Below are 104643 nucleotides of genomic sequence, written 5' to 3' on the forward strand. Positions count from 1 at the left end.
ATTAATTTGTTTTCTAGTTATCATGAATCATTTTTTTTTCTAGAATATTTACAAATAAGTTGTGTGTGGATGTGTTTCCATTTGCCTTAAATGGATACCTGAGAGAAATTGCTGGATCATGTGGTAACTCTATAGTTAACCTTTTGAAGAACTGCCAAACTGTTTTCCAAAGCAATTATACCCTTTTAAAATCCCATCAGCAAGACACGAAGGCTCCAATTTCTCCACTCCTTTGTTAATATTATTATCTATTTTTTATTATACCCATGTTAATGGGTACAAAGTGATATGTCATTGTGATTTTTGATTTGCATTTCCCTAATAACCAAGATGTCAAGCATTTTTCCAACCCCTAACCCCAGTGTTAACTAAGGTATAATTGACAAAAGTATAAATTCACAATGTACTATGGAATCCTTGTTATATGTATACATTATGAATGATTATTACAATAAAGCTAATTAACCTGTCACTTCCTAGTTGTGTGTGTATGTGTGTGTGTGATGACAACATGTAAGATCTCTTGTAGCAGATTCCAAGTATACAATGCAGTATCATTAACTGTAGACCAGAATGGTCATCAGATCTCCAGAATTTATTCATCCTGCATAACCAAAACCTTGTATCCTTTGAAAAATATATCCTCCATATTTCATTCACCAACTCCTTAGGTATCTTTTCATATAGTTCTCCTTTGTAAACTTTCTTAGGAGAAATGTCTGTTCACTTTACCACTGAACTACATTCCCAGCATTTTTTATTTTTATTTTTTTATTTTGAGACAGAATCTCACTAAGTTGCCAAGATTGGCCTCAAATTTTCAATTCTCCTTTGTCAGTCTCCAGAGTAGCTGGAGTTACAGGCATGTGCCACGTGGCCCTTTGCCCATTTTAAAATCATATTTGTCTTTTTATTATTGAGTTGTTTGTAGATTCTAGATACAGACCAAACACATGATATGCAAATATTTTCTCCCCTTCTGAAGTTAGTCTTTTCATTTTCTCGATGGTTTGCTTAGAAGAAGGAGGGATTTTGCGGGGCGGGTCCTGGGGATTAAACTCAGGGGCACTCAACCACTGAGCCACATCCCCAGCCCTATTTTGTATTTTATTTGGAGACAGAGTCTCACTGAGTTACTTAGTTTCTTACTGTTGCTGAGGTTAGTTTTGAACTCACAATCTTTCTGTCTCAGCCTCCCAAGCTGCTGGGATTATAGGTGTAGAAGCATGAGTTTTTAATTTTGATGAAGCCCATTTGATCTTTTCCTTCATTTGTCATTTTTATTCTTGGTGTCACAACTAAGAAGACTGCCTGCACCCTAGTCATGAAGATTTACCTGTCTTTTTCTAATAGTTTTACAGTTTTTATTCTTACACTTATATCTGATACATGTTTAACATTTGCGTAAGGTGTAAGCAAGGAGTCCAACTTCATTCTTTTTCAGTTGTGCCAACCTCATTTGTTCCCCAAACTGTGTTCTCTCTATCAAACTATCTTGGTTGGCTTGTGGGAAAAATCAATTGCTGTAAGAGTAAACATTTATTTTAGGGCTCTTGATTCTATTCCATTGGACTTCATGTGTCTATCCTTGTCAGCGTTCCACTGTCTTGATGAGTGTAGCTTTGTAATATATTTTTAAATCAGGAAGGATGTATGAGTCCTCCAACTTTGTACTTTTTCAAGAGTGTTTTTTTGTTTTGTTATTCTGGTCTCTTGAGTTTCTATAAGAATCCTCTTCTCAATTTCTGTAATAAAAATAACAACAAAAAAGCATCTGGAATTTTGATGAGACTTGCAATGAATCCGTAGATCATTTGGGAGAAGTACTGCTATTTTTATATACTATTAAGTCTTTTGATCTCTGATCATGGGTTATCTTTCCATTTATTTAAGTCTTCTTGAATTTCTTTGAACAATCATGCTTTGTAGTTTTTAAGAATATAACTTTGACCAGATGTAGTTGGTGCACTCCTGTAATCCCAATGACTGGGGAGACTGAGGCAGGAGGATCTCAAGTTTGAGACCAACCTCAGCAACTTGGTGAGATCCTGTCTCAAAAAATAAAAAGGGCTGGGGATGTAGTTTAGTGGTAAAGTACAACTTCTGGGTTCAATCTTCAGTACAAATAAATAAATAAATAAAAGAATATAAGTTTGCATTTCTTTAATTCCTAAGTATTTTATTCTTTTTGTTGCTATTATAAATGCAATTGGTTTTATAATTTTTTTCAAATAGTTTATATTTGCTAGTTTATAGAAATACAGTTTATTCTTGTAAACTGCAACTTTGTTTTTTAAAATTCTAGTCATTTTTTTTTCTTTTTTAGTGGACTCCCTAGAATTTTCTATATGCAAGATCATGCCCTTTGAAAAGAGAATAGCCTTACTTCCTTTTCAATCTGGGTGAATTTATTTCATTTTCTTGCCTAATATTACAGCTAGAACCTCTGGCATAATACTGACTAGAGGGACAAGAATGGATATGTTTGTCCTAGTCCTGATCTTTGCAGGAGAGCATTCAGTCTTTCATCATGGAAGAAGATGTGAGTTTTTTTCATACATGCCTTTTATCAGGTGGAGATGTTTCCTTCTATTCTCAGTTTGATGAGTGTGGTTGTTTCTTTAAATCATGAAAATTTGGTGAATCTTTACAAATGCCTTTTCTGCATCTTTTGATAGGGTCATGTGGCTTTTGTCTTTATTGATGTGATACTAAACTGGTTGAATGAAGCAAAAAAGATTGAGGATGCAAAAAGAGAAGAAAAAGGATACAAAAACCAGAGGAGCAATATAGGAAATCCAACATCCACAAACCAGTGGGCCCATCAAAATCACTCTTCATTTTGTTGCAGTGGTTTTATATTTAACATTTCCCTTTGATTCCTTATTAGAGTTTCCATCTCTCTACTTATTTTATCCAGCTGTTTCTACATGTTGTCTACTTTTTCCATCAGCACTCTTAATATGTAAATCATAATCACTTTATTTTCTTTCTTTCTTATTTATTTTATGGTGCTGGGGATTGAACCCAGGGTCACTCTACCACTGAATTATATCCTCAACCCTATTTATTTTTATTTGAAGCAGGGTCTCACTAAGCTGACCAAGCTGAACTCAAACTTGTGATCCTCCTGCCTCAGGCTTCTAAGTAATTGAGATTACAGATGTGTGCCACTGCACCCAGGTGATCATACTTATTTTAAATTCAGCAGTTGGTAATTTTAAAATCTGTGTTATTCAATCTGGTTCTGGTGATTACATTATCTCTTCAAGCTATTTTTTTTCTTGTCTTTTAGCAAGTCTTGTAATCTTTATTAAAAACTAGACCTGCCAGGCACTATGGTGCATACCTGTAATCCCAGTGGCTCAGGAGGCTGAGGCAGGAGGCCCTGAGTTCAAAGCTAGTTTCAGCAATTTAGTGAGGCCCTAAGCAATTTAGCAAGACCCTGTCTCAAAATAAAACATAAAAAGAGCTGGGGATGTGGCTCAGTAGTTAAGTGTTCCTAGATTCAATCCCCATATAAAGAAAAAGAAAAAGAAAAAACTTAGATGTGATGTACTCATAAGAACAGAAGTAAAAAGACTTCAGTGTGAGTTAAGGTAACCTGGCGGCTAGGAGTTGGGCTGTGTTTAATGTTGCTATAGCTGTAAATGCCAGAGGTGACAAATTCTTCAAGTGTTTTTGACTCTATTCCCTTGGGGAACCCAAATAACTTCTTTTAAATAGTCTTCACCTTTCAGTTCCTTCAGTTGCATTCCACTTTTATTTTACTGTAGCCCTGTTGATACGGTGGTAATATGCAGAGAGGGGAAAAAGTCAATACTGTTATGATTAAATCTCAGTCTTATAGTGGGCCTGTGTCCCCGGGTTGCAATCTTTTTTTTTAAAATTAGTTCATTATATATAATATTGGGGTTCATTTTGACATAATTATACAAGAATGGAATATAATTTACTCCGACTCAGTCCACAGTATTGGCTCTTTCCCTTTCTCTCTCCCTCCCTCTGTTCCCTTTTCTCTACAGATCTTTCTTCTATTTACTTATAGTTTTTTTTTTCTTCTTAACTAGTACATTCTGGATATACATAAAAGTGAAATTCGATGTGGTGAATTTCGTATATGTATATAGGAAAGTTTGGTTAGATTCATTCCACTTTTCCCATTCCTTTTCCTTCCCCCTCAATCCCCTTCCTCTACTCTACTGATTTCTATTTTCATGAGATTCCCTCCTTTTCTTTTCCCACACATGAGAGATTACATTTGACCTTTGACTTTCTGAACTTGGCTTGTTTTACTTAGCAAGAGTACTCCAGTTCTGTGCATTTACCAGCAAATGCCTGGGAGGCAATCTTCACAATGATTCTTAGCATTTCTTCTACCCCCTTAGATGAGTCAGAGAGGATAAAGAGCACTCAAGTTGGGTAATTGCCCCTCCCACAAGGGGAGATGTTTCTGATAAGTCCCTCCCCACCCCAGAAGAAACCTTTTTCTAGGACAACACTCAGACACATTTCAAAAGGAAACATTTTTTTTTCCTTCCTTCTAGAGACTTGAAGGACTTTTTCTTGACTCTTCACCATAAGAACCTGATGGGGTTCCTGGAAGCATATCCCACGAAAGTTTGGGAGACCCTCTCCTAAGACAACAGCCTTCATGAGTTTCTCACTCAGTCTCCATCAATTCATCACAATTAGGGTGTAAATGCTCTACCCAAGATGTTTATATTTACCAAATATTTTAATGAATTTCCTTAAATTAGAATATTGAGTTACATAATTTGTAGTTTGAAGTCCTTAAGTATTAGCCATCATATAGCTTAAAAAACCTGCCTTTGGGTTAGAGATGTGGCTCAGAGGTGGAGCACTCACCTAGCATGCGTGAGGCACTGGGTTCGATCCTCAGCAGCATGTAAAATAAAGATATTGTGTCTACCTATAGCTAAAAAATAATAATTAAAAAAATCTGCCTTTAAAACTATACTTATGGGCTGGGGTTGTGGCTCAGTGGTAGAGCACTTGCCTCACATGTGTGAGGCACTGGGTTGGATTCTCAGCATCACATATAAATAAATGAATAAAATAAAGGTCCATCAACAACTAAAAAAAAAATTCAAAACTGTACTTGTATGTCTAATAATGCATATATTTATTCTAACTAGAGACTTTTTTAGAGCTTAAAAATTGTATTTCAAACTTTTTAACCAAATATTTTGTGATCATATATTATGCTTTAAAAAATAAATCAGTATGGGGGCTGGGGTTGTGGCTCAGCGGTAGAGCACTTTCCTAGTACATGCAAGAGCCTGGGTTCCATCCTCAGCACCACATATAAATAAACAAGTAGAATAAAGATACTGTGTTCAACTACAACTAAAAAATAAATATTAAAAAAATCAGTATGTAAAACACCAAAAAAATAAAACAAATGTCCTATCAGTTTTGGTAGGTAAACTGGTCTCAGCTGTGATTTTTTTTTTTCTTTTTTTTGATATTGCTTTATCTCTTCAAATTTCTGGGTGGTAGATTTCCATGCCACCTCAGTTCTCTGAAGAGTTCAAGAAAAGTCATTGATTTTCAGTTTGGCCAGCTTCTTTCTTATTGTAAAAATGGGAGTGATGAATTGATGAATTTCGACATTTTTACCTGCTGAAACCGAAATGGGAAATTGAAAAGTTTCTAAAAACTTCCAAAGGAAAGAAGAAAAATAGTTACATAAAAAGATTAGGAACCAGAATGACATTGGACTTTCTTATAACAATACTGGAAGCTTGGTAATAATAAGTTCATGTTTTCAGAATCACAAGGCAAAATAAATATTGTAAATTCTATACCTGCCAAACTGTCCATTGGGTATGAAGGTATAACAAAAATGTTTTTAGACATTTTTGGCATGCAGGTCTTCAACACATTTTTCCTCCATCATTTTACCCTTTCTGAGAAGACATTATGCTCAAAATGAAATGGAACAAGAAAAAAGAAAACTTGGCTACTCCTATTGTTCATAGTCTTATGCTATGATAATGAAAATTTGGGGGTGGGGATATAGCTTAGTGGTAGAGTGCTTGCCTAGTATGTAGGAGGCCCTGGATTGAATCTGATCACAATATAAACAAATTTTTTTTTAAAAAAAAAGCTTAAAAAATTTAAATCTAAAAAGAAAATGACCTTTCTTTGTGGACTGGTTGAGAGCTACTTGTTTAAAAGATTAACTAAGTCTTCTTAATTGATTCTAGTTTAGAATATGTGGGTACCTGTTAAGAGTGAATAAAAAAGAAACAAATATTTAATGCAAATTATTTTTATTTTTGTATTGCAAGTGATGAATGCTTGTAAACTAGCATTTTAAAGTTGATTTTAAAGAGCCCTACATAAATGTTATACTGTATCGCCAGTAGACACCTTTTTGAAAATGGAATAAGTGAGCTCATTATGAGAAGAAATGCTGTGGCTTTGCTGGGGGGAAAAAAAGACTGACATGCATAGATTCAAAAAGTGCTTAAATTGTGCTCTTGAGTGAATCTGGCATCCAACAATGAAGATTCAAGTGAACAATTAAAATAATTATTTCATGAAATGAGTACCAAAAATAGATGTATTATGAAATTTATATCCTACTCAATTATAAATGTGTATGTGAACAAATGTTCTAACTAAAATAAAAAGAAAATGAATTATCTATCAAACTGTTTCCTAAAAACACCTTTCCTTTTCACTGGGGAGGTGGCAAGAATGAAAGCAAGGTGAACCTGTCATTCCTCAAAAACTGAGACCATGACTTAATCATATCTGCATCCAGCAACTGTCTGCCCAGGGAAGTCCCTCCTCTTCTATCATTTCACCTGTGTTATGATTTTGATATGAGGTGTTCTCCAAGAGCTCCTGTGTTAATGCAGGAATATCCTGAGGTGAGCTGATTAGGTTACACCTAACCAGTCCATCCTACTTTGAATGGACTAATCAAGTGGTTACTATAGGTAAGTGGGCATGACTGGAGGAAGTGGATCACTGGGAACATGCCATGGAAGGGTTCATCTTTCCTATGGACCTTCCCTCTCTCTCATTTTCTCTCTTTCTGTATCCTGCTGTCATGAACTAAGCAAATTTTCTCCACCAGGTCTTTCCCCGAGGGTGTTCTGCCTCCCCTTGGGCCCAGAGCAATAGAGTCAGCTAGCTAACCACAAACTGAACCTCTGAAACTGTGAGCCAAAATAAACTTTTCTTCCTCTAAATTGTTTTTATCAAGCATTTTGGTCACAGTGATGGAAAACCTGACTAATACAACTGTTTCTTTTCTTTGTAGCACTAATGGCTTCCTGGTGTATTCGTGTTTTTTTTTTGTTGTTGTTGTTGTTTATATGTTTAAAGTCTCTCTCTGTCACCAGAACATAAGCCCAATGAAAATAGGAACCTAGTAAGTTGTCTTCTTTACAACCAAATGCTGCCTGAATGCTACTCAATGCTTCCATGTCATAGACATTCAGTAAATATCGAAAAAAAAGAAAATGAATGAGCACTTAATAGAACCATTAAACAATGTGCCATAATTAAATATTCTTCACAAATTTGGAGTTATCTTCTGATCACTGAGAGGATAATTATCTTCATTTTAACAATTCTTGCAAATGATAAGAATTTATGGTTGTCCCTGGTGTTGAAACTTTTCTGTTCACTGACTATGCTCATGGTAATTTTGTAGCTATGAGCAGTCTTCATCCTCTAGGAAATTCTCACATAACCTCAGTTACAAAGAAAACATGGTCCAGTGCAGCTACTGCATGAGGTATAGCTCAATAGGGGAAATAAACCTGATAACTAAATAGCGTTGTGTTCAAAATCACAATGCTTAGTTTACTCAGTTGCCTCAAGAGGATAATTTGTTCTATCATTTTGAAGTCAGAGTATTTCCATTTTCACTTTACTTGAAACCCTTTGATGGTTCCAAACTGACCACAGAAAAGTTTAATATCTTTAGCATGGAATACGAGTCCTTCAGCAGTTGGTCTGGTTTCCTCTCTCCCATAATCTGCTTTCTCCCTCATGAACAAGGTTCCAGCCAAAGCGTACCAGTCCCAGTTTCTTGAAGAAGCCAGGCTGTTTCTTCCTTCGGAGCTTTGCTTACCCGGCATCCTCTGCTTGGGAAGCCCTTCCCTCCTGTCCCACCTGATAGCCCCTATTCATTGGATAAGACTATGAAGTCTTTTCTAGCACCCTTCACAAGGAGAAGTCCTTGGACCATGCCCTCCTTCCAGTGCCACTCTCTACCTCACAGACTTCCTATAGGACTTGGCCCATGGCTACTCCTAAAACTCCATTTCCTACCACTCCTCCCATTTTTTTACCCTACACACTTGGCCTCCTTGCAGATCCTCCAAACTCCCATTCTCATTTTCTGTGAGTGAAAAACAAAACAAAACAAAACATTTCCCTGGTATTTACAGTGTGTTCCCAACTTGATTCAACTCTGATCAAAGGTCACCTCCTCTGAGAGGTTATGTTTAACCACATGAACCAAAGGAATTTCTCCCTTTCTCATTTTTCTCAGTAGTTATCCCCTCCCTATCTCTGTATCCTAGTTTACCTCTTTTTTCATAGTACTGACCTAACATTATATTATATATTGAGTAATATAAGTTCTGTGATTGTGGGTCTTCATTTTGTTTACTGCCATAAATATTTGTGAATGAATGAATAAATGAATGCCACTTGTGGCTCATTATTATATGCTTTGGCTTAAGACTGCTGTCCTTCTCTCCTGGACAGCAGGTGTTATAATCTCTGTATGTAATCTCTTATGCTCTTGGTCTTCATCTTCTTCCTGGTACAGAGTAACTTCTATACTCCTTGTATATTAATAATAATAAAAGAATAATTCCCGACCAGGGAACTCTGAATCTATGTGTACTGCAGAAGCTACATCTCTTTATCTGAAATTCTTAGGTTTAGATACGTTTTCAAAAGTCAGAATCGGGGACTGGAGTTGTGGCTCAGTGGTAGAGTGCTTGCCTAGCATGCGTGAGGCACTGGGTTGGATCCCCAGCACCACATAAAAAAATTAAATAAAGGTATTATGTCCGTCTACAACTAAAAGAAATTTTTTAAAAAGTCAGAATAATTTATTACTTAATACCCCAAAAATGTAGGGTGAGTACCCTATAATCAAATACATTAATGCTCAGCAACAAAACGTGAAAAGTCCCATTACTTGGGATAAATAATGCTCAAATCAGTTTTTGCTACCAAGTTAGTTATCAAGGTAAATTTCTTTAAGTTTGGGATTTTGGAATTGTGAATGAGCATTGAGGATATGTACTGGTGTGTGGAAATCTGTAAAATAGCTCCACACTCAAATTAGCATCAACTTCCTCATCCCAGAAGGTGAGAAATCACTGATTTAATGCACTAGTGTAAAACATCTAAATATTTTTATTACTGCTAACATGAAAAAGCATTTATTGTGTGTTAACCCTTGTCCTCCTTCAATGTGGTTGTAAAACAATTACTTGTCCTATTTTTACAGGTGAGGAAACTAGGGCGGTTTAGCAACTTGCCTACACAGCTAGTAACTGGCCAAGCCGCATCCAAACCATATTATATGATAGCTGTCTCACAATAAAAAGTCACAGTCTGGGCCACCTGATCCACCTGATTTCACACAGCACAAGATGAAAATTCTTAGTTTTGCCAAATTTCTCTGTGGTGTTGACTCTAAGAAAATTTCTGTAATTCAAGTGAAATAGACTGGCTACATGTAGCCAACTGATATTTATATAATGAAATAATGTATTTCCTCAGATAAAACATGTTTTAAATGTTTGTAATGAGAGATCAAGTGATTTTAAATAATCAAAAGTACATATAGTCAGCTGGGCATGATGATCCACGCCTGTATTCCCCGCTAAGGCAGGGGGATTCTAAGTTGGACACCAGCCTCACATCTTAGCAAACTCCTCAACAACTTAGTGAGACCCTGCCTCAAAATAAAAAAATAAAAAGGACTAGAGACGTAGCTCAGTGGTAATGTGTTCCTCGGGTCAGCACCCAGTGCCCAAAACAAAACCAAAGTACATAGAGTCACACTAACTTGCCCTGATTTCCTTTGTAGAACCATGATCTGCAGATCCAAGTTCTGCTGTTTCCTGATAAGAGACCATGAAAGGCACTAATTTTAGATAATATCATTTTCAAGAATACCCACTCTTAGTTGTTTGAATTTTTGTAAGCCAGGTAAGAGCTGATAAAATGTATTTGTGATGAGCAAATTACAAACTCCTTTGGAATTACTGAATACAGCAGAAATAGTTTGGCATTAAGGAGTCAGTCAAGGAGTCAGTCGTATAAGGGGCTACAGCTTCAACTAAAGACACTTTTGGATCTTACCACACTCATTAAAGCCTCAAATTATGAAATGTAGAGCAAAAAAGTACAACACAGAGTCATTTTACAGTACAAAGCAGATAATATGAATATGAAGATTAAGAATTGAAAATGACATATACACTAAAAACATCACAACAGAAATGGGTTTTATTTTAACCAGACAAGTGAATTTTTCAATTAGCATCAACTTCCTCAAGATTTGAAGATATCAAAATTAAAGGTGGCGCTCAAAGGTAGAAAAGGGAACATTATCATGGAGCAACTGCACTGCTCTTCAAAAATCCCTTTCATCGACAGGCTCGACCCAAAAGATCATAAGATCTCATGTGTTCTATGTACAAGACCCTCACTTGAAAGTTACCCATCAGTCTTAAAGGAATCTCTCAAAAAAGAAAAAAAATATATAGAGAGATCAGTATTATAAATTATTTTTTAATTTTAGAAACTGGGGTGAAAGTACAGTTTTCAGTTTAAAATATTAAAAATGAAAAAAATTAACATTATTATTTAAGATGTCTTGTTACAAAGCATCTAGGTACATAAACATACAAAACAGTTATTACTACCTGACATTCAATGCATGACTTCCCCTTCATGTGACAGTTCATCTGCTGGGAAGCTTTTCCCAATAAGTTCCAAACTTCATGCACAAGAATTACATGGATGAAGGCATTTCATCATAGGATAATTCAATTTAATATAACACAGCATAAAATAAATCCAGCGAATCACTATATTTATAAGGGATAAGATAAAATTGCATATCATTTTCAACTTTTGCCAGACTCATTAAATTCATTAACACATTTAAAGTCTTCTCCTCATGGGCACTTTTGAGAGCTTTGGATTGTGTGTTTTAACTTTGTATTGAGTTGGTCAGCACCTTGATTGATATGAACAATTACATTAAAGATAGATTGTGGGTAGGAGAGAGGGAGATCAGAGGATAACAAAAACAGGGGGAGGGACTCATGTTTTTCATAAGACATTCAAACAGAAAGGACAAAAAAAAAAGCATACAAACAAAAAAAGTGTTCACAGTAAAACATGTCAGATTTGTAGTTTCATTTGAAACCAACAGCAAATCATGAAACGTCATGAAAAATATAAGTAAAGGTAAAATCTCCTAGAGTAATTACTAAATGAAGTTAAAATTACCACACCAATCAGTAAACCCCAGAAGAAAAATGAATAGCGCTTACATTTCAGGTCCTTCTAGACACCATACAATTTTTCAAAGTTAATGCATAAAATTGGTGGGTTTGGCCACACTGCACAAATTATTTTTTTTTAAAAAATACAGTATACAGAAAAAACTCTTATATTTCCCATTTTAAATCATAAGCTCAAAACCTAAGAGTCAAAGATCAGCTAGAAGAATTTTAGATTATTTACAAATCCAGCAGGTTCCTCTGCCATAATGGCTTGGCTTCCATCCACAGCGATTTTCTCCTTCTCCAGCAGTACCTTTCAGCTCTCTGTCCTCACAGGAGGCTGTTCCCTCTACTGCTCATTTCTACTGGTCATCGGTCATTTTGAACAGTTCCAACAATGCCCCAACAGCTCCAAAATAACCCTACAAAAATAAAGGAAAACTTCTGTAGGAATGTCTTGGAACCTTAGCCAAAGACCTCTTATTTTTCATAATTCTAGAAATGGTGCCCCTTATAGGAAAGAGAAAATTTTAAAACTGAATTCTTAAGCTGGGGATATAGCTCAGTGACAGATAGTGTGTCTAGCATGTGTAAGGCCATGGGTTCAATCCCCAGTACAGCAAAACGAACAAACATACATGGTGGAATAACAACAGCAACAACAATACATTTATTTGAATGACTACTTGCTTATATATATATATATGTACTATACAGGTTAAATATATAAAGTGTTTAGAAAGATATCTGGCACAAGTTATGTGCTAAGTGCTGGATACTTCTAGTATTATAGCTGTATTTCATTTTAACCTTTGCCATGGCAAAATCTACATTATTATTTCAGATGAGAAAAGAAAGGTAATAAATTACCCTGTCAGGGTTATGCGACTTGTGGAAGGGCTCAACACCCACGTTTATCTGACATCAAATCTGTATCTCATGGAAGAAAACCCTAAATTTCCCTCAGAAAATTTGAGGAAGGCCCTTAAGTCAGCTGCAGCCTCATTTTGCCCATCTGTAAAACGGAAGCCCAAGCTCTGTGAAGATGAAAAGAAACTAAAAACACATTTTAGCAACTTTCATTTTAGCCTATTGAGCTGCTATATATAAAAGTCCCAAAGACAGGGTAGTTCAGAAACAATTCCAATTTATTTCTTAAGACTTCTGGAAGCTGGGAAGTCCATGATCAAGATGTCTGCCGAAATCAAAATCCCAACGGCATTTCTTGTAGAAATAGAGAAAGCAATCATGAAATTCATATGGAAAAATAAAAGACCCAGAATAGCAAAAACAATGCTAAGCAGGAAGTGTGAATCAGGCGGTATAGCGATACCAGACTTCAAACTATACTACAGAGCAATAGTAACAAAAACAGCATGGTACTGGTACCAAAACAGGCGGGTGGACCAATGGTACAGAATAGAGGACCCAGAAACCAATCCACAAAACTACAACTATCTTATATTTGATAAAGGGGCTAAAAGCATGCAATGGCGGAAGGATAGCATCTTCAACAAATGGTGCTGGGAAAACTGGAAATCCATATGCAACAAAATGAAACTGAATCCCTTTCTCTCGCCATGCACAAAAGTGAATTCAAAATGGATCAAGGAGCTTGATATCAAATCAGAGACATGCCGTCTGATAGAAGAAAAAGTTGGCTACGATCTACATACTGTGGGGTCGGGCTCCAAATTCCTCAATAGGACACCCATAGCACAAAAGTTAATAACTAGAATCAACAAATGGGACTTACTCAAACTAAAAAGTTTTTTCTCAGCTAAAGAAACAATAAGAGAGGTAAATAGGGAGCCTACACCCTGGGAACAAATCTTTACTCCTCACACTTCAGATAGAGCCCTAATATCCAGAGTATACAAAGAACTCCAAAAATTAGACAATAAGAGAACAAACAACCCAATCAACAAATGGGCCAAGGACCTGAACAGACACTTCTCAGAGGAGGACATACAGTCAATCAACAAGTACATGAAAAAATGCTCACCATCTCTAGCAGTCAGAGAAATGCAAATCAAAACCACCCTAAGATACCATCTCACTCCAGTAAGATTGGCAGCCATTATGAAGTCAAACAACAACAAGTGCAGGAGAGGATGTGGGGAAAAGGGTACACTTGTACATTGCTGGTGGGACTGCAAATTGGTGCAGCCAATTTGGAAAGCAGTATGGAGATTTCTTGGAAAGCTGGGAATGGAGCCACCATTTGACCCAGCTATTCCCCTTCTCGGTCTATTCCCTAAAGACCTAAAAAGAGCATGCTACAGGGACACTGCTACATCGATGTTCATAGCAGCTCAATTCACAATAGCAAGACTGTGGAACCAACCCAGATGCCCTTCAATAGATGAATGGATTAAAAAAATGTGGCATTTATACACAATGGAGTATTACTCTGCATTAAAAAATGACAAAATCAAAGAATTTGCAGGGAAATGGATGGCATTAGAGCAGATTATGCTAAGTGAAGCTAGCCAATCCCTAAAAAACAAATGCCAAATGTCTTCTTTGATATAAGGAGAGTAACTAAGAACAGAGTAGGGACGAAGAGCATGAGAAGAAGATTAACATTAAACAGAGATGAGAGGTGGGAGGGAAAGGGAGAGAAAAGGGAAATTGCATGGAAATGGAAGGAGACCCTCAGGGTTATACAAAAGAACATACAAGAGGAAATGAGGGGAAAGGGAAAAATAATACAAGGGGGAGAAATGAAGGACAGTAGAGGGGGCAGAGAGAGAAGAGGGGAGGGGAGGGGAGGGGAGGGGAGGGGAGGGTGGATAGTAGAGGATAGGAAAGGCAGCAGAATACAACAGACACTAGTATGGCAATATGTAAATCAATGGATGTGTATTTGATGTGATTCTGCAATCTGTATATGGGCTAAAAATGGGAGTTCATAACCCTTGAAGCAAAGTGTGAAATATGATATATCAAGAACTATGTAATGTTTTGAACAACCAACAATAAAAAAATAAAAAAAATAAAAAAAATAAAAGATGTCTGGCGAGGGCCAGTTCTTCATAGACTGCTGTCTTTCTCATTGTAACCTCACATGGCCAAAGGTTGCAAGGCCTTTCTTATAAGGATGCTAATCCTATTCATGAGAGCTCAACCCTTATGATCTAACCATTCTCCAAGGCCTACCTCCTAATACCATCCTCTGGAAGATTAGTGTTTTAACAAGTGAATTCGGTTGGGAGGGACAACACACAAATATTCAGTTTGGGTTGTTTTACAAAAGTCTGGAGACTTCACCCTCTGGCATTTACCAGACTCTGCATTTACTGCTGAGATAGGTGCAAAGGTATCAGGACATGTCAGGGCCTTTGCTGCTGCTGCTTCCAGCTAAGTTTGATTGAGCCCTCACTAGGCACTAGAAATTATTCTAAGCATGTGAGGTGGATGTACTCATTCAGTCATCACAATAACTCTATGAGACAAATATTATTGTTTCATTTTGCAAATGTTAAAACAGAGGGAGAGATATCATAATCTAAGATCTCACAGTCAATAAAAGTTGTGCTCTGAACTGCTAGCTATACTACTTAAAGGATGTTCTACCATAACATTAGTTGAATGAAAGAGAAATTGAGTGAGTAAGGTCTCCTAACAGCAGGGCAAGTGACTAGAAAGCCACCAACTAAATCAGAGTCTCCCAAAAGTTGTCCCTCCATAATAGTTTCTGGTAAGGCTTGTCTAATCCAGAGTGAACTTAAGAATGTAGAAATTTTTCTAAGGAACACTTTTAAGCAGTTCACTAGCTGGAGAGTCTGAGTTATGATAAATGGTAATAAATCAAATCCACCATCCACAATGGTTTAGGATGGTTCAATGATACTGGTGACTGACTACATGAATTGAATGACTACTATAGAATTGAATTTTCCTAAAACGTTGGATCTGTTTTCTATCTTGCCACCAACTACCCGTTTGACCTTGGAGATGACTTCTTGTCCCTGCCAGCTTCTATGTCTTGTTCTCTACATTAAGGCAAGAAGATCTGGACATAAAGTTGCCAAATAAAGTACAGTTAAATGCCAGATAAAATAATCAAGCATCCTGCATTTTTTAGGGCTAAATACGGCAACTGTATTAGAGCAGAACAGTAGTTTTCTTTATTTTCCTTTAAATTATGTTTTTTAAAAGCTGTGATGCTTCTCTATTTTTCAAACAAAACCTTACATCATGAAAACTTCATAAATAAGCAGAATCATAGAGTTGTTCTCTTTGGGGGGATGAAGGAATGAAGGTTCTGGGATCTTATTCTCCTTCAACCAAAACAAGCTACATAACTGGGTTTTAATCCTGCTGGAAGAAAGAAAGAAGGAAGGAAGGAAAGGACTTTCAGTATTAATTTCTATCATGGGAACCTATTCATATTTAAGTTCTTACTGTTGTATATACATTAAGAAAACAAAATATGGATGTAAAGATCTCTAAATAACTTCTAAATTTACCAGTAGCTTCTCAAATAAATAATTCAGTTTGGAAGATAAGAAAATGCCATTCATTACAACTGAAATTTACAATACTAGTTCTCAATATTTTTCTGCAGCAATATGCACAAGAGATTAGGTACTGCTTGTGATGAATACTAGCTCTATACAGCACTGGTTTTTAAAGGGGGATAGAACCAATGGGGAAAAGAAAAGAGGGCCCCCCACTTGATCTATGTTATGTAGAAATGCCCTTATCAAAGATGCCTTGTATTAACTGGTGCTGTTTCTCATGTTAACAAGGTCACTATCAGCCAGATGCGCTCACCTCTCAAGGCTGGTAGGCTCCTCTTAGTAGCCCAAGAATATCTGTTCTCACCAGTGAAGCTGCTTACTTGCCAAGAATCAGCTGTGTTTATCTCACAGTTGTTTTTAAGAGTTTCATTGTTTAGGTAACAATCTAATTATGAACATATAAACCAATAAAGTGCAAAATGATGATCAGTTTTATGAAAATTCAGCAAAGCTGAAAAAGGTAGTCACAAGCCATTGCTCTTTACTTAGGCGGATGCCACAACATGAAAGAGGAAAAAAACTAGAAGGATTCTACAACTGAACTGCTCCATAAGTATCTTTCTCGATCCACTTAAAAGAAACAAACTGAAAATCCAAGAAGTTACATACTTACAGAAAACAGTAGTGCCCTAATCACATAAACCATTCTCAAAAATGGAATTTTGGTCCTACACTGAAAGACTGGTAAGTAGATACACATTTATGCATTTTAAAATTAAAATAAAATGATTAGAGTAGGGAGATGCTTTTTTAAATGATAACCTATTTTAACTGACTTTAAAGTTTTTTTAAAACTGGGCATGTTAGTGCACACCTGTAATCCCAGCAACTTTGGAGATCGAAGCAGGAGGATCACAAGTTCTAGGCCAGTCTTGGCAACTTATTAAGCTCCTGTCTCAAAAGTGAAAAGGGCTATAAATGGAGCTCAGTGGTAGAGTGCTCCTGGCCCCAATCCCCACAATAATATAAATAAATAAGTAAGTAAGTAAATAAATAAATAAATTTTATCAGTGATTGACAATTAGTAATTATATATATTTATGGGGTATAAAAGTGATATTATGACTTTTCAATTCAATGGGATGATTAAATCAAACTAACCAACATATCTGTTACCTCAAATACTTAGCCATTTTTTTTTGCAGTGAGAATATCTGAAATTTAGTCTCAAGACAATTTTGAAATACACAGTACATTGTTCACCACACTGTGCAGCAGATCTCAAAAAAGACTTACTTCTCCTATCTGATTTTGTACCCTATGACCATCATTTCCTCATTCTTGCCAACTCCCAGCCTCTGTAACCACCATTCTGCTTTCATGAGTTCAGTTCTTTAAGATTCTACCCATGCCAGGTGTGGTGGCACACGCCTATAATCCCAGCCACTCAGGAGGTTGAAGCAGGAGGATCTTAAGTTCGAGGCCTGCCTCAGCAACTTAGCAAGGGCTTTAGCAACTAAATGAGACACCTTCTATAAATAAAATATAAATCTGCAATCTGTGTATGGGGTGAAGGTGGGAGTTCATAACCCACTAGAATCAAAGTGTGGAATATGATATGTCAAGAAATTTGTAATGTTTTGAACAACCCACAATAAAAAATAAAAAAAAAAAAAAAAAAAAAAAAAAAATAAATAAATAAATAAAATATAAAAAGGGGCTGGGAATGTGGCTCAGTGGTTAAGCACCCCTGGGTTCAATCCTTGTACCAAAAAAAGAAAAAAAGAAGAAGAAAGAAAAAGATTCCACATGTAAGTGAGAACCTGTGACATTTATTTTTCTGAGTTTGACCTATTTCATTTAGCATCTTGTTCTCCAATTTTATTCATGTTGTCACAAATGACAGAATTTCTTTTGTTTTTAAGGCTGAATAGTATTCCATTAGATATCTTATTTTCTTTATCCATTCATGTGTTGCTGATGATGAACACTTAGATTGATTTCATTTCTTAGTTATTGTGAATAATCTGTAATAAACATTGGCAGGTAGACAACTTTTCAATATCCTGATTTCAAATCTCTTTGGGTAAATACCCAGAAGCGGGATTGCTAAGTCCTAGGGTAGTTTCTGAGAAACATCCACAGTTTTCCACAATGGTTATATTAATCTACTTTTCCAGTGGCTTTTTTTTTTTTTTTTTAATTAACCAACTACCAGTCCTAATTATTAGATAAAAAGCTTCCATTTTCTGGCAAGCCTGCATAGTGACACATGCCTGGAACCCCAGCAACTCGGGAGCCTGAGACAAAAGGACCACGAATTTGAGGCCAACTTCAGCAATTTAGCAAGACTCACAATTTACAGAGACCCTGTCTCAAAGTGAAAAATAAAAAAGACTCGGAATGCAGCTCAGTGGTGAAGAGCCTCTGAGTTCAATCCTCAGCATCCTATCCCCTGCCCCCAAACTTTCTGTAGCTCTTTGTTATCCTTTGCATAAATGCAAAGTTTAAATTGGCAACATTCCTACTTGACCAGTTATAAAATGAAGAGACCCACTCATATGTTAGTCAACCTACACTCCATGTAGAACAATTCAGTCTGTGGAAGCTCAACCCACCTCATGTTCCAAAAACAGAGCCTTCAGTTGTCCTTTGGACCAAAAATCCATGGCATATGCTAGCAGCTTCATGGAGACCATATTGATTCTGAGAAAATTCCCAACAAACACAACTCTGTCAATATTCTGGAAAAAAAAAAATTGAAGACAAACAATTGAACCATGGCAGAAAAATACCATCAGCAAAGATCCCAATGTTCTGTATGTCGTTGTACAGAAGCTTGCACAGTGAACCATTTTGGTATCTCTAAAATGAAGCTGAGCAAACCTCACAGTGCACTCCGGAAGGATAGGAGGGGGAGATTTTAGTTGGACAAAGCAGAAACTGACATCAGGGTTGTTTGCAAGTGTTGTTAGATTGTGTTGGGTCTAACATGTGGTTCAGCTCCATATAATTAATATATATCATCATAACTGAAGTTCAAGTTTAGCTAAATTTTCTTGTGCATTTCTTAATTTCCTAAACTTCCAAGTATAAAATATAATTACAACCAACTCACAGAAGAAACGGCTATGGCATGGTAGATTCATCAAATGACTTTTGCTGTTTACTCTAGGCTGAACACTGGGGATATAAGAAGGACACAACACTCCATCTCTGCCCTCAGGATGTGTGGTGGTGGAATATCCTGTTTGGTCCACGTATGGGTTAAAACATGGTAACAAAAACTCCATTTATGGGGCTGGGGTCATGGCTTAGTGGTAGAGTGCTCGTCTAGTGTGTGTGAGAAATTGGGTTCGACACTTAGCACCCCATATAAACAAATGAATTAAATAAAGGTCCATTGACAACCAAAAAATATTTTTAAAAACTCCATTTGTATTTTTTGTTATCATGGATATAGATTTGCATTCTAAACACACACTTAAGAATATTCCTTTCCTCTCCTGTCCATGCAGACATGCTTCAAATCCTGCAAGCTTCCCCTCCAGCTGTACTAGCAGCCCTTCCTACTTTCCCAGGTACTTCTTAAGCTTAAGACTGAGCCCAGCCTGTCTGAATGCAGAGGCTGCTCACCACTCACTCAGAAGAGTGCCAGTTGCTAGGACCACTTACATCAAAAGCAAGAGTCTTTGAAAGTGCCATTATTTTCTGCTCAGTCTATCAGGAGTAATCAAGGTCTGGGAGCATCGCCTTTTAACTGTCTTAAGTTTTAGCAATGCACATTTATGAAGCCATTAGCCACTGGAAATTTCTTATGGGTAGAGGGGTCAGGTAATTTTAATAAGTTTTTATTAAAAATAGAACTGTAGTCACAAACTATCCAGACTAAGAAGTGGAAAGGAAGACTCAAAGTAAGAAACTCAGTTTAAAAAAGAATTTGATTAAATTTAGAGCTCAAGGTAGGACTTGCTCAAAGTTGAGTACTGCATTACTCTGGGAGAAGCCAGAAGGAGTAGAAGTAGCATTAAAAGCTGATGAGAGGGCTGGGGTTGTGGCTCAGTGGCAGAGCTCTTGCCTAGTGTGCGTAAGGAACTGGGTTTGATTCTCAGCACCACGTAAGTAAGTAAATAAATAAAATAAAGGTCCATCAACAACTAAAAAAAAAAAAAAAAGCTGATGAGAGGGGCTGGGGTTGTGGCTCAGTGGCACAGCGCTTGCCTAGCACATATGAGGCACTGGGTTTGATCATCAGCACCTCATAAAAATAAATAAATAAAATAAAGGTACTGTGTTCATCTACAACAACAACAACAACAAAAACCTGATGAGCACCAGGTGTGGTGGTGTATACCGGTAAGTCCAGCTACTTTTGGGGGTAAGGCAGGAGGATCACATGCTCAAGGCCAGTCTAGGCAATTTAGCAATACTTTATCTTTAAAAATAAAAAGAGCTGGGGATATAGCTCGGTGGAGTGCCCTTGGGTTCAATCCCCAGTATTTACAAAAAACAAAAACAAAACAAAACTAAGAAGCATTCCATGTTTCAAATATATTTCAGGTGATTAAAAGTTGCAAATGTTTGGGCTGTGGTTGTGGCTCAGTGGTACAGTGTTTCCCTAGCATGTGTGAGGCATTGGGTTCGATTTTTAGCACTACCTAAAAATCAACAAGTAAAATAAAGTATTGTGCCCAACTACAACAACAACAGCAAAAATTTAAAAAGATTTTTTTTAAAAGGAAAAAAAAATAAAGACATTAGAAGAAAAAATAAATTCTTTCTAGAAATAATATCGAAGTATAAGGGGTATAATACTAAGAATTCATTGAAAATTGATATATTTACTTTAAAATTTTTAAACACTTAATTCAGAGGAAAAACATCATCTCAAGCAAATCCAAATGGAAAGCAATAAATAGCAAAAATTTTAAGTACATGTCAAATAAAATGTATTTTTATCAAATAAAGAGGTCCTATGAACGAATAAGAAAAAAACCAACAATGTAATATAGAAATGGGTAAAGAAGCTTATACTTTTATGCTCTGCTTGGTGGGAATATAAATTAAAATCACTTTTATTAAGGGCACTTTGTAATATCTGTCAAAATTATAGTGAACATATCCTTTGACTCAGCAATTTCCCTTCTGGAGTTTATCTGCCAGATATATTGACATATATGCAAAACGTGTGTGTATACAAATATGTGTGTATTCATAAATAAATACAGTGCAGGCTTTTCAGAGACTAGAAATAAAACAAATATCACTAGAAAAGTGACCAAATCAATAACTGCATATCAATATGTTAGGATGCTATATAGTCATTAAAAATGAAAGTTTAAAATATATTGATATGAACAATCTCAAGATAGGTTATGAAAAAAAGCAAGAGGCAATATTTTCAGAGATCCACACTGAAGTACAGATAGACTGATACAATGGTTAGAATTTGCTTTCTGATATTCTAGCAAAAAAAAAAAAAAAAAGAGAGAGAGAGAGAAGGAATTGAGAGGAGTAGAAGGAGAAAGAAAGAAAAATACATAAAGCATTGTGACAAAGTCCTGATAACTGCTGAGTCTGAGCTGTTGGACATGTGGAGGTTCTCTGAACTAGTCTCTTTATGCATGTTTACCAATTTTCATAATAAAAAGCTGAGAAATTAGGCAAGATGTAGAACAGTATGTATAAAGTGAATTAATTGTATGGAATGTGATTATATCTTAGCAAAGCTGTTATTTTAAAAAAGAAGGTTATGTAGAGTTTGCTACCTTTGGAAGTATATATTTATTCAAAAACAAACAAAAACTAAAACAAAGGGCTGCCTCTATCTAGTGAGGTTCCTTTTGAGTGATAGGGTAGAAATGGTAACTCACTTCCTTGTATGTTTATTCTGCTGTCTTATAAACACAAAATGCAGATGTTTATATTATCTACTCAAAAACAGAAATATGAAAGTTTAAAGTGGATGGAAAAGTATTTCACAGCATTCCAATCATCACAACAAAAACGTAAACATGGTGCCCCCATCCATGCAATGGCTGGAGTCAAGGATTCTCAAGTCAGTGAGAGAAAGACAAGGACAGAAGACTTAGTTACTGTGTTCACAGGGCAATGGAACAATGCCGGTCACTGGTGTGTCCCCTGGGAACCAGCACTGAATGAACACCCTCTAATGGAGCCTTGGCCCCTAGGTAATGGTCAAGTGCCTTCATTCATTAAACTCCAACAGAAACATCCAGTTACTCAAACCAGTATACAACATGACTACATTTTCATGTAGTGAAAAATAAAATCTGTTTTCCTCCCTAAAGGGATTATGATACCTGTGAAGAGACCTGCTGGCTCACTTCAGCCAGAAGTGCAAGGCAGAGGCTGCTCCATGGCAAGTAGGGGAAAGGGCAGCTATTGCTCTATGTGGCAAGGGACATAACTGTGTACCTGACCTTCCAGAGCCTGTGAGTACTGCGAGCTACACACATATTAGTCGTGGGGCTTGTTTGGCTACTTGGATAAACACCCTTTCTAGGTTAATGCCAAAAAAATAACCTCTCTGTTACAATGAATCTCATGACCAAAGTGGACTTCAAAAGGGCATATCTCTGGAATATACTTTTATCTAATTATCAGCCTCCCACTTAATCCCCAAACTGAGGACTTCCAAAAAGTTATGACCTTGACCCATAAGTCAGCAAAATATGCTAGGAATGTTGTAAAGAAGGTGTCTCTTTTGTAATCCCAAAACTCAAAGGCAAGGTTACCACCCACCCATAACAAAGAATGCCTCATATCCTGACGTTCCACTATTCAACAGGGAGGGGCCAGGAAGGGTTTCGAAGTATCTGTATTATTCTATTTCTTGATCTGGGTTGTGGCTATACAGGTTGTGTGTCTGTGAGAAAGTTCATCGAGCTGTACACTTAGAATTTGTGCCCTCTTCTGTGAGTATGTCATATAATTACATACAAACTCCGTTACTGATTTACTATTACTATTTCTCCTATTACCTGTTCCACACCCCAACTTCTTTTTCTTGTCTTCCTGACAGACCTCGGTGAAAGAGAGAGTTGTTCTACTTTACAAATCTTGTATTTCAGAAAAGGGTTCCATTTTGCAGTGTTTCAAGACAATGTTAGTAAAAGCTTTGTCTGTCACCAGCTCCACCCCTTCTTATGCCTGGGGCTCTGGCTAACCTCCGCTGTAGCAAGCTCTCTGTGCTTTGATAGCCCTGTACAATGCTGCTTGAACTCCATGCCACAAGGCAACACTGTAAAGAAGCTGAAAGCAAAGAGAATATCGGACATTGCAAGTGGAAGCATTTTATCTGCAATTATTTGCAAGGATGCCCAAAGCTTTCGCTCACATTTCAGTGAACACAGGGCCAAAATGATGGTTAGAGAGGCTGCGACATGGGTTGGAATTTTACCATGTTTCCACAGTTTGATGGTTTACCATTTGTCAGCTTGTGTCTGCTTAAAAATATAACACATACTCTTCCCCCTCCCCCAACACACACACCTCCTATTCTCTAAGGTGTAACTATATAATAAAAAGCAGATTTCCCAAGGATCTGCAGTTTCTTAAGAGTCAACAGTTATCACACTATGATAAGTAAAAACACATGGCTTTCCCCAGGTTAAGGCTTTACCTCATTCAGTGCACACATCCGAGCAATGGAGCCAATGTTGTTGGTGATGGTGACCAAGGTGGCCCGGGCGAGGTCTTCCTTGCTGATGGAATCTCGCTTTTCTTTACTCATCATGTTGCCAAAGCTATGTTGGAAATATTAGTGAGAGCGTTCAAAATCATCCTCAGGCAGGATCTGTGCTTCCACCAAGGCACTGTGGAAGGCTCTATGAATCTCTGTTCAAGCTCAATTTACCTGATTTTGCTATCATGGTTTACAAGCAGACAAGATTACAGTATGAATGGCTGGTTGCCCCTTTCTTAATAGGGACAAAGTTGAATGGCTATAATGTAGGGAAATTTTTTAATACCTCTAGATATCTGGACAAGAATGGAACAGAGATAACTGTTGCAGTTTTCCAGAACCTTCTTTCAAAGTTGCCTTATTTTAAGCACAAGCATCAAGGGCTAAACATCTCAGTGTTCATTAAGGACAGGAAATCAAGTGTGAGAACTGATATGATTGATATTTGCACCAGGCTGGTGGGCTGACATTTGAAAAAATAAATGAATGGCCAGGGTGGAGAGGCTGCCTCATGTATAGTCACTACTGCTCCTAGCTACTTAGTCTCTACCTTGATGCTACAGCAGATCCTTGAAGGCCAAATCGTTCATAGTCTCCTCCGTAAATGTCCTTCACCAGCTTATCAACATTGGTGCTGTCGCCTTTAGCTGCCATTTCCAGAGCTTCTTCAAAGGTCTCACAACCAGTCAGCAAGCAACATAGGCCTAGGAATGTTCCACCTCCAAGACTGAAGGAACAATAAGGTTTATTTTTAAATTTTACTTGAAGTTATGCCCATCCGAGTCCCCAACTACATCAAGACTATTAATATGGGTTAAGAAAAACAGAAGCAAAGGGGCACTTTATTTGAAAACAAAAGGGCATTTAAAGAACTAGAGTACAAAAGAACTCTTATAGATTGGGTCAGAAAAGACGGCAGAGGCTAACATTAAACATAAGGGAAAACTTGCCCCTAAATTTGCGAACAAAACTAGAGATAGACTCTCACTGATTTCTGTTGTGAGACCTTCAACCAGCCACTAACCTAAGCTCTTCATTCAGTCTTTCCACCTGTGAAATGGAACCTCTTCTAATTGGGTGGTCTGAAAGCAACAAATAACTGATATTTTAAAACCATATGCAGCTGAGTACAAACATTTTGAAAGAGAAATAGTGAATATATAATTCCCAACTAACTATGGAACTAAACTCTCGAATGACAAAACTGACCTAGGACTCAGCAGGAGCCATCAGCCTGAAGGCTCTCTTTCACCTGACATTGCTTCCCTAGCAAAGAAAATCTCATTCCACCTTCTTAGATCTATAGATCTATCTGATATTAAAGTTGTTTTCCCTGGTAGACTTTGGATATTTGGTTACTGATATTTTACTTATTACCCAAGGCTAAAAACCAGTCACAAAGGTCACAAAATCATTCCAATGCTTCAATTATGTTTTGAAAGCTTTCAATCATTTGGGGAAACACTCCTCTAAGATAGTCTTTTTAGACAAAATTAGACACTAATTATAGTAGGAGAGGACAAACTCAAATGTGCATTAATATCAAAGTTACCTCCTGGAAAGAAAAGCAGATTCTGGGTAAAGCTACCATCAGGGAACTCCTAGCAGGAAAAGGAGTTCGTTTCTAAATGGTTAAGTCTAAGTTTTACTCTTCATTTATTATGTGAAAAAATAAACATGAGAGAGCTGCTTATATCAATTGGTTCAGAAGCCCCCTCAAAGCCACTAGCTCTGGGAACCCAATTTATATTTTTGCACTAGCTTTTAATTCTAAGGAAAAAAATAAGTTAGCATTAAAGTTATTTATTTATTTATTTATTTTTGGTACTGGGGATCAAATCTAGAGATGTTCTATCTATAAGCTGTATCTCCAACCTTTTTATTTGATTTTTTGAGACAGAGTTTTATTAAGTTGCTGAGGCTGGCCTCAACTTGAGACCTTCCTTCTTCCCTCAGCCTCCTGAGTTGCTGGGATTACAGGTATGTGCCAAGAGGCCTGGTTGGAGTTAAGGTTATTTTTACCTTAAATTTTAAAGAAGAAAATTCAAGGTTAATGACATTCACTGTCAATAACTGCTAACAAGAAGGTACAAGATTGAAGAATAGGCACATAGTTCTTTAAACTGCATCTAAAGCAAAACTGTGTAATATTCTTAAATTGTGATTCTTAAAAAAAAAATGCAAGTTTGGAGAAATTATGGGTTCTTTTCCATGGAGAATGATGTAGCTAAGCACCACTAGTAGTAATAGAAATTTAGGACTTCCTCTAAGAGAGTGTGTCGTCATTTGCATATAATATGGTGTGTCATGTTATATTGTTGGTTTCAGCCTATCTTAGAAAGCTAGTGTGGGTATTTTGTCTTTGCTTTTTTTTTTTTTTTTTGTGATGCTGTGAAGTGAACCCAGGGCCTCAGGCATATCAGGCAAGTGATCTACCACTGAGCTACATCCCAGCCCTGCTACTGGTTAGGTTCTTGTTTGTTTCCGGTACCAGGGATTGAACCCAGGGATGCTTAACCACTGAGTCACATCCCAAGCCCTTTTTTGTTTTTCATTTTGATACAAGACCTCACTAAGTTGCCCAGGCTGGCTCTGAACTTGCAATTCTCCTGCCTCAGCCTCCCAAGCCACGGGGATTACAGGTGTGTGCTACCACGTCTGGCCACTGGTGTATTTTAATGAAATATTTTTTGGTTTGTGAGTCATCTGGACTTGTTTTGTTTTCTCCCTATATATTTTGAAAAAGAAGTTCTTTGCTCACATTTCTAGATTCTCACTACCTTTTGTCCTTAAGAATCTTTCTTCAAATATTAGGGATTCATTTTAATTAAGGCATTGAACAACCTCCTCCAAATGTAGGCAACTGAAGACATTGGCTGACTTAGAAAGAAGGTAACTCATCAACGGATGTGTTGGTAAAAGTGAAAAAGGGCAAATACGACTGGAAAATGGCAGGTGACTCCAGATAAAGAGCTTAATGGGGAAAGCATGCATGCATTGGTACAGCTGGTACACTGCAGATAGGAGAGAAGAATGCACAGTCACAGAAGAGCCAAGAGTCTCCTAGCACTTTATTAATATCCTCAACCTGCTAACCATTATTTAATCAAGTGATTTCCTCCCTGACAATCAGATATACCTGTTTGTTCCGGCAGACACACATTAAAATCATCAGTATATCAGAGACAAAAATATGTTGCTAGGAAAAGCCACCAAATACTATCATTATTCACAACAGTGCAAGATTTTTGGGAGAAGTAGAAGAAATCTTCAGTTACTCGTTTCAGTAACCAATTTGTTGATAATTTCAGAACACTGGTCATTAATGAGCATTAGTGTTCATTACCCTTAAAACAGATTCCCAAATGATTAGATAAGATGTACTGCTACTTTTGCCAGTTTTTTAACATTCCTCTTTTAACAGGCTACACATTCTACCAAAATCAACTGTAAAGTACTATTTTTTTCCATTGACTTTCACACTAAACTTGGAGTTGTGTCACTAGAAAAAAATTGCTACTCAGTCTGGGAAAATTACACATAACCAAATTAATCAAGTTTAAAAGAAAAGTGATATCCCGAAATAAATGGCATGGTCTCTGAGAAATGTTTAATGGGAAAACAGAGTATGATACAATAACAAAAACCTAAAGTTACAGCTTTCAGTTCATAAGAAGAGTATTAAAATTTAAAGCTCAAACCATTTGTTTAGATCAGTGATTCCCAAAAGTATGTTCTACATACTGATATTCACTGCTAACTCAAATAGTTTATGTCTGGGGGTTTTGTGACTTGGACCAAAAGAAACCCTTGGCAGAACAACTCTGATGGAACAAGGATCAGAGACCTCACAAACATAAGGTTCCATTCCCCTCTTCCACTACATGTGGCAGCCCCTAAAAGGGCTCCTGTCCCTGAGCAGGTTCCTGTAGCACACTTCCAAAAACACTGATTGAAGAGAGAGCTTACAGGGAAACTTGAACATCCAGACAGTGTATGTTGATATTTGCAGAACACTCATCTTTAATGGATATTTACCAATAACTAGAAGTTATAGGCACTGTTATATGTATAAGAGAAACCAACCATAATTAGCTCCTCAGCAGCTATTTGGGATGACTCAGAACCCTGGAGTCTGTAGACAATGTACCTGACATATAATTCATAAACTGTTAAGTGTTCATCAAGTAAATTGTAAGCATCTGTAATTGTGGAAAATATTTAGTTTGTTCCTTGGACTAGCTGTATGGATTCAATTACTCTTTATAGGAAGAAGACTATAGTCGCTTAAAAATTATAACTTTATCAGATTACTCTCTAAGGTAAAACCAACTCAGCTGAAATATCCATGTGTTTGATATTCCTGACAGTACTAATGAGGCCATGAGGTAAATTTTGATCTTGTGTGACAGAACAAGCTTCTGTATTCTCTCAATGAAAAAATGTATACCTTGTAGCAACTGAGTGACAGAGTCAAAACTATAGACCCAAGTAGGCTTCCGATGGGGGAAGGGGTTTGCAGGGTTCCTCAAAAGCAGCACTAATGACATTTGCGGCTTGATGATTTTTTGCTGTTGGGGGAGCTGCCCAATACAGTGTAGAATTTAGCATACCCCTGACCTCGATTCTACTAGATGTCAGTAGCATCCCACCTCCATTGATGACAACTAAAACATGCCTCCAGACATATCTAACACTGTCTGGAAGAAGCTAAAACTTCCGCTCTTCAGTGGGAAGCCATTGATTTATGCAGAGACATCATAACTCATGAAAGTACATTGGAAAAGCAGAGCCCCTCTCCTAATGGGTGAGTAGTACTGCTAAATTCCAGTGCTGGAAAAGTCTGTAAAAACAGTGTAAGCAGCAACAGCTTCCATGGCAGAAATGAAATGAGAATACTGAGACCCAGAGATTATACCTTCAATTATCAAAAACAAGGGTTTCAATACCATGCCCTGACACATGTTCTACAAGGCACTAGTTCTGTAAATTGTTCCTTAAAAATGAGTTCGGCTGTCCAATAAGTTGGAAGAATTCTTCTTACAAAATCAGTAAGGAAAACCTTTTTAACTTTGTTTATGTTGGGGTTTCTCAAAAATATTTGACAGGAGATCATTTCCCATGTTGAATCCTCATGAACATGAAGCTGAGCTCATCTGTCCTTCACAGGGCCTTGGGGTGGGGGTGTCCTAAAAAACAAGGCACCCTTACCATCTGTGGTTATAGGAGCTATTTTCCTGTCTACTACATTCCAAAATTCCCTGTGAGCTATACTGACTATTCTAGCTTTCAGCCAGAGTATATACCTGAAGTGGGGAGAAAAAATCTTTGTAAACATTGTTTTGTTTGCTGGTTAGAATGGCATATTATTTTAAGCAATTTGCACTGTGCTAGGCACCAATGAGTCCAACAGAAGGTTTCGCTGAAGTTTTCTCTGACCATAGCAAGTGCCCTTCTACCTGACTTCTATTGGGCTATTGTCCTTACCATTCCTTTAGCATTCAATACGTATCATCTTGTTGGCAATCTTCTGCTGGGCACAACCCTCTCCCCTCAATCTGACCACAATTTCCAGAAAGATAAAGAGTGGATTTTATTAACCTTTATAAAAATCACCCTTTCATTCCCTTAACATGTCACTCAATAAGTCCTTTTTGGTTGGCCAAGGAAGCCAAGACATTTCTTTTAAAAACAGATTCAATAAAAATAACCTTTTTATTACACAGTTCATTGAGGAAGAGACCTGGTGTTTAAGCACAGAGAGGTTCTCCTAATGGAAAACATGTTTACCTGGTCCCTGTAACTCTTTTATAGTTGTCCTTGGAGTACACTGCTAGAATGCTGACACCTGAGCCCATGTTAACCAGCAACATAGGGTATGGGTTATCAAGGCAGTATGGCTTTTTTTGACACAATTCAGGATTTGTGGGGTTTTCAAAATAGTAACATTCTGGCTTGCCGTTGAAGCCGACAGAGTCGACGTAAAGCAGACCCTGAATGAGACAGTCCAGTTCATCCAGTTTATGGAGCTGCAGGTCAGCAATCTGAAAGAGAACAAAACCTTGTAAGATACCATGGACCACCTTGGGAGAAGCCCCAAAAGCTTAGCTGGATTTAAGATTGGGTCATTCACTTTAAAAGCAGGGGAACATCCTTGAAACAAGTTGTGAAACTTTGTTGGTATTCAATCAGTCCCTTGGAAAAGCAGCTGTGCTAAAGGACAGGCACATGCCTGGAAAAGCATGTATAGTGGGGTGAATGGTGGTCCCTGTCCATGAACCTGTGAATGTGGTTTGGAAAAACACTCTTTGCAGATGTAATTAAAGAGCTTGAAGAAATCATCCTAAATCATCTGGGTGGGCCAGTGACAAGAGTCCTTGTAAGGGACACACAGGAAAGATGTGAAAGACACACAGGACGAGGTCACGAGAAGATGAAGACAGGATTTGAGAGCTGACACCAGACACTGGAAGAAGCAAGGCATGGAATCCCCCCAAGAGCCTCTGAAGGAGGTGCAGCCTCAAGAACTATGAGCAGGCTGTGATACAGTGGCACGCACCTGTAATCCCAGCAACTTAGGAGGCCAAGGCACAAGGATCACAAGTTCAAAGCCAGCCTTGGCAACTTAGCAAGACCCTGTCTCAAAATAAAATAAAAGAGGCAGGGTCCAGCTCAGTGGTAGAGGGTCTCTGGCTTCAATTCCTATTACCATCAAAACAAAACAAAAACAAAAAATCCTATGAGAAAAAAAAATCTAATATTTTAAATCACCAAGTTTGTGGTCATTTGTTAAGAAAGGCCATGGAAAATACATGCCATCAAGTGAGAACATTCAGAAAGTAATGAGAATCCTACACTTCCTTGCCTAAGAACTGGTGAAAATCTCCTGAGCTCACAAAGCAGAGCTACCCTTTTCCCAGACCTGGGCTCTGGAGTTAGAGAGATCTGACTTTGAATTCTTGCTCTAAAACTGACTTAGCTAAAGGATATAAGGTGAATTATTTGACTTCTCAGTCTCCTTACCTGTAAAATGGGAATAAAAATGTTGCTGTAAAGATTATATGATAATAATATATGTGATGTGTTTACCCAGGGGTTGGCACATACAAAGGGCTTATCAGCTGGAGTGGCCAGAGTGGCCTTTAATGTTCCTATAAGATAAAAACGCCTACTCTCTTAGGTATGGGGGGTGGGGTGGGGGATGGGAGGGGGTGTTAAGGACAACATGCTGACTGCGGACTAGCATTGGAAGCTAGTGGCCACTTTGCATCCTCAAAAGTTTAATTCATTATCCTTAAGAGTATACCACTGGCCCAGAGATTTGGGTTGATAATCATTTTCCATGGCCAGAAAAAAATCAAACAAAAATTAGTGATTAACAATTGCCAACATGAAACTCTACGAAATTCTCACAAAAAAAACCCCTGTAAGTAGGTATTTTTAACCTTATTACATAGTTAAGTTTCATGGTGCCTAAGTGACACAACTAGCAAATACCTACCGGTGACTCCCTGTTCTGTTGTCTTCATTGCCATAATGGATATTGTTTCTGGGGTCTGGAAACAACCTATACAAGAACTAGACTTAGATATTTTGCCAGAAAAGATATCATCTTCATTACAATAGTTAGCAAGAAGAAAACTTTTCACTTGGTGTTACTCATCTGAGGTTTCTATTTAACAAAAATTGGCTGAATCTATACCTGCAAAGAACTAGAATAGGTTACCAGCAAGGTGGTAGATTATTCTGTTTTTTTTTTTTTTTCTTTTTCCTGCAGTGCTAGAGATTAAACCCAGAACTTCGTGTATGCTAATCAAATACTCTATCACTGAGCTACACCCCCAGACCCTGAAAGTATCCTTGATACATGGAAATAAAGATTCTAAATGACCACTGGTGATAAAGTCAATATAGCTCATAAATGGTTCCAAACATTTCATTTTTTTATCAAGTCAAATATTCGAATGAGATGCATATAATTACAGATATATTAAGAGGGCATTTCTATTGGTATAGAATTATCTGGAGCCCTGAAAGAGTATAGTGGGACACAACAGGGTAAATAATATCTCCTCTATTTTCCTCAAGTCCGCAGCCTTCCATTGTATTTACAACATTGGTCATAATCTGGCTGTTTTTTTAGATTCCTCAGCACTTGGCTCAAAGGCCTGCCCCTAATCATTACTTAATAAGCATATATTAAATGGATCAGGGAAAGTTATCACCTCATGGATCACTCCAAGCTGGAAAGTAGCTATTTCATCAGTCAGTCTGGGGACCATAGGCTAACCTGCTTAAAAATTAATCAGAGGTTCATCAACAATATTGACAGCCAAGCCCAGAACCAACATCATGAACACAGACAGAGTCCATCCAGCTGGACAGTTTGAAACTACATCGGGCAGAAAAAGAAAAGCCTATCAAGGCAAATAATCTAAGCATATACAATGTCAATCTGAAAGGAAACTTTGTTATCTCACCTTTCCCCTCAAAATCATTTTCAAATAAAGTGCTAGTAGCAAACATCTCTTCTATACATTTTACTGAGGGATGGATATATTCTGGAGCCTGAGGTCACACAGCCCTGTTTGACTAATAGGAAACAGAGATATTAGTCACTTTCTTAGAGAACTATAGGAAAAAAGATGGGCTCCCAGCTTCAGGTAATGAGTCAAATTGCTACTTTACTTTTCAAATAGGCCATCTGAAATTCAAAACCAGGTGGGAATTAATCAGACTTTGCAGTTTGTTGGTAAACCTGAATTAATTTTGTGGAAGGCTTAAAACAGGCACTTAAGATTTCATCTAAGGAGAAACACTCTTTTTTTTAAAAAATATTTTTTTAGTTATACATGGGCACAATATCTTTATTTTGTTTTTTTCTGTGGTGCTGAGGATCAAACCCAGGGTCTCACATGTGAGAGGCGAGTGCTCTACCGCTGAGCCACAACCCCAGCCCCAAGAAACACTCTTTCTAGGCAGTTTTCTTTATATTAGGAATCACAAACTCAAATACCTAAAGGAGGAAGTAAGAAAATAGAAGCTGAGCATGGTGGCACACCTCTGTAATCCCAGTGACTCAGGAAGCTGAGACAGGAGGATCGAAAGTTCAAAGGCAGCCTCAGCAATTTAGCTAGGCCCTAGGAAACTTAGTGAGACCCTGTCTCAAAACATAAAAAGTGCTGGGGATGTGGTTAAGTGCCTCTGGGTTCAATCTCTAGTACAAAAAAAAAAAAAAAAAAGAATGAGCAAAGCCCTGGTCTACATGGAAGTAACTGAGTAATGGGAACTGTGTCACCAAAACGATCTGCATGTATTTACAAGTCACTTCCAGCTCATTGTTGCTATGTGGTAATGGGCCCCAGTGCTGCCAGATGACCCTATTTTGCAAGAACCAGAAATCCAGATTTTATGTGAAACCTTTTAATATTTAAATGTTGGTGGTAAATTTTATAGTTTTGTTTTCCTATTGCAGACCAACAAAACACACTGCTTTTAGTCCATATCACCAATTTTATATACAGTTGCTATGGCTTGGATGTTGTTTGTTCCCCAGGGATCTATGTGTTGGGAGCATGGTCTCCAGTGTGGTGATGTAGGAGTTGATGGACCCTTTAACAGGTGGGTGCTAAAAAAATAGAGGTGTGGCCTAGTGAGAGGTCTTAGGGTGCTATCCTAAGGAGGGGATACTTAGTCTCCTGGGGTGAGTTCTCATCAGAGCAAGTTGTTATAAAAGACTAAACCTGACCCTTGAGTTTCTCTCCTCTTTCGAAATATGACCCTCTCCATTCATCAGGTGGTGGTCTCCAGAACCTGTGTTTTGCTGTTTGACTTTCAGCCTCCAAAACTGCAGTCTACCTCTTTTCTTTATAAAGTTAGGCTGTCTTAGGTATTTTGTAATGGTAACAAAATACTTACTAATACAAGTGATGCATAGCTTAATGAGGAGTATGCATTCTAAGAAATACCTTGTTAGGTGATTTCATCATGAGCAAACATCATAAAATTATATAAACTAATATAGCTACAACATCCCTAAATGATAAAATCCATGGGACCACTTTCATATATGTGGTCTACTATTGAACAAAATGATCTTAAGAGGTCATAACTGTATATATTCCAATGTTTATCTTTATAATGGGACTTAACTGATGACAAATCTGAAATATCAGATCCAGTAAACATGTAGGTAAAGCTTCTACTAATTTGAACATAACCCTGTAACCAAGATTTGCTGATTTATGTTAACAACCAGCTTCCTGGGGAAAAAAGCCTTGGTTTGTAGCAATTACTAATTTCTGTGGTGTAATTACCCTCACCATGGCCAATTTCAAGCTTCTAACTTGCTGTCACAAACACAGAGTACAGAAGAGATGTCCACCAGTATATAAGTTTGAGAGGGGCTGGCAGGGGTTTTGTTTCTTTTAAGCCAGCAGGAGCAGGCTCCAGCTCCCCACTGCTTGTAACTCTTAGCTCTTTTAGAGAGTTCTGTGAATGCCCAAATTTGTAAGTTAAATTTAAATTACTATCCACAAACTTAAAAACAGCAAACCTGCCCTAAGACTCAAATTCTATGTAAGGAACAGAAGCTAATTGAGAAGTGTATAGATCCCATCTGGAGGACTTTATGAAGGAAGAGACTCTTATTACCTATTATTCAGACAAAATATGTCACTGGGGTCCAGCAGGTTAAGTGACCTACTTAGGATCCCAAAGCTAACAAGAGGAAGAGATAAGGTACAAAACACCTTCAAACTATGATTAGAAACTAACATTGTATAGTTAGTTACAGCAGGCTCTCAAACTTAACATGCAACAGAATCACTAGACGGTTTGTTAAAACACAGGTTGCTGGGCCACTCCCCTAGAATTTCTAATTGCATTTCTAGCCACATTCTAGGTGATACTGATGCTATTGGTGTTGGGACCACAATTTGAGAACGAGTGAGATAGGAGGAGGAGTACCATATTTGGCTGAAGAGCCGAGACTGAGTCCTTTACCAACCCAGGTACAGATATTTAACCAAATTACATACTCTTCCTGATAGCATCTGTCCTAGTTAATGCACAGGGCTGTTTTTAAGAATCAAATGAGATGGTTGTGTGAAGCTGCTTTGGAAAATGTAAAGTACTACATACATGAATTATAATTTCTATACATATGAGAAGTAAAATAACTCAGCTCTTCTAATCTCAAGTTGAAATGCTTTTGGAAGCACCATTTCCAACCTGAAGACAGCATTCAAGAATTTCCTATATGTTAATATTAGAAAAAAACACTGATGCTAACACAGGCTTGATGAGGATATATTTATAAGAGGAACTACTTAGTGCTTTAACTCCATATGTCAAAACTAACTAAATAGTTAAATACACAAATAAATAAATCTGATCAAAAGAGGTTTCATAACTACTTCCTGAGAAAAGTTTGGATGTATCCAAATCTGTTTTATCATTCACCTGTAGTAGAGAACTGAATGACCAAATTGTGCTTCAGAAATGAGTAAAAAACAAAGCTGGATGCTACATTACACTTCCCAAGGTGTTTTGGCTGACATTGGCTCCATAAATCACACTGGAAGTGGCAGAAAAGGTTATCTTACTAAACCAAGAACTATCTGTACATAAAGAAAATAGTTGATTCTGAATTAAAAAAAAAAACTTAGGTTTCCTTTTCACAAAGAAGACCCAACAGAGACCTGAGAGATAGAGATAGAGAGATGAATTTCAAACAGCAAGGGAGAAATATAACAAAACCTCAAGGTGACTTTTCTTCCCAATCTCAAGCATGAAAGGGGCATCTGTGGGTGGTCAAGCCAGGAGGCAATGGTGAACGTCTACCAAACCTTATGGTATAACCTCTTGCAATATCACAAATCAGTCCCTGGATTAGTAATGGGAACCAAGTATAAATGTGCTTGAATGGTCTATTTAAGATTCCACATATCCACAATTAGTCTACTTTCTCCTGATGATTTCTGCACCATTACCAACTTTTCCCTCATAGTTTCTGGCATAAGAACGTTTTTAAAATTGAAAAACATGTGCCAAGCGTTGTGACACTTGCCTATAATCCCAATGACTAGGGAAGCGGAGGCAGTAGGCAGGAGGTAGGAGACAGGAGGATCACGAGTTCAGGCCAGTCTCAGTAACTCAGTGAGACCCTGTCTCAAAATAAAAGATAAAAAGGGCTGGAGATGTAGATGGGTGGCAAAGTGCCCCTGTGTTCGATCCCCAGTCTGCCCCTCCAACAAAATTTAATGTTTTAAAAATTGAAAAACGTGATGAGAGCAATCGGAAAATCCTTTCCTCTATATTAAATTTACATCAACTAAATAAAATTGTTAATCTTATTTATTCAAAGGGTAGATCTTATTTTGCTTAAGTTTTTTCCAACTTCTCATTAATGTTAGCCATGGACTGAACAAAACTCACAATTATCTATTGTAATAAAGAGCTACGTGGGCAGAAGGGATGAATTTTTTCTACAAATACTTTGCTGGGTGTGTGTGTGTGTGTGTGTTACTGTGGATTGAATCCAGAGCCTCATAAATGCAAGATAATCACTATACCACTGACCACATCACAGCCCTTTTTACTTTGAGACAGGGTCTTGCTAAATTGCTGAGGCTGGCCAGGAACAGAATCCTCCTCCCTGGGCCTCCTGAGTAGCTAGGATTGCAGAGGTGCCCCACTGTATCCCTCACACTTTTTTTTCTTGAGAATAATCTTGTTGAGATTAGGAAGTATGATGGTAGATAAAAATGTTAGAATTGGTAAATAAAATAGTCTTCTAGGTTTTTTAAAAAACAAAACCTATAGAGACAGACAGTGGGAATAAACACAAAATTAACCGAAATATACAATGTTCGGTCCACAACCATGCAGAATTCCCTACCTGGAGGACCGTTTTTTAAAATAGTGGGATTCCTCATTGGATTATCAAATGTTTTAGACCATTTGAAGTTAGATTAAGTTTTTCTATTGTGTTCAATTTTGGTAAATCATTACTTTTGAAAACTAATTTTAGCCAGTTAGAAGTTTGCTTGTGACAGTGATTTTAAAATGTTAAAAAAAAGAAAGAAACTCTTTTTAAATGTTAAAAAAAAGGAAGCTAATAAAGGAAAGAAAAGGAAGAACCAAATGCAGCTTTGTCCAGTTTAAAATATCCAACACAGGACTCTTTTTTATACATTTAAATTATATGAAGAATAATTACATTACCTAAGGATTTAAATATACTTACTATCAACAACAAGGATATAGTAATCATACCTGACAATTGCTAAACCATTAGTCTGCTGAACTAGGATACTACGGATTGAACCCAGCCTCTGTGCATTGTAGATAAACATACTATATCCCCAGTCTTGCTAAACATCTTTTATTTAGCTCTAATTACTCAGATGAATTTTTAAAATTCCTATCTGCAAAATTTTATTATACACCAAACAATGATTTTGTACAACAGGACTTTACAGGTATGCGTATGCACTGCCTTATTATTTGTCAAATTGTTTAATATATACAGAAGTATATATTGATCCTGTCCAACTTAGCGAGTATGTTTATACTGGGGATGTGGCTCAGTAGTAGAGCACTTGCTTAGCATTCAAGAAGGCCTGGCTTCCATTGTTGACACTGCAAGAAAATAAAAAATTTAAAAATAAGCATCTTCGGTTTTCCATCCTGGAAAGAAGGTGAATATGACAACTAAGTACCTTAGCACTCATTTCTCTATCTGCTCAAAATGCTGTTCCCTAGATATCTGCCTGGCTTGCTCTATTACTTCTTCATATTTCTGTTATGTCTTCACAGGACTCCATATCCTTCTGCCTTATTTCTCCCTTCATAGTACTTACTACCATTTGATATATTCTATATTCGTCTGTTTAATTATTGACTCCTTACTCCACCAGAATATAAGTTTGAGAGGAGCTGGCAGGGGTTTTGTTTTTCTCAGAATAGTACTTGGCATGTAGAAGAAGCACGATAAGTTACTTGTTGAATGAGTGAATGCTTAGGAAAGAGGATGGTAAAATCTATTTGTCCTCATAAACTTTGGAAGAATCTGGGCACATCACTTAGTGCATTGTCAAACAGGCTACGGGAAGACATCTGTCTTTCAATTGTGTCTTCATTTAGCCAGGACTGACTGAGTGTGGAAACAGAAGGCAGCCCATGGAATTTTCTTTTAGGTGTATTCCCAGCCTGGCCATGCTATTTAGCAAATACTCCAGATTTGCTCCCTGCTCCAGACTATTCATTTGGCTCCAAAAGCTTCCCTGAAGGAGGATGTGACCTTTTTCAGCTAAGAACCTTGAGAAACACATCTGTTCACAGCCAATATGTATTGAGCAACTTTCTCCCAGGACATACATTACCCTCAAGGAGGGAGGGAGGCATTGATAGAGGTTGCATAAGTCTACCAGGTCACTTTGGTTCACTTGAGGCTTTCTTATGGAGAGGGAAGATGGCGTGCCCTTGAGCAACCTAGGAGCTCATAGCACTTCCACCCACTTCTGAATCAGAATGGAGCCAAAGCCCCAGATGTCACCTAGAAGGCACAACTCTACTAGAGCCCCTTAAATGCCCATTAAGCTTTAGTTTCCTCATCCACATAAGTCTCTCTCATCTCCAGGTCACTTAACAAGAATGCTATACTTCCTTCTCTCCAGAGGTCCCTTTTAATTCTGTCATTCTAGAAACCCTCCCTCCCCTCTTTACCTTACTGCCTTTTTACAGATGTTGAAACTGAGACCCACAGGTAGGACACATCTCACCCAAGTCACCCAGCTGATTAAATGCAGAAGCAGGACTTTTTCCATTATGGACTCAATGCTTTTTCCATTATGGACTCAAATTTAGTTCTCATGTCAATGGACCTTAACCTTTTAAGTTTTCAAACTGTTTAGTCGTTAAGCCCCTTAAGAGGGAAAGATTTCATAGGTCATTTAAGTAAGCAGTGGTATTGAACATTACTGCTGGATAAGAAGTAAAAGTGTTACTTTTGAAGATATAAATAAAATTTTCATTTTTAGCCTTATTAAATACTATGAATAATGTCTTCAGGATTCACTAATGACAGACTTTATAGCAAGACTAGATTATATTAGTTCCATGACAAAATATGGTGGTTTGCACTACAGGTTTTGAGAAAATGTATTCTACAACTTCCCTCACTGATTTTTCAATATGATAAGATTAACTAAGCCTTTCTTTTTGTTCAATCCATTTTGTTTATCTAGTTCCCTTTATTTTCCAATATATCTCCACATCTACTATTGAACTTTGTTCTCACTTTACTCTGTGAGATGAGGCTAAACAATACAGCGACCATTGACTTGACAAGAAGGGGAAATTGGAAATGTGGAGGTTAAGGAATTACTAAATAAATAAAAACTCTGGACTCCATGTTTCTTGTCTATAGCTTACTTTTAGCCACATCTGTCAAATTTAAATGACAGGTGCAGAGAAGGTACGTACTGCCTGTTGGGATACGACAGCATCATTCCTATGACGCAGAACTATAAGTCTTGAATAATATTCATTAATGAAGGAATTAACCTATAAACAATATTAATATAGCAACTTTTTTAAATAGCAACTTTATATATTATATAATGCTTATATAATATAAACAATAATATAATTCTCATAATTATAGAAAAATATAAAGATTTCACTTTTATTTGTGAGCAAAACTTCTGAATAACATTCATATAACAACAACAACAACAACAACAAAAGACACTTATATTGGGCTGGGGTTGTAGCTCAGTGGTAGAGTGCTTTCCTAGCACGCATGAGGCCTTGGGTTCGATCCTCAGTACCACATAAAGATAAATAAATAAAATAAAAGTATTGTGTCCATCTACAACTAAAAAAAAAAGACATTTATAAAACAAATAGGCAGAAAAAATAATAATTTTACTATGACTTATAGAAAGCCTTCCTGTGAGCTTCAGTTTATACATCTATAACACTGGTATTATGATTATGTAGTAAGAGTCTGTGGAAAATTCTGACATATGTATTTCAGAGGGGAATTTCTATCACCTTGTCTTTAGAATTCCCATACAACAGTAATAGTAACAGAAGAGATGATGACTAACATATATTAAGCATGTACTGTCAGGTACATATTATCTCATTTAATCCTTCTTGTAACAACTCTGTGAGGTGAAGGCACAGATTATGAAGTAAATTTGTCCGAGTTCCAAGGTTAGCAGTCTAGTTCTTAGGCACAAAATGTCACGACTGGACAAGCTTAGTTATTTTAACAAGGACAAGCACCACCTACCATTCTGAAGTCCTCTTCAAACTTGAAGGCCCCGCCTCCTGTGGCACAGAGAGTGGTGTGGAGGCTGGAGAAGTTCTTCTCGCTGCCCATCTGAATGAACCTGTGCATGGCACAGCTGGGGAAGCGGATGAAGTGCAGGTTCCCTTTGCGCCCACACATGGTCAGGTTTTTCAGCTCCAGGTGGACGTCTCGGATCCCAGTTTTCCCATAAGCAGTATTAGAAGTCAAATACTTCCGGATGCTCTTCAGGTTCTCCACTTCCTCTTGTTCCTCTTCGGCTGTAATATCCTTTGGTTCAAAGTAGACCAACTTAACCAGAGTTCCACCAATATCCATGCCGAACCATGGGAATGCTAGAAGACAAAGAGTCCTGCTGAATCCTATACATGAGAAAATTTTCAGTTTTTGAATATTTAATAAGAGAATGCATTTAACATTTGATTTTCTTGAATTTGACTATATGTGCCTAAAAAGGGGCATCAAGAGGAATTCACAATTGCAGAGGTATTCACGACTTCCCACACTCCACTAAGTGAGCAGGCTTTAGAATCAAGTGAGATGAGAAATAGGATTCTGGAGTTCCCTAAGACAATTTCAGTTGGGCTTCTTGGGGCTTGAGTATCTCGCCAAACTGAATGCTATTTCAATATTTAGTGATTTTTTTTTTTTTTTGCACAGGGCTCTCAAATGTTATTTTATTAGAATTTTAGCCGAAGAAATTGATGTATTCCAATCTCAGAAGAGGAACTGATTTTGCTGGGTGTATCAAGAGAGGGAACATTGGTTTTTAATCCACATGGTGCCTTCATAGAGCACTTTTTAATGATTCATGTTTTGCATCCTGTAAAGACGTAACTCCACAATATACAGGAAGAAGGGGGAGAGAAAGCACACTATGAGAGATGATGGGCAGAGATCATCTGTAGGGTGACAGAATTCTTTTTTTTTTTAATTTTTTTTTTAGTTGTAGATGGACACAATACCATTATTTTTATCTGGTGCTGAGGACTGAACCCAATGCCTTCCACATGCAAAGTGAGCACTCTACCACTGAGCTACAACCCTAGCTCCAGTGGCCGAATTCTAAGAACAGCTTATGTTACATTTGATTTCTTTCTGCATTAGGCAGGGATGCTTTCTTCATTCCAAATAGTCTGCCCAGAAATTCTTAAGCCAAATGTGTCCGAATCACCTGGGAAAGCTTATAATATTCCATATCTGGTCTCCTCTCCCACAGATGCTAATTTAATTCAGCCATTGGTCCCAGGCATAAGAATATTTTTAAAATTCCCCAGTCATTCCAGTTGCAGAGTGGGAACTACTAAACCAGAAAAACCTTGGCCACTGACGGCCAGGTTCACATATAACCACATTTCCTGCCCAGATTGAAACAGAAAGGCATGCCTCTAGATGTATGAAAACTTAACCTACTTGAGATGTTTATCTGAGAGTAAATGAATCTCCATCACAATTATGTTTACTGCTGTTAAGAGAAAGGGCTGAGCTGCCTGAATAGGCTGATTTTAGTTAGAGACATTCTGGAAAATTAGTGCTATGCTGTCCAATGCTCTGCAGTGAACACAGAGCAAACCCAAATGGGAATCCAAGTGTTGGAGTCTCCCTTTTCATGTCCCTCAACAGAATCCATTAGCTAAACCTGAACTGTGATACTGAACCTGAATTTAAAGACTCAGTGAGTCTCGGGCTTCTTTCAAAATTTCCTTCATTTCAACCTTAGGGAACATCTATCCATATGAGCCCTTGTCAAATTGTGCACATTACAACTGCCAAATTGTGCATAACACATGGTAAGAAATAGGGCCTATACAAGGTCTTTTTTTCTAGGCTTCCCTGTTTCCCAGCTCTCTATTCAAGCAGGTTCAGGAAGATTATGTAGGGGAAACCATCCCTGCAAATAAAATCTCCCCTGTGCCTCACTGTTGCTATTTTAGTTATGATCCAAGCCAGCTGCACCATCCTTGGTGAGCAGTAACTCTAATATTATGGAGAAACAAAATTCCAAGTCCCTAAAAAATTAGGAGCAACAAATTCCACTGACAGGACCAGGTTAACAAATGTCAGAAGTTTCTAAAGCAAATCCTGCATGGCTCACAGTAGGTCAAGAAACTTGCTTGTCCTAGTAGGAGATAATAGAAAACTGGAAATAGTACATTCCCATTAGTCATTTCAGCTCACAGATGAAGTTTGTTGCTCCATTCTCTAAAATTCATCATCAATGTGACTCAGAATAGGAGCAGCATCATGTTATAAGTCTTGAAATTCAGAACAACTGCATTTCAGGAGTAACAGCCAGAACCAGCTCACTGGAATGTCTTCCACCTCTTTGGATCTTAATTTCCTTATCTATGAAGGGAATGCATTGCATTAGAATGGCCTCCAGTTTCTTCCCTGCTACAAAATTTCTGTAAATTTTTTAAGAGATGCAAAAGAAAATCACAAGCACTCCCAATCATAAAGGCTACCCAGAGGCTGGACACAGTGGTATGTGCCTATGATCCCAGGAGCTTAGGGAGGCCCTAAGCAACTTGTTGAGATCCTGCCTCAAAAAAATTTTTAAAGGGCTGGGGATATGGTTCAGTGGTTAAACGCTCTTGGATTTAATCCCTGGTACTAAAAATTAATTAATTAATCAATCAATTAAAAGTTAACTAGAGTCTTTCTCAGCAGGGACAATGGAGACGTTCTATTGAATATTAACAGGTACCTAGGCTATGCACCCAGCACTGCAGCTGTAATCCATTCTTATCAGAGCAGGAAAGACACTTGCTACTTGGACAGAATGGGAGAAGGGTTTTCTCCAATATTTCTAAGATAACCATTTTGGAAAAATTCTGGCAATATTAACTAAAATTAAAAGTGCACATATTTTTGTAATCAAACTAACCCCCTTTCCTAGGCCATATTAAAACAACAACAACAACAACAACAACAAAACATTTCAGGAATTAAATGTAAGGATGTTCAAATATTAAGTATAAGAGCTGTCAAATTACCAAAGACAAAACAAACCCGAAACAAAAGGTATGGTCATTACCAATAAAATGTATGACTTCTAAACTGTGGGATATTAGGCAACTGTTAGAACAATGAGCAAAATCTGTTCCGCTACTGGAAAAGATTCCCCCAATTTTCCACTAATGAGAAATGCAAGAGATGCCTGGACGAGGTATATGTTTGTATATGTGCGTGTTTTTCATTTGGTTTGACAAAAAAAAAAAAAAAAGGAGGGGAGAGAGAGGAAGGAGGAGGAAAAGGAGGAAAGAAGGACGATTCTTGGATGTTGATTATATGAGTCTCCAGAAAGTCTCTAGAAGGTCCCCAAGTTAGTAATGTGGACAGAGAGTTCAAGTTGTTAATGTGGACAGGGAATAGCAGGCTGTGAGTGTGGAAGCTAGAGATCCCGGGGAGAGGAGGGGGAAATTCTATACTGTCATACAAGCAGAAATTTTAAAAAGAAAAAGAAAAAACCAGTAATAATGTAAAACAGAAGATATCTCAGCACTGTATAGACAAACCAAGCTATGTAAAACCTATATAAATCATCTAGTTCTACATCAGAAACCCAGTATTCCTCCAAGAGGAAGAGCCCTCACATACTCTTTTATTTGGTTGCCTCTTGCTAAGTACAGCAACTAAAAAGAGGACTCACTCTTAAAAATACTGCAGTGGAAATCTAAACATTTTATAACTTACTTAGAACCCGGTTTCTTCTTCCTGCTTCACCGCCTGATCATTTTTGAGCCATTTCAAAGCATCTACTGGCAATGTAGAGAGGGGTGTGGAATTTTAAAAATTCAATTCAATATACATCAGCAGTCTAAGTTAAGGTAAGAGGGAACAAGGATTGGAATTCTTGTGTTAGTTTAAGTGGCACCAGAAATCACAAATTTTAGGGGATGAGGGATGTAGCTTAGTGCTCAGTGATAGAGCACTTGCCTATCATGTGTGAGGCCCTAGATTCAATCTCCAGCACTGAAAATGAAGAAAAAAAGAAAGCAAGAAAGGAAGAAACTGCTTTTCTTAACTTATGTTCATTCATTCACCCCCAGTACTGGGGATTAAACCTAGAGCCTCCCACATGGCAAGCAAGTGCTCTACCACTTAGCTCCATCTCCAGTCGTTTTTCTTTTCTTTTTCTTTTGAGCCAGAGTCTTGTTAGGTTACAGAGGATGTCCTTGAACTTGTGACCCTCCTGCCTCAGCCTTCTGAGGGGCTTGCATCATCATGCCTGGTTACCTAAGTTCATTTCTTACTTTCATGAAAAATATAAATGCTCTTCTACTCACATCATAATGTTTTTTCAGGTCACTGTCATATTTACATGTATAGTTATATTATCTTCCTGATATCATGATCTGCCTAATTAGAAGAGAAAGGGGAGGAAGAACATCTGAGCTCTTCCATCCATGATTCATGCTTGTTACAAACCCCAGGATATCCAGAGGCTTTGATCAATTCAGCTGAGCTACAGATAAGAGGCGCCTGTTCTTTTTGCCAGAAGGGATGCTGTTTCTAGACACAGAATGCTGATAATCACCCCTTACTCTTCCTTCCTAAACCAGATGTCATTTCTTTGCTTAATTTCCTGAATATTCATCAACAATATTCAGCAGGAAACCAGATTGAAACTTCACAAGACTTCCAGAAACAAGAGTTGAACAAAAATTACGGGAGCTCATTGTTTTGTAGTAAGCTCCTGCACTAGGATCCAAGAGATCAGGTTAAAACAACATGGACAGATCCTGGGCTTAAACATGATCGTGTGCCTGAGGAACTTCCGCAAGCTATGGCCTAAACATGGAGGACTGAGGAACTTCCGGATCTTAGAGCCTAAACATGGATGCTTGAGGAACTTCCGGATCTGGGGGCCTAAAAATGGACGTGCACCTGAGGAACTTCCGGATCCAGGGGCTTAAACATGGACATGCGCCTGAGGAACTTCCGGATGCTACAGCCTAAACATGGAGGACTGAGGAACTTCTGGATCCTAGAGCCTAAATATGGACACGCACCTGAGGAACTTCTGACCCCGGGGGCCTAAACATGGATGCCTGAGGAACTTCCGGATCCAGGGGCCTAAACATGGATGTGCACCTGACAAACTTCCGGATCCTGGGGCTTAAACATGGACGTGTGCCTGAGGAACTTCTGGATACAGGGTCCTAAACATGGATGTGCACCTGAAGAACTTCTGGATCTGGGGGCCTAAACATGGACGCCTGAAGCACTTCTGGATCCAGGGTATTAAACATGGAAGTGCACCTGAGGAATTTCCAGATGCTACGGCCTAAACATGGACACCTGAGGCACTTCCGGATCTGAGGGCCCAAAGATGGATGTGTACCTGAGGAACTTCCGGATCCAGGGGCCTAAACATGGACGCCTGAGGAACTTCCGAATCCTAGAGTCTCAACATGGATGTGCACCAAAGGAACTTCCGGGATTCTAGAGCCTAAACATGGACCCTAAACATGGCCCCTGAGGAACTTCCGGATCTGGGGGCCTAAACATGGAGGACTGAGGAACTTCCGGATCTGAGAGCCCAAAGATGGACGTGCACCTGAGAAACTTCCGGATCTGGGGGCCTAAACATGGATGCCTGAGGCAGTTCTGGATCCCAGAGACTAAACATAGATGCCTGAGGAACTTCTGGACCCGGGGCTTAAACATGGACGTGCACCCGAGGAACTTCCGGATCCGGGGGCTTAAATAGGGACGTGCACCTGAGGAACCTCCAAATCCGTGGGCCTAAACATGGACACCTGAGGAACTTCTGGATCCTAGAGCCTAAACATGGACGTGCACCTGAGGCACTTCTGGATGCTAAGGCCTAAACATGGACATGTGCCCGAGGAACTTCCAGATGCTACAGCCTAAACATGGATGTGCACCCAAGGAACTTCCAGATCTGGGGGCCTAAACATGGACGTGTCCCTGGAACTTCTGGGTCCTTGTGCCTATAAAGGGCAGGGTGTGACTCTCAGAAGGGATGTGGCCGATGAAGGGGAGACGAGTATGGGGCCTGTTGGGAGGCAGACTGAGCTGCCGCACCCTGAACTTGAATGTGACGGTGGCCTCACTTCCTGGCCTTCCCCTGGGTGTCACTTCCTCCCCTTCCAGGTGGTGCCGGGGAGGAAGTGAGACCAGGCGCAGGGGCCAAACCCTGAGGAGGGACACCGTCTTTCTCCTCACTTAGCCAGGCGCCCTGTCTGGCTGGGAATGGAGACATCTTGAGACACTGGCTGCCTCCTGCATCCCTGCCCCAGGACCTCAGGGACCACAGGCGGGGACAGTCGTTGATTCTCCCCTGGCCTCTGACCTTCAGCTCCAGGGTCTGCCCAGGGAAAGCTCTGTCTCCCAGAGGGTCAGGGAGCCCCTGTGACTTGCTGCTCCTTACCCACCATCATCCTGAGCGAGAACAGGTCAGGACACCAGACGCTACTGAGAATGACATCTCCTAGATGGGCGGCTAGGGACTTTGCCTCTGTCCCCAGGCCTCAGACACCGGACGTCCCCCCACCCCAGAGACAGAAAATAACCCCACACTGCCCAAGACTTATTTTTAAGCTTTGGATTCTGAAATTTTCCTGCTGCCACCTTCTTTGTGAAGCCAGTTTTTCAACAGAGACAATATTCCAGGGGAAAAAAAAAACCAAGCATGGAGTCAATCAAACCAAGCTGACATATCTGGTCCTCCAAGAGAAATCTGGATTGGAAGGAGAATAGCCATTCTCAACTGGCGAAATAATGAAGTTCCCTTGTCCTTATTTTGTGTAAGCAAAATAAATAATCTGATGTTAATGATCAAATTATTTTTGATGAGTGCTTGGCTCATAGGAAAACTGATTCTGTTTTATGGAATGAAGTGTTACCTGATTTTAAAATTTAAAATAAAGCCAATTTGGATTGTTAAATTACACTGTCATAATACTGTTCTTTGATAGCAGAAATAAATAAACCTTTTAAAAAAAATACTGAGATTTGGGTGTCATCTGTCAGTGTAATAGAGGAACCTCTCTGTTCTCACACTTGAAGACTTGAAGTGGAGTGTGGCCACGGCTTAAGTCAGGCAGCAAGGAGTGTGTGGCGGGGTAGATTTTGGAGACTGCTGTAACATTTGGTAAAACAATTGTCTTTGATAACTTAGGTGGCAGGTAGTGTACCTAAAGAATTAGCATATTCAATGAAAGAATTTGAAAGTCAAATATTAGTGGCTATTATTGGCCACTATTGGCTGCATTTCAAAAGTTGAGAGAGAATTAGCTCAGAAATAACTGACTGGTTTACAAACAAAGAGCAAAAGGCCTAATATCCATCAAGTCAGACTTGCAGGGTCGGAAAAAGTGCTACTTGTCTTTCCCAACAGATAAAACAATAACAACAACAACAACAAAAAAAAAAAATGGAGAAAGCCTTTGAGTGAAAGTCAATTAGCATTTAACACAGCTTTTACACTTTCATTCTGAAGGGCCAGAATCGGCTCTCAAACCCACTGTAAACCCTCTGAAAGGGTTAAGGTGTCTCCAAGTAAAAAGGCAGTTAAGGTTGTGGCTTCTCAGTTCAGTCTGAGAAACTAAAGGTGTAGCTCACCCCACAAAGCCAAACTGGTTCAAAGTATCATCCATTAAGTCAACAAGGAAAGGCATGGAAGCAAAAACACAAAGGCATACCGCAAATACCAGGAGAATACCTAGAAAAGAATCCATGGCTTCGCTATAGGCATGTGGAAATAACGGGGAACCAAATAGACAAGATACCTACTTCCTTTGGAAAAGTCTGCCCTGCCAAGGAAACCTTGAGCCAGAGTCTAAAAATGCAGGGAGAACTGTTCAAGACCCAAAAGAACTCTAGAGCCCCGATACTCTAAATTAGGAAGCAGGAGAGAAAGCTGCTTAGCCTCTAAGAAGAGCATACCTTTGGGGTTCACTTGCCATCTAAAGACAAAATTACATACATTTGGTTTTATTTTCTATCTCCCCACCCCTTGGGAATCAAACCCAAGGGCCTCAGACATACTAAGCACACATTCTATCCCCAGCCTGATTTTATTTTCTATTCTAGAATTGAACAACACTGTTCACAAAATAGAATAAGTGTCCCTGCTGGGTGCAGTAGCCCATGACTATAATCCCAGAGACTCAAGAGGCTAAGGCAGGAGGATCACAAGTTTAAGGCCAGCCTCAGCAACTTAAGGAGACCCTGTCTCAAAAATAAACAAATAAATAAATAAAAACAACAACACAGAAAGTGGTGGGGATGCAGCTTGGTGGTAAAGTGTCCCTGAGTTCAATCCCTAATACCAAAACAAAATAATAAGTGTTTAAGTGGTCTGAGCAAATGAATTTGGATTTATAGACAGAGAAGCCAAAAAAAGCAAGAACAAAAAGTTGATTGTGCACTTCAAAGTTACTTTCCTTTTGCAAGGCAGGGACAGGGAGATAGAACAATAGAAAAATAACAGTTTAACATCAGGTTACTTCTGGTTATTTCTTTTGTGTAAGGACAAAGGCAGAGGAACTTCATTATTATGCCTATTAAAATTGGCCTATTTGAGAAATTGGGCTGTTTGTTATCTCTCTAATCTTGATATCTTACAAAGCAATATAAAATTGCTTAGTTTCAGCTTGGTGATATCAAAGTGTTGTGTAATTCCATTTTGATTGTTAGCTGGGTCTGTTAGGGCTCAGTGTAGAGCTGAGTCCAAAATAATGACCTTCCCTAATTTTTATTGAACAGATTTGATCAAGTAGGCTATTGGAAAAGGACAGACCTCCCAGAGTGGAGTTAAAGGCTGAAGAAAGAATGGACTGGGAGGCCCTCCCAGGGAGACTTGGGGTCCCAAAGCAACATTCTTTACCTACAAAAGAAAAAAAGGAACACAGAGGGATGGATTCCAGAACTGCTTTAGCATTTTAGAATGAGGACCAGTGACTGCTTGGTATCTCCCATTCACCACTTTCTGAATGGCAGTATATTATGGTTTGGATCTGGAATGTCCCTCAAAGACTCATATGTTGAAGGATTTGTCTTCAATGCAGCAATGCTCAGAGATAGGGCTTTGGGGAGATGATCAGATCATGAGGGTTCTGATTTCAACAATAATCCATTGATGCATTCATAATTAAATGGACTACTGAGAGGTGGTAGAAACTGTAAGAGGTGGGGCCTACTTGGAGTAAGTAGGTCACTGGGGGTATGTCCTAGAAGGGAATATCTTGTCCTAGACACCTAAGAGAGTCCTGGACTCTCCCTCTCCTTTGCTTTCTGGCCACCAGGAGGTGAGTAGCACTGCTAGACCACACCCTCTCCACCAAGGTGTTCTGCCTTATCACACAGGCCAATAGCAATGAAGCTAGCCGACCATGGACTAAAACCTTTGAAACTTTGAGCCCAAATAAATCTTTTTTACTTCTATGTTGCTTTTCTCAGGTAGTTTGTCATAATGACAAAAGCTGACTAATATACCTTGTATATCAAATTTTCCAATCTTTGTTTTGCTGTATTAGTATATAGCCTGCATTGGGGGTGAGGGATAAAAAGCAGATAACTCTTCTTTTTTGTTCTATAGTCTCTAAATAAAGAGGAATCATATCCAGAGTTGACACAGAAATTACTTTGTATTATCCCTTAATTTAAAGCCTAAAATCGGCATCATCCAGAATCTGTGACCAGGTGGGATCTTGGGGTAGTCTCCTTTGGAGAATGTATCTCACCTACAAGAGAAGAATGTGCCAAATATTTGATCATCAGAAGCGAAAATTGTGTTAATCACTAGTGCTGCTGGCCAATATTTCCGGTCTCTTCCTTCCAGGCCCATGGGGTCAGGCTGCAACTCCTGGATATTTAATAACTGAGCTGGGCAGCGTTCCTAATCTGGCTAGTGATATATGAATGGAAAGAATGTGTGTCATTTGTAGGCAAGAGCACTTCCAGCTGGATTCAGACCCATTAAGACTCTGTCTTTGTTACCATAACCAACAAAATTTAAGCTAATGATTGCTCCATTATCTGGGTCTCAGAGTAAAGAAGATAAGCCATAGTGAACCTCCCGGTTGCACCTCAATGGATTTGTGTTGATATAAACCTTTGTTGTTTTAAGACACTGAGATTTCAAGGTTATTTGTTACTGTCAGATAAATTTGCTATTCTATTGCTCTAATAAAATACCTGAAATAATTAACTTATATAAAGAAAAGGTTTGTTTTGGCTCATGATTCCAGATATTCTAATCTAAGGTGGCCTCATTGCTTTGAATCTGTGGCAAAGCAGCACATCATGGTAGGAGTATGAGGTGGAACAAATCCGCTCACCTCATCAGCCAGGAAACAAACAGGACAGATGGGGAAGATACTAGGGTCTTATAATCTCCTTTGAGGGTATACCCCCAATGATTTAAGGATCACCCACCCCAGGCTCCACTTCCTAACAGTTCTTACCTATTGGGCCACCCTCGGGATGAAAACTTTAACATGTGGACATGTTAAAAACTCTTATCCAAGTCATAGCACTTGGCTATCCTGAGTAATATATCTCGCATCAAAGTCTTTAGCTGTTTATTTCTCCAGAATCCTCTCTGTCCAACAGGAACAGATACAGGAGCTGTTACTACTACTGATAACACATGTGGTAGCTCAGTGTTAATAAAAAGGTATATAGGTCCTGTTATATTTATTTTTCTCTAAAACTTCCTCCAAAAGAAAACTGTCAATCTGGTAGTAGTTAAAACTGTAAAATTGAATCTGCATTTCAAAAATTGTGGCATCAATATTTGAATACTCTTTTGATTACATTGCTTTAAAACAAAGCCTGTTTCTTCAAGACTTTTTAGAATACTAGAATAGTTTCTGAGAGACATTTATGCTTCCTGCAGTAAATCTCAATAAAGAAATAAGCAAAGACACAGGGGTGGGGAGTGAGGGGATAACCAGAAAACTTTTCCTCCAGTCACAGGAAAATTTTTTTTGTTTGTTTGTTTGTTTGTGTGTGTGGTGGTGATTGAACTCAGGTTCTTGTGCATGTGAGGCAAGCACTCTACCAACTGAGTTATATCCCCAGCCCCAGAAACAATTTTTTTAATATTTCCCCTACTCCCAGGTTCTAGGGGTTGAACCCAGGGGTGCTTGACCTCTGAGCTACATTTCCAGATCTTTTTATTTCTATTTTGAGACAGGGTCTTGCTAAATTGCTAAGCCTGGCTTTGAATTTATGATCCTCCTGCCTCAGCCTCCCAAGTAGCTGGGATTACATATCGGTAGATGCCCCTGTACCTGGCCTCACAGAAACAATTGTAAAGAACTAAGAGAGTCTGCCATGAGAAAAATTGTTGTCCTCTTGATTTCACAGTGTAGAGGACTAAGTGTAAAATCTGAATTTCCTTATACCAGCCACAGAACATTAAGAAGTGTTCCTGGTGAGGAAAGATTTCCTAATGCCCACAGTGATGTGCAGCACAAGCACATTTCAGTCATCGAAGGACCACATGTATGACAGTGGTCCCATAAAATTACATGGCCATCTTAGTTTGTGAGTGCATTCTATGAGGTGCCCACAAGAACAAAATGGCTCAACACAGGCACAGAATGTATCCTGTCGTTAACCAAAGGGTGACTACATTTCTTCGTAAGTATAAACACTTGAGTGTTCAATTACTCCTTTGGGCACAGGTTTGACTCAACAACCTATTACTGCCATGGAGAGTAACAATTCTCTCAAGAATTAGCTAAGTTAGAATTAGCTATAATAATTGTGAATAGGAGCAACAGAATTGAAATTTCTTTCTCCACTGTTTATAAAGATTTGTTAAGCAAATTAGTATGAGGAAAATATATTTGAGTATTGTATAATCAACAGAAAAAAATATTTTAAAGTACTTTTGAAGATGTTCTTACACTGTTAATAGTAATTATGTTCAAATTGCCTAAGGACTTCTACAGGTTAGAAAGACCTTGTTTACTTACATCCAAGTGTGTCATAAAATTATATTTCTTCTAAAATTTCTTATCTTGAAAAAATAAAATAAAATTTCTTATCTTGAGCTGAGGATATAGGTCAATGATACAGCGGTTGCTAGCATGTGCGAGGCCCTGGGTTTGATTTCCAAACAGTAAAAAAGATTTTTTTCTTTTTCTTATCTTGGAAGGACAGTCTTCCTTTCACTATGTGTAAGTTTGGTTAACAGCATGATGTAATTATTTGTAGTATATACACAGAAATATTTAACTTTAGTAGGTAAAAGGAACCTTAGGTCAAGTTCAAACTCCTGTCTACAACTAAGAAAACTGAGACTTAGAAAGATCAAGGAATTGTCCAAGGTCAGTGACAGCAGATATCAGAATCAATTTACAGTTTCATGAACCAATGAGTTTCCCACTTTGCTCAGCCAATCTGAGCCAAATCATCTGTCACTTGCAACTGAGAGTATCCAACAGACAGAAATCTGTGGGAACTTTTCTTATTTATTTACCAATCTATAAATGGAGTTACAGTAACCTGTTATAAAGTTCTGTCCCAAATACACACAAGCTCTCAAAAAAACACACTTTTCACAGCAGAAAATGTAAGAGTTGAAAACCTGGGAACCATTTAAGGACTTTAAAGTGGTGAATGAAAAATTTAATGAAAGGGTTTCTGTTGCACTGTAAAGAAACCAGTAATTATTGCACATGGCGCAATCTGTTAAACATTAAATACTCCATGCAAAGAAATCAGCCATGGTTTCTTTCAAATTAATGCATACCAGATTTCCTTAGTTTGAATTTTAGTCATGTGGTAAAACCTAGAGCTGGCAGGAGTCCAAGCACTCACACACCTACCACTGTGAGTGAAACCTGGTGCTACCTTCCCCTGAGCTCTGTGAAAATACACACGAAAAAGCTCCAGATTCAGAGCCCCCTGGATATCTTGGTCCTTCTTTACCCTAAAGAAATAATTATGCATGTGTCCACATAATTTAGCTTAAAAATTGAAGTTTTACTTGTAATAATTATAAAACTAATATACAGTCCAACAATAAAAGGCTGAATAAACAAATGATTATTCACTAACATGAGACAACACATCACTATGAACATCTTTTTGTTGGACAGCTTTTCACAACATGAGAATGAATGTTCATGTGAAAAAGAACAGAGATTAAATGGTACATTTCACATGGAGACAGTTTTGTCTAAAAACCAAATTGCTATTTGGACAGAAAATATGACTGTAAACTTAAGGCCCAAATGTTTACAACTATTATCTCTGGATCATGGATTTGGAGTGGTTATTTTCTTCTTCTGGCTTTTTCTGATATTTTCATACAAGTTTTTGCAATCAACACATTGAAGCTTTATAATTTTAAGTGAGATTAAACTCTCATTTAAAAGTTTCTCTGTAATGATGCAAAGGAAAAAGAAACTGTTTTAACTTTGCTTCAATGAGCAGATAGCAGATCTGTGGTTTGCCCAGAAAAAACAACCCACCTGCCTCACCAGTTTCTTCTATTGCAACATCCTACCATATCTAACGTTGCCTATAATCTTAGCGACTCATGAGACTGAGGCAGGAGGATCGCAAGTTCAAGTCTAGCCTGAGCAACTAAGTAAGATCCTATCTCAAAATAAAAACTGGGTCTATAGTGGTAGAATGCTTGCCTAGCATGTGTGAAGCCCTGGATTTGATCCTCAGTGCTGCAAAAAAGTTAAAAATAAAAATTAATGAATAATATAAAGGGCTGACAAATGCAGCTTAGTGATACAACATCCCTGGGTTTACTCCCCAGTACCACCAAAAATTACATAATTAACTAATTAATTAATTAATCATAGGGAGTGGGGCCAGGGATAGAACTCAGTGGTTCAATACCCAGTAACCTCCCCAAAAAGAGGAAGAGTAGGGAAGCCTGCCCATCAAAAGCAAGTTGTTCAACAAGTTAGGCATTTGACAAAACAAAGATTCCTTCAGGTAGAAAAGGAATTCCTTCAGGTGGAAAAGGCTTGATTTGCCTTTGTTTTAGTCCTCTTTCAGTTGCTATAACAAAATACCAGAGGTTGGGTAATTTATAAAATAAAAAGGTTCATCTTAGCTCATGGTTCTAGAAGCAAGGAAGTCCAAGAGGAGGGTACCAGCATCTTCTCAGTGTCTAGTGAGGACCTCATGCTATATCACATCATGGCAGACTGTGCAAGGTGCCAAGTTAGCTCTGTAGTAACTGGTTCTTATAACAACCAATCCACTCTTAGAGAACTAACCCAGTCTCCGGAAAAAGACAATAATCTGTTCATGAGGACAATGCTCCCATGGGAGCATGACCTTATCATCTCCTATGGCCCCACTTTCCAGTACCATCACACTGACAATCAATTTCCAACATTGGTTTTAATGGGCAAGATCCATATGCAAACCATGGCACTTACCCGCATTACTATGAGGGGGGAAAAAAAGCATATGTTAAACTTGGCAATTCAAACCACACTTAAAGGGGCACAGGCATGTGTGTGGGAAAGGCTACACATCCTTGTATGATAATAACCCTTCTTTTGCTGTCACAGTCCCAGATCCCAGCTTCCTCCCTCTCCCCCAGAGATAAGAACACAAGAACACAAGAGCTGATCATCTTTTCATATGCTAGAGGGAAAAAAAGGACAGGAAGGATTTTTGTTTTAGAGCTTCTGATGCAAGTAGAAATATCATGTCAGCAAAGGAAAAAAAAAAAGTAGAGTCTGGGTTTCACCTCTGCCACTCAAGGCCAATTTATCTATCAGCCACCATAGGCACAGTGCATGAAAATATTTCTTTGAAAATCAGAAGAAAAAATATAAATTTTTAAGTTGAAGAAAATGTAGCAATATGGACCAGGTGCAGGGTTGCATATCTTTAATTCTAGTTACTGGGGAGGCTAAGGCAGGAAAATGGTAGGTTCAAGGCCAGCCTCAGCAAGGCACTAAGCAACTTAGTGAGGTTCTGTCTCAAAATAGAAAATAGAAAGGGCTGGAGATGCGGCTCAATGATAAAGCATACCTGGTTCAATCCCCAACACCAATTAGAATTTTAGGGGTAGGAGGAGTATAATCAGTGGTAGAGCATTTGCCTAGCATGTTCAAGTCCCAGGGTTCAAGCTCCAGCACTGGGGAAAACAAAAAATACAGATCACTAGTCTCCTAGAGATTCTGACTCCATGGGACTGGAATGGTGCCCAGAAAAAAAAATTGAGCAGGAGCCTAGGGGAGGGGGGTGGGGAGACGCACTATAATTCTCACTGATTGAGTTCAGAACTACTATTATAGTTGAATCCAAATGAATGCTATAAATAGCTGGACCATGTCTTAAAATCTAGAAAAAGAAGTTTGAGCTATCCTTGCTTGCAAATGGGAGGGCAGAACTCGGGCTGACAGCTGAGGGCAACGCAAGGTAATGACCCAGCAGATACTCCTGTTCCCAGAATATATCTAACTGCTTATTAATGAAATTATTTATGGACAAGTTACACCATAAGTGCCACAGGTGATTTTCAAATTTTAAATACAGCATTTGCAGTTCTAAGTATCATTCCATGCATGATTAAACCCCATCACTATGATTTAGAAGGTCCACTTATAATTAAATTCCATCAATAAGCTCTTCTCTCCCAGTGACTGTCATTTTAAAGGTAGCATGCATTCCATTTTAACTCTGGCAACAGTGTTCATGTATTTAGGTCATGCACCCAGACATTCTTTGCTTTGCAACCCATATGGCTGACCTTGACACAGATAACCACATAAATCAAAACAAGAAACAGAAATACCAATATAAAAGCTATGTTTTAAGGTTATGATTGGAGGAAGAAAAAAAAAGGAAGCAAAGGAAGCCATGTACTAAGGTGCCATTCTGGTAACACCAGTAAATGTATTCTTAGCATGGATCTGGGCCAGGAAGAAGCAGGGAAAAGATGGAGTCAGAGATGAAGGGGCCCAAAAATGTCAAACCCTAAAGATACCAAAAACATACAATGGAGGAAAGAAAGCCTTTTAACAAATAAAGCTGGGAAAACTGGTTATCCATACGTAGAAAATTAAGGTTAGATCCCTATCTCTCACCCTGCAGAGAAGTCAACTCAGAAAGGATCAAAAGACCTAGGAATTAGGCCAGAAACTTGTCAGCTCCTAGAACAAAATGTAGGGTTGACACTCCATATAAGCATAGGCAATGACTTTCTCAAAAGGATTCCTAAAGCTCAGGAAATAATACCAAGGATCAACAAGTGGATGACATCAAACTAAAAAGCTTCTATCCAGCAAAGGAAACAAGTATGAATGTGAAGAGATAATCTTCAGAATGGGAGAATCTTTGCTAGCTATTCTTCATTCAGAAGATTACTATCTGGAATATATTAAAAACTCAGAAACTTTTAACACTGAAAAAAAAAAAACACAATCAAAAAATGGGCAAATGAACAAAACAGACAATTCTCAAATTAAGAAATACAAATGGCCAACAAATATATGAAAAAATGTTCAACATAATTAAGCAATTAGGGAAATGCAAATAAAAAATACACTGAGATTTCATCTCACTACAGTCAGAATGGCAGTCTGCAAGAATACAAACAATAATGAGAAGAGAGAGGAAATATGGAATAATTTTTTTTAAATCATGCTATATGCATATATAAATATACCACAGGAAATTTCACCTTTATGTGTAAGTAGAAAGAACTAATAAAAATAAATAAAGAGGGCTGGTGTTGTAACTCTGTGGCAGAGCGCTTGCCTAGCACATGTGAAACACTGAGTTTGATCCTTAGCCCCACATAAAAATGGACAAATAAAATAAAGGCATGCTGTCCATCTATAGCTACAAAAAAATTAAAAATAAATAAATAGATGAGTGAAAGATCAGAGAGTAGAAGAAGGAGAATGGTTGGGGAAGGAGGAGAGAAAGGAAAAGTGGGGGAAAGTGAACTGAAATCAAATTCCAAATTCCAAGTGTGTATGAATGTGTCAAGATGAACCCAACTAGTATGTATAGCTATAATGTTCCAATTTAAAAGAAAAAAGTCCTAAGTAAGATTTTTAAAAAAGAATACAAACAATAATAAATGCTGGAGAGGATATGGAGAAAAGGAAACATTTTTATATTACTGATGGGATTATAAATTTGTACAACCACTGTGGATATATCAGTATGGAGGTTCCTCAAATCTAGAAATAGAAATACCACATAACCTAGATATACCACTCTTCGGTACTTCTCCTAAAGAATTAAAATCAGCATATTATATAATACATTCACACCTGTGTTTATAGCAGCACAATTCATAATAGCCAAATTACAGAACTAGACCAGGAAACGTCAATGTATGAACAGATAAAGAAATGTTGTGTATAGGCCCAGCATGGTGATGCATGCCTGTAATCCCAAAGACTTGGGAGGCTGAGGCAAGAGGACTGAAAATTCAAGACTAACCTCAGTACTTCAAGAGACCCTGTCTCAAAATAAAAAAACAAAAAGGGCTGGGATTGTAGTTCAATGGTAGAGCACCCCTGGGTTCAACCTTCAGTGTGGTGAAAAAATATATATGTGGTATATATGTTCAATAGAATTTTATTAAGCCATTAAAAAGAATCAAATTATGTTAATTGCAGGAAAATGGATGAAACTAGAGACCATTATGTTAAGCACAATAAGCCAAACCCAGGAAGTCAAGGGTCCTATGTTTTCTCTCATATGTGGAAGTTAGAGAGGAAAAAGGGAAAAAAGGAAAGTTAGGTCTCATGAAAATAAAAGGGAGATCAGTGGGCTAGAGGACAGAGACCAGGAGCAGGAAAGAGAGGTGGGAAAGGGTAAGTTCTGGGGAATTATATTGACCAAATTACATTATTATAAAGTGTGCATGTACGAATATATAACAAAAAATCCTACTATGATTTATAATCATAATGCATTGTTTTAGTCAGTTTTTTTTTTTTTTTTTTGCTGCTGTGACTAAAAGGACCCACCCAGAACAATTATAGAGGAGGAACAATTCAAGAGCTCATGGTTTCAGAGGACTTTGTCCCTAGAAGGCCAGCTCCATTCCTAGGAGCTTGAGGTAAGGCAGAACACCATGGTAGAAGAGTGTGGCAGAGAGAAGCAGCTTAGCTTACATGGTGATCAGGAGACAGACATACAGAGATTCTACTGCCAGATACAAAATATACCCCAAAGCTATGCCCCTAATTCCTACCTCCCCCAGGCACACTCTACCACCTCAGTTACCATTCAGTTAATCCTTATGGGGGCAGGAGGAGGTTAACTCACTGATTGGGTTAAGATTCTCACAACCCAATCATTTCTCCTTTGTGCATTGTCTCATGTGAGGTTTTGGAAGACAATTCACATCTAAACCATAATAAGCACCAATAAAAAATAGGGGGCGGAAAAAACTGAAGAAATGTCAAACTCATGAGATTATAAGAGCTTTTTCTCTTCAGTGTCTTCCTCATGTCCCTGAGCAGCTCAGAGAGTACGCTTCTTTCCCAAGGTCCTGAAGCCTTTCCATGTCACCTTACAAGATAAACTGGAACAGAAAGGGGAGTGTCACTCCAGTGATACTTCTCCCCAGCACCCCTGCAGTCAAGCCCTCTGTGTCTTCTGCTCCAGGTCTTTAGGAGGAGAAATGTCAGGCAGATGAAATTTGACTCCCATCCCACAGTAATTTCTCAGGCTGTCCAGAAGAGGCATAAGGAAAACACAATTACAAACAACCATAATCATCACCCCTATTTCTCACCAGGAAGCTAGGGGTTCTGCCCAATCTAGAGATAATAGAAGATGAACATCTACCTTCTACATGGTCGTCAGCTTATCACACCATCTTGTTTATCAGAAATACAGTCCCTGGATGAAAAAAGAAGATTCCACAATTCTTGACCAGGTGTACTAAGGGACCCAACAACTATGCACCTTTGTGATTATCTCCAATGTTACCATTTCTGCAGCCAAAGCTGATCACAGTGTCCACCCAGGTACAGCTCCTCCAGCCTCCTAATACCCTGCAGTGGGGCTCAAGATGGTAATCTCATTACCTGCTTAAGCAAATCTCAGTTTAAACCACCAAGAGGTTTAGTTTTCTGTCTTGACAAGCCACCAGAGCATGCTTGCCTTCTCTAGGGATGCTATTGGCAATTTAATGCCGGGGAATAGTTAATTAAAGAGACTTTGGAGAGAATAGCATTGCTAGGTGGCACTACTAGACAAAACAGCAGATCTACCAGAAATGGCTTTGTTCATTTATTTCAGCCTGGACTATGCAAGACTGGTAAACTTTGAAGTAGAGCTGCGATGGTGGAGGAACTAAAGAAAGATGTGCCAAACCGCTTTCTCTTGATCTCCTTCTACTCCACTGATCTTCCTTATGTCTAAAATCAGCATAGTATAGGAATATAACCACATCAATGTTTACAACAGCACAATTCACAATAGTCAGATTATGGAACCAGTTCAGATGCATATCAATAGATGAGTGGATTAAAAAATGTGGTATACATACACAGCAGAGTTTTAATTAGCTATAAAGAAGAATGAAATTATGGAGTTTACTAGAAAATGGATGGAAATGGAGAATATCACACTAAGTGAAATAAGCCAGACTCAGAAAAATCAAGAGTTGAATGTTTTCCCTCATATGCAGAAGCTAGAGCAAAAATAAGGGGGGAAAAAAGGAGGATCATATTTAAAGATATAAGGAATGCATAAAGACATGAGGAATTTCAGTAGAGTAGAAGGAGATCAAGAGAGAGGGAGGAAGGACAGGAAAGGGGAGAATATGCAGAATCTATATAACAAAATCATGCTATGTCATATATAAATATAGGGAAATCTACCTTTTTGTATATGTAGAAAGCATCAGTAAAAAACAAACAAATGGGGCTGAGGTTGTGGCTCAGTGGTAGAGCGCTCGCCTAGTATGTGTGAGGCACTGGGTTTGATCCTCAGCCCCACATAAAAATAAAAGGTATTGTGTCCAACTACAACTAAAAAAATATTTAAAAAACCAAACAAATAAATAAATGAATGAGAGAAAGGAAGATCAGTAAAGTAGAGGAAGGAGAATTGTGGAGGGAGGAAAAGAGGGAACGTGAAGGATAGGGTAATGGGACTGAAATGGAGGAAATCAAGTCAAATTGCATGTATGAGTTTGTCAAAATGAATCCAACTATTATGTTTAACTATAATACTTAAAAAAAAAGAATGGTTAAGAAAGGAGTGAAGTTCATATTGCCCCAGAACCAAACACTACTTTATCAAAACAACCCTTTGATATTTGCTAATGGCAGCTCTGTTTAGAACACCCTCTTAAGAACAGTAACCAACACAAGATCTGACGCTTTTTAGGCATTCAAGAAACTTAAAAGGTAGCTGCACATAAGAATCAAACTCACAAAAAGTTGAAAATTATAGGATGTTAGTGTTGGAGGGACACGGCCTACAATAAGCACCTAAGATGCTTAGTATCACTAGTCATTAAGGAAAAGTCAATAAAATCCCAATAAGATATCATTTCAAAATAATAGGATGGCTTTAATAAAAAGAAAAAGAAAACAACAAATTTTGTGAGGATGTAGAGAAACAGGAATTCTTATATACCACTGGTGGGTATGCTCAAGAGTGCAATCACTTTGGAAAACAGTTTGGCAGGTCTGCCAGAGAAACACAGAACTATGTGACCCAGCAATTCCTCTACCAGGCATATGAAAATATACATCTACATAAACACATGTACCTGCATGTTCACAGCAACATTAGTCATAATAGCTGAAGGAGAAACAACCCAAATTCCCATCAAGTGATGAATATGGATAAATAACATGTGATAGGTCCATATAATGAAATATTATTTGGCAACAAAAAGAGACAAATTTCTGATACGTGCTATCACACCTATGAATCCTGAAAACACTATGCTAAGTGAAAGCAGCCAATCACAAAATACCACATATAAAATGTCCAGAAGAGTCAAAGCTATATAGACTAACGTGGCTGCCTAGGGATTGACGTTGCAGGAAGATAAGGGAAGTAACTGCTAATATATTTTTGGAGAGACAATGGAATGTTCTAAAATTGATTGTGGTAATAGTTGCACAACATTAAATATACTCAAAACCATGGTTTGTATACTTTAAATGGATTAATTGCATAGTATACGAATTACATCTCAATCTCTTCATTGTACAGGTTAATAGATTTTAAAATAGAAATGCCAAATTATAATAGTTTCTGAAGAAAATCTTCTCAAAATGCATGACCCAATTTCCCATGTTCTTAAACAAAATAGGTTGAACAATATTTAGTTCTTTCTGATGAATCAGAGACATATGAAAATTAATTATTGTGCCCACCACACACTGATGCCCTCAGGAACCATGTAAACTTGGGCTTCCCGGTCTGCTGTCATTTGAGTATTCTTCTGTTTTTATTATAGCTTTCTCTGTCTTGTTTTTGGACTAAAGGTGTTAATTTCTTGCTATAGCATTACTGCAATGTGTCTCTCAAACAGTGTCCCATACTGTACGAATGCAGAGAAAGGAGAAAAGTAAGTCTCTTAAAAATGTGACTTTGGGAACTGGAGGTGTATGTAGCTCAGTGGTAGAGAGTTTGCTTAGCAGGCACTAGACTCTGGAATTGATTCTCAATACCATTAAAAAAAAAAAAAAGTTACTTTGGTGAAGAGTAAACAGACTCCCAGGGGGAGCATGGAAGCATTCCCAAATGTAAGAAGCCTGGGCATCTCTAGTTTCAATTACTTTCCAACACTGGTGTTGGAAGTATTGTTCAAGTGTTTGCTTCCTTCCTGCTCTCAGCTGCCTCTGGGTTATCACTGGTAAATTGCCAGATGTGATGGTCATTATGATTAGTAGTAAATGTTTTTCTACTAGAATAATTTATTGTTGTTGTTGTTCCAGGGATTAACCCAGAGGGAGTTAAACTGAGCCACATCCAGCCGTTTTTTAGAGACAAGGTCTCACTAAATTGCTTAGGGTCTCACTAAGTTGCTGAGGCTGGCTTTGAACTTACAATCCTCCTGCTTCATCCTCCCAAACCACTGGGGTTACAAGCATGCGCCACTGCTCCTGTCTTTTCAACTTTTAATAAAGGCACATCTAGTGGTAATATTTGATAGAGAAAAGATACTTTACTCATCTGGGACCCTTTAGTTTGAGGGCATAGTGTCCTCCCTTTTCTATCATTAAGAGAGATTTTTCAGACTCTGTAGCATTGGAATTTTTTTATTACTTTTTAATACTGAACCCCACATATGAAAGAGAGAGAAGTGACATCATTTTTGCACTTTTATTTTACAAATCATCATACATCCACGTAAAGTTAATTGTAAGAACAATAGTGGGGCTGGGGATGTGGCTCAAGCAGTAGCGCGCTTGCCTGGCATGCATGCGGCCTGGGTTCGATCCTCAGCACCACATACAAACAAAGATGTTGTGTCCGCCAATAACTAAAAATAAATAAATAAATAAATAAATATTTAAAAAGAAAGAACAATAGTGCTGTTTTGATCAACATAAAGGCTGGAAATCGTCATTTAGGGTTGAAAACAGCAGTTGCATGAACTTCAGCACCCATTTATTTTTGTGCTTTGTTGACTTTAATATCGAAAAAAGCCTGATTCAGCTAGGCAAAGTGGCACATGCCTGTAATCTCAGGAACCCAGGAAGCTGAGGCAGGAGAATTTTAAATTCAAAGCCAGCCTCGGCAATTTAGCGAGGTTTTTAGCAACTTATCGAGACTGTCTCAAAATAAAAAATAAAAAGGGCTGGGGAATATGTCTCAATGGTTAAGTGCCCCTGGGTTCAATCCTAGGTCAAAAAAAAAAAAAAAAAAAAAAACCTGATTCATAGAGCAAATGCAAATCATAGGCTGTATTTTGAATATCTTTTCTTGCCATCTCAGGAATAAAAATTGATTCAGTAGCTTGGATATATTTGCTGAAAATATTTCATGCAAGCTTAATATTACATATCTAATAACTCTTCACTTTGCTTGTGATAAATATAAAAACCAAACAAAAACCATTCAAATCTTTTAATAAGTACTAAAATGCTAAGAAAACATTAGTGAGGGCTTGACAGGTTACCCATTTATTTGTTATTACATAACTGACCTAAGCCTGAGTTAAACAAGTTGCCAAGCAAATATGCCTACAGCTTGACTAAAATTTAATTGAGTCTGGTACACGTGTGTTGAAGTGGTACACTGGAGCTTGTGCAATTTTTTTGTGTACGTGTACCTAGAGGCCAAACTTTTAAAGAGTTCAGAGGGCTGGGGGTGTAGTTCAGTGTTAAAGCACTTGCCCACTATTTCTAAGCCCCTAGGTTCAATCTCTAGCATGACAAAAAGAGACCTCAGAGCCACAAATTTGCTAAAGAATGGTCTATTCATAGCAATTCAGAAGAAGCTTCTTCCAAGGCATACTTAAAACTGAGACTCACAAAGGTTAAAGGACCAGAGCTGGGGATGGAACTCTGTGGTTAGAGTGCTTGCCTGGCATGCACAAAACCCTGGGTTCAATCCTCAGCACCACAATAGAACAAAACTGGGTATTAACAATGTCTCAAAATTATTGAAATATATTAAATAATATTCCTTCTGTCAAAAAAGGCAGGAATGTATAAAAATGGATTTGAAGTACATTTTCATACAACTGAAAAACCCAGTCTGGCATTTACACAGATAAGAATTCACTGATATTTAATTGGTTTGATCCCCAAGAATGTTTGATAAACAGACTGATCCTAAATAGACTCAAGATCTTTGTTCTTGTGCTTAACTTTGAAATAGGAGTTATCTTTCCAAAAATTGTCTGGTATTGTAAATTTCACAAATTTTACCACTACCCCTCCTATTACCCCCCAGTTTAGCTCTAAATCCAGAGACTCCAGATTCTGGGGCTTGAGCCTAGTCCTCAATCCTAACAGTATCTTGAAGAGACTAATAGTGTCTTTGCCTGCCCCACTGGCCCTACTGTAATGGCTTCAAAGGAAAGGAGGGGTGGAGCTCTTTTAAAATCTTCCTTCCTTCTATCCTTCCATTCTGTACTGGGGACTGAACACAGGGCCTCACACATGCTCCGCAAGCACTCTTACTACTGATCTAAAACCCCATGCCTTTTATTTTATTTTGAAATAAATTCTCACTAAACTACTCAGAATTGGCCTCTATCTTACCATTCTCCTGTTCCAGCCTCCAGAGAAGCTGGGATCAGAGGATGTATGTGCTACCACACCAGGCAATATTGTTCCTGATTTCTTAATGTCAGACAAAAACTACTTATTCCCTAACAATTAGAAGATATTATTTCTAGTCCAGTGATTTTGAGGTGATCCCAAAGCAGATTTTTTGCACAGGCTATTTCATTCCAAGAATGAGATTTGAAATCTCAGTCCATGAGGAAATGGTTAAAAATTAGTTATATACAAACAACAATAGGTTTTAGCAAACAAAGGGATTCTCTGGGGGCAACACGATCATCAAATTTTCATTTATTTGCCTACAAGTGAGCTGTAACAACTTCAATTTGTGTACATGTACCTACAGGCCAAACTTTTAAGAGTTCAGAGGGCTGGGGGGTGTAGTTCAGTGTTGTTAAAGAATGGTAGTTAGATAACTGAATTTATTCATTTATTCATCTAATTGTGCATTATTAAATACTATGATTTTAACCTAATGTAATACAGACACTTGTTTTAGCAAATAACAGATTATGGTTATATGTTTAAAGGGTCCATATTTTTTAGAAATATACACAAAAACATTGAATATTAAAGTGAGATGATTGCTGAGATTTACTTCAATATCATCCAGTTTGGAAAGAGAGGAGGTTGGGCATTTATGCTTTTCTTTTCTTTTTTCAGTGCTGAGGATTGAACTCAGGGCCTTACGAGTGCTAGGCAAGTGCTGCACCACTGAGGTACATCCCCAGTCCACAAGGTTGGGCATTTTATAGAAGAAATACAATAAGATCAAACAAGATTTGATAATTAAAGAAGCTGAGTGGTGAGTACTTGGCAGTTCATTATACTATGTTCTCTAGTTTTGTTTAATGTTTAAAATTTACTTAAATGAAAAAAAATTATAAACCCAAACACTCTCCAAATACTCATTCAGGACAGTGAAAACACAAGTGGCACAGAATCAGTTATCTTTGAAGCAAAATTCAAACAGGTCTAAACTGGGGAAGTCCCTATTCTGCCTCCCAAATCTGTGTATGAAACCAGACAGACCAAGCTCCTTTCCTGCTTAGCGAGGACAAATTTTAACCTGCCTAACCTAATAAGAAACGTAAAATAAAGATATTCTAACAACTCCACCCTGACATTTCAGCACCAATAAATAAATTATATATCACCCGAGAAAGATACAAGGCCCAATTGGCGCCAGATTTATATCTATTTATTTAAAGAAAAATTTTGGTGTTCCCCAAACCACAATAAACAAGTAGCTGAATTCAAGTCATTCACAGCAAGTGTGGTGAAAGCATGCCTGTAATCCCAGAGACTGGGGAGGCAGAGGCTGGAGGATCCCTCTACCACGCGGCCTGCGCAATGGTTTCATTAATGAGGTTCTAGGCATAAAGTTAGTTAGAAGAGATCGAAATAAAACACACAGACTCAGTTACCTTATTTCTATTGCCAGGTCCGAGACGGCTCCCCTCTCTGGCTCCAACCTCTAACCGCCCAGCAGGGCAGCAAGGATTACTCAGGGCTAGCAGGAGAGAGAGTGAACACGCCAGGGAGTAGCCTTTTATTGGGGAACAAGAAATTCAGGGGATAATTCCATCCAATGAAGGTTGAGGGGGGACTGCACTCCAAGGTCAGGGTCAGTGATTGGGCCCCTGGGGTCAGTGGTCAGTCACACCCCCACACGGACGGGTTCTCTCATCAGGAAAGGGCCGGGAAAATTCCGACACAGCCAGAAGCCTCAGACCCTTAACGGGAGTCGCCCAGTCACGTGTCAGGATGGCTTCCCACAGATCCCAAGTTCAAGGGCAGCTTCAGCAACTTAATGAGATCCTGTCTCAAAGTAAAAAATAAAAAGGACTGGAGATGTAGCTCCATGGTAAAGAACCCCTGGTTTCAAGCCCCAGTACAAAGCAAAACAAAACAAAAAGACATCCATGTTATTTTTTCTCCTTTCTTTGGAACCGCTGTTGCATGTATAGCACGCTAATAATACCTGTTTGGTCTACCTACTGGTTAGTTCAGCGCTGAGCCCAATTATCTCTGGGGTAGGCATTTAAGAGGGAGAATGGGAGGCTGATAATACCCTGTCTCAAAATAAAAAATGAAAAGGGCTTTTTTGTGACTCAGTGGTTAAGTGCCCCCGGGTTCAGTCCCTAGTATCAAAAAAGAAAAAAAAGTTTATCTAACTTCTCATCTTCTGGCATAGTCATACTTAGCAAAGGGCATGTTGTTGACCTTTCCTCCAATTCTCTACCTCAAATGCTTCAGTACTTCAGTTGGTATTACTTATGCCCTTTAGGACTTTTCTTTGTGCCTTTCTGTGAACCAGTCACTGTGTGCTGGTCACTGTTTAACAATTAGATCTCTGAAAATAAAACCCTTGGCTGTCTTGACCTCTGGAGATAGTCTGCATGATATTTATTCCTTGCTTTACCCTAAAGGCATCTCTCTTGAAGACACTGTCCCCTTTCTGTGTTGAATATTTATCTACTTTCCTAAATAAACTTCTGTGGATGCCTTTGGGGTTAAAAAGTAAAATAAAGCTTTGATTTTCAGTTGTTTGCTAATTTCCATGATGTAAATATACCTATCATAGCCAAAGATCTTGTTTATTTATTTATTTTTTTGGTACTGATGACCAAACCCAGGGGTGCTTTACCACTGAGTTACATCCCCCCACCCACTCCCCGTCCAAAGATCTTTTCTTAAAAAAAATTTTTTGTAGTTATAGATGGAAAGAATGCCTTGATTTTAATTGTTTATTTTTATATGGTACTAAGGATCAAACCCAGTGCCTCACACATACTAGGTGAATGCTCTGCCAGTGAGCTACAACCCCAGCCCATCTTGAGTGCAGAGTTAGGAAAACTTCTATATGATCAGATCCCAGAGGAAGGAAAAACATCACTATAATTTGCCTAGGATAATTCCAGTATATGTCTGTGGTCCTGACATAATTAATTATGGTACCCCTATTACTATTAAAAAATGCTAATGAAATATTACATGGTGACCCCAAAGAATAAATCACATTTGGACCCTTTCTCATAGTGAACACTTTCTGCAAAAGGAAAAGGACCATCCAGACTTATACTACCTTGTTAGTATATAACATCCTAAATATATAACATCCATTTCATTTTTTTTTCATCAAACATAGGTAATAGTTGCGGACAGATATGGTGGTGTGTGTCTGTAATCCCAGCTACTTGGAGGTTAAGGCAAGAGGACCACTAGTTTGAGGACAGTCTGGGCAATAGAGCAAGACCTCATCTCAAAATAAATTAATTAAAATTTAAATTTGAAAAATATGGAGTTGGGTAAGTATGAATAGCAAACAGAATCAACTAACTCTCCCATGCAGTTTCTTGACTTCTGGAACTACTATGGCATCTGAGTAAAATCAAATTAGGCAACTGGCTTCAAGTTACACTCAGCTTAGAGTCATGTGAAACTGAATATCACATCCAGAGTCTAGCATGGTGCCTGGCCCAAAGGAGTAAAATTTCATTAGTTCCTATAGACCTCACAGGAATGATTAAATCTCAGAGTTCAAGGTCACCTAGGTCAATACTTCTTTGATCTCCTTTATAACAATCCCCAAAAGCCCTCTTCCAGTCTTGCTTTAAATCTTGCCAGCTATGTAATACAACTCCACATAGGGGAATCTAGCAGGAAAGTGTACCGGACTTGACTCTTCAGAGGGTAGGTTCCAGAGTTATGACAATACAGTTATCATTAAATATTTAATGTGCTGTCCTGTAAAAGATGGATAAGATATATTGTATCCTCAAGGAACAGAATTTACAGCAAGGCAGATCCATAGTATAAGGAAGAAAATCTAATGCCACCACCAATAATAATGGCTAATGTTTATGAAGTACTTACATTTTGCTCCAACCCTCACTATACTGCTGATTCATATCAGACTTAAGGTCAACTAAATCCATCCCTGCCTCTTTCACACCTAGACAACCTACCTGGGGCTATAAAGAAGTTGTTTGTATAGAAACTCCAGAGGTTTCCAAGTAACTGGCACTGCCCGGGCTGGCTACAGTTTACAGAGGTTCATGCAGGTCATCTGTTCTGAACCTCCCCTATCTAAAAAGTTTCTACAGCCTCAGATTCAGCAAAGGATGAAGAAGGCCCACCTGCTAATACTAAAGACAACGGGCAGAAATATCCATCTCATTCATCATTGGCCAGAATGAAGATGGCAAGCCCATTTTTTCCCAATCCCTAGAGAATAGGCTTAAAAGATGACCTAAGAATTAGATGCAGATGTTCTGAATTCTGAAGTCTTGTTCAATTCATGTGGCTCTTAGAGAGGAAAAGTGTTCATCTTTCTAATCCTTTTTATCTCTTGTGCATATTTGTCTCACTCCAGGGCTAAGATATCAGTCAAGATCAAAGGAAGACACTTCCTTTTTTAAAAAATAACTTTGTCCTGACACTACATTAGCAGACAAATAAATTACACATTCTTCTTATTGACTAAGTTGACTTGCAATGGGGTAATCCATGAATGTGACAACAAGATCAAGACACAGACCATATACCCAGCTTCTATAAACATCAGCAGGCATTAGGGAAGCTTCCTTTCAGAAGGTATCTTGCTGCGCCCCTCCCCTGACTCAGGCAATGGCAAGGCCCTACTGAGGTGGATGGCGCAAGGAGTCCAGCCTCTGGAGGAGCGCAGTATGTTTCTGGGAATGGGCTGATTTGTTTTTGTATTCCTTTAATAAGTATAGTTGCAATTTCTCATATGACCATTAAGTATGAAGGAAAAAACATGACTTTCCCAATTAATGCAACTACTTCTAAAGAATAGATCTGTTTGCTCTAAATGCAATGATTCAGCTGTGGAGTGTAAATTGTTAATGTCTAATGAAAAACTCCCTGTATTCCTGTCAAAGAAGTTTTTGAGAAATTAAATTAAAATCTAGAGAAGAAAAATTAATGTTAAGAAGACAGATTAGTGCTTGGTTCTGGGCAACTTGTTCTTTTTCCTGTGCACAATGGTTTGTGCTCTTACTCTTGTTTGATTAAAATTAATAACAAGTCAACCACTTGCCGTAACCATGGCACCGGTTCCAGTCAGTAAGTCAAGAAAGAATAGTCAAGGTATAGGCCAATAGTTTGGGACATTTCTAACTATTATTAAAAGTTAACTAAGCAGAAACAGCTCAAAGCAAAACGCAAACTGAAAGTACAAATGCTTGCTTATGCATAAGCCAAGATACATTCTTCTATTCTAATTGTAGCTACGTAATATTTTGTTTCTTTGAATAATGATTCCTGTTTTGTAACCACAAAGTACTGTGAGCCTGCCAAAATGAAAAGTATATATGATCAGCTTCACAAGTAAAGATTGGGATCAACACCTTCACTTTGGTGTCTGTGTTGTTTCTCCACCCCTCTTTCGCCGACTCCTCACCATCCATTCGTCTCCTGAGACCCCCTGTTGGAGCTGGTCTCCGACAGTATCTCACCTAAGGCCATAGTGCTAGTAAGTATTGAAATGAGAACTTGAATTCAGCTCTGATGGCTCCAAAGATCTTTCCACTGCAGAATGCTTACTGCCTGGGAACTCACCAGGATCCTACGCAGCAGAGTCAAAACCCTGAGCCCTCAGTAAAATAATAGTACTCATCTCACAGGGTGCTAGGAATATTTGATAAAATAACCCATGTAAAGTGGTTGGTGCCTGTCACATAACAAGTTAAGTTCTCCTTCATATTGGTTGTTTTACTCCCCTAGACACATAGGTGAGCTCGTTGCCAAAGTTGTACAGATTGCATATATCTATCTTTTCAGAAATTTTTACAAACCAAATTTCCTATTCCCAACATAAGTAATAGTCTTATTGTGGTAGAAGTCAGCTGGCAGTGGAAATAGGCTTGAGTTTAAATTTGGGTCCTACTGGCCAGGTATGGTGGCGCAAGCCTATAATCCCAGTGACTGGGAGGCTGAGGCAGGAGGATCACAAGTTTCAGGCTAGCCTCAGGAACTTAAGCAATTTAGTAAGACCCATCTCAAAATAAAAAATAAAAAGGGCTAGGAATGTGGCTCAGTGGTTAGACATACCTGGGTTCAACCCCCAGTACCAAATAAATAAATAAATAAAATGAGAATACACACATGTGTTTGTTAAAGCACATTCAGAACAAGGGGCACTCAGCCATTGCTCAATAATAGTTACCCACATTACTCCCTGAATCAAAGCTGTTACTTTAAGGACCCACTGTTGTCATGAGTTTCCACCCTCTTTCCAAACTACAGAGATCATAATTTAATGTAACTGTCTCTGAAAATAACAGTCCCACCCTTTTGAATCATATGCTGCTCTCAAATACATTCCCAAGGAGAAAATACGCATACAAATGCACACACTCTTTCACACACATGCACACATGTGACTAACCAACTCTAAGCATCTAAAAGATGCCATGAATTAGGTAATGAGATACCAATCTTGACAGCTGCACTATCTAGAGAAAAGGTCTACTTAAAAATTCTATACACCACACTGGGTACACCAAACAGTTTCCATAACTGATTCAGAATATTGTGATCCCAAGATGAACACTGTCTTTCATGTTAAAGCTAAAGCACATGTAATTGAATATATAAGTCAAACCCTGACCTATTTATGGTAATTTGTATTTTCACTCTCACACACACACACACACAAATCCATGTATCACACACAAAATATTAAGAGTCAGACTGTTACAAAAACAAAAACCTGTCAGTTAAAACCAATACTTCTTTCTTTCCCTACTTATTCTGTCTCCAAAACTATGGTGGGCTTTGTTTTGCTCACTTGTTAAATATCCCATATGTTAAGAATTAAAGCATTACTTCCATCTTTGGTTACCAAACCAAATAAAATATGTTCTGTATTAATGTTGAAATTCACTTACAGGTCTTTTGGAGGAAAAGTGGTGCTCACGCGTTTAACAGAATCCTGATCTTTAAACACTTAGACACTGGACACCTGGGCCTTATACTCTTAATCCTTACTTCAAATGTACATTGTACCATTCATAATGTAATTGACAAACTTGAAAATCATTCTTTTGAATCCATGGGAGAATTGGTTCCAAGACTCCTCAGAGATACCAAAATTCTCGAACACTCAAATCCCTTAAATAAAATAGCACAGTATTTGCATATAAACTATGCACATTCTCTTGTATACTTTTATTTATTTATATTTATTTATTTTTTGCAGCACTCAGGATTGAACCCATGGGTACTCTACCACTGAACTACATCCCTAGCCATTTTTCAATTTTTATTTTGAGACAGGATCTCACTAAGTTGTGGAGACTGGCCTTGAACTTCCAATCTTCCTGCCTCAGTCTCCAGAGTATCGGGGATCAAAGGTGTTCGCCAATGTATCTGGCTCATATACTTTAAATCAGCTCTAGATTATTTGTAATACCTAACACAAAGGAAATACTATATGAATAGTTTTTAGGCAGCATTGTTTAGGGAATAATGACAAGAGAAAAATCTGTACATGTTTAATGTAAATGCACTTTCTTTTCCAAATATTTTTGATCTAGAGTGGGTTAAATACATGGACCCAGACTCTCTGGGTCAAGTGTATTCACCTATCTTAGAAAATAATTTATTAGAAAGAGTTATGTACACCACCCCAAAAGCAAAGGCTGAATGTTTTCTGTGATGATCTGTAACCGGGATGGGGGCGGATCATGGGGGGAAGGGAGGAACTTTAGATAGGCTAAAGGGAAGGGAGGGGGAGTAGGAAAGATGATGGAATGCGATGGACATCATTACCCAAGTACATGTATGAAGACACGAATGGTGTAACTCTACTTTGTGTACAACCAGAGACGTGAAAAATTGTGTCTCTATGTGTACTATGAATTGAAATGCATTCTGCTGCCATGTATAACAAATTAGAATAAATAAATATTTAAAAACCAAAAAAAAGAGTTATGTACAAAAATTGCTTTCTAATACAGTAAAATATTCCAAGTCTAATCAAGAATCACAACCACAATGTTTGAACTAGTAATTCAAAAACTGGATGCATAACCAGGCATGGTGACACACACCTGTAATCTCAGCAACTTGGGAAGCTGAGGCAGGAGGATCACAAGTTTGAGGCCAGCCTCAGCAATTTAGAGAACTCCTGCGTCAAAATTTTAAAAAATAAATATAAATAAAAAGGACGGGGAATGTGGTTCAATGCTAAAACACCCTTGGGTTTAATCCCTAATGGGGGGAAAATAGGAAAAGAAAAAAAAGTCAGTTTAAGGTTATATCTGCCAGCTCAATTGTCATGTTCTGTGGATTAAGGGTGGGCAGTACTTAGTGTGGTGATGGTGATGACAGCTGACATATATAAATAATGGCTACATTCCACACAGGAATCTAAATTCTTTACATATATTAGCTAGTTTTGTCCTCACATCAACTCCACAGTAGTAGTATTATCTCCACTTTATTAGTATTGAAACAAACATAAAGGTCAAGTAATGGGCTCTGATGATCAAGCTGAGTTTCAAATCCAAGTCCTTTAGGTGGCTGGTTTTATACTACACATTAGGAATTCACAGCATCGTTGTCAGAACGATCATAGCTTCAAAGTATTTGACACACGAACTGACCCATGAGGTGTTATTTAGGTGTGCTTCAAAGAATCAATGCAAGAAGTAGACAAGGAATCTCCCTACTGATACTTTATGGAAACTCCATGGAAAGTCTTTTGCCAAAGTCAGCTGTAGAAATGGAAATAGTTATTTCAATGAGATGATGATGTCACTTGTACCATTTTTTTTCTGTGACATCAAATGCATATATTCACATACCTTTCTTTTGGGAGGGGTGCTGGAGATTGAACCCAGGGCCTCGTACATGCTAAACTTGTACTCTACCACTGAGCTATAACTTTAGCTTCCTAATCCAATTTTTAGATTACAGAATGGTGAATAGTTTGCACTGAGAAGTCAGGCTTCAATTTTTTAAATAATCTAAAAATATGGAATTGTTTTTCATTATTCCATTCATCATTTTCACGCCTGCAATATTTTAACGCATATTATTACAAATAGAAATACACCTATCCACACAAATATATCTTAATGCCTCTAGTTTGGATAGGGGCAGGCATTTCATGTAGTAAACTAGTAAGTAAAAATTAATTATTTGACCAGTTTGATGCTTTACCACCAGCATATTTTTAAAGTTCACATTTAAAGGACCCAACTATTTTTTGCAATAATTGTTCATGTAAAATTTGTCAGTTATCTGAAAATAGAAACATGCTTAAATCTAAATACATGCCTCTTTATCAAAGTACCAATTGATTGAACAATATTTCTTTTTTATAAAAAGATATATGAATGTTAATAGGCAAGGTAAAAAAAAAATTAAACCCAGTATTTGTTTGTTTGTTTGTTTCTTTTTTTTTCAGTACGGGGGATTGAACCCAGGGGCACATTCTATGACTGAGCTATATTGCAGCCTTTTTTTTATTTTACATTTTACAATATGGTATAAGTTTCTTAGGGCCTTGCTAAATTGCAAAGACTAGCCATGAACTTACAATCCTCCTGCCTCAGCCTCCAAGTCACTGGGATTACAAATATGTAAATCCAGTTTTACAAGAAATATTGGTAGTAAAATGTGCAGATGTGATTCCCCTGAACCCTGTAAACTTTATTTTAGAAATGTTTGTTCAAATCTGAGAAAAGAAAACATGGTAGGATAATGAAAAGCCAATCTGATGAATCCTTTTAAAACTGTAAATAATTCTCATGGCTACTTAAAAGAATATTTTTATTTTTGTAAGAAATACACCAATTTAGTTTCTGACACGAAGCACACAGCAGTAAGTTATTATTTCTTGTGTATTAAAATAATTCCTATTGGTTTAAAGCACCAAGTTAAGGCTTAGGTTAGTTTTTTTGTCTACAAGCTATTATTAACTTGACCCAAAGAGTATAGGTGCATGTATTTAACCCATTCTAGAACAAAAATATTTGGAAAAGAAAGTGCATTTACATTAAACATGTACAGATTTTTTCTTGTCATACTTTAAATTCCTTAAAAATTATTTTAAGAGGTGTTGTATCCTCAAACACACCATTTGAGCTGGGTGCAGTGCACACACCTGTAATCCCAGCAATTGGAGAGTCTGGGAAGGCTGAGGCAGGAGGATTGAAAGTTCAAGGTCAGCCTCAAAAATTTAGCAAGGCCCTAAGCAATTTAGCTAGACTCTGTCTCAAAATGAAAAAATAAAATAATAAAAAGGGGTGAGAATGTAGCTCAGTAGGTTAATTGCCCTTGGGTTCAATCCCCACTACCCAAAACAAAAAAACATTAGAGTTGATAATACTAAACAAAAACTCAATGCAGTTCTCTTTCATTATATTTTAGCTATTTTTTGTTGCAATCTCTATATTTGTAAACATAGATCAGAGAAATAACTAAAATGTGGTTTCAAAAGAAGTAAAACAGATTAATAAACGTTAAGCAATCGATATTAAGTCCATAAAAAGAAATTCATTTTCTAACAAGGCTCAAAAACAAAAGTAACGAAAAATCTAGGTGCAACATGCCTTTCTTACAACCACAACTAAAATTGCTGTGTGGTTTCAAAGCTCCACACAAAACTTTAACGTGCAACTTTAACATTTCAGATCTATAAAATACAAGCAATGGATTCACCTAAAGTCACGTTAAAAGACTTCCCAAAGTCTTGCAAACTTTAATTCAATGCAGAAAAGTCGAGTCAAAAGAAGACAATAAAAAATAAACCGCGAAAAGTGAAGGTGTTGTGCTGTTTACCAAATACCAAACTTTTACAGAAATCCAAAATCTACATAACAACTTTCCTATATCCAAAGAATAATCATGTGCAAAAGATGAAAGTTTGAATGCAATCATTTACTTGCATGCATTCTACTTACTTTGCTTTCTGCCATTTATAAGCTTCATTAAAGACACAAAGAGGTAACAAGTTCAATGAGGTTCGGCTCAGATAAGAAAAAAGTCGTAAACTCGACCTACAAATTTACATCCCAGAACGTCCAGTGGGATAGGTACCCTTTACAAACTACCATTATATATACAAGTTACCGATTGTGAAATAACGCACTTCGGCTCTCTGCACTGTACATTACAATTATAAACCATAACTCTACCCACCTTCTTCCCAGAAAAAAAAAAAATCCACCTGCAATCCTCATTGGTCCACATAGTTCCGGCCCACATGGTATCAGTGGGTGTGTCCCTCCCAACAGGCCCTCTTATTGGCTGTGAACAGTGTTTGATACGCTGTAATTTTGGGGGGAGGGGGTTGCTCAACTCCACGCCTCCAGACTTGAGCTCTCCAGTAGACCCAAGTTACTGGCGGTTACTCTGTGATTCAAAGGGCTAGCTGGTCGTCCGAGCTGCAATCCCAGAAAGATGAGCCCGCTCTATCCCCACTCCCGGACTCCACCAATTGCTCACAGGCGTGCAATTCCCAGGGACCAATTAGAAGGGTGGGCAGTGCGTTCGCCTTTTATAGAGCAGTGGCCTAAAGACCAGCTCAAGACCATGTCCAGTCGGCCCATTAAGCGGACAGGACCAAACAAGAAGCAGGCTCAATCAATGGTTGGCACCCCTGGGGAAAGAGTCATTCCCGAGCGTTCCCTCCGTGCAGTCCCTGGACCGCAGATGCTGGGGCGCACAGAGTGCACTGCGGTGCTTGCTCCCGCCGTTCCCGGTCCCAGCGCGCTGCGCCTACTTCGCGCTGATGCTCCCCTCCGGGCGGGACTTACGCGGCCTGTTCTTCCTCCCGGAGTCCATCCTCCTCCGCAGCCGGCATTTCTTGGCCGGAGAGTCATGCTGAGCAAGCAGCGGCTGTGGCTGGAGCTCCGACAGGAGCGGGAGGCGTGGGGGCGCCGCGTCGCCGCCGCCCGAGGGGCCCCAGCTGCAAACGAGCGGCGGCTGGACTGGAGGCGGGTGGAAGCCGTTGTGCAGCAGCCCGTTCACGAGGGCTGCGCTGGTGCCCGCGGGGGCCCCTGGGGTGTGCGAGGCTGAGCGCTCTGGCTGCCCGCCGCGGTCGCCCATGCTCGGGGCTGGCGGGACAGCGCGCGGGCCCCGGCTCAAGCGGCCTCCCTGGAGGTCATTCTCGGTCGTCTTTATTTCCTCAGATCCTCCCTGCGGCTTCCGACTCAGCAGCAGCAGAGCCGGCGCCCGGGGATGGCGAGCCCAGCGCTCCTCCCCTCCTCCCGCTGACTCCCCCACCTCCTCCACGCCCTCCCCCTCGCGCGCCCGCCCTGCAGCGCCTGCCTGGAGCATGCTGGCCCTGGGCACGGAATCTGGGGTCTCCGTGCACCCCCAGCCGGGGCCCCAGCCGCCCACCTCCCCCTGATCCCTGGGCCGCTCGACTTCAAATGTAGCTTCCTCGCCTCCCAGACCTGTCCCTGTCACTGAGCATGCCCAATCCTGCCCGCCACCGCCACCGCCGAGTTTCAACATGGGGAATGAAGTTCTCTGGGTTTGCAAAAAAGAGATGGGCGGATTGGGCTTTGTATGGCGAGCGAGCTAAAAGGGTACTGGGTGAGGTCGACGCGAGGGATTCAGCAGCTTCAGGAGGAATGTGGGAGGAAGCCAAATATTTGCAGAGGTTTCAGGTTTGCTAATTCTGTCCCCAGTGGGCTAGATACCTTTGCAAGGTCACTTATGTTGCCACTACCCAACCCCCTGCCGCGCGTGAGTGTGTGTGTGTGCGCGCGCGCTCCTGCGTTAGGTGACCAAACTACTCAAAGGCCTAAGGAAAGAGAACGATTATTTATAGAAAGGTAGGCAGACTTGGGGAGGAGTGAAATTTCTTTGCTGGCATACACAGACCAATACCATGTGGTCTCATGGAGTTAGCTGTCTAGCAAGGAGGAAAACTAGGAATACAGTCAGTGTAAGGACAGTGAAGGACAAAACTGGGTAGGATTAACTGGTGCTGGAAGAGACCATGAAAACAGAAGCAATCCCAAGCTATAAAAAGCGCTTTCCTCACCCAGAAAGGACCTGAAGAGACAATGTCATGTTATTTATAGAATTAGGAGTTGTCTCTTGTTTTAAGAAGGGAAGGCAGCATTAAAGGGTCATCAACACCGTGAGTTTTTGAGTCAGCCCTGGGTTCCAGTTCCAACTCAACCACTGAGCAAACCCAGAGAGACTCATTGCTCAACTCACCTGGCAACAGGAAACTCAAGGGGGAATGCTCAGTAGGCAGGACAAATTTGGATGGAGAGGATCTTATGAAAATTATGTAATTCGAGGCCTTTGCTTTTGTATTTGTAATGTGGGACATTTGTGGGGAGATTTATCTAAAAGTGCCTGGTTCAATCTTGAAGCACAATAAATGCTCCAAAAACTGTTACATAAAAATTACAGGAGGTCATTGTTTTAAATTAACCTGCTGCATAGACCAGGCTGAATATCAAAATTGTGTTATTCATGTTAAAGTTCCAGGTCACCAAGCTGGAGCTAAGCTGTTTATCTATCCTTCCTAGGAATCTGGATTAGAGATAACAGTCATAGGCCCAGGATGTTTCTTTGTTGTTGTTTTGTTTTGCAATACTGGGGATTGAACCCAAGACCTGGCACATGCTAAGGAAGTGTTCTGCCACTGAGCTCCATCCCCAGCCCAACAAGCCAGTTTCAATTAGCAGTAATGAAGTGCCTTCTGCCTTAACCCTTATGCCAAATAAGTAACCTCATGTTGATTTATTAGTCATTATTGTAGTTTTTCTCTCTGTCCTTCTCTTATAAGAAAAATAACTGAAAGGAGCTATTTACTTTAGTTTTTGTTTCTGCTTTCTTCAAGCCCTCCTCTATAGAACCAACTTCCTTTGCCCTGCCTATTGGAACACTATATTCTACTTTATGGAATGAAGTGTTACCCAATTCTGGAATTAAAAATAAATCATCAAATTGTTATGGTTTTGTCCTTTGACAATTATTACCTTTGTTTCACTTATTTCAGCAATTCACACTTCCTTTCAAGTGAGGGGAACAAATTATGCTCACAGCAATATTCATTGTGTGTAATATTCTTTGTCATTTGTACTTAATCTACAGAGGGCAGTTCCTTCCAGCAGACCTGGAATTGGAGAGTTACAACCATTGGGATACTACAGTGCTCTGGTCCATCCTCTTGGTTTTTGCTTGCTTGTTTTTGCTTTCAGATAAAGAAATCTCAACTCTCTCTGCTTCCCTGACCTCATACTATTTGAAGACAGAGAAATAAACCTAAGGGATCTAGCCCCTGCCTGCCTACCTCTCCTGCCTCATCCCAGGCTTTTCCTCCTTTCAGTTCCTTGAACATCTTTCATCTGCTGTTTCCATTGCCTGCAGTTATTTTCCTTCAGACATTTTTGTCTACTAGTCTCACCCCTTAGATCTCCATTTCCACCTCTCATATTCAGAGAATCTTCCCTGCCCTTTAGGACTCTAGGTTTTCCTGCTGTGCTTCCCCCCAACCCCTATATTCCCTGCATGCCTCCTTATCAGTTTATAACTATAAAATACATCCTATCACTCATTTGTAAATGGTAATAATAAGAGGACTACACTGAGCTAAAATAATGAAATGAATTAATATATGTAAAGTGCCTAGCACACTATAAGTGCTATGAAACAATTGAATTTTATTCTGTTGCTGTTTCCCCCTCCTGTAAGCTCCATTAAGGTAGATGATTCTTTTGTTCATCACTGAATCATTAGGAAGCTCTTGGTAATCATTTGTGATTGAGTCAGTGAATTAGGTGGTATTCCACCTAGGCTCCTTCTCACTTTCTACTGTAAATTTGCTAAACATCACTATTGCCACTTGTCAATATTTAAATACACAATTTTCAAATTTCCACATCATCAAACTGAGTCCTTTGAGAAGCAACTTAACACCAGAGATGCAAGTAGAAGCTTTAGCACTGTGGTACCTCCAAGGACATATTCTCTCCAGCTTGATTCACTGACATGGTGAGAAAGGCTTGAGCCAAGTGGCTCAGACCCAGGCAGGGCAGAAGTACTGGTACAGGGAACAGAACGTCTTCCACCCATGTCCTTTCCCTTACCCTTGTCAAGCTGGTGCCCTGGATCAATTACACCCTGAATGTGATAAAGAGAAAGCCAGATGGCATCTCACAAGTTTGCTCACGGGAGGTAGGTAAGAGGGTAACTTTGAGGTATGAGCTCCAGGAGGGGCATGGAATAAATAATGTTTGGAAGAACACAAGGAAGGAGAAAATCCAATCCACTTCTCTCCATCCTTCACTCATTAATCCATCAATTTTCTATTTTAAGTGTTTATGAATTGTTGGCACTGAAACATACTGGGAACACAAAGACAAAGTATATGTCTTTACTACCCTCAAAGGGCTTACAACTTACTAGAGAGACAGAAAATATCATTGATGTTCCAACATCAATGGTACAGAAGAAAAATTTAGAAGCCAGGTGCCATGGTGCATATCTATAAGTGACTTGGGAGGCTGATGCAGGAGGATTGCAAGTTCCAGGCCAGCCTCAGAATTTTAGCAAGACTCTATCTCAAAATAAAATATGAAGTGGCTGGGCGCTGTGATGCACGCCTGTAATCCCAGCAGCTTGGGAGACTAAGGTGGAAGGATTGTGAGTTCAAAGCCAGCCTCAGCAAAAAAAAAAAAAAAAAAAAAAGTGAGGAACTAAGCAACTCAATGAGACTTTGTCTCTAAATAAATACAAAAAAGGGCTGGGGATGTGGTTTGGTGGTCAAGTGCCCCTCAATTCAATCCTTAGTACCAAAAAAATAAAATAAAATATGAGAAGGACTAGGGATATAGCTTTGTGTTAAAGCTCCCCTGGGTTCAATCCCTAGTACTCTCCCCAAAAAGAATAACTTTTTTCCTTTTAATTTTTCTTCTTTCTTTAAAGAAATGGGGTCTCATTTTGTTGCCCAGGGCTGAAGTGATCCTCCTGCCTTAGCATCCCAAATAGTTTGAACTGCTCCTGGCTCCTTTTAAAATTTTTGACAGTTCTGGAGCTTTAACCCAGGCATTCATGCTAGACAAGTGTGGTTACCAAGCTACATCTTCAACCCTCCTTTTAAAATTTTTGTTGGAAATAAAAGGGGGGCTGGGGATGTGACTCAGTGGCAAAGCACCCCTGCCTTCAATCCCCAGTATAAATAAGTGAATAAATAAATAAATAAAATTTTATTGCGGGCTAGGCATATACCTCAGTGGTAGAGTACTTGCCCAGCTGTATGAAACCCTGGGTTCAATCCCTGGCACCACTAATAAATAAATATTTTTTAAAAAACAGATCTGATCATGACATTCTTGTACTAAATTCCTTCTGGATGCCCTACGATTCATAATACATCTAAACCCTTTAGCATGGCAATGAGTTCTTCAGGACCTGCCTGCCTCAGCCTTTATCTCCTGCCATCCCATTCATACTCTATGCTTCTGTGAAACTGCACAAACTACTGTTCCTCAAAGGTACTGTGTGGTTGTGTCCACATTGATCAATACTCAGCCTAAGTACTCAGTGTAAGGGTCTTTCTGGGTAGATTCTCATACCACTGGAGTTACTCAGACCCCGGTTGGGTTGGGTGTCCCTCTGGTATAAGCTGTCAACCTAAAACTCAAGTTGAAGCACATCAAAAGTGGGAACAAAGAATTTTATTCCAGCCAAAGTGAGGCCACCTGGGGAGGCATGTATCCTAGTTGCCCAGAATAAGTGCTCTGAGGTTTTATGAAATATTGTTTATAACTTGTAGTGTTACCACCAAACAACATCCTCATCTCTTTTTTCAAGTTGGTTGGAAATTACATCACTTGCTAGTCAGGAATTATGATTGGTGCTGACAAAAGTTAAGCTCTTAAGCTGTTTTATAAGGAGTGGACAGGATACAGTCTCAGTTTCTGGGTAGACTGCAGGCAGGGGTCCATTATACAGATGGTCACTAGAGTTAATAAACAGTGTTTTTCAGAAATCTGGGGTTTGGCCCAGTACAAAAGTCAGTTTGCATCTGGGAGTGGGTGTGTCTGCTTCAGTTCAAAGCTTCAGCCGTGGATCTAAGACCAGATTTAACAATGCCTCCTGACTCCATTTTTCTTTTTCTTGCTTTTTTTTTTTTTTTAGGGGGTGGTTATGAAGGATTGAACCCAGGAGCACTGACCATGGAGCCACATCCCCAGCCCTTTTTATTTTTTGAGACAGGGTATTGCTAAATTGCTTAGGGTCTTGCTAAACTGAGACTGGCTTTGAATTTGTGATCCTCCTGCCTCAACCTCCCAAGCTGCTGGGATTACAGGGGTGTGCCACTGTACCTGGCCTTATTTTTATTTCTTGACAAAGCCATATCACTCTCTGCCTATGTCAGTATAATTCAACACTTACCATATTTCAGTGCAATATTTTTTTTCTTCTTTTCTTATCTTCTTAAGGATCAACAAACAAAAAACTAAATCCCTTTCTCAGCCAATATATATCCTTTTTGACCAGCTAGGTGTCTTTCTCTTAAGAGTTTGATCGAAGAAGTAGGAGTTCCTATTGTTCAATCTCCAGGACTCAACCCTGTACCAGGCACAAAAACTGGAGCTAAAGAAATGTGGGTGGAAACAAGGATGCAGTTCCCTCCTAGTATAAGTAAATAAATTGAGGCTGCAGAGTGAAAGCCGGGCAGACACATCAGGTGTTGTCTTGAAAGCAAGTTTTCCTCTTCCTGGCTGGGGGGGGGGGTCTCCTTTTTTCTGTTGGTGTGGGTGGAAGAACTTTCTGAGGAGATGGACCTCCCAGACTCAGAAGCACAATCCTGATTAGCACAAGTCTGTGATTGATTTAGGAGTTGCCTGGCCAATGAGCTATCAGGGAAAGGCTTCTGTGGGTGGGGGTTCTTGGAAATATCTGTAGATTAAGAAGCTTGCAGTTGGGATTTGGTTTTATTTGTTGTTTTTCTGCAGTGCTGGGGATGAACCCAGGGTCTCCTAATGCTAGGCTAGTGCTCTATCACTGAGCTACACCCTGGTTTTTAATTATTTGGAAACCAAATTTGTAACTTACTGTTATTTTCTGAAGAACACAGATAAAACCCATCCACTAGGTCATCATTACACATGAACACTCTAGAAATTCTAGTTACTTGCATAAATTATAATAAAATCAAATATTTCCAGCCTTAACCAGGTGAAAAAAAAAAAAAAGAAAAACAAGATTCAATCCCCAGCACCACAAAAAAGTAAAAACAAAAATAAAACAAAGAAATAGGAACAAACTATTAGCATAGGTAGTTGGCTAGAGATCAGCAGGAATGAGAAAAGGCAGGAGAGGGAAGCAAATCTAAAAGGATTCTTGACAAGGAATTAATCCAGAGGTACCAGTGTTCTTTCCGCATTCCAAAAAGAGGCTCCACAACAAACAACTCCTGTAGACTTAGAGGCACACACCATGTTCCCAGAGTTGCTCATGCACCCAGAAGCTGTTCCAAGGGTCAGTTGACCATAATGTGACCTCTGCCAATGGTGCTAAGTCAGAAAGGTGAAAGTGATGCAAGTACACCGGTGCATGCCCTCGATTTTCACAGATTACTAGAGTAAAACTTCCCCCAAACAAGCATCAGTTACACAAACACTAGGTCCAAAGAAAGTGGCCAAGGTTTCAAGTTACTGAAAGCTTCTACCCACTATCCTAACAAAAACAAAAGGTCTAATCATTTTAGGGTAGTTAGTTTTTTTTTTTTTTTTGTAGATCTGCCCATTCTTATCTCCAGTGTTTAATCTCACTTTCTTTTGCTTTTCCCTGCTTTATGATAAACCTACCATAAATGTTGTCTCTGTCTCATTGTATACCTCAGTGTCTGCATGGGAGTAATTGCCTAATCTTAGACAATTACACCCAAAGACCAATACCCTGGTTGATTCTCAACCACTGATAACAATATCATGCTCAAGTTTTTATTCACTTAACTACATCAGCTCTAATGTGAGGTTCTGAGAAAGGGTACACTCGAGACAGTTTTGACCAGCCACAGTGCTACATGCCTATAATCAGTTGACGAGACACAGTGCTACATGCCTATAATCAGTTGACCAGCCTACAGTGCTACATACCTATAATCCCAAGTACTTGGGAGGCTGAGGCAGGGGGAGCTCAAATTTGAGGTCAGTCTGGAAAACTCAGTGACACCCAGTCTTAAAATATTTTTTTTTCTTTGTAAAGGTCTGGAAATGTAGCTCGATAGTAAAGATTTGTCTGTCAAGTATGAAGCCCTGGATTCTATTCCCATACTCTCCCACCCTCACCCCCAAAGACATAATTTTGTTAAATCAAAACTCTTGAGACCAAGGGATCTCTGAAATAAAAGCATTTACTGAGTGGTACAGATGCTAGCCAGAAAAATGACTAGGTCCTAAGACAAGTTTCAACAACTGATGACAGCAAGCCTATGAAGCACCTGGAGATATATCCACTAGTCCTAGAGCTAAGAGTATTTTTATATTGAAAATTTAGGGAAGGAATGCATAAGTTGTTTACATTTTAGCTGCTGGGCAGGTACTTTTAGGGGCAATCACCTATACTTTCAGTGGTGAATCTGCAATGTCTTAGTGATGTTCTGGTGACCCATCTACCCATCAGAGCTTCTCACTTTTCCTTTCTTCAGAATTGAGCAACAAGAAAAAACAAATCCTAGCCCTCATCTATATAACAGAAAAGACAGGTCTTAAGCATACAATCATCAAAAAGCAAAATGGTAAATGTCATTAAATAAAAATTACAAGAGGCCATTATTTTGGACTAAAATCTTACACTAACCCCAATAACCCAGACTAAAAATAAAAATGGAGTCACCCAGGCTAAAGTCTCACACTACCAAACAGAAACTAAGTTATTATCTGACTTTCCCAGAAATCCTAGGAAATAAAGCCAAATTTCCAATGGAAACAGGCCAGTTTTCATTGCAAGATACTGAAGTTCCTTCTGCCTTAATGCTTACACAAAAAAAGCTAACCTGAAATAACCTGATGTTAATCAACAGTTATTTTTCTATTCTTTAATTTCCCTGTTCCTGCTTTATAAGTAAAATAACTTTGAAATAACCAATCTGCTTTTTGTTCTTTCTGCTTCTTTCAGCCTTTCTTGGTCTATAAAACCAACTTCTTAGGGTTGGAGGTGTACTCCGTAATAGAGTGTATGCTTAGCAAATGGGAGGCCCTGGGCTCAATCCTCAGCACCAAATAAACCACAAAAAATAACTTATGTTTAATCCATTGAAACACCTATTCTATTTTATGAAATGAAATGTTGCCTCATTCTAGAATCAAAAATGAATTTCTGGTCATAGTGACATAAATATGTAGTCCTAACTACCTGGAAGGCTGAGAGAGAAGAACTGCTTGAGCCTAGGAGTTTAAGACCAAGCCTTGGCAACATAGTGAGACAACACACTATTTCCAACATCTACCCCACCCCCATCTCTAAAAAATAGTCAATTAAGATTTTTAAGCTAGCTGGGTACAGTGATGAGCTCCTGTAATCCCAGCTGCTTGGGAGGCTGAAGCAGGAGGATCTTGACTTCAAAGCCAGCCTCAGCAAAAGCAAGGTACTAAGCAACCAGTGAGACCCTGTCTCAAAATAAATTAAAAAATAGGGCTGGGGATGTGGCTCAGTGGTCGAGTGCCACTGAGTTCAATCCCCAGTATTCTCCCCCACCTAAAAAACAAATTAAAAGTAAATTGTTACAATTTTTATAATTAAAAGTAATATTTAAACTGAGTTTTGAACACTGAATAGAAATTAACTATGGCTGGTGTGGATGTAGAATGAATTTTTGCAGTCCAATCTGTATTATAATATAGTAGGCATTTTATAGACTACTTGCTGATTTGAAGAATGAATTTACCCTGTCCCCCTCAATAGGACAAATCAAATATAAGGAAAATTCTTCATTGGAAAGAAACATTAGAGAGGATTTAGGGCAATTTCTCTTGTAAACAGCCTTTCACAATAATTAACCACATAGGAGTAATCCCTTTTTCTTTACTATTTTTCCATTATGGTTGCTTTTCTCTCTACTGATGGACTAATTTCTGCAAATGCTTATACCTAAAATCCTCTGGTTGCTAATTATGTTTGTTTTAGTTTTTTTTTTTTTTGTTGTTGTTGTTGCTGTTTGTTTTGATCAACAGAGATGACAAAAATAGCATTGGCAGCTGTCACTACTGTAACAGGGCTTAAGACTCCTTACTTTTGCTCATAAATGTCCAATAGATGGCTAAAAGCAGGATTAAAGACTTGGCATCTTTTCCTCCATTTTGCATCTGTCTCCTTGATTCTGAGTCACCTGTGATTACATGAACAAGGTCTGTCCAGGTGCAGTGGTGCATGTCTCTAATCCCAGTGACTCAGGGCACTGAGGCAGTAGGATCGCAAGTTCAAAGCAAGCCCCAGCAACTTAGTCTCTATCTCAAAAAATAAAAAGAGTTGAGGATATGGCTCAGTGGTAAAGTGTCTTTAGGTTCAGTTCCCAGTACAAAACAACAACAAAAAGCCCAAGATATGATGGGATAAACATCTCGTGATGAGTAGAAACTAACCCCCAGAGAACGGTAATTTTTTAAAGAGAAGACCCTGCCTGTCCTATTCTGATATAATGATGGAGATGCCTGAAGATCATCTGCTTTGGTGGCTGTGCAATTCCTCTGGCTATCTGGAGCCCCCACCATTGTCTTCATTACCCTTTCTATAAAACTTTAAAGTCATTGTCAGACCCTGGAAAACGGGCTCTGTAGCTACACCGGTTAAAGTTCCTTTCATTCTTCTCACTATTACCTTTTCTGTTTGGTTTTTGGGGAAAGTTGTCAGACCTGATTTGTTGGATCATCAGAGTCAGGCTCCTGGCCTAGAACTTTGGTAAAATTGCCAGTAACAACTGTGTGTGCAAGAATAAAACTCAGTCCCTCACAAACAAACTTCCTGTCAGTCACTAACAATTTTTAAGTACTTACTAATTATGATATAAAATGGGGTTGAAATGTAGCCATCTATAAATTTGATAGTGTTAGAAATACCAGGGCACTGCTGCAAATAATCAAACAGGTGCTCGCAAATAGCTCAGCAAGGCCAACTTTACTTCTACAGAAGAATGCCCTCCTGAACAAAGTTTTGCAAGCAGGCACACTTGCATGGGCAGTCTGCCTGTTTTTATCCTTAAGTAGCACTGCCTCTTGCTCTGATAGGAGGAGCTCAAGGTTGCAATCTACATGACTGACTAATTTTAAAATTGGGACTGGCAAGGGGAAGGGCTATCATTAAAAGGGCGATTAAGGCTAAATACTATATTGTGAAAATGGACCATCTGACTTTCTGTTTTTTTTACAATAGGCTAAAATTAAAGCTACCCCAAGTTTTGGGCATAATTTTAAGTATGCAAAATCATAATTTTGTCATATTATCTAACATTTATTGAGTCCTCATGTACCATTCACTGTACTAGGCACACTCTGTTATCTTTGTAATCAAGGTAGCTGTGTCAGTTGAGTATTATAATTATTCTCATGTTAAAGATATGGAAATTAAGGAGGCTCAGTAACTTATTCAAGTTCACATGGAAGAAAATGGTGTCACTGATATTCAAACTCAAGTCTGAATAGCCCCAGAGCCTGTTTTGGTATAATATAAAATATATTGGGTCTTTGTCCCCAGTTCCTGTCACAGAGATCCTAATACCCTGAAATTTCTTGAGGATTGTCTTCTGTTATTTATAACAGACCTTTTCTGATCATAACTGAGTTTACGCTAATGAGGTGATTTAGGGTGGGGTCTCATGAACCAATCACCAGAAAAACCAAGTGATAAGCAAATTAAAAGATTGCCGAGCTTGGTGGTGAACCCCTATAATCCCAGCAACTCAGGATGCCAAGGCAGGAGGATCACAAGTTCAAGACCATCCTTAGCAATTTCATGAGGCCCTAAGTAATTTAGCAAGACCCAGACATGGAGTCAGTTTTGTGGGATTCTGTCCTTATTTAACTTGTGGAACCTGCTGTTATCTCCAGGTAGAAAGCATCAGAACGGAATTGTAGGCCACCCAATTGGTGTCTACAAAATTGTCTAGCATGTGGGGAATCCTGCCTAACACATCTGATCACATAAGGTTCTGGATTGTGAATGTGATAGCAGAGAGAACAGTTTTGGTTTTTCCTTTACTTCTACATGGTTCATAATTCTGCTGAAGGTGGTGCCTCTCCCATTACCTGTATATTTTACACCATGATTGCAAATGCCTGATTATTGGGGTGTTTTATTTATTTTTTTAAAATATTTTTTTGGTTGTAGATAGACACAATATCTTTTTTTTTTTTAATATTTATTTTTTAGTTCTTGGCAGACACAACATCTTTGTTCGTATGTGGTGCTGAGGATCGAACCCGGGCCGCACGCATGCCAGGCGAGCGCGCTACCGCTTGAGCCACATCCCCGGCCCTACACAATATCTTTATTTATTTATTTTTATCTGGTGCTGAGGATCAAACCCAGTGCCTCATACGTTCCAGGCAGGCACTCTACCACTGAGCTATAGCCCCAGCTTCTGGGGTGTTTTATTTTTACTGACAACTTTTTGCAGTCTAACATATTATATTCTTGTTTACAAAAGAGTCTTTATCTTTTAAAAGAATTTCCTAGTCATCCCCAGCACAACAAAAAAGAAAGAAAGAAAAGAAAAAGAAATCTAGCTCTGATTTCTATTTTGAATATTTATTTAAAACTTTTTTCAACAAATATTTTTAGCTGATGCTACCATATGCAAGTCACTGTTCAAGTACTGGACTTACATTGATAACCAAGGGAAAAAAGTTTCATGCCATCATGGGACATACATTCTTCGGAGGGGATAGGAGACTGAAGGGAAAGACAGCAATAAAAAAGTAAATAAATAAAAACAGGTTGTGTTAAATGACATAGCAATTAAATAAAATAATGTGAGAGACAATTAGTGGAAAAGGAGAAGTAGTGGGAGTACATAGGAAATCATATTTATGTTAGTACCTGGAAGTTGAGATATGACCTGTCATCTAAGGAGATTTGAAAGAGTGATCCAATTTATGGAAAAAAGGAAGAGGAGGTAGAGAGAGACAATATGAGTGTGTGTACAATATGTGTGTGTATGTGTGTGTGTGTGTGTGTAGTCATTTTTCCATAATCAAAGTTCTAGTATTTTCAGAATGCTGGTGATTAGGGTGTATGCACATTTGTTCAAGAATGATAAGAGTTGGACTGGGAGTAGTGGTGTACAACTGTAATCTCAGCAATTTGGGAGGCTGAGGTAGGTGGAGCACAGGTTCAAGGCCAGCCTCAGTGACTTAGCAAGGCCCTAAGCAATTTAGTGAGACCCCATCTCAAAGTAAAAAATAAAAATGGTTGGGAATGTAGCTCTGTGGTTAAGCGCCCTTGGGGTACAGTCCCTGGTAGTAAAAAAATGATAGAAGTGATAGGGAGGTTCTTATAACATAGTTCTAGCATTCTGGACTTTTAGATTTGTCATATAATTGCCTTGTCCAGGAAAAGTCCCTTCTTGATAGTGGGGGTTTATCAACTGCATGTAATTAAAACTATTTTTAAGGGAAAAAACACACTGTTTCTCCTTTCTATTTTCATACTTATCACAATATAGGACAACTTCTGTGACCAAAATGTGTGGGAGTCCCCATACCCCCGGCAACATACAAAGATACCAAGCAACTATCTGTTAGATACCAACTGGGTGTCTTACATCTACAATTCAATTTTGACACTGTCCACTTGGAGTTATGTCAGATTCCATAGGTTAAGGATTCAATTCTACAAGTCCCAGCTTGTTACATGTGCTTGTGCCCAACCAATTAGGGTTCCCTTGAGCTGTTCCTCAGGTTTGATTATTTGCTAGAATGTCTCACAAAACTCAGGGGAACACTTTACTTATGTTTATCCATTTATTATAAAGGATATTCTAAAGGATATAGATAAGCAGCCCGATGAAAAGAAGCATAGGCAAGGTATGGAGTACAGAGCTGGAAAAAGGGAAGGGTGGAAGAGTTTCCGTGCTCTCTTAGTGTACTGCCCTGCAAAATGCAAGCCCTGTTGTTTGTCTCTCTAAATCTATGAATGACAGGATGCTTAGATCTCTGTTGCTACTGTACTACCTGCCAGATAAAGCAGCAGAAACACAGTCTCCTCCTCAATCTGGTCTTGTAGATGCTGCACAAGTGCATCTGTTTGGCAAAGCTAGATCCAAACTGCAAGGAAGTTGGGAACATGAAGTCATCTACTTTCTCACTTTTAGCATTCAATATAGCATATTGTAAGTGGTTGAAATGGAGTTGAGTCAACCTATCTATTTATCTGCCACAAACTGGTAGAAAAAATTGACAATTAATTAGTGTTGTGCCTGGGATGTTCTACATTCTGGGAACTTCCTTAGTCCAGGCAAACCAGGGCGGTTGGTTATTACCCTGTGAAGCATTAGGTTTAAAGCCCCCAGTGAATTCCTTTAGAGGGACTGAAATGAAAGAATTAAGCAAGTAATAACAGCAACAGCTATGTTAGGATATTAAGAGTTTTATATCTGAAGTCACTCTGAGAGATGTTTGAATCCCAGCTTCTCCAATAAGTAGCTATGTGACCCTAGTAACTGTGTGACCTTGATTAAGTTTTAGCCACTTTCATCTCCTGAGTTGCAGGTCCTATGGGCATGCACCCTGTTTCTCAGAAGAATTCTGAAATAAGGGATATGACCTAGAGCTACACTATGCAATAGGATAGTCACTAGTTACATAGGGCTTTTGAGCACTTAAAATGTAGCTAATATGGGGGGGCTGGGGTTGTGGCTCAGTGGTAGTGTGCTTGTCTAGCATGCATGAGGCACTGAGTTCGATTCTCAGCACCACATACAAATAAATAAATAAATGTCCATCAACTGCTGAAAGCCATAGCCAAGTAGGAATGACACATGGCATTTTTGGTTGAAAGGTGACACCAGCAAGCCATTTAGATGATAATGATTATGTTAAGATGTGCATTCAATTGGAGATTAGACCCCTGCTGTCCGCCTCTGCCTGACTTTGGAGCTCTCTCAGGGGACTCCCAGAGAGTTCCCATTGGTTGGGGAAGTGCAAGTGCGGTAGGAGGGAATTCCGGAGGAGGGATTTCCTGTTGGTTAGTGTGTCCCCAGAGAAGGCCGCTGGCGTGCAAGAGAGAATTCCCGGGGAGCGTGGGTGGAGTGTGCTGGTGGAGTTCAGAAATAAAGTTTGTTCCTGCTTCAGTGGCTCGTGATTTGTGCCCAGCCAGACTGCGGCAATCAACAACTAAAAAATATTTTTAAAAATGTAGCTAATATAACTAAGGAACTAGATTTTTAAATTTCATCTAATTTTAATTTACATTTAAATTTAAATAATGTGTGGTTAGTAGTTACCATTTAGATAGGGGATAGTGCTGTATACAATAGATATAACAATGCTGTCTACCTCATTTATTTTATTTGTTCAATAAATACCTACTGAATATCTTCTATGAGCATCCAGAGGTGTTGTGCTAGGAAAAACATCATGAAGCTTACAGTTCAGTGAGGCAGATACTCAAGTGAACAAACACAGTTAACTATAATTTATGGTTAGAAGTATAAGGGAAGCAAACAGGACAGTATCATATGGAATAACACATGGAACATTCTTTATATGGGCTTAAGAAGAAGCCTCTTTGGGGAGATGGTGAATGACTCAAACTGCATCCACTACTCTGGAAAATAGCTTCAAAATATTAAAATGCACCAGATAAGTTTAAATCCATGAATTCTGGCCAGGGACATAAAAGTGTAAACTAGTCAAGTTATGTTTCAGAAAAATTTTGATTTTTCTAGCCAGATGTGGAGGTATACTCCTGTAATTCCAGAAACTTGGGAGGCTGAGGCTGGAGGATCTTAAGTTCAAGGCAAATTAGTGGAGACCTTGTCATAAAATAAAACTTAGAGCTCAATGGTAGAACACCCCAGGATTCAGTCTCCAGTAAACACACACACACACACACACACAAATTATTTTTTCTGATAAAATGGGAACTAGTGAACCAATTTGGGGATACTCTCAATAGCCAAGGATGACACAACTGAGTATCAATAAAGATAATAGCTGCAATGTATTGAAGCACATCAAATAAGTTTAAGTCCATGAATTCATAAAGACTGTTTAATTTTTTCCACATTTTTATCAATGCATTATAGTTATACGTATGATGATATTTATTATTACATATTTGTACATGCACACAATATAACAATATAATTTGAGCAATATCCCTCCCCAGTATTTCCCCTTTCCCTCCCCCATCTTCCCACAAGATTTTTTTTGTGTGTGTGTAGGGGGGTAGTGTTGGTGATTGAACCCAAGGTTTCATGCATGGTAGGCAAGCCCTCTATACTAAGCGACATCCATAGCCCAAGATAATGTTTTTTAAAAAATTTATTTAGTTGTAGTGTTATGCTCGAAGAATTCAGGACCCCCCAAAAGACCACCAGAGACCAAGAGGTGTTTATTGCGAGCTAGCTCGGTCCTCCACGCACGCACACACAGCAATTGGTGATGCTGAGAGGCCCCGAGCCCAGGGTTTGCAGCAGTTTTATACATTCTTTGGAGAAGGCAGGGACACCCACATGCATCATAGCATCTCTTAGCAAATCATCACACACCGCGGGAAAATCAAATAACAACTCTAAAACATGATTAGCACATTCACTGGCGGGAACAAGTTGGGTAGGGGTGATTGGTTACTACAAGGGGGATTAGTTTGAACTGATTGGTTTAAGCCAAAAGGGGTGTATGTGCTGAACTACATGGTTTCCCAACACGTTATCAACCACCATAAACTACTGGGAGGGTCATCTGGCATCCCAGGTATTTCCCTGTCTCATGCTGATTGGTGGCTGCTAGGGGGCTGCTATGGATCCCCCACCTAGCCTGACTGAGTCAGGGACACCTGGCGCAGCAGATCTCTCCTGTTATTTGTAGATAAATAACTTAGCCCAGGGTGGGAACGTGCCTAGGAGTGCTCTGTGGGTCTTTCCAAGGACAAAGGTGATGTCCCTTCCTTGGACAGGCTTTGCTCTGAGGTAGAGGCTGGTTTTTCAGTAGATTAACACACAGTATCTTTATTTATTTTTATGTGGTGCTAAGGATCGAACCCCGTGCCTCACATATGCAAGACAAGCGCTTTCCTACTGAGCTACAGCCCCAGCCCCAGATAATGTTTTTTTTAAAAATATTTTTTAGTTGTAGATGGACACAATATCTTTATTTTATCTTTTATGTGGTGCTAAGGATTGAACCCAGTGCCTCACATGTACAAGGCAAGTGCTCTACCACTGAGGTATAGCCCCAAGTTTTTAAGTTTTGATTGGTTATTATTTGGGGATATTAGTGAATGGATTCACTATTTTGGAAATTGGTAAACTAGGGAAGGTATGAAGCACTTATCTTTCCTTTATTGTCTGTACCCATTATGTATTCTAGTAATAGGGGAAGAAAAGGACTAAATAATAATAATAATAATTTTTTAAACCATGTTCACTGAAACAGGTGAAATACTCACAGGAACTTTTTTTATTTTTATTTTTTTTATTAGTTGTTCAAAACATTACAAAGTTCTTGACATATCATACTTCATACATTTGATTAAAGCAGATTATGAACTCCCATTTTTACCCTATATACATATTGCAGATTCACATCGGTTACACATCCACTTTTTTACCTACTGCCATACTAGTGTATGTTGTATTCTGCTGCCTTTCCTATTCAAAAAAAAGTTTTGGGGGGCTGGGATAGTGGTTCAGTGGTAGAGCGTTTGCCTAGCATGTGTGAGGCAATGGGTTCAATTCTCAGCACTGCATATAAATAAATTTTTTAAAAATTAAAAAAATAAAAATTCATTGACAACTAAATATATATATAAAGTTTTGATACAAGTCATCTCTACGTCTACACCTATTCATGCTTCAGTTCTCTCAGATTTGGAGATTGTTCTGAGATTGTTCTTATCAAGGTCACTATGACTTTATGATTATAAATTGCAGTGTCTCCTTTATTGTTCTCATCTTATTCTGCTGCTCAACAATACAAGCTCATGTGGACTCTGTGAAACACTTTTCTCAACTTCTGTGACACCATTCTACCTGGTTTTCTTCACCTTTATGAGAATTTCCATCCTCAGTCTCCTTTCCTTTCTCACCATCATATGTAAATGATAATATTTCTCAAGATTGTTCCTGGGTCCTCTTTTCATTCATACATATTCATTTTCGTAGATGATTTCATTCATTGCAAGTTTTAAATGCAATACTGTATTATTCTGATAGCTCCCAAATGTATACCTACAGTTCAGGTCTCTCTTATCTCCAGGTACACACATCCAACAGCCCAATTGACATAGACATTGAAATATCCAACCAATATTTGAAGCTTACCTTTTCTGATTCAGCTTTGTTGCTAAAATAAGAAAACTAGAATCATTTTTGACTTTTTCTTTTTCTTACTGAATCTTCCAAATTTGTTTAATATTTTTTGTTAATTTCATTTCCAAAATAGGTCTCAAAACTGTCTATCTCTGGGGCTGAGAGTGCACCTCAGCAGTAGAGCATGTGCTTTGCATTCATGAAACCCTGGGTTCAATCCTCATCACCAAAAACAAAGTAAAACAAAAAACTGTTCATTTCTATTCATCTCCTATTGAATAGCTAGCTACTTACTTCTTGTCTGGTGTCTCCATGCTTAACCTGCTGTGCCTGCCCCAGTCCATTCTCTGTGTAGTAGCCAGAGTTGTCTTTGTAAACACAATTAAATCTATTCCTATCACCTGTCCACTTCACAACTGTCAGCAGTTTTTCATTATGTTCTGAATAAAATCCGAACAGCTTTCTGTGGACCACCGTGTCTTGAGCCTTTAAGTGCCTGCTTACACCTGCAACCTCATCTCACAGTAAGGTGTAAGCAGGTGTGATGTTCTAATCACATGGGCCTTCTGTGAAGTCCCCAATTCCTTCCTCTCCCAGGACTTTTGACTGTGGTGCCCCTCTGCCTTACTCTTCACCTAGATTGTTCCTTTCCATATTGCAGATTTTAGCTGAATCAGTTATGAATGGCCTTGCTTACAAATAAAAGAAGCCTCATCCAAGAGTGCCTTAAACACATGGAGGTTTGTTTGAATCTTATAACAAAATTTCCAGAAGTAGCCATCCTAGGGCTGCTGCAGTAGCTCTATGTTTATTGGCCTCACATGTCTTGCTGTCTGAGGTCATGAGAGGGATGCTGCATCTTACTGCAGAAGGGGAGAAAAGATGGGCAAAGATCACTTTTTATGTTTTTATTATGCTTAATTTCAAATTAAAAAAAATAGAAGAATACCAACAGCACTTCATGGATCCATGAAGTTATAGTAATTATCAACTGTAGCCACTCTTATTTTATCTATTACTAACCCCACAACTCTCCCCTTTTCCTCATTATTTTGGAAGCAAATTCTACATATTCTGTCATTTTTCCTAAAGTGTTTCACCATGTATGTTTGTTGTTGTTGTTGGTGCTGGTGGGTTTTTTGTTTGTTTGTTTGTTTTGTTTTGTTTTGTTTTTGAGATCAGGTCTTGCTATGTTGCCCAGGCTGGCTTCAAGCTCCTGGGATCAATCATTGTACTTGTCTCCCAAGTAGCTGGGACTACAGATACACACAGCCACCCCTGGCTCACTATTTCTAAAAGATATGACTCTTCCTTTTAAACACAATTACAATACTATTATCAGAAAAGATAATTTCTTAACATCAACAAATATCGTGTACTCAAATTTCCAAGTGACTCCTGAAAGTCTTTATTTATAAATTTATTTTTGTGCTGGAAATAAAATCCAAAAAGTCATATTCTTTGCAGTTTAAATTATCCAAATAAAATAATTTTTTTTAAATAAAAACTTTTTTTTCACCATACAATTCAGGTGAGCTGATGGAGGAATATAAAAGCAGTTAGAGGGAATGTCATAGGTCTCCTCCATTATGGAGACAATGTAGCACTATGGAAAAATGTTTGCAATGTGATATTAACTGGTGGAAGCAATTTGGTTGTGTGAGTATTATTTATGACTAGAAACCAAGCAAAAACACTCAAAGATGAGGAGAGAACTAGAGACAAGAAATAAGAAGTTTGATTTCTTAGAATGTAAAGATAAAAGTGATATTTTCATGTTGTTTTAGCTCATTTACATTCTCTTATAATTTTGAGGAGAAAAATAATACACTAAGATTACAATGAGCTGGGCACAGTGGCATTTGACTCTAATTCTAGCTACTCAGGAGACTGATGCACAAAGATCACAAGTTTGAGGCCAGCCTGGGCAATTTAGTGAGACCTTGTCTCAAAATAAAAAACAAAAGGATCTGGGCATGTAGTTCAGTGGTAATGTGTTTCTGGATTCAATCCTCATTTACACCCCCCGCCCCCGCCCCCTCCGCAAAACAGCAACCACCACTACAACAAAACTCCTCTATAATGAAATATTGTGTTTGAAATTTTGCCTCAGTAAAGTTGACCCCCAAATAAAGCAATGGAATGGCAGGGAGATGATTTGGAAATATGTTAATACATATGATGATTTAGCAGCATATGATCTTTTCCACATACCAGTTATTGTTACATTATCTCATTAAAACAAGCAAAAAATATGATCATTCGAATAAGTCAGAAGATGAACACAAAGGCATTACTGTGTGTGGTTTGAAGAGCTGCAAGATGGCAGAGGCAGATTTGTTCCTCTGCAGTTTTCAAATGTTTAATCAAAATTGCTTACTAAGTGGTACAGAATAGAGGACACAGAAACCAATCCACAAAACTACAACTATCTTATATTTGATAAAGGGGCTAAAAGCATGCAATGGAGGAAGGATAGCATCTTCAACAAATGGTGCTGGGAAAACTGGAAATCCATATGCAACAAAATGAAACTGAATCCCTTTCTCTCGCCATGCACAAAAGTGAATTCAAAATGGATCAAGGAGCTTGATATCAAATCAGAGACACGCCGTCTGATAGAAGAAAAAGTTGGCTACGATCTACATACTGTGGGGTCGGGCTCCAAATTCCTCAATAGGACACCCATAGCACAAAATTTAATAACTAGAATCAACAAATGGGACTTACTCAAACTAAAAAGTTTTTTCTCAGCTAAAGAAACAATAAGAGAGGTAAATAGGGAGCCTACACCCTGGGAACAAATCTTTACTCCTCACACTTCAGATAGAGCCCTAATATCCAGAGTATACAAAGAACTCAAAAAATTAGACAATAAGAGAACAAACAACCCAATCAACAAATGGGCCAAGGACCTGAACAGACACTTCTCAGAGGAGGACATACAGTCAATCAACAAGTACATGAAAAAATGCTCACCATCTTTAGCTGTCAGAGAAATGCAAATCAAAACCACCCTAAGATACCATCTCACTCCAGTAAGATTCGCAGCCATTAAGAAGTCAAACAACAACAAGTGCTGGCGAGGATGTGGGGAAAAGGGTACACTTGTACATTGCTGGTGGGACTGCAAATTGGTGCAGCCAATTTGGAAAGCAGTATGGAGATTTCTTGGAAAGCTGGGAATGGAGCCACCATTTGACCCAGCTATTCCCCTTCTCGGTCTATTCCCTAAAGACCTAAAAAGAGCATGCTACAGGGACACTGCTACATCGATGTTCATAGCAGCACAATTCACAATAGCAAGACTGTGGAACCAACCTAGATGCCCTTCAATAGACGAATGGATAAAAAAAATGTGGCATTTATACACAATGGAGTATTACTCTGCATTAAAAAATGACAAAATCATAGAATTTGCAGGGAAATGGATGGCATTAGAGCAGATTATGCTAAGTGAAGCTAGCCAATCCCTAAAAAACAAATGCCAAATGTCTTCTTTGATATAAGGAGAGTAACTAAGAACAGAGTAGGGACGAAGAGCATGAGAAGAAGATTAACATTAAACAGGGATGAGAGGTGGGAGGGAAAGGGAGAGAGAAGGGAAATTGCATGGAAATGGAAGGAGACCCTCAGGGTTATACAGTGGAGGGCGTAGAGAGAGAGGAGGGAAGGGGAGGGGAGAGGAAGGGAGGGGGGATGGTGGAGGATGGGAAAGGCAGCGGAGCACAACAGACAATATGTAATATGTAAATCAACGGATGTGTAACTGATGTGATTCTGCAATCTGTGTATGGGGTGAAGGTGGGAGTTCATAACCCACTTGAATCAAAGTGTGGAATATGATATGTCAAGAAATTTGTAATGTTTTGAACAACCAACAATAAAAAATTAAAAAAAAATTGCTTACTAAGGTTGAAAGAGAAAGAAGCTAAACTTGTATATATATATATGTCATATGTGCACAGGAAATAAAGATGTTTCCCCACATGCTAGTTCTTTCACAGCCTAGAATAAAAATGAAAACAGTGATAACTTAAATCACCAAACTAGAACAAGACCTCTAAAAGCAAGAAAAATTTAAAAACATCCCACTTTGATTATAATGTTATTTTAAGTTGCTCCAACATTTGAGCTTTGATTTTTCTTGGTGGAATGGTATACATTGCTTCCTGTTTTTACAGTTTCTGCTGGTCCTATACTTATATATGCTTAGAGTCTTTGCTTGTCCTCACCCTGTTCTGTTCAAAAAGGAGGGCTGGCTCCTACAGGCTATAACTTTAGCCAATGGGAAGCAATGGTAAGAGAATAACAGGGACTTTCTCTCCTTCCCTCCCTGCCTCGGATGACATCGCCAACAGCTGCTACCCCTCTTCTTGAGTCTCCAGCACCTACAGCATATGTATACCTTGGTTTTTTTGTCCTAACTCCTGGGCTTTGATTACACTACCTTCTCCCTTTGTCTTGCCTACCTAAAGGTGGTGGTGGCTTCCTGCTATCGCTAATGTTTGGGCTTTACCATCTTCTGATAATTTTTTGCATCCTATTCTCTCTCTTCTGAATATCCAGGGTGCTTTTCTTTTCTTTATTGGACCCGGAAAGATAGACTGCTCATGATGTTAACTGACAATTGAGCCTAAGACCGTATCTAAGACCCAAAACAATTTTAAGGCTTTAATTGCTTATGTCAGTGGCATCCCTTTCTGGCCTACCACACCCACACATTTATATCTGACATACAGTATTCCATTACGAGTGGGTATAATCATGTCAGAAATGCAACCCTTAGAAAATTAAAATTTACTTATCAAATAAGCTTGTCACCAACTTGTTTTTTTTTTTCTGTTCTCTCTACCATAAGAATCAGATAAAAACACCACTGGGACAGGAAAAAGACTATTATGCTCGAACAGAAGGATACAGTATATTGGGGACAGAAATATCAGGCCGACTCAAACAAAGGACAAAGGTATACAGCTCTTATGGTATCTTCAGGTAGACATCGTCCCTGTCTCTTGATGCCATCACATGTGGAGATGGGCCTTCGTTGCCCTGTGCCCTTTTACTTGTGCCTTTTCACTTGATGTGTGTCTCATTGCCATGTGAAGTCTCTTACCCAGGGTTTGATTTTTATAATGCTAACAAAGTAGAGGTAACAGCAGGTTACATTAGTGACTATTTTATACCCACCATTGCCCCCTTACCATCTAGTCCTTGCTATCATTTGGGAAAGTTCCTAATTGGGTTTTGGAACATGACAGACCACTGACCTGCCCTCACTGGGTTTCATTTTAATGATCTTGTTTTTCTTGGCTCTGGCTTCTTGGTATCTTTGCTGACCACAGAGTCTCTGCAGACTGAGCTGTCTTCCCAACCTCTCATTTCCTGTTGTGTCATCTTAATTTTATAACCTTGAACACTGGTCTACTTTTTAACTCCTAATTTTCTGGTATGTCTCTTATACTCCATAAGACTAGAGCTAGCTTGGCTGTGTCATTTCCCCCTGAGAGATTTAATCCCTTAGTCCTAAGGGGTACTGTTTTTCATGGAGTGCCCCAATTGTCTTAGGCTGGCCTGTAATCACCTAACAGATGAAATAATTTATTTATACATCTGAAAACTCTTATAGTTAGCATTTATCATATAGTATTTAGCATATTAAATTTGTATGGTAAAGTTTTTTTAACACTAAGTTCTCTACCAAGTACAAAATTTTAATGACTTAATACAGGAAAAGTTTACCATTCACACACATCTTGTGGTCAGCTAGGAGTTTCTGTTCCCCACAATCCTTTAGGAACCTTAGGTGTAGACACTCAGCTATTAGATTAAGGGCAAAAGAAAGCATAGAGGATTGTGTAGCATGTTTTAGGGACTAAAGTGTCTTACGTCAACTCTACCCATATATCATTGACCAGAACTCAATTACATGGACCCTTATCTGAAATGTAGTTTAACTTAGTGCCTAGGAGGAAAAGTAAGTGAACTTGGAAAATACATAATTAGTCTCTGCTAGTTCCCACCAATAAATTTCCATTTCATTCTTCTCTTGGAGCTTTCTTACACAAAATATACTCCCCATCAAAATGCTCAAGAGATCATTCAAAGTTATTATATTCAGCTTAAAGCCCTGGTGATACCTAGTCATATATCTAATATAGAGGGGGTTCTTTTTGATTGAATAATTTATAAACTAAAAAGAAGAGCTCTCTAAATCCTTCTCCTTTTCCTTCTCTAAATATATAGTAGTAAGCAGAGACTCTCTGGTGTCCTATTTGGAAAGGGAAAATGAAAGACACAAAGCCGACACTGGCCTAAAGCATAGTCAGGTAGGCCTTGTGAAATTCTCAGACCAGAAGACAATTAGACCACAAAATTCTTTGATTGGACCATTTCTGTTCATCACAGAAATTCCTTTGTCCATTTTTCTGTGACCTTGGTTCTGCTCTTTGGGAATTCTCTTCATTGTTCATTATTTTTCATGGGCTTATCTGAAGAGGGTGATGAGAAGGCTTTCTTTTGGGATATGTAGATCTTGAAGTCTGCTTCCTGGTCTTGGGTTGTTGAGATTTCTTTTATGCCTTCACTAGTTCTCTGCTGCAGACTTTTGTTTTTTTGATATATGAATTCCTCAGAAACTTAATGGGCTTCTCATTGATTTCCTAATAGACAGTTCCTCTGCCACATACTACACCCCAAATTCTTTGTTGATATAGCTCTCAATATTCCCCCCCCCCCTATCCTTATGCCTCTTTCAAGGGCTCGCTAGTGGTAGCCAGTGTGATGCTGTCAGGATTGAGTGGGAAGGTCACAACTTTCATGAGATCTTTGCCATAAGGTGGTAATCTAGCAGATCTGTTTTTTTGCTCAGTTTCATTGAAATGAAATTTCATTTCCTACTATTTGAGATCTAGAAATAGTCTACTTTATTTTCTTAAACTTTTAAAATTTTTTAGAAATAATCTACTTTAAAACACCACATTTATGTATTTTTTCTTTTTTTTTTTTCATTTCTTAAACTGCCAATACTTGATAGTCAATAGTAGCCAACATACATTAACAGTTTGGCTTTCTCAAACTGCTTCTCTTGGAGCTTATATAGTAGTAAGCATATGGCCTGCCTATTAAGTTACTATACATGAGGATTTTTGCCAAATGTTTTTGCCACTGTGTAGTTCTGTCATTTTTTATGCTTCTGGAATCAGTTTCCTTTCTTCTCACAACTAAATTAGTGCCACTCATTTAAGGTTTTTGTTTTAGGAGCACTCTACTTCAAGGTTCCATTTGTGGTTTTAATCATGGCATTACTGCTAAAAATAACCTCCAAATCTCAGTGGCTTACTACAAAAAAACCACTATTGTTCTTACACTAATGTAGGGGAGAAGGTAGAGAGGGTGCTGTCTGTAGTCAAGCAGGGCCTAAGCTAACAGGGGCTCTATTATCTTTCATGCTCAACTCCCTGAGCATCAACAACATCTAAGCAAGTCAGCAGCTAGGAGAGGAAGAGCATGTTTTAGAAGCCAGGCCAATGAGTAGCATATCACTTCTGCACACATTTCATTTAGTAGAAGTCAATTATAGGGTACCACTCACCTCAGGGGAGAATGGGAAATTTAGTTCTATGCCTAAGAAGAAAATGAAATGTGTTTAATGAAAACCCAGCTTTATCTCTTCCACAGATACTATTTACTGGCTTGCTCAGCTCCCATTTTACCTTTCTTGTATGTCTTTCTATATTTCCAAGGCTAGGAAGATGAAATTTATATTTGTTGGATTTCCTTGCAGCTAGAGTTTTGGGTGCTAATTTAGTTGTACTAATTTGGCTGTGCCAGTTGATTACACCCAAATGAGATCTGGGAGGAGGAAATGAGGCAAAGACTTTCTACATTGTGGCTGCTTTCTACTGGCACGCACACCATGAAAAGCAGATTTTTCTGCAGCAGCAACTTCTAGTGATCATTCTTCAGATTTCTGGATAAGAAGTTTTGCTACAGTCTGGATTTGAAATATTTCACAAATGTTCGCATGTCAAATGCTTGGTCCTCAGCCCAAGGTACTTTTGGGAGGTAGTGGAATTATTAGGAGGTGGGACTTAGTGGGAGGTCCCTAGGTCAATGGGGCCATGCCCCTGAAAGGGACTCTGGGACCCCATCTGCTTCCTCTTCTTCTCTTTTACTTTCCAGTCCTGAGGTGAATAGTTTTGTTCTGATACGTGGTTCCACCATGATGTGCGACCTCAGCATAGAACTAAAAGTAACAGGGACAACTGGTCATGAACTGAATAACTGGTCATGAACTGAATCTTCTAAAACTGTGAGTCAAAATAAATCATTTTCTTTATAATTTGATTATCTCAGGTATATTACAGTAAGAGCAAACTGATTAACAAAGTTGTAATAGGGCAGTTGCACTATTTAGCTCAGAGATAATGAGGTATTTTTAAATTTAGTTGTCTGGTCTTACATATAGAGCTTCCCCATATGGTTTGTTTTGTAGGGTTCTGGGATTGATTTCAGGAAACTCCACTGAAAGTTCAGTTCTTCAGTCCTTCTAATATAATACATTTTTCATTTTTCACTTTATTTTTAATCCATTCCTTTGTTTATATTAGTGCAATTAACATCTATGAATACATTTTGAAACCAATAAATAAGGGTTTCTAATGGGTTAAAGTATTTGGTTTTTGAAATCTCATTTTAACTGGTGTAACATCTTAACTGATTTCATCATTTGTTGATATGTTAAATAAAATCATGGACATGTTTTATTTATATTTGCATGTGAATCATGATTCCATTTGAAAAAATTATTCTTGAATGTTAGGGTCTGTAAACAAGTCAAGATGGCGCCTGGCATTTTGCCAGAGGGAGTGGTTTGTGAAGTAACGCCAGTGAGCCATTAAGTGTGGAGATTCCTTATTGGTTGACTGCTGTATCTAGTTTATGTTAATTAGATAAGCTGTGTGGAATGTATATATACCCCTCCTGTCCTACAATAAACGGCTCCCACTCCTGCTGTCACTCGGGGGTAAGTGATGAAAAAAAGCTGCCCGTCCATAGATAGGACGGGAGCAAATCTGCTCGTCCCTAGGCAGATAGGGCGAGAGGAAAAATGGCCATTTTGAGAAAATGGAGAAGATTGATACAGTATGTTTGTGTCTTGTTTTGTCTTGAAATGTTGTATTGTCTTTATGATGAAAATATGGAAGGAGTGAGAAGTAAATTACTAAGGGAAGGAGGCACCCCAGTGGAACAAAGAATAGTTAGGGCATGTGTTGATAGAAGCCCAGGAACTCTAGTCAGAAAGAAGAAAGTTCAGAGGAGGAAGGATTATCAGGAAAAAAGTTGCAGCAAAAGGCTATTACTGAATACTTTTCGTTACCGGAGGGTGCATGAATCAGTGTGGCGGCTGCCACGTGCCGCGAGCTGGTCACGGTGCAGCAAGGACTTTCCAAGCAGCGGCAGCCCGCTCTTCCCCGCCCCCCCCACCCAGGGAGCGGGATGCCATTTCGAGAGCCTAAATCCAAACCTGACCTGGAGGCACAGTCTCGCAGGCTCTTGCTCCCTGTGCCCAGTGGCAGTTTGAGTCCAGAACACTCCCCGGACTCTCTCCAGGGCCATCTGGGGCTGCCCGGGACACTGCAGGCGGAAGGCGGCCCACGTCCCTGAAGTTTGATCGTTTCCAAGGCCAGTAACTACAATGGTTCTCCCACACCTGGAAGCTAGTTCCTGCCTTCGTCCCAGTGCCGGTGAGGATGACGATGGAAGAATTTCCAGTGTTGCTGAAAACCGGACGAGACTTCAGCTGAGAACCGGAGGAGACTTTGGATTAAGCTAGCTGCCTGCAGAACTTACCTGGATTGTGATTTAAGCTAGCTGCCTGTGAACTTACCTGGACTGTGATTTACCTGGACTGTGAGTTAATCTATTGAGATACTGCTTTACCTGGACTGAGACAACAAACTGTAATCTACAACAAATTGTAACTCGGTATCTTTGCAAATGGTGTCATTGCTGGTATAATTTTTCCAAGGGCTTCTTGCATGGAGCCATCAATTGGCTTGGTATTGTGGCATTTTGTATCCTCCTCTTCTGCTTGTAGCAGATTATTTATGGTCATTATTTCAATTAAACAGAAGGGGGAAAAAAAAAAAGGTCCAAAAGCTGGACTGCGGCACTTGAACATAGTTGAGAGTGTTGTTATGATGACTAAATTAATCAATGCACATCAAATCTTTAGCCCAGTGCCTGGCACATAGTGCTCAATAATGGTAGCTCACTTTATAATGAAAAGGAAAAAGGCAGGGAAGAAGTGATTATGTTAGGTTACCATTTCAAGGGAGGTGAAGTTTCATTGATTTACCTATTCTGACTATTCACTATTCCCAGAAAGAAAACTCAGAGCTAACAGTTTTACAGATCAATAAAACAACAGTCAAAATTTTAACCACACAATATTCAGAATAAAAAAGTCTCATAAAAATCACCTAACTTCTTGCATCCCAAGGAGAATGCTAATACTTATTTCAATAGTTATTTAAAGGCTTGCTTTCATACATGAAGTATGAAAACTGTGAATGAGCTAGTGGGGTTGTTGTTCTGCATACAGATTAAGGAAGCATATATCAGTGTTTTTTCAAATTCTAAGCCTCTTTGTGTATAACTAAAATGGCCAGGTGGGCCAGGCATAAGAAACCTGCAGTCCTATCCATCTGTATTTGTTTTAGATAGAGATCAAATACTTAACAAAAATAAAATATTTTTCTATTATAAGAAAAATAATAGGAAAAAAAAAACCTGTTGATAGCCGGTATGTTAGTCAGCTTTCTGTCACTATAATAAAATGCCTGAGATAATTAACTTATAAAAATAAAGATTTATTTTGGTTCATGGCTTTAGAGATTTCAGTCCATAACTGGG

The 104643-nt window shown here is 38.7% G+C and overlaps 1 protein-coding gene across 3 annotated transcripts; it reads right to left on the minus strand.

The window, feature by feature from the left end:
• Positions 1 to 10506: 10506 nt before the first annotated feature.
• On the minus strand, positions 10507 to 76751 carry Pank1 (pantothenate kinase 1). Of its 3 annotated transcripts, none has more exons than XM_046449738.1 (7): positions 76034 to 76751; positions 40015 to 40367; positions 29499 to 29752; positions 24259 to 24435; positions 23646 to 23769; positions 18619 to 18744; positions 10507 to 11953 (listed from the first exon to the last, which is right to left on the minus strand). In XM_046449738.1, the coding sequence occupies exons 1-7, from the start codon at positions 76734 to 76736 to the stop codon at positions 11894 to 11896; spliced, it is 1797 nt and encodes a 598-aa protein (XP_046305694.1). In that variant the 5' UTR covers positions 76737 to 76751; the 3' UTR covers positions 10507 to 11893. The 3 variants fall into 3 exon arrangements, with proteins under 3 accessions (XP_046305694.1, XP_058437058.1, XP_046305695.1); XM_058581075.1 differs by lacking the exon at positions 76034 to 76751 and adding an exon at positions 75179 to 75403 and having other exon boundaries at positions 40015 to 40394; XM_046449739.2 differs by lacking the exon at positions 76034 to 76751 and adding an exon at positions 75179 to 75402.
• Between the last annotated feature and the right edge of the window lie 27892 nt (positions 76752 to 104643).

The sequence above is a fragment of the Marmota monax genome, unplaced genomic scaffold, assembly GCF_021218885.2.
Source record: "Marmota monax isolate L192 unplaced genomic scaffold, Marmota_monax_Labrador192_F-V1.1 WCK01_AAM20220418_F8-fsc00004, whole genome shotgun sequence".
Lineage (NCBI taxonomy): Eukaryota > Metazoa > Chordata > Mammalia > Rodentia > Sciuridae > Marmota > Marmota monax.

Bases quoted from the DNA above. Each gene is read 5' to 3' on its own strand.
- Pank1 (XM_046449738.1), bottom strand. From the start codon at position 76,736: ATGTTGAAACTCGGCGGTGGCGGTGGCGGGCAGGATTGGGCATGCTCA. The intron at 23,770-24,258 runs GTAGAGACTAAG...TTTCCAACATAG, and splicing joins GGATCTGCTGTAGCATCAAG to CTTTGGCAACATGATGAGTA. The intron at 11,954-18,618 runs GTGGGTTGAGCT...TTATTTTTGTAG, and splicing joins CTCTGTTTTTGGAACATGAG to GGTTATTTTGGAGCTGTTGG.